A 108,973-nucleotide genomic window follows, 5' to 3' on the forward strand; every position below is an offset into this window, starting at 1 on the left:
ACACAACACCTACTGCCATTACTCTCAGTGCCAATGTTTCTTTTAAGACATATTTTTGTTTTGTTTTTATTTCACGTATAATACATTTACCTGAAAAGTTAGAAAAGTTAAAAGAAAGAAAATGAATCCTACTACTTAGAGATCACTATGAACATTTTTGAATATATCTTTTCAGATTTGTTGTATTGAAATTTATCTATCTATAAATACACATTTACAAAAGTGGGATTAATGTGTATTACTTGTCTTTACAAAAATTGTATTAAGTGCATACTATTTTGTGAGCCCTTCCACCTTTCCAGACAATGTGATAGTTGTAGCATCACTTTCAGTAGCCACTCTGATTATTGTGGGAGGGTCCTAGGCAAGTTAATTTTCTTCATGAGGAGGAATCAGAGCCACACTCTGATATATAGGCACTCATGGATAATTATTGACGGATTGAGTAAAACATCTAAGAAAAACTTCTCAAAGAGAACAGCTAACTTATTTGTGATACATTACAATGGCTTTATCAGAGAGGTTTGGGCTCATGAGACGGTTGTCCTTAAGTGAGTTGAAACACACAATTCCCCAGCAACTCTGATACTTCCAGCTTGTGGACTGACTGTCATTTTGAGTTTAAAAGTTCTACATCCAACAGTCAGCTGCTAGGGCTTGCTAATGAGGGCATCGGGCAGTCCCGAGGGCCTCCTGGGAGTTTTCCAGTGAAATCTTCAGGCTTGTTTTATGGACACACCCACACTTTTGGGACCTTTTCAACCCAAATTTCTGGGATTTATGCATCACCACACAAAAATTTCCCTTGACTTAGATGCCCAAGAGGAAAAATAATACTGTTTTTTACACACAGTCGGATCTCTTGGCTCAGGGGACAGTGGCTGAGGAAACCTTATAAACAGAGCGTAATCGTACAGATATCTGCATGTCAGTCAAGAGCAGAGGCAGGCGCCACTCCCCTGAAGCTGCTGTCTGGCACAGGTCTGAGTGATGGCCATGTGAGGTGGACCAGGGGTGGTACAGGCACTGCATGTCATAATGAATGCCCCTGAGTTTGAGCACTGTTGCTGAGACATCTGTATTCTTAAACATGCCAGGCAGTTCAGGGGCTTCTGAGCAGCTGACATGAATTTTGGGGGAAAGACATAATTATCTTCGGGAGTGCCCCGTAACCAAAATTGGACCCTGGTTATCTGTGCTCTCTGATGACTCCCATTCTGGCAGCTCCCTCCCCGCCACCCACCCATGTTTCTGAGTGACTCAGTGAAGGTACACTGAAGTCCTCTCTTGGATGACTGATTTTTGGGGGTACAGAGCGGCCCCCTGCCATACCCCACTCAGTGGGTTCTTTTACACTCTTCCTGTCAATTAGGAAACTCAGGGCTGCTTCAACTGTATAATTGGGGTTGCCCATAAAGCAACCCCTCTTAGTTTGTACAGGAAAAACCTCGTAAGTTTAGTGAGATGGTATGGAGCAGTACATCCTCAGATGCCGGTTCCACAGCTCACATTGGACTAGATTTCCTTCGCTGATACTGGGATCAGTCTTTGCCTTTCCAAGCCCTTTGAACTTGAGGCATCAGCATTTCCCGCTAGATTTTCACCTCTCTAACCTTCACAGTTATTAATATTTTTGATCAAGGCTAGCACTTGACTAGTAGGGTTAGGTCCACCTTTGGATGGTATGCGAGATTTGTCTGGGTGTGCAATGTGCTTGAGGTGAGATGTGGACACTGGGGTGGCTCTCCTGGCCCACACCTTTGCCAACACCCAAGATGTTTGTCAAGGACATGCTCACCTTCTCCTCCTGTAGGTTCAGCACCCAGAAGCTGGCAGTCTGGTTCCTACTAATATGCTCAGTAGCCTGCTGGTTCTGCCTCCTTGAACAGAGTGAAAGAGTCATTGATCTTTAGGTAAAAAGTCCCGGATTTTTAAATTTTCTAAAATTGTGATGAAATGCACAATATAAAAATTATCATCTTAGCCAGCGGTTCTCAACTGGTGGGTTGCGACCCCTTTGGGGGTTGAACGACCGACCCTTTCACAGGGGTCGCCTAAGACCATCGGAAAACACATATATAGTTACATATTGTTTTTGTGATTAATCACTATGCTTTAATTATGTTCAATTTGTAACTGCCTTGATCAGCACCCGGGTGAGCTTCCTCGGGCCAGCTGGTAGCAGGGAACATACTCTCAGGATTTTGTTACTTTGGGAACCTGTCACTTATCGGCAACTTTAGTTGGTCCACCTGTTTAGTGGCCTCAACACCAGGACTTATCTAGAGGACCAAAGGAGAAGGACTTGGCCCTGACAGGCATGTTGCCACCTTGGGACAAGGTGGAGGCCAAGCTGACTGGCTGGCAGTAGCTTTTAAGGGCTTGCAGCAGAATTCCAGGCTGTTGGAAAGGAGAGGAACTCTGGGACTCAGTTCAGTCCAGAATGAACTCTGAAGTTGGTGGAGTGCCCTGGCCCCAAGAGGCTTGGGAATTCCGCATTAGTCATCGGGCCACCTCATGTGGGCTCCAGCACCAGGCGGACAGTCCCTCTGTCTCTGAGGCACTTCTATCCTGTATTTTTCCCAGGAGTCCCCACTGCCACCCACTTCCAGCCACCTCAGGAGATAGCTGGAATACCAGCACCTACAGGCGTCCTTTGTCAGCTAAAAGCACCATGGGGATGGGTGGCTGGGTACAAAGTCCTCTGTGTGCTGTGGGCTGGGACAATGCCTATCACGGCCTACTCTTTCATTATGGAGAGTTTTCTCTATGCTCCTGAGAGAAGTGCAGATTTTCTGCAAAATGTGTGGTTTACTGGACTTGCACACTGATTGCTTTTCTTGGAAAGGCTGCTATTCAGAGTCTGAACCCCACTCCCTGTCGTCTTCCCTTCCAAGCCCAAGATCTCACATAGCATGTGTTTAGCTCCTGGAATAAAAGTGTGTCCAAAGGGAGTCTGTATATTTCACACACTGGATGAAATATACTAGTAAGGTTAATTTCACCCGTTTCATTTTTAAGTGGCTACCTGAAAGTTGAAAGTTGCATCTGTAGTTTGCATTATATGTCTTTTGAGCAGCACTTCCTCTCCGGTGGACTGGACCCTGGGACTCTGGGCACCGTGGGATCCCAGTCCAGTGCTGTATACCGCACCAATGAGCCAGAACACTTTGAGCAAATCTCTTTTTTTGGCTCCCAGTTTCCTCATCCGGGGAACAGGAGAGTTGAACTGGATAATATCCAAAATCCCCTACAACTTCCAACTTCTCTGCTGCCCAAATGATGTGGATAAATGAGAAAGAGATGATGGCTTGGCTTGGCTTGGCACAGCCAGAAAGACAGGGCTCACAGCCACACCGCTCTGATGAAAAGTTAAACAGCAAAGTATTGGTAAATGGACAGGGCCTGTGGGCAGGCTTTACTTATTCATTAGCCATCTCCCAGTCGAATTCCCTAAGGACTCTTCTCTCTTTGGAAACCTGAGCTCCTGAGGCTCAGCACAGCCCTGCCCAGGAGGCACTATGGGCCTGAGAAGCGCTCCTTGCAGCCAGCGTGCAAATGCAGGACCTTCTCAGAAATCCATTTCAGGGCAAGGGAGCAGAGGCATTAACGGTCTCTTCCAGGAATACTTTACAGAAATCTTTTAAGCGCTGGAGGGGGGACTGCCTCTGGGCTCCTGCATTGTTTATGCATGCAAACATTGAAATAAATATTTAAGACCAGCAAAGAGAAGAGACAAAATTACTCACTGCCGTTCTTTAGCTTCACAGAAGCCTGCAACTGGCCTCCCTGTGTCCCCTTCCCCTGTGCGAGTCCTTCCATTAGCTGGCCCACACTCCCTTTCTGGCTTGTCACTTCCTTGCCTTACAAGCCTTAAATGCTTCTCTCTTTCTTGGCATAAAGAGTAGTCCGGTATTCCAGTGCTCCCCTTGCTCTTGCCCATCCCCGGCCCAGGCTCCCCCTCCCCGCCCCCCCACACACTCTCCCAGTCCTGCAGGTGACTCCCCTGTCCCCAGTCCCCTGTCCTTGGAAGGCTCTGTTCTCCAGTTATGTTTACACCACTTTGTGCTTCAACATCAGTTTATAGGATGCCTCTCCCTCCATAATAGCTGATGCGGTACAAGCTACCCCACTGTGGGCTTGTCTGTGACCCGTGCTGTGCTTGCTTTTCCTTATTTCATCCTCCTTCACCCATGCCTGGCAGGAGTGTCACACGGGGGATGGCAGATGGCGGTGTTTGAGCCCAGCCAGTCCACTCTAGAACCCACACCAGTAACCTGAGGCTGCCTCCTTCGTCTCAGGATCCATCACGTTTCCCCTGCATCCTTATAGTGCAATTTCTTCTCTCTATCATGGCACTTGTGTGAGCATGCTCAGTTGCCATAAGAGTGCCACAGATGGGTTGGGGGTGAGGGTGTCTTAACAACAGAAATGTATTATCTCACAATTCTGGAGGCTGGAAGCCCAAGGCCACAGTGTCAGCAGGGTTAGTCTCTCATGAGGCTTCTCTCTGTGGCTTGTAGATGGCTGCCTTCTGTCATCGTGTGGTTTTCCCTCTGCATGAATGTGCCCTAATCTCCGCTTCTTATAGGGACACCAGTCAGATGGGATTAGAGCCCATACCAATGGCCTCACTGTAACTTAATCACCTCCTTAAAGACCTTGTCTCCAAACACACATATTCTGAAGTGCTGGGGTTGGGGCTTCAACACATGGATTTTGGGAGACACAGCTCAGCCCATGGCAGCACTGATCACAGCCAACTTCAGGCTGTGGTGGGTTCAGTGAATGCCTGCTTCCCCTGGGCCTGACTCAGCCCTTTGTCCTCAGTGCTAAATCCAGCTCAGCACTTTAAAGGAGTCACTCCTACTGGTAGGCAAATCTGGGCCCTAAGGGCCAAGATAGCCAGGTGGTCATCTGTGATCAATGGGAGGATGGGTGATTTTTTTTGTTTCTCCAAATGTTTTGTGTGTGTGTGTGTGTGTGTGTGTGTGTGTGTGTATGTGTATGTGTGATGAAACAGAGGAACAGTCATTTGCTCTGCCTCCAGCTAGAAAGGGGTCTGAGAAGGCCTGGGATGGAGGGCTGTGAGTGAGTCCCAGGGTTCAGGAGAGGGTGGTCTGGAGGCTGAGCTCCAGGGGGAGGAGCCAGCAGGCACTTCTGCATCAGAAGCGAAGGGGGCAGCGTGGGTGTGCAGGCTGCTAGGGTGCCTGGGACACACTGTGTGTAAGTGCAGGGTGGAGGGGGAGGGGCCAGCATGTGGCAGCTGAGGTCACCAAGTACAGCTGGGTTAGCTTGAGGATGCTACGGAAGTCAGCCCAAGGAAATGGGTGGCTTTTTTTGGCTCTTAGTTACACGTGAAGTCCAATGACAGGGTTAAGATGTGAAGCTGTGCAGTGAACTGGCAGTGGGAGGTGCTGAGAAAGGGCTGATGAGCTCAGGGTGTACCTGGCCCCTTCCTCTCATTTGTAGTGTTTGTGGAGTTTGTGAGAAGGAGTATTGTTGCTTTTTGTTGCCTTTTTTTTTTTAAAGTAAGAAAGATACAGCAAACCCTGCTGAACTGTCCCCAGGGTTCCCTGTCTTAGTAAATGTCACCATACAGAAGCCCAAGCCAGAAACATCACTCCACCCATATCTTCCCTGAACCTCACCCCCTAAATGAATCCATCTCCAAATCCCAGGGATTCTACCTCCTCTGCACGACCCTGCGGAAGCCGCCAGCATCTCCTGGACCACCTTTGGGTCTGGGCTTCCTGCCACAGGCAGACCCTCCCCTGCAATTCGTTTTGCAGTCAGCAACCAGACATTTTCCAACATGTGAGTCACTGCCCCACTTGGAGCTGTCCATTGGCACTCCATGTTCTTTGGGCTAAGTCCAAACTCCATATGTGACCTGCAAGCATGTACAGCCCCAGGCCCCTCTCACCTCCCGCGGCTCCCCCACACACTCTGGGGCCACACAGAATGCTGCTTTGGGGCTACACAGAGTCTTGCACTCACATGAGCCTCTCCCTGCTTCTCTGCTTCCTAAATCCCACTCCTCGTTCCCATCCAAGGCCGCCTCTCGTGGGAGTCATCTTTGACTCGTGGCTTGAGATCACACACTACTCTACCGCCCTGACACATCCCCACATGGAGGGCACCTGCCTGCCTGGTTGCGTCTCCCACAGATCCTAGGGTCCTGCTGGCCTTGGACCCCAGCCTAACGCAGGGCTCGCACAGAGAGTGGCTAGTCCACGTTTATCACTCTGTGAGCAGGTCATGTATTCCTGTGTGAGACCAGTCACCCTGTTCTGCTTTAGCAAGTCTGACTTCTGAGATGCTGTCCTCCCTCTGATGTACTTCATTAAGGTTTGGGCTCTGAGGTTCTGGTTATTTGAATTGAGGCCCAAACTCTCCACCAGTATAAACGACTCCAACAATACAGGCAGGAGGTTAGGGTAGCCCATCAGCCTGGGTCGCCTCTTCCTTATCTCTATTGGGTATGTGGGGTGTGAGCATGTAAGATGGTTGGAGCATGTGAAGAAGGGGAGCTTGGCAGGCCATCTGATCAGGAATATCTCCTGGACCAGGGTATTATCGATCAGGGTAAGTCCAGGGGCATGAACTTGTGTGTTTGCTACAGCCTGAGGATTCTTCTGTTTTCCTCTGAAGAAATGAGGACATACAGGTGAGGGCTGTATTTGCCTTAGATACTGTTTTAAGCTCCCAATGGGGCCTTCAGACCCAATGGGAAGCCCATGACGTGACAGAGGATGCAACCCGACCAACTCTACAACTTGCCAATTGGCCAAAGGTGAGGTGCACTGTGCCTCCATGGGGCTGTGGCCAGATGCCAGAAGAGACTCAGGGATTCATGGGGAAGTGACCAACTCCACATCCCAAGTGAACAAATGTTACTCAGGGCATCAGTTAAAACCATTTTGCTTCTGTCTAGAGTAGTGCTTTCCAGCAGCAGCCACAGACGCCGGGGGCTGCAATGTTGCTGGGCGGCCAGATGCATTTGTGGCAGAAAGAACTTAGCAACAAGGACAAGTGGCCACATGGGACTTCTGGTTAAAGACGGCAGGCGGATACATGTTCCTGAAACTCCCTCAACATCACAGAGAGGGGCTGAAAGAAAAGCAGAAGACTGTAAGGGTATAGAAAGTGAGGCAGGACTCAGGTGCAGCATCGTTTGAAAAGTGTAAAGATCATGAACAAATAATAACTGGTCTCAGCAGGTGCGGGAAGCTCATTACTAACCCCGCGTGAGGAAAGATGAAAAGCAGTACCATTCATACCCCAAGAACCCCAAAGGCTCAGGAACGGCAGCACACGAGCCACCGGAAGTGAAGGCCCAAGAGACAGTGTCCCTGAAAGCTGTTCAAAAAGAAGTGAGACCCCTCTCCATTCCTCTCCTGCCCTGCACAGCCAGGTGACTCCCTGGCCCACATTCTGAGAAGAGAGTCAGACTTTTTCGTCTGAAGACGTCTAAACTGGCACAATGAACCAATACTCAAATGGCCATTTTGGAGTGCTGCCTACAGACCGCGGTAATGGCCCTGACTTGATGAGGAGGGAGAAGGTTTATGAGGGGAGGATGACTCATGACAAATCACAGAGGCAAGAGGGGCCAGTCCTTAAGGAGACAGGCTTGGCGGGAGCTAATGGGGACGGTATCAGGGAGACAGGAATGAGAAGGCTGGTGAAGTGGCTCTGAGGACATGATGATGCCAACCTGGACTCAGATTCAGGAAGAAAAACACTCACTGAGTTCGTAGGCAAGGACATGAAAGGATGGAACAAGGTTTCAGGAAGACTTTTCTGCAAGTTGAATGTCTAGGTTGGGGTCTGGTGAAGGTGGTGCAGGGGGTCCAGGAAACAGCCTTTGACTACACCCTTGGGGTGGGAGAGCAGGGGCAACGGTGGGGATGAGATGAAAGGGGGAAACATCACAGACCAAAACCCTTTCGTGGCCAAGGCAAATGCGGTTCATTCCTGTAAGCCTGTTCATTTGCTTTCCTAGGACACTGTTACTCTTCAAAAATGAAAACATTTTGGTAGATAAGACTAGGTTTATGAAAGCAAAGTTCCAGTTCATTGAATTGTTTGAAGGAGTCCTCGCCAAAAAAATGACTTGACTTCAAACAGAAAAACACACAATCTGAAGGGATTTCTCTGGTATCAGTCTCTGGCCACACACAGAGCCCTGGGTGGACTGCTCTCCCAGAGACATCCAGGAAGGCAGTGAGCTCTGTTCATCGACCATCGGCCTGAGCTTCCCCAGCCCTCTCTGTCCTACCTTCTCCTATGATCCCTTCCTCCTGGGCCCAGCGCTCTCCTTTCTAATGCTGCCCTGTGCACCTCATAATAATGTAAGCACATGTGCTGTAGGTAGAAAGTGCTCAGTAAAACCAACTGTTGCTTTCAATCATTACAGCATTGGTCTTTCCCTCAGCTCTGTTGGGTCAGTCTTTGACCTCCAAGGGAAGTGGGACTCAGTGGTTTGACATCACACAGCTGGCTTCATGATTGGGCACAGAATGATACTGACTAATTTTATGTCAAATTTCGTTATTCAAATTTCAAGACTTGTCCTGTCTTATAGCAGAGATGCGTCTTTTGCCAGAAGTCTAAAGGGTGAAATCAAACGTTCTTAATAATGTTGGAAATCTCCTGTGTTTGAGCATTTTGTTTGATCTAGACATGGATCTGTTACTTTTTTTCTTCTGCTAAGTTAAAAAAAATTTAAATATACTCCATGTAAAATTTAGCATTTTAACCATTTCTATAGTTCAGTGGCATTAAGCATATTCCCATTGTTGTGCAACCTTCTTCTGATGTTTTAAGCCCGATCTCCCGCCCACATTCTTCATGAGCAGCCTGCTCTCCCCTGCGCCCTCTGAAGAGCCCTCATTCCAGCTGCAGGCTTGGAGTCAGCAGCAACTTAGAAATCCTCTGCTCCAACCTCCAACCAGAGGCAACCCTCTCTGCGGCCTCCTCCCATCTGGTCTCCGGGCTTTTACTCAAACCTTCCCCGACAGGAAGTGCCCACTCAGTGAGCTACACCACTCCCTCCAGCCACTCTCATGCTGCCCAGCCCACGGCCCCTCTGTGCTGTTGCCACAGACCCTGCTGCGCCTACTTAAACACATTCCCCAGGGCTCTCCCCCGTTCTGCAGGAGACTTCAGCAAACATCCGAAAAGCCTTGCAGCATCAGAAGCCCCACTGGCCCTGCAGTCAGATCTGAGTTTGCCTCTAAACTCTGCTGGTGCCCCAGGGACAACCAGTTATGTCCCTGAGCCTGCTTCCTCTTCTGGAAAATGGGGATTCTTCCCTCAAGTTGTTGTGTGGCTGAGAAATACTACCCAGGAAGCACTTAATACCATTGGAAATCATTTTTGTCTAAAGGCAAATAAGATTGCTCTGGCTGGATTAGCTCAGTGGTTAGAGCATCAGCCCTCGGACCAAAGGGTCTCAGGTTTGATTCCTGGTCAAGGGCACATACCTCAGTTGCAGGCTCAATCCCCGGCCACGATTGGGGTGCGAATGGAGGCAACCAATCGATGTGTCTCTCACACCAATGTTTCTCTCTCCGTCCCTCTCCTCCTTTCTCTCCACTCTTTCTAAGAAAATCAATGGACAAATACCCTCAGGTGAGGATTTTAAAAAAAGACAGAAAATATCTCTCTGACTGCATATCACCAATAGCTCCCACTTCCCCTCATGTGGCAAGGTTTCTATTTATCCACAATCGATCCCCTCCACTGGCATTACGTGTACATATAATTGAGATTCTATGGTTATACATTTGCATTTCAAAAACTGCTCTGCCTTGAAATCTGACTAAATGATCCAGAGAGCTTGTAAATACTAATCAGCCACCCATCAAATGTTTATAACACTGTGTATTTACACAGAACTAGAGGCTTTTGGTATTGTTTATATAACAGTCTATGATTATTTATGTAACAGCTTATGATTACATAACTGCTTACGAGTCTGAGCTGGAATCCAGACGTCTGTGGAAGAGGCAAGTCCTTGGCAAGTATATTTTCATGAGAGGCTGAAGGGGATCCTGAGAGGGCGTCCATCCCAAGGCACAAAGGGCCAGGTGGGATAAGGCTCTTTGCAATCATTCAAAGGAGGGCGATGCTGGGTGGTGTCACTCAAATCTATTCCAGTAGAACATGCGTGCATGTATCAGGGTTCAAGAAATATCTGGAAGTAGAATGGGGGCTGTGCTGTTAGGAATGCTCAGACAGTGGTTCAGGATGAAAGGGTTGGCCAGGAGCCAGGGGATCTGCCTACTGGTGGTGGTGAAGACGGGAGAATTCAAATGAATTCAATACAGAATACTGCACCAGGGATGACTGAGTTCAACAGGGGTTATAATAAAAGAACACAGTGACCATGAGAGGTAGGAAGTGCTATGAGTTAGGAGAGAAGGTCAGATCAAGTACGGTTCCCAGTGGCTCAGGGAGTGGACAGATGGCTGTGGAGGGGGTGGGACTTGACTAGAAAGAAGCTCTGATCAATGGTTATCCTCCAATATTTGTCCTCCCATATCAGTTCTCCCCACTTTCTATATTAATCAAACTCTCAATTCTTTTTTTCTCCACACACATGATTTTTTTTTATTGAGGTATAATTTACATGTAACATTATATTGGTTTCAGGTGTACAACATGATTCAACATTTGTATATATTGCAAAATTTTAAAATTTACTCTCTTAGCCACTTCAAATAGGCAGTACAGTATTAACTATAGTCACCATGCTGTACATCACATCTCCTGAGCTTGCTTGTTTTATAAGTGGAAGTATTTATTGACACCCCCTCCACTTATTTTGCCCACTTCCACCCCCCTCCCCGGCAATCTGACAAGCTCGGGTTTGTTTTCTGTTTTGGGGGTTTTTTTTGGGGGGGTGGTTGTAGATTTACATGGTATTTGTCTTTGTCTGACTTATCTCTCAATGTCCTCAAGGTCCATTCATGTTGTCACAAGTGGCAGGGTTTCTGTCTTTTTGTGGATAAATAATATTCCATTGTGTATATATACCACATTTTCTTTATCCATTCATCTGTTGGTGGGTACTTAGGTTGTTTTCATGTCTTGGCTATGTAGATAATGCTGCAGTTAACATGAGGTTGAATATATCTTAGTGTTTTCATTTTCTTTGGGTAAACACCCATAAGTGGAATTGCTGGATTATATGGTAGTTCTATTTTTATTTTTTAAATAGACTTTTATCATTGATAGTATTACAAATATCTCCCATTTCCCAACCCCTCTTTACCTCTTTCTTACTAACCTCTCCCCCCTGCCCCAGGTCTTCACTACCCTATTTTCCATGTCCATGGTCCCAATTCTTAATTGGGAATATTGTCACTCACAATGAAGACATTTCCCAGCTTCCTTTATGGATGGATGCGATTAAGTTCAAAGAGAGGTAAGCCATACTGTTATGTGGCAGGTTCCAGAAATAGTCCCTGAAAGACATCTGACATGCACCCTTTTCTCTTTTGTCTTTGTTCTTTCCTCTGACTCATGGGACATGAATATGAAGGGTGGGGCTCCAGGCTCTACCTCAGACCCTTTGAATGACGGAGCAATGAGCTGGAAGGAGCTGGGTCTGTAAACTTTGTATGAGGAGAAATGAACTCTGATCTTGTTTAAGCTGATGTTTTCGGCCTCTGTTGTTCCAAACTAATTCTAACTGATAAACATGGGCAAGACTGAGATGAACGGAAATAGGGGTTGGGGAAGAAACACTGAGGCAGAGTAATGGCATGAAGATAATAAATTGCCAGGCGTGTTAGCAAAAACTGGAAAAAACTGTGAGTTAAGGCCACTGAAAGAAAGAAGGATGAAATAGAATTAGAAAAGCTCACTGGATCCAGGTCGTGTAAGATTTTGAATGATGGACAAGGAAGACTGGATACTTTTCTGTGTGTAATGGGGAGCAGCTGAGTGTTTTGAGGTGAGAAAGTGATCTGATAAGAACAGACTCTTAGGAAGACGCATCAGATAGCAGCAAAGGCTGTGAAGCCAATTGCAGGGATGTTATAATATCTGGTCAGGAGAAGGGTGGGCCTGCATAATGGCAGGGGAAGAAGGAATGGAGAGGAACAGTAAGATTCTCAGATATGGCCCCAAAAATGTTTTTCAGGAAATTCTTTCTGAGAGGAGCTTTATTAGGAAAGTGAGATGAAGCAAACATATTGGAACCTTGAGAACAAGAAGAAGTAAAGGATAGGGCACTGGAAAAAGGCAGGACACAGAATGGGGAATTGGGGGCATCTGGAGACAAACTACCTACTGTATAAAAATGGATTCTATTTATCAGACTCCTTATATATGATCAACCTTCATTTTGTCCATGAGACAAAAATACCCACTCATACTTCAGAAAATTTGAGACAGCTCTGAATGTAATCACCTAACCTTCCTCAGGTGAGAGAAGCGAGCTGCTGCTTGTTGTCATCAAGAAGTAGTAGAGTGAGAAGACCTAATTGGATCCTCCAGGGAGGGCCTGTGGTGTCACCTTTGCAGAAAAATGGAAATGGATCGTTACACCCTGGGGGAAGTGATGTTACCAAACTCACAAGTGCCTGATGTGCCAATGAATACAAGGTTATCATGGGAAACTTATTCCTGGGTATTCATATTTTTCTCCAAGGTACATTTGTTCTAATATCCAGGTGCTGTTATTGGGATTTATTGGCAAAGAATGTTTTGTGAATCTGAACTTGGAGGAATGGGACTTGGTCTTAGAGGTTGCCTGGCATTGGCCGGGGGTTGTTCCATGGGCTGTACCAGTGTAGAGTTGGAGGCACTTGCATTTGTCAGATGTACCTTTCCCTGCCTCCTTCCACAGTACAGGGTTGGATAGACACTTTCTAGATGTTGACTACCCATGTCTAGCCATGGCAGCATTACTTGGCCGGGCATAGTTCTTAGCTCAGAGTCCCATCACCTGTGTGGGCTGTAGCTTCCTCCTCTATAAAGTATAGGGCCTGGCCACACCACGATGAAGTCAACTCCAGACCCAACACTCCAGGATGCTGTGAGCACATCTTACAACCTTGGGGACATAAGAGTAAAAAACACAAAGCCCAACTCACCCCTTCTCCCTGGAGCTTGGGGACACAGCAGCTGGGCAACATCCTTGGCAACTGTTGCTTTGGCAATTTTGTGGGAGTTGTGACAGTGTTTTAGCCATGGCAGTCCTTCCTGTAAACTGTTATTCAGCTTGACTCTGGGTAATCAAACCAGTCTGCTGAGTTTGGAGGGTGGCCCTTTGACTGGAATTTTCCTTAAGTGGATGGAAAAAGAGGCTGAAAGCAGCCTTAGACCTTCTACACCTAGACCCCTGGCCACATCCTCATGAAGCAAGATATGAATTGTCCAACTGACGTTACTATGAAAATGTGTTCCTTCTATTCTTTGCTAAGAAGAACTCAACTTGCCCCTAAATTCTCTTTTCTTCTCCAGATAGTACCACTAATTCATCTTGCTACTGGGCATGTTGGAAGAGACTGAAGAGATTGGGTGGTTGAAGCATGGGCCAAAGCTAGGTAACTTCTTCCCATGGGCAGGTATTCAAACCAACAAGGACCTACTCTGGTATTCAAAAGATGATGGTCAGTGTATGTTGGACCATCTCTCAGTAAAGAAGTAAGTACCTCCTCCCCTGCATCAGAGGGGCTCATATGATGGAGACAACACATTGTCTGCCATGTGTTCTCATCCAAGAAGAAGAGTTACTGGGGGTTAGAGATTAGGACGGTGTGGGCACCAAACGAATGAGAGTTAGGGGTCATGGAGATCAATATGGGTCAGCATAAGGCTGGGAGGGGCAGAGGTCAGGATGGGCAGTGGAAACGAAGGGCCAGCATCTTCCTTAGGCTGAGCCTCTGCTGAGTGGTGTCTTCAGCGTGTTGCTCCCTCATTGTCTAGTCCTCATGGCTAATGGAGCATCAGCAAGAATCTGCATTCCAAGAGAAAGACATGCCCCACCCTCTCAGGCAACTCTTTTAAGCAGTTTTCCTTCCAGGAAATGTCACATGGCATTCCTGCTCATGGGTCAGTGGCCAGAGCCTAGTTTCCTGACCGGACCTAACTATAAGGCTGGCTGCCATTTTTTTTTTCATTCAACAATGTTCTCAATTAAAAGTTGGGGTTCTAGCCCTAACCAGTTTGGCTCAGTGGATAAAGCGTCAGCCTGCAGACTGAAAGTTCCCAGGTTCGATTCCGGTCAAGGGCATGTACTTTGGTTGCGGGCACATCCCTAGTAAGAGGTGTGCAGGAGGCAGCTGATCGATGTTTCTCTCTCATCAATGTTTCTAACGCTCTATCCTTCTCCCTTCCTCTCTGTAAAAAAATCAATAAAATATATTTTTTAAAAAGTTAGGGTTCTATTTACCAAGGAGGGAAGGGAACATGGTTGTTCATAAAGTCAACCATCAGTTTTTGTCACACTACCCTTATTTGAGGCAACCCGACACCAAACAAACAACCCAATTAGAAATGGGCAGAGGATAGTCATAGTTTTAATTTTAGCATTTCCCTAATGGCTAGTGATGTTGAGCATCCTTTCATGTGTTTATTTGCTATCTGTATATCTTCTTTTGTCAATTTTGTCCAAATATTTTTTCAGTTTTATTGGGAGGAGGTTGTCTTATTATTAGGTTGTATGAGTCCTTTATATATTTTTTTAAATATGTCTTTATTGATTTCAGAGTGAGAAGGAGATAGAAACATTGATCAGCTGCCTCCTGCACACTCCCTACTGGCGATCAAGCCTGCAACCCAGACATGTGTCCTGACCAGGCATTGAACCAGTAGCCTCCTAGTGCATGGGATGACATTCAACAAACTGAGCCACACCAGGGAGGCCCTTTTATACATCTTGATATAATTCATTTGTTAGATAAATGTTTTGTAAATATTTTCTCCTAATCTGTGGTGAAGCAAACTGTTTTGGAGAAAATTTTTTCCCTATGAGAAAACTAGATTTAATTTTATTTCTCAGGGGAAAATTAAATATATACCGGTATTCTATTCATTTGACTAGAATTACAATTAGGGAGATTAAATTTTTCAATAAATATAGCAAATAATGGAGCATTTTCTTCCATATTACTGGAATGACAGAGAAAGGATGTAAGGAGAAGTCCAAGATTGAGACATGTTTTTTATACATTTGCTAATTTTATTTGAAATGCTATATCTATCATTATTTTATTACTTTTTATTAGTTAATCTTTGAATAATGCTCTTATCCTTGCTTGGCTTTAATTATAACTGAGATTTAACATCTTTGAAATGAATTGACCATTTGTGTTTCTTTGTCTCTGAAGTGCCTGTTCATTCCCACTGACCATTTGTCTATGGGATTGTTTGCCTTTTGTTGTTGCTGATTTGTATGATCTGTGTATTAATTTATTTTTGCACACATATTTGCCTATGACTTGCACCTATTTATTTGCTAGTTCTTTATTTTTTTGTTGTTGTTGTTGGCAATTTTTTCATATAAGAATTTTCAATCTTATGAGGAGGATTGTGAAGGGTGAGAGATGGAGATAAAAATTTCAGGTACCTGTCAGAGACCACACTTTTCCTTTGGCCCTGGTAGCCCGGTGAGATGTGAAGAAGGTTCTGGATATTAAGGAAAAGGATCAAGAACCATCTGGACTTGTTCAGAAAAGATTTCTGTACAGAGAACAAGCCTGCCAGGTAAGGAGCCCTGGGTTCGAGCCCCCATACTGCCTCGCTCAGCACCCTGACCTGAGACCAGGCAGCCATTCTCACAGGTCTCTGCTTTGATAGTGTTAAAATAAAGGATGTGGTCCAGATGGTTCCCAGAGCCTCTTCCAGTTATTTACAGCTGCACTATACCACCATTACCTTGACCTGGGTCTGTGACTGGGTCTCTTCAGACAGCATCGAGATCTCCCTGACACTCAAGTCAGCCTGACACTTGGGAAGTATCACCCCATTTCCAACTTTCTCCTCAGTCAGCTCATCTGTGCATTTCCCTTAAATGGTCTTTGCTCACAACATGCAGCTTGTGGGGAAGGGACAGGAAATTGCACAAAAGCCCTCAGATGATCCTTGGTGGCTGGTGCTGGCCGGGCGGCAGAAAGGCAAGAGCGCTGCTTTGGGGGCCTGACAGGCCTGGCCCTGATCCCAGCCCTGTCCCTCACCAGCTGCACGACCTTGGATGGGCTCTTGGAACTCGCTGGGGGTCCCCATCCTTTCCATAGAATTTCCTGTCTGCCTTTCTCCTGAAGTATTGTGAGTCAATAGCAAACAAACATAGACTTTTCCACCTATTATGATACTAAAAATCTGAGCAACATAAATGCACTATGCTTAATCAGCGCCTGGCATTGGAATGAATATTTGTTGATTAAAGGAATATAGGATGTTGAGAGGGAAATGAGCGCTCTCATTGATTGTTCATGTACAGTATTTTTGGAGGCCGACCAATAGCCTTAAAATGAGCAAAGCTTTTAATCTAGCATTTTTTTTTTCCCTAAGAAAATAACCAAAGAACACATCAAGATATTTGGTGACACTGTGTTTATAACAGTGAAAAAGCCGACAACATTCTAAATGCACAGTAATGGGGGGTTGGTCCCATAAAAGAGGGTTCCGTCCAAGTGGCTACGCGGAGCCACTGCCAATGCTGGACATACATGTGACATTGGGTTTAGAGAGCGGCCTAGCTGCCAGTGATTCTGGCTCTGCTGCTGGTTCTGTAGACTTTGACAAGTTTACTGAAGCTCTCAGGACATTAATTTTCCCATTTGTAAAGGTCGTAATGATGTTAACCTCTTTGAGTCAGGAGAAATCTGACAAGTGTTCGGGACAGCTGCTGACAGGCCCCCAAGTGCTCCTAAAGGCAGGCATGATAAATGCACACGAAAGTATGGAATTCACCACATGAAATAATGTAGGCTGAAACACCATTGGTTCACATTTTTGTGGAAAATAAATACACATCTGGGTAGACATGCGCTGCCTCTAAAAGGATACATCACACGCATGGACAGTGGCTACCTCAGGGTAGTGTGGATGGCTTTTAGATTCTCTTGGTTTATCTGCATTTCTGCTTTCTATTGTGTAATATGATCATTTCTGCAGTGAAAACCCGTTCAAATTATATGTATAAGGTATAATTTCTAGGGTAATTGCAAAGGATTTTGGCACTGTTTGGCACAGCTTGATTGTTTTCCATAAAGATGTGGTGCTTGATGGGCAGTTCTATTTAATCTGACCAAAGTTTATCTGATAAGAGCTCCTCTCCTTTTGGATGAATCTACATTATTTTCCCATAGGGGACTTTGGATACTAACTGCTTGGGCAGGGCTAGGAACACAGCATTGAGTCACCACCGCGGTGTGCCCTGGAGGTCAATACTGGCAATAATAATACTAACAATTTATTGAGCACCATTATCTCTGTCAGACACAGTGCTAAGCACTTTCCATGCATGTCCCTATCATAACAACCCTCAATACGGAACTAATATTACCTTTACTATGTGAATTAGGAAACGAAGTTTTGGAGAGGTTTAAAAAATGCCAACGCTCTCCTGGCTATGAAGTGCTGTAACCATGACCTACTATATTCAAATGTATTGTCTTCCAGCCAGAGAGCTCTGACCAGCGAAACACTTTGGCAATACCCAAGAACATTACTCGCAGCCAGTGCTGGTTGTCGGCGTGATCTTGTGCCAAGTTTTTATCAATAAAACAGCAATATCCAGTGGTGCGCATTGTGAGACATCCATGAGCTAGTGCATGAGTAGTGCCAGCCACCAAACCCAACGAAGTCATGGTTTAGTTATAGGTGTGCATATGTTTTGTGCATGTTTTGGCATGTTTCCTACTGAGCCCCATTGCAGAACCCTTCTTCAACAGGGCCCCAAGGGACCACCCTGGTAAGCCAGAGCCCACAGGGCAGATTCACAGAGAGCTACTACCCCTGTGCTGTCATTTCCCAGATATTCTGAGGCTGTCATTTCAAACAACACAAATGGCAGCTCTGGCTGCACACGGCCGTCTCACATCCTTGTGCTGAAGCAAACTTCCGCTGAAACCTCATGCCATGGTCTAGCTGCCATGCTGTCTTCCTTCCTCAGGGACAGCTCAGATGTCACCAGAGATGATGATGCTAATCATCATGGTTTTGATACTTTCAACAATCCTGTTTTCTGTATTAAAGTACAGTTAAAATTAACATGGTGAATTTTTACTAGTTGCATTCGAAATTACCATTCATGATGGCATTCCTATTTTTTCCTATATCTTCTCAACTGCTCTCTTGCCACACATCTCATAATTATAAATTTTTTCTTGTGATGAGATACAGTGTTATTAATTACGTACCACGCAATAGTTACCCCTTTTCTCTGTACAACTCAGTTTGCAAGCTTAACCTTAGAAAGCAGTTCTGTGCATATGGACTTGTGATGTGGCTGTGCTGTCGTCAGAGGGTGATTCTTCGGCCACGTGATCCAGACTGTGAGCTTTATCTAGAGATTAGACAGCACGCAGGATACAGTGAATCATGCCTTTTGGCTCTCAGCCAAATGGGTATTGCCACATGTGTGTAAACATTATTCTCATTCCTATTTCTTTCTCTAGTGGACGGAATGTTCAGCTTCATAAAAAGGAAAGTATATGTCAAAATCTAGTGGAATTCAATTATACAAAAATGAAGAAGAGCAGGATTCTCATAGAGGTCTAGCAATAAGTATGTGGATTTATTATGCTAATAAATACAACAATGTTTTATCCCATTTTTCTTTGTGAGAAGGAAAACAAACAGTGGAGTTGCTTCCACTTTTTCAAGGATGGAGGCTCATGATGAGGTCCTCTTAGTCTAGTGTTACTCGCCTTTCTCCACTTCCCTCAAAAAAGGTGGGGCAGAGAGAGAGGGGTGGGAAAGATTAGCTATCGCTTACCCAAGCACTTATTACATGCCAGGCACTGTTCTGAGAATTTTATATATTTTAACTCTTTCAGTCTTCACACCAACCCCATGCAATAAGTCATTTATTTCTGTAAGATTTCACAGATAATAAAGCTCAGATATAATGGAGAATTTTCCCATTTGACACATAGTGGAGACAGGATTTGAACACACATGGACTAATTCTAAAACCTGGCTCTTAGCCTGCATAGTACTCTGCCTCCTAATTAGCAACACTCCCTAGTGTTTAACCTACAGTCAATCTTGATTATTTGTGGAGTCTGCACTTCTGGATTCTCATTGTTTTTGAATTTGTCTACTTGCTAGTATTTATTTGAAGCTCCCAAATCAGTATCCACCACTGTCCCAGTCCTTCAGAGACACGCCTTAGATACGCGTGGGCCAAGGAGCCAAAAATGTGAAGCATTGGACATGAGAACAAGGCTGACCAAGTTCTGCCTTCTCTTTTTGGATCTCTGGACTGCAGTGTATTTAGTGCCACATTTTTTACATTTTTGAGCCTTTTTGTTGACGATTTTGCTGTTTAAAAGGGCCTCTGAGTGTAGTGCTGAAATGCTGCCTGGAATTCCCAAGGGCAAGAAGGCTGTGCTGCGCCCTTGGGGAAATTGTGTTTGTACTTTATAAGCGTGCTTCATCCAGTATGCGCTAGAGTGGCTCTGGCTGTGAATTCAATGTTAGTGAAGTAATAATATATACTAAATAAAGTAGCTTTAAACAGAAACACACATAAGATAACGTTGTGTATTGATTGGTTGATGAAAAGGGTGTGACCAAAGGCTCACAGGCGGTGAACTCGATTTCCCCAGGAGCAATGGCTCAGCTTCATTCATCCAGTGTCTGGGTGACTGCAGACCACCACTACCATGCTAACGAGGATACTGTACTTGTATTACCTACTGGAATAATTAAAATTCATCAGCATTACAATGTTTCCTCATGTGAAGACTCAAAGTAGGATGGGAAAGTGACTCCTCACTGAGAAGTGACTCAGAGCCTCTCCTTTGCTGAGCTGTGTGCCGTGTATGACATTGTAATCTCCTGGGACACAGAGACCAATTCAGGACAACTGTTATGATGATGACGATGACAATATTTTGAATCATTGCAGATGGGTTGGGAGAGACCAGCCAGATTATTTGTAGAGTAGGCATTAAACTCACACCTTGTTCCCACCCTTCCACTAAGAAAAAGTTCAAACTTCATAAATTAAATTATATGCCAAAGTGCAGTGGAAATAAATCATTAAAGGTGAAACCTCAAGAAAAACATTCTATGTGAGGCAAGAAAGTGAACTCACCACTTACTAAGGGCTCAGTATATCATACTTAATTTATTAATTTGCTATTATTATTTTGAGAAGGATTTGTTGTTACTATTTCAAGTTGGACAGCCCCGAGTTGGTTCAATTCAGTTGAGATTAGCATGCATCATTCAAAGAATTGGATTTGTTAATTTTTATGGTGGTTGGCTAGTGTCTGGCCTTGAGACAAACCATGGTTAACTTCCACAAGGAAATAAAGCTAAAAAATATATGAGCTATGAGAAACACTAGACGTAAATCCATTTACTCTTATGTTTTTGTGTGTGCAGATGAAGAAAGTGAACGCTTCCTCCCCCCACTCCCCCCATACACACACACCAGTTAGTGAATGAGGCAGCCTCAGGGCTAGACTCCATGACTTCCATTCAGGGTTCTTGTTAGCACACTTTCTCCCTAGAGTCAATGGAACAAATCCTATCTTCTTGGAAAATATATCAAAAAGTGCACCATTAATTTCTCCAGCCACTGCTTGAATGAATATGATTAGAATGAGATTGAAAATGTGTGCCTCACTAAAAAATTTAAGATAACTATGAATAAACTTGACTAAGGAGGTAAAAGACCTGTACTCAAAGAACTACAGGACATTGAAAAAAGAGCTAGAGGAATACATAAACAAATGGAAGGATATATTGTGTTCATGGATTGATAGAATCAGCATAATTAAAATGTCCATACTACCCAAAACAATCTATAGATTTAATGCAATCTCCATTAAAATACCAACGGCTATTTCACAGACCTAAAGCAAACTCTCCAAAAATTCATGTGGAATAAAAAAAGACCCCAAATAGTTGCAGCAATCTTGAGAAATAAGAACAAAGTTGGAGGGATCACGATACCAGATATCAAGCTATATGACAAAGCTACTGTTCTCAAAACTGCCTGGTACTGGCACAAGAACAGATATATAGGGCAATGGAACAGAACAGAGACCCCAGAAATCGACCCAAGCCATTATTTTTAATTAATATTTGACAAAGGGGCAAGGGCATACAATGGAGTAAAGATAGTCTCTTCAATAAATGATGTTGAGAAAACTGGACAGATACATGAAAAAGAAAAATGAAACCAGAATACCAACTTACACCATACACAAAAATAAACTCAGAATGGGTAAAGGACTTAAACATAAGATAGGAAACTATAAAAATCTTAGAAGAGCCCTTGCCGGTTTGGCTCAGTGGATAGAGCATTGGCCTGCGGACTTAAGGGTCCCAGCTTCAATTCTGGTCAAGGGCACATGCCGAGGTTGTGGGCTCAATCCCCAGTAGGGGGCATGCAGGAGGCAACCAATCAATGATTCTCTCTCATCATTGATGTCTCTATCTTTCTCTCCCTCTTCCTTCCTCTCTGAAATAAATAAAAAAAAAATATTTAAAAAAATCTTAGAAGAATCCATAGGCAGCAAAATATCAGACATATGTTGTAGCAATATCTTTACTGATATAGCTCCTAGGGCAATGGAGACTAAAGACAAAATAAACAAATGGGACTACATCAAAATAAAAAGCTTCTGCACAGCAAAAGAAACCATCAACAAAACAACAAGAAAGCCCACTGCATGTCAGGACAAATTTGCCAATGTTATATCTGTTAAGGGCCTAATCTTCAAAATTTATAGGGAACTCATACATCTTAACAAAAGGAAGATAAACAATCCAATAAAAAATGGACAAAGGAATTAAATAGACACCTTTCAAAATTGGGCATACAGAAGGCCAAGAGACATATGAAAACATGCTCAAAGTCACTAATTATCCGAGAGATGCAAATCAAAACGACAATGAGATATCATCTCACACCTGTCAGAATGGCTATCATCAACAAATTGACAAACAACAAGTGCTGGCAAGGATGTGGAGAAAAAGGGACCCTAGTACACTGCTGGTGGGAATGCAGACTGGTGCAGCCACTGTGGAGAACAGTATGGAGTTTCCTCAAAAAATTAAAGATGGAACTCCCATTTGACCGAGTGGTCCCACTTTTAAGAATATATCCCAAGAAACTAGAAACACCAATCAGAAAGGACATATGGACCCCTATGTTCATAGCCCCACAATTTACAATAGCTAAGATTTGGAAACAGCCTAAATGCCCATTAGCAGATGAGTGGACTAAAAAAAACAGTGGTACATCTACACAATGGAATACTACGTTCCTGTCAAAAAGAAAGAACTCTTACCATTCGCAATAGCTTGGATTGACATGAAGAGCATTATGCTAAGAGAAATAAGCCAGTCAGAGAAAAATAAATATCACATGATCTCACTCATTTGTGGAATATAATGAACAACATAAACTGATGAACAAAAATAGATCTAGAGACAGAGAAACACTGAACAAACTGTCAAAATTCAGCGGGAAGGCAGGGGTGGGGGCGAGGCGGGGACGTGGTAAGAGATCAACCAAAGGACTTGTATGCATGCATATAAGCATAACAAATGGACACAGACACTAGGGGGTGAGGTCATGTGCTGGGGGTGGGGGTGGCTGGGGAAAGATCAATGGAGGGAAAAGGAGACATATGTAATACTATAATAATACTTTAAATAAATAATAAAGAATTAAAAAATAATGGGTGCCTCAGTGCGAAACCCTCCATGCTGGAAAAATCTTTCCAAGCCTATCCCACTGATTCTGATAGGCTGTTTATTGTTCTTGAGAGACAGGAAGCAGGCACATTTACTGCCTACTAACGGCCAGGGCCAGGTATGCTTCTAGGTATTCCCCATTTCCCATGGTCTGAGGTTCTGTAAAGAGGCACTGTCACCAAGCCCACCTTCTGCCAGTGGTGGTGAGGCCAGGCTGGACTCAGCCTTCCCACAGTGCTGCTCTTCCTCTCAGCAGCAGGGCTCCTGTGTGGGAGACCAGACATCCAGGTGATGCCGTGGGTGGGTCTGGATGAAAATTCCACTGTCAGTGGACCCTCATCCAGCTACCTAACTTCTTGGATCTTCAGTTTTCCCCATTCTAACAGGAGGATAATCATATCTCCCATCGGATAAGCAAGTTTTACTATGTATGTCTACAACTAGAAAGATGTAGCACAGTTTTGAAATTACTTAACGGTGAATCAAAACAGCTAAACACATTTCTCCATGTATATGCGGAGCTAGGAAGGGCGTGGGGTGTGGGAAGAGGGAAAGGTGTCTTTTCATGGCTGCTTCTATATGCTAGTAACAAAATAACCCACCAGCTTTCAAGAGACCAACTCCTTAGTAAGCGAAAGTCCTGCAACATAAAACTCAGTCTTTAGAAAGTGGCACCTTTTCTTGAAAAGGTATTTGCTTTCCTCCTCCTTCCATAGACCACGGTCCATGAATTCCTGGAATAGTTTCACTGTAAAAGCCAAGATCGGGGACATGCACAGTGGATTCTGCACTATATGTCTGTGCTCACTCCCACGGGCTGGAATTTTTTATGGAGTTCAGACAAAGGCCATTTTGTGGCTACTCCCTCTGCCCCTGCCCAGAACTGGCTCTGCTGGAATGCACTAATTGCTGCGGAACAAAAGGACGCCTATGTCCCTCTCTCTCCCATGGCTTTGCATTGCTTCTCCTTGGTGTTGGTTTTAAAACTGCCAGTGTCTCCACTCAAAGTTCTCACTGTGGCAAAGCATGGGCCCACGGTCACCCTGCACTCAGGGGAGGCTGTGGTGTGTGTGTGTGTGTGTGTGTGTGTGTGTGTGTGTGTTTGTGTGTGTGTGTGTGTGTGAGCCCCCTTTATCTGCAGCGCACGCAGAAAAGCACCTTTGGCTGGTCCAGATCCCCTCTGTCTGTTTGTGCATGTGTAGCTGGGACTGACTCTGGATCCAGCCCAAGGATGGAGAGCCACTCAGAACCAGGGGAAAATATTAAGTGCCAAGTGGAGAAGAAACATGGCCCTTCCCAGAGCTGTTTCTAAAGAGGAGAAATGAAGGGCAAATAAGGGGGTGGACTGAACACTTGTAAAAAAGTTTCTTGAAGTATTAAGTCCATAACAGCATGAAAAAACAAGATTCCGTACCATTAGCTAATAAGGAGGGAGCCGTTTTTTAAAGATGAGGGCAAGCCAGTTCAGCAGAAAGGGCCAACCAGGAATGTCTCAGCGAAAGGCTGCTCTGCCCACACAGTGCTGCGAGGAAGCCTGCCCCAGACTCCTGGGCTTTCTTCAGGGCACTCATTGGAGAGCTGCATGGGGGAGGCCAGCGAGGCTAGGCAAGCCCTGCCCCAGCTATTGCACAAAGGAGACAGTCTGAGAGGGGAGGCAGTGCTCCCAGAGGCTACAAACCTCAGGAGGATGGATCACCTACACCCAGAAAACCCCTCCTCCTCACTGCCGCCAAGAGCAAGGAGCTACGAAAATAAACCACATCCACAGACAGACAAAGAGGGGATCAGACATCCCAAAACAGAAAACATGGTGAAAGGGAACCATCAAACTTTGTGAAAAACCATCCTCGAAGGAAATAGTGGAAACAGAACAATACTTTGAAATATATATAATTCATATCTTGTGATGGGTTCATAACAAAATAAGAATAGCTGATGTGAAAAAAGAGCCAGGTTACAAGAAATAAAAAACGTTAATGTAAGGAGTGAATAACTCGAGGGGGTGGGGGAAATCAGTTTGCCAAATGGTTGAATCAAGAAATTCTCCTTGACTTTAAATGAATGTGTAAATTTACATTTTTTCTTAAATTGGGGTAAAATACACATAACATAAAATGTATCATCTTAGTCATGTTTAAATGCACAGCTCAGTGGCATTAAGTTCATTCACATTGCTGTGCAACCGCCACCACCATCCGTCCCCAGAACTCTTTTCATCCTGCAAAACTGAACCTCTGTCCCCATTAAACACAAACTTCCCATTCCCCCTTCCTCCGGCCCCTGGTGAACACCATTCTATGAATTGGACTCCTCTCTGTACAATATAAGTGTGATCATGCATTATTTGTCATTTTATGTCTGGCTTATTTCAGTAGGCAATGTCTACAAGGTTCATCCAAGTTCTAGGATGTGTCAGAATTTCCTTCTTATCTAACGCTAAATATATTTCTTCATACACACACACACTCACACACACACACACACACACACACACACACACACACAACCCACATTTTGCTTACCCATTCATCCACTGATGGACACTCGGGTTGCAGCTATGTTTTGCCTATTGAGAATAGCGCTGCTATGTTTTGGGTTTTTATATTATAGGACAAACAGATGAAAGGGTGAGACAATGGGTAAGAAATCTTGAAATTCAAAGCTCCAAACATCAGATTGTGAGGGGTTTGAGAAGAGGTAGGAAACCTAAATAAACCAATACCATAGAAAACTTGGAAAAGTGGTCAATCTAACTCTTAAAAGGATATGAGGCCTAGGCTGTTGTGTTTTGTTTTATTTTGTTTTGTGTTTTACAAATTCTACCAAGAAATACATTAACTCTTCCAGAACATAAAAAAAAAAAATGTGTAAACCTTCTCAATTCATGCGCTGAACTTAATGAACTTAACTTTTAACTGGACAAGAATAGAAGATTAAAAAAAGACCTCATAAAAGGTGGCAGATTAAATATATGTTTGTATCTTGTCTTTCTCCCCATCTCCCCATCCAAAATCACTCCAAAATAACGTCATAAAAAAAGTACTAGTTCATAAGGACTAAGAAGGCAAGGCAGTGGAAAAGAGATTTAAACACATTTCTGGGAGATGGAAAACAGATGGAAGAGTACACCTGTCTTAGTAAAGAGAAAGAAACGTCATTCTAATGTTAGGTAAGCAGGGAATCGTGAAGGAAAACAAGATAATTAATTCTATAAGAACCCTTTGCAGATCCTGGACTCGAGAGTACCAGGCACCACAGAATGTGCAGGCTAATGGTTCTGGACAGATTAAATGGGAGCTCTGGGCTTGGGCAGTTCAGACATAATGAGGGTAAGGGTTGTGTGACATAAGAATAAAAATGGATATGAAATGAAAGTCTGCATCTTCTACTCCCATCCTGGCTTCCTTCCTTTGTGCTGCTCCCAAAGTGTCAGCAGCTATGCACAGGGGTGGGAATTAGGGATTCATCCACAGAGAAAAGAAATCTAGAGATGCCCAAATGTGGCTGGCAAGCCTTGATCTTAGTGCCTCGCTCCAAAAGATAAATGGGAAGTCAAGGATCACCAGTCATTTGAGGCAAGTGTCTAAAACAAACATAAGGAAAGAGAAGAGAAATTACGCAGGGCAGAGAAGAAAACTTAAAATACTGTATAATCAAAGTTTCTCAAGAGGTATGGGATGACATTGCATCCGCACAAGAATACTGTCCTCAGGGGGGAAATCATGTAACAATAAAAGATTCTTAAAAATTAAAAATATCATTAAAATAATTGTAGCAGAAAGGCTGGAAAATGTAATTAAGGAAATCTTCCACAGTGTAAAAATTAAATTGCAAAGTAATGGAAAATAGGAGAGAAATGAAACATTAGAAGATCGACTCAGGAGAAACCAAATCCATGTAATACCAGTTCTCGAGGAAACAGAGAAGATGACATTATTAAGGATACAGTGCAAGAAGAGTTTCTAAAACCAAAGGAGATAATCCACATGGTAGGGCTCCACCCTAGTGTCCAGCACCATGGCAAATGAACAAACTATCAACAGTCATGTCATAAGTCTATTTTCATGGGGATTAAGAAATGACCCTGAAAGTTCAAAGAGGGAAACTGGGTCACATTGGATTAGCATTCAAAATGGTATCACACAGCGCTGTAAGGTAAGTGACAAGATGCTGAGGGACAATTATGTTCACCCTAGAAGGTAACACAGAGACAAACTGTTACTGTCAACCAAGGGTGAGGAAAGAATGCCATTTTCAAATATATAGGAATCATAATTTTTACTGCCCATGAATTTTTGCCTAGGAAGCTACAAAGATTTATTCCACTGATGTGAAAAAAGAAAACCAGTAATGAAAAAGGCAAATGAGCCAGAAACAGAATATTTAATAGAGAAAAACAAGGTAAGTGGAAGTGTCGAGTGCCAGCTGTGCGAAGGGCCCACACATGCTCTGTGAGGGCCGTGTGGGTTGGTTGGGAGTGTTTTCTCTGAGGCAGAGCATCAAGTTCTGGTCCAGGTTCTCCCACTGGTGTGACTTTGGGTAACTCCTTGGCCTTTGCTTTGGTCTCCTTGTTTTTAAATAAATAGGATTGAACTGAGTAATGTTTTAGTTCCCTTAGATTTCTAATATTGTCTTCTTTGCAGAACAAGGGGAAGAGACCAGTGATTAACTTCTCCAGAAAAAAAAAAAAAGTGCAGGCATATGTACTTTTCACTTCCTGTGGAATAAAACATTGATACCAGAACAAGATGGAAATAAAAACAAAGCCGCTTGACACCCTTTCTAGTTCTAAAAGCCTACCACGAGTCCCGTGTGAGAAACCATTGAATTAAATTTGGCCTATATCTGTGAGGCTGCTGTGAAGAAGAACCGAGCCAGGTAAAAATTCACTAATCATCATCTTTCTGGAGGTCTTGAAATGGTACCATGTGCTGGCCTGGGCCTCTTTGGGGAAACCTATTCATGAAATTTAGCTAATATTTAAAATTCAAAAGCATGTTCTGAAATCTTAAGGTTATTTTTAGGCAAACAAACATCTGAGTAGAAAAATAAGGGAAGCCTTCTTTGACCCAGGACATCCAGGCTCTGCACCTGTGCTACTCATAACACATGCCAGTCGCATTGGCTGGTGTTGCCAGTTGGAGCCCCATGTAGGAAAGAGTCCCACAGTGATTCAGTGCTGTCTATTCTGACTTCCAGATGAGGGATAAGGGATGGCATGTATTCACTTGCTATGTCTGATGTATTGTGCCAACATTCAAGAACCAAGCGTCCCTAGACAGTGTAAGTAAAAATAAAGTTTCTTATAAGGAAACAGTAAAAGAGTCAGGGAGATGTAGATTCAAATTGCAGCACCATCATATGTAACTGGGCAAATGGATTGAGCTCTCTAAATCTCAGTTTTCTCATCTGTAAAATGGGATTAACAACACAACTCCTTGGCACAGGGTTGCTGAGTTTCAATGGCATGATGCATGTGAAGCACAGTGTCCTACGTGGGACATAATGAGCACTCTGCCTACACTGCATCACCGTCTTAAGTAAATGCAAGTCTCTTAAGGTACTCCAGAATTTAATGCATGTAAAAAGTTCTGCAATAGGAATGCAAACAAAGTAGTTTGGTGCATGGAGAAAACAATGAATCAAAATACTGCAGAAAAAAAATCTTTTTCTTTCTAGCTTCTGTTGTTTGTGACATTGTGAGGACTTGATATATATTTTAATGTTACTTCAGAGAACTATATAAAAATCACAAAAATATATAAATATTTTAATACTTCTCTTATTCTCTATATATGCACACACATTTAAAAAGTTTTATTAAGATGAAATTCACATGATGTAAAATTAACCCCTTTAAAAGTGAACCAATTAGTGGCATTTAGTACATTCAAAATGTTGTGCAACCGCCACTTCTACCTATTTCCAAGTGTCTTGCACTTTTAAAAGTGATGAGTTTTTAAAAAGTATTACAAGTTTAAGTCGTTGCAAAGGAATAATTTTCCATGCACCGAAATACTGATATTTAAAACCAAATCTGTTCCATTATTTTAAAAATACATCCATTTAATTATCATAATGCATAATACCCACTAGCATGCATTTAAAAAGAAATCAACAAGCTTTTCTTAGCTGTCAGAAATTTTACATCATTTTTTGAACTCATTTTCCCATTCCACTTCCTCACAGAATTTTATTTTAATGTAATACATATTTAGGGTTGAAAGTCTCCCATTGATCACCCAACCATATTTCTCTGCTGCAAAAATATGTATATAAATGAAATACTTAAAATTTTAAATTCTTTGTAACCCATTAAAAAGGCTATATGTGTAAAATATTTTAACCTTTCAATAATCAGTATACTAGTGATCTAAATGACATAAACTCACTTTATTATTAAACTCCCAAAGCAAACTCTTATTGGACATGCAGCTCTCCGTGAGATGGGTGGGCATCTTTCACTTATTTTTCTATTAACACACATATCACTGCTAAACTGAGCTGAGTCCGTGTCTGTTTGGTGCCAGCGTTTCATTTTTATAGGCGTTGGTGTTGAGAAATCTTGATATACAGATTAAACAGCACAGCAAATCTCTATATCAATGTTACTTAATGTAAACTGTAACTCCTTCAGAGTTACCTGCCAAAAATAACAAGATTATTTATTATTCAGAATTACTTGATGAATGGACAATTGTTCAGGTCTCCCTATGATGTTATAGGTAACAAACTGGAGAACACTTGATTGGCCAAGGAATTAATTGCCTAATTATTAGCATGATACACTTTCTGACCCAATTACCAGGTGTTTGAATTTTCCCTTTGTTTGGCACCCGAGACTGTTCCACACCTGAGGGAATCCCACTACCGGAAGTAACAAGTATCTTTGTGAAGGGGCAGGGACTCAGGAAGACAACCTTGGCCCTGCTCCCCTCCAGGTAGGTCAGCTGTGGAAATGAAGACACTGTTCACTGAAATTCGAGACTGGAAGTTGATGCCCTCAAACCACTGAGTGCCCACATAGTCCTTGGAAAGCGTTCGGTACCTCCAGTAGGCCAGCCTCATAGTTCAGTGATCTCCACTGGGCGGAGGAAGGAGTGGTGCTGTGTCTCTGAGGATGCCCTGACCCAGCTGAGACACTCCCATTCCTCTCACTGCTCTTTGTCCTAAGGATAACTCAGAATCACAGTGGCTCACCATGCCCCTGCCCTTGGCACTCTCTTTCTTAGTGACTCCAAAGAAAGAGAACAGTGCCAGAGAAATGATTTAAACTTCCCTTGTGTGTCTCGTGTATGTATGTCAGGTTATATACATCCAGTAAAAATGTTAGTATAAATCAAGTAATAAGTTTCCATTATTATTTCTAAGCTGTGTGCTTGGACATGCACATGAGCTCCAGGGCTATAGAAGCAGGAAAAGAAAAACCTGTTACAGGCCTCATAACCAACCTGATTTAAATTGGGCCTTGGGCCAACCTGCCTTACGCTGAGAGAAAAGAGAAGAAAACATTTGTTTAAAAGTCTAGTCATTTAAAAATAGTTGTCACCTTTCCAGAAGCCCTTGGTCATTTTCTGTAAGCGCCGCTGAGCTCATCCCGCACTGTGGCTAGCTGGCAGCCACCTGGAATGAAGTGCAGTCCTGCAGCGGTTCTGCTGGGGATAATGCCAGGCTTCTCTCTTCCCGCTGCTGCGTGGGAGAGGGTGGCGGCCAGGAGAAAATAGCTGCTGGTGGGGCTGTGGAGGGTCACAAGCCTTCCCCTCCTGTTCCTAGGAACAACAAGACTCTCACCCCACATGCAGAAGTGAGCTGTTATTCATTGTGTTCTTCCTTCATTTACAGAACAAGTTGTGAACTTGGTATGCATTTTCCAACTTCACAAATAAGAAAACTGAGTTCAGAACTGTTCACAAGTCGGTCAGAGGGAAGGACACCAAGACCAGCAGCCCAGGTCAGCCTCCTTCCTGAGCCCAGGTCCTTCCCACCATGACAGGGCCACCTGAGAGAAGCGTGTCTCCATTACTCTTCTGGTGGGGACACCAGCTCCAGACCTATGGCCAGTGCCCCAGGTAGGAGCGTGGCATAGGCTACTGGAGATGGCTGTGGTCTTCGCAAATGCCAGCAGATGTGTGTCTAGAGCAGCTTCCCCAGCCCTATCCACAGCAAGCACCAGAGAGGAGAAAAGCAGGCAGTGGGCGGTTTGGTTATACAGAAGAAACTGTCTAAGGCTGGAGATGAAGGGCCCATCCCGACCTGGTTGCTGGGGGCAGCACCCTTGGAATCTGTTCCAAGCATGGGTGCCGGGGGCTCTGACACACAGTATGCAGGTGCAAACCAGACATAGTCTTCAGGGACGGCAGTGAGGCAGCTGGACCCCTGCAGAACTGCATCCCTTCATGGGATAAGCAATAGATGAGCCCTTTATCAATTCACAATGATGACAAGCTCAAGGTCTGGGAGGATCAGTGACTTTGAATGATGGGGTGGAAAAAAGTAGAAGGACACCGTGTTTGTGGGCAGCCCTGAGTGATACCTCCTGTCTCGGGAATGAAGAGATGTCGCGAGATTGTCTAAAGATCATGACATTACTCACAGTGTTTTCTCCTTCTCTTGACTGGATGACAGTCCAAAGGTTGTGGTGAGTGAGTTAAGGAGAAATAATGCAGTGTGGAGTTTCTGAATCTCACCTTGGATACAGGTACTTTCCAGGGAAATAAAGAATACATCAATGTACATATGTATATACACACATATGTATGAATGTATATATATATATATATATATATATATATATGTGTGTGTGTGTGTGTGTGTGTGTGTGTAAGTATATATATACATATATACATATATATATACATATATAGAGAGAGTGTGTAAATATATAAGTATTTATAATAATCTATAATAATAAAAGCACAATATGCTAATTAGACCAGATGTCCTTCCAGATGACCTTCTGGATGAAGCCGGGGCTGTGAGGGAAGCTTGGGCCCTGGGTGCTGGAGAGAAGCCAGTGCAGGCAGCTAGGGAAAGGAAGGCCTACTCTTGCACAAATTTCATGCATCAGGCCCTTAGTACGTGTGTGTGTGTGTGTGTGTGTGTGTGTGTGTGTGTGTGTGTAAGCAGGCTCTGGGAATTTAGGTAAATGATAAAATGTTAGAATATCTTGAGGCATAATCAAATTTTCTTTTTTTTAAATAAAGTTTTTCTTTTAATCTTGAAGGGTGTTCCTTAGGGAAGCTTCAAGGCAATGATGGGTGGGTGCTGCATAGCGAGGGTCTAATCAAGCAGAGAGGTAATGTAACTGCCTAGGTGGGGTGAGTTCACTGACAGCATGACCCCCCACATGTGCACTAAAGTGCAGTTTGCAGAATAAGATTAGACATTAAGCTTGAATGAGAACACTCATATCTGGCCTCCCAGATCTAGGGGAGACATCACAGGATGTTGGGGACAGGTCTCCCTGGTCACTGGGGTGACATTGGGCAAATTACTCAAACTTTTTGGCTTCAATATTCTCATCTAATAAATGGGGGTGGGTTGGGGAAGTTATTAAGATCTTTCTGGATTTCACTTTCTGCAATTTAACTAACTTCAGTTCGGTTACCTAAAACCTTTTTCAAAAGAAATGTGTGCTTCATGGGACAACTGAGGGAGGGACAGGAAAAATGTAAATAAATTTAAATTCTTCCTGGACACTTCAAAAATTAAACTTAATTTAAGCCAGAATATAAGTAACTATTGAAAAAAATCTCGCTCACAAGTAAAAATGTGGTAACTCATTTACAATATAGATATTAGATTTAGAAATATTCTTCTTAAACAAAGAAAATCAGTGTATAGAGTACCTTTTTTGCCTTAACGTCACCCCCACCCCAAGATCTGAGTAAAGGGCAACTAAACAAAATGTAAGATCTGATTTTATTGCTCAAATCCAAGTAAATTCCTTTTTGGTATGGATTCCTAGGCCCCAGCCTAGACTTACTGAATCAGATCCTCTTGGGATGAGCCCCTGAAATCTGCATTTCAGAGTTCTCAGGACAGTTCTGCTGCATCATGCTCTGCACTTGCAATGCCCCGCAGAGCAAAGATGTCTATGGGCTGTGCCTCTGATGAGCTAATTACTGGCCTGGGAGCAGCACTTAGTGTTTTTATGAGCATCCTAGAGACGTGCAGGTTGCCAGCGGGGAAGATGGTGTTGATTCCAGGCACGCATGAATTCTATTTGCTTGCATTCGCTTATGTCTGTACAATTCTGGCTTACATTTTCAATACAGAGAGTTGTGGTGTTGATACCTCTCATTGTCCACACCCCACCTGGCCTGATACCACAGAGATCCTTTAGTTTGCATTTCTGAACAAAATGTCTGCCCTGAGCTCCATCGCTCTGGGCCTGGTGAGCTGAGTGAGGTCAGGATGATCGTTTTTAACCTACGTAGAGAGCAGGCCTGGAGCAAGCCCCAGGCAACAGGCCTCGGTTCCCATTCTAGTCTGGGCCTTCCATCTCTAGACTGAAGTGCTTTCTTGAGAAAAAAGAATCCAAAGACTCAAAAGATTCAACATTAATGGTTCATACATCCCTGGTTTATAGCATTTTCACTCTTTCTACTATCAATCTCCTCCCCCGTAGGAAAGCCTCCATTTTGGCTGCTGCACTTGACAGAAGGGAATGTAAAAGATAGAAGGGGATTCAGCTGCTTTTTCTATGTCAAGCAAGAACACTACCCTGATTCCATTCAGCTGTTTAGCATCTCAAACAAATTTATTTCCATCTTCATTATTCAACTTACTTAAATACTAATTTGGCTTCATGTTGCTGCTACTCAAGTCATTATGGCCTCCTTGGTAATTTTCAGGATTCCTGCCCTGAAGCATTTGGCTAAGAGTGACCAGAAAATAGGGTCCACTAATGAGGTGGCTCCTAGCTTATGTTTCAGGCTCTTTGAGAAACAGATAGCCAGTTACCTTGTAGTGAGGATTATAGGAAGGAGACATGTAGGCATAAGAAATGTCATGGGCATAGGAGAATGTTTAGGAACTAGAAAGTCATTGAGGATGCAATAGGCTCTGTGGACGAAAGGGGCCACACGCTGACCGGACAAGCTCAGGGAAGGCCTGCGTGGCAGCCTAGCAGACTCAGAGACCTAAAATAACCACAAAGGATGGTCTGAAATTAAACTGAAACTGAAAGCAATTATGGTGGGCAGTTACGCCCTAGGCCTGTATCTTCACTGACAAGGTCCACTTTACAGTAACTGAGCCTATCTGTCTTTTTGCATCTAAGATAACATATCCTTGGAATATCTGGGTAACTTGTGACTTCTCTTTTTATGGAACCCCTGGGGCACAGCCAGGTGTGCTGGGCCCAGGACAGATGCAGCAGATTCCTTCATTTATCATGTGAATTGATCCTGCACCCACCTAAGTATGTGTTCATTATTTTACTTTTTGTCCAATCTCAGAGGTTTCCCCGCTTCGCTTTATCCCTCCTCCTTAATCTATCACCAATGAATTTTATGTAACCCACCTATGTTCCTCCTTTGAATTTCATGTATAAATACGGATGTAACCCTGCCATTCTCCTGAGCACTATCTCAATTCGTTGAGGTTCTGCTTCCCGGCATATGTCGACAGTTTGGCTCAAATAAACTCACAAAATTCTTTACAGGTTTCAATGGTTTTTTTTACGTTAACAGCTCCAATGACAGGATTGTTTTGTTGCTCCCTGGCATTCCAAGTCTATGAGTCTCACCTAGAGTTTTGTAATATCAAATATGATGACTCAGTTACCCTATGTATGATTCAAGATTAAACTTCCCCAGAGAGGACCCGCCTGGGTTGGCTTTTGTGCTAGGTTACCTCAGTCTACCTACAGTTGGGCTTCCTCTGAGTTAAATGCCCACCTGTGGTCCACTCAGCTGTGGCCAGGGAGCGCTGGATGGACGTGAGGGTGAAGAGTACATCATATGAAACAGGCCTCTGTCTTAGTTTGGGTTTCCTAGAAGCAGAGCTTGAGGATTAATGTGAAAGTGATTTATCAGAAAAATTTTCCCTGGAAAACTAGTAGAGAAATGAAGACGTGAGACCTAGAAGGGAAATCAAGAGAAGCAGGAATATTCTATCAAGCAAACTCCCCAGGAAGGTAACTTAGGCTCAGTGCCATAGGAGGACCTCTGCAGAAGGGTATGTCACACCTCAGAGTTGTCCCCATCAGGGCCAGGGAACTGGGGTATACACGCCCCTGAACTCATTGGTATTTGGTTCAACATTGGCCTGAAACACAAACTCCCAGACACTTCCAGCTTTTCTTATGCAGCGGAAGTATCCTGCGGCATGGGAAGGCGATGCTTCCTGGAGGGTGCAGTCCACTATTGAGAGGGAAAGCACGCTGGGAGTCTGCGCTGAGGAAATGGTCCAAGGACCTGAGGGTGTCAGTTGGGCACTCACAGCACCTGCTACAGCCACCTAAAGGATTAGCTAGCAAGGCTGCCTTCACCAGGTGCTGAGGCCGGGCTGACACCATAAGCTGAATAGCCTTCTCTACACTGCCTGCCAGTGACAATAACACATCGACTTGGAAACGTAAGCTCTGGCTGTAAACAGTGCAGTCAGTTACCTAGTACCTTTGTCTACAGTGTGGTATCTTGGAAATGGCCCACTGAAGCTAGTATAAATCAAAGGACAACACAAAACAGACTAAGTTAACACCAGCCAGTCTCAGCTATTTCCATGTTATAAAGTAGAGAAACTATTTTCAACAATGTCAACAAAAGTAAATTAACTTTCTTATTAAATCACCGAGAAATGTCATTTTAAATATCTTATAAAGATATAGCACATCTATATCAAGTCCGTTTTTACTTCCACAGACTCTCAGCCCTTCAAAGAGCTACGTGATTTCCCTTGTAACCTGTAAACCAAGCTTTCCCTGTCCTGACTGGCTGTGCTGTTCCTTTCTGGAACTCCCAGGAGACTGGCTCCCTTTCTGTGGGCTCTTGCTGTGCTGGGGCCAGCACCACAGGTGCGTTGCCTGTCCCACCAGGTGATAATTTCTTTAAGGATGAGAGCAGGGGACACTCACAATGTTGTCAACATTCAGCAGCTGGCTCTCAGGGAAAAGATATATGTCTATGTTTACAATATGATGTCACTGAACTTAAAGTTGGGAAGGCATGCCATCATTATGTAGTACTCCCACCTTAAATATGCAACAGGTGAAAATAAACTCAAGAGGATAAAAAAAAGTAGAATGTTGTAAAAAATTAGAGTGATGATTTTTGAGTACTTATTACCATTGTTTGAATACAATTTATTTAATTATGCATCTATATAATTTATTTTTAGTAGTGACTGGGTTTAACAACCAGCTTGCAGAATTCCTGCAAATGTAACAATGGGCTCTTGCAAACCACTATCAGTTCTAGCACACCACTGCCAGTCACGTGTCAGTACTCATTGCCTTGTAAGCCGAGGGGTAAAAAATGTTCAGTGATTACAAGAGTGATCTGAATCCAGCACATGAAGATGTTGATGCCCTGACTCTGACATGTTCTATATCATTGATAAAATCCTAACATCCTCCAGTGGTAGCTGAGCCTAGAAGCATTGTTTATTAACAAATAAAGGTCCCATTGGCTTATTTGGATGAAATATGGTGTAATTCTGATAAAAACCAGCCTACTCAGATCCGTTAGTCTTTCTCTGCTTGTACCAGTTACATTTCGTTAATAATGCATGGTCTGCAGAATCTTAGCAAGAATATCACAAAATGGTCTCAGACCCTAAAATGTCAGATCTTTTAAGTAGTCTTGATATATTCCCCTGTTTTTTATGCATAGTATGAAGTATAATCCATTACTTGATACTATCCACAACCCAACATTTACATTTGTATGACTATTAATAACATTAAACCACCCCCCCCCCATGAGTATCCTATTTGTGTCTTTGTTTGACTCTTCCTTTAGTGTTAGGATCTTTCTACAGCACTTAATATGAATCATTTTTGGTTTTGGTGATGATTCATTGATGACATTGGACTGTCAATAAATACCAGGAACTTCTATAGGAACTTTATGATTAAATTCCAGAGGAGCCTCAAGTCATATAAGAAAAGCAATTAATTGTCTAGCCATCTCAGCAGCTAGGATGGTTGCTGATTACTTACACCAAGCATGTCAAACTCAAAGGTTAACACGGGCCAAATAAACAAGGTTTAAGTGTATGTGGCCGCAAAAAACAAAAGCTTCAATTTTCATAGAAACATAGGTTTATTTTGCTAGAGATATTCTGAATACAAAGGGCTGAAATAAACGAGTCATCATTAACATAAAATAATAGAACATTTTAATAAAAATTAATATTTTTCTTGAACATTAACTTACCAGACACTGAATAACTGCACAAATTAATAAGTGTCACACAAATAAACCTATTTTTCTTGTTCCCCGAAAGTGAAATATTTCCTTTTGCGCACACCAAACAAGTCAGTCCAAGACTAATGACATGGCAATTGGCTACTAAAATATTCGCTGCTAGTATTAGTGGAGAGAAATGGTGTCCCTGCACATAAGGGAAATGAATGCATCACGATGATAGTAATCAGTCATTAGCGAACATTGTAGTTTGTTATTAATAATTATGTATAACAGGATATTGTAAAAATTAAGTTACAAAATGTTTATTAAAACGTTTCTTAGATACCATTATATTGACTGGGCTGCAAAAATATTCATTGTGGGTCACGAGTTTGACATGCTTGACTTACACCATAATGCTCTTCACCTGATAACCCTAGTCTGGGTATTTTTCCCCTTGAGTTTTATTTCTTTTGAGGAGAAAGAGAAAGAATCCCCCTGCTAACCCCTGTAGAAGTATGGGCCATCCTATTTATACTGGCTAAGAACAATTGAGCACCCAAATTTTAATCTACTTTCTGAGAAGAACTTCATTGAAAAATCTGATTTAATTTCTCCCCTACAGTCCAGTGAAGCACCATTATCCATATTTTAAGCAGAGACCCAAATGACCTGGGATGATTTTGGGATTTACCCAATATCACATCACCAGTAAGTGCCAGGAAGGGAAGTTGGTCCCTCTTTCTCCAAGAGCTCATTTGTACTTAACAAACATGTGCTAGGGATACACCACAGACCAAGCTTGATGTTAGATGGCAAGATGAAAAGGAGAATGTACAAGTAGGATGTACAAGTAGGATGATGTGGGGGAAAGACCATGGGCTTTGGGGTCACACAGACCTAGGTTGTACTCCAGCTCTCTAACCTCCTGGCTAATGTTATCTTGGTCAAGTGACTCAACCTGTAATTACCTGTAAAGAGGAATCATTTTATCAACCTTGTGGGGTTATTGTGAGAGTCATAGATGAGGTGTATGAAGCTGGGACAGAGCAAGTATTTAAAAATGGTTCCTGCTACTAAGGCTGGAAGAACCTTGTCCCTGCCCTTGTAGGGCTCACAATCTGGGGGGTGGGGGTGGGGGGACGGACAACATGTGAAAACTTATGGCAATGAGGTAATGGCTCTGATGGAAAGAAAACAAGAGAGCACTGTAGAAGCCCATCCTTTCCCACTCAATCAGGAGGCCACAAGCAAAAATGCAACCTTGAACGTGTCTTTAGGCCTCTAGAATCACAGCCCCTTACCTGTTAAACAAGGGAGCTTTAAGACAACAACTCTCCTTGATGGAGTCTGTGCACTTTGGCTCTCTGCAGATACTCCCACAAGGTGTGTCTGCAATTTCAGGCTATAAAGGTCTATTCAATTAAAAGACCTGAAAGTGACACACACCCCAATAAATAGCTTAGTAACACAACAAAACAACAGTGACAGCTATCACCTTCCGGTTGTAAATGATAAAATTCTCAGTGAATGCATCACATACTCAATGAAGTTTCTGTACATCCGGTCTATTTGGATCCCATGCCCAGTTATATATATTGATCTTACTGTTTCCCAAAATACTGATTTCTAACACAGCCCTCAAGGAAAATGGTATCATTAATATGGATGGTACAAATTGAAATAAAATCTGTTTCTAAGTTATTTCCAATAATAATGACAAAGAATACATTTCAAGAACTCACATTATTTAAAAATTTAGACTGCAAACATTTCTATTGCCCCTCTCACCTTTGACAATGCAAATGCTTCCAATTTCCTTGTATAATTAGCCATAAAAATGAAATGATGGAATTAAGAGAATTTAGAAGAAACAGGCAGATGAGAGACAGTAGGTTATAAAGGCAACATTTTATATTTTCATTCCTAATCATTCCCACTCACACTCCTGTATACCTCTTTCACCTTTATGTCTCCTTTTCCCTTCTTCATTTAGTTTTCCATGAGTCACCCTTTAACACACAATCCTCCCCCACCCTCCACATTCCTAGACAGGTTACTTACTTGTAGAAAGGGAACCATTATCAAATCACAACTGAATTAGATTTTTTAATTGAATACACAAATAAATCATTTATTTTGATATGGGTTTGGAGAATATCTGCAATTAGCTAGACATGGATATCAATTTTCTGTCTTTCTCTGACACATACTTTTAGGACACATTTTATTCTAAACCAGGGCTTTCCGAATGTGTTCAGTGTGAATGTTAACAAGTGTCCCATTTTAAAAACTGGGGTTGAATCCTGTTGGAAAATGCAACTGGTACATTAAAGACTCAGAATTCTCGTGTTAAAGAAACCCATTGAACTTTGCCCCAGAATCCATAAATGTATTTGATATAGAATTTTTATTGTTTGGTTTATTAGATAGCCTCTTTAATTGTCCTGGGAATGCACTTGGAGGAACACCACCTAAGGCAGGCAGAGGGTTCTTTTTCCTGTGCTAAAGGGCCAAGGAAAGGGTTCTCTGACTCTCTCAGCCTCCAAGGGCTGCTGCTCTGTGTGGAAACAGGCTGAAGCCAGCTACTTGCTGACTTCCTCAGCCACACTCATGGTGACAAGCTTCCCACGCGTTTCTCTTGCTCGGCCTGTTAAATCTTGTAGACCTTTAGAGGGTTTCACAGAGTGGCCGAGAGCCACTGTCAGCCTTCTGAGCCCCTGCTCTGTGGTCCCATTGAACTTTGTGCTGAAAACAAACATCTTCTTCAAGGATGCCAGTCCCAGAACTGTGAGGAGTTTGTGCCTAAATTCTCTTGGACCAGCCATTTTACCTGCTCTGTGGGCCCTACATCCTCTCATCTCGAGGATGTCTAGACTATTTAGGCTGACCTATGGAGGTGTTGTCCCTGTGAAAGTTGACTTGAAGGACTCCCAGCAGGGGACCTCTGCCCCAGAGCCAGCTTGCTCTGCTGCCACCAGGCTGAGACGAAGTAACTGAACAGGCCGTCAGCGTGGACTGCCATGGAGCGGGCAGAAGGGCCTTTCTCACGGGAGTGTTGAGGAGGCGAAGGCGTCATGGGTGTAAGGGTAGTGCCTGTCTTGCGCTATCACTCTAAGCTCCTTCTTCGTGGTTGGTAGCGTGTTTCTGAGTTATGACTTGTTTCCCTTTTATTTGCATACCAGAGAGGTGAAAACCATAGCAGGTAAAGTTGGGCAGAGCTGGTTCCAACCTGGCTTTTCCTCTTGCTGTCCGTGCGGCCTTGGGCATACTCCTCAACCTCTCTCCAAACCTCTTTTACCTCATCTAGAAACAATACTAGTCTGTCCCATACTGTGACTAGGAACAATCAACTGGGTGATGTAAGTAAAGCCCTAGAATAATATATGGTGTATGGCACTGAGTTAATGAAATACTAGCTATGATTTGTATTATTGCAGTGCAATAGTGGTGTGTGTGTGTGTGTGTGTGTGTGTGTGTGTGTGTGCAGATACAAGGAGTTTACAGTCTATGAAGTAATGCTAAAACATTAGTAAATCAAATAGATTATATGATACATGTGATACAAACTAACACAGGGAAGGAGAGATTCGGTTTTTTTGTTTTGTTTTTTAAAAAATATATTTTATTGGTTTTTTACAGAGAGGAAGGGAGAGGTCTAGAGAGTAAGAAACATCCATGAGAGAGAAACATCAATTAGCATATCTCTGGACTGTTTGCTTCTGAGTGAATGCAGATACCTTGTCTGGTTGGCATCAATTTGGTGAGTTTTCCTGCTCTGCCAAGGGGGGGCATGGCTCCCACTTCTGCTTTTGCTATAGCACATGGTGGAGGGCCACACGTAATAAGTACATAAACAAACACATGGAGCTACTGTCAGAACCTCTGTGTTTTATGAACATTGGAGCAGCCATGTAAGTGCTGGGGGGGGGGCGGTTTCTCTCACCATTCACACCACAGTTTGGAATCAGAAACAGTCTGACTTTCAATCCTTCAGTAAAACTGTGAGCTCAATTATGGGCGAGGTCTTTTGCCCCATAGAAGTTGTTAGAGGTGTGGATACACCCTTTCCAGTGCCAGGTAACTGCTGAGGACTCAATGGTGGGCAAGAGAGTCCTGGTTCCTCCCCTCCTGACAGTTATGTTCTGGAAGGGAACTCAGATGTTAGTTAAATAATTGTACAAATTAACTAACTGAAAAGTGTGCTAAATGCCATGAAGGAAAGGATCTGGGGAGTATAGCAGGGTGACGTAATTGAGCAGGGGGACTGCTTCTAGGACAGGGACATTTGAGGGGGAAGGTGGTCCAGGAAGAGGAAAAAGCATCTGCCAAGGTCCTGAGGTAGGAAACAGCATGGCACACAGGAAAACCTGAGCAAAGGCCAGTGTGGCCAGCACACAGTGAGGGAGGGAGAGAGGTGTGGTCTGAGGTCAGGGCCAGTAGGAAGGATGCAATCTTCCATGGTACTGGCCATAGTACAGTGTGTAGGTTTTATGATAAATGCAATGGAAGCTGTGACATCATCTTACATTTTAAAAAAGTTCACTTGGCTGGTATAGTAGGGCAAGATTAAAAACTAGAATCCCAGTTCTATAATTTCACCTATTTATTTTTCATTCACAAATTGAATAAATTTGATATTCAATTAGAAGTGATAATGTGCATTTTGATGTGTGCGAAAGCACAAATATTGTATGTCATTTTCAAGGAGTTTGCAGGAAATGAAATCTATTTTAGACCAGATGCAGGCCTTTGGCTGGTAGTATTTACTATGTCTATAGCTACAGGCATCAGCAAGGCCCATCTAGAATTCTAAAAATTAATACAAAAGTCAACACTCTATGCACAAGGAAAAAATAAAAATAAAAAATAACTCAGGGTAAAATGATTTTTTGACCAGAAATAGAAAGACTTGCTGGTAAGAAACATAGAAAAACAAAAAGGCAAGGTTGGCAGTGCCCCGGGCAGGGCCTGGGGTCAGGGTCTGGAACTTGTCTTGCCCAGTGCTGTGGCCAGGCTACCGAGTGGCTTCTGGTCAGTGGATGGTGTCTCCATTGTCGGAGGTGCCATGTTGCTTATGCAAACCCTTTGCAGGGTCATTTCAGCTTCTCTACTTCGGGTTTCTCTGAGTTCAGTTAGCTTGAATTAGCCTCTAATAAACCTGGAAAACACACAGAACTGAGTTTCTGGTTGGCAAAGCCGAGGCCCTCAACCCGTAGTTACTTCCCTTGTATCTGTTAGGGGGTGGCCAGCCTGCCCCATCCTGACAGCAAGCCCCCAGAATCAGCCTTCCGTGGGCCTTCACAGGACCTGCCAGGCACACCAAGAGGAGCTAACTGAGGGCCTCGTCCTCTTTAGCAGCAGAGGAGCCCAGGACTCTGCTCGTCCTTCCGACTGCTGCCTGGAAGGCTGCCCTGGGTTGGACAGATCTGAGTTTTAGTGCTTGGGTGACCTTGCCTAAGTCCGTGGGCTTCTCCAAGCTTGAGTGCCCTGGATCAAATGTAAACTCCTACAGGGCTGTAGGGGGTTGCGAGGATGAACGGTGATGGAAGACATGGCCTCGTTGGAATAGAATGGACTAGTGTTTACAGAAATATTAGCTCAAGAGAGAGGGAAAACCTCTAATCTTTTCCTTAGAGTGAGGAAGGAGGGGACGATCACTAGATAACGGCACCATGGCAGATCTGCCAGGCAGAAGACAGGAGTAAATGTGGGGTCTTGTCAGCATCCTGCGCCTTAGAGGGGCCACCAAGCTTGCGCAGCTAGAAGAGTCCGAATCAGGTACCAGAGACAGGCATCACCCAGCCATCTCTCTGGGGTTGTCCTTCACCCCTTTCACCTCCAGGGTCAGGCAGGGCTTCCCAGAGCCATGGTTACTAAGCGCGACAGCGTCCATGGTAACCTGTTCTTCCAGCTTCTGTCGCCGCCTCTCCACCCACTGGCCAATCGGCTCCTGGCCAGCCGACGGGGACGGCCGCTGACTGGTCCTCGGGCTCTGACGTCACGGCAAAGCGGTGCCAAGACCGAGCCGGTGGGGTTTGAGCCTCCCAGGACGTTAGTTGGTGGGTCTGCGACCCTTCTCGCTCCCCGCCCCTCACCTGGCACCTGCGACAGGTGAGTGGTCTCGCTGGCTCCTCGCTGAGGCGACCCCTCTAGAGGCCCCTTCCCCAAACAGGATTCTGACCTCAGAATTCGAGGCGAGGTCATGGACACCCTGGAATTCCTACCCCCTTCACTTCTCTACTCCCTCCCGCTCCCCGCCGCCCCCCCCCCAAAACACACACACACACACACACACACACACACACAAACCCACAGTCAGCCTATCCAGCCTCCACCCCCACACCTTCCTGATCTAAGTTTCTGAGGCTTTTGAAGGACTGAGAAGTAAACGCAGAACCCGGAGAAGGGGCATCCGAACCCCGGACCCTCCGCTAACTCCTGCATTTTCTTACACCTCCGAGCAGTGCTGTGCGTTGTCACTGTGATGTTTGTGTCCTCAGACACTGCTCCTCGTGCTTCCTGCTTCAGCTGGGTGCAGGCACGGCGAGGGCAGGACAGTCGCCTTGCCTCGGAGACAGTTCCTGAGATTCCTGCCCAGGCTGGTGTCGCCTCCCGCGCTGCCACTTCTGTGGGGCTCTGGCTGGGAAGCTCTGACTTGTATTTCGAATTTAGACCAAGCCCCTTTATGTTTTTTCCCTGGATGCTTTCCGTGTTCTGCTTCAATAAACATTGTCTACATGGGCAAAAGGACTCCTTTGGTCACTGAAAAAAGCAAGCGAATACTTTCACTGATAGGCAAAGTGTTTTTGAGGTATCTGATAAAATAGTCTTTGTCTGACCTAGAGTAAACTATTTCACAAAATAGTGTGTGTGAGCATCCATGTACCCATGCCTCATACAACAACAACAACCGTAAAACTGTTCCTGGCACAGATGAGGCCTCCCACGTGCCCTTGGGAATCCTGTTCCCTCTCTCCTTCCCCACTTCTACCCCAGGGCCAGCATTTAGTGTTTAAGTTTACATAGTGATATCATGCTATACATAGGTCATCCATTCTGTGAAAAGCTTTATATGACTTTATCACATATTATGCATGTGCACCCCAGTTGATGGTCTTTTTCAGGTTGTTTCCTTTAAAAACTTATTAGAAAGATATTCTTGTACACTCTAGTTGTGCACATGCTTAAGTTTCTCTAGGTAGATGTCAGAACGTTGAATTGCAGAATCACAGGGAATGCGCTGTTTCAACTCTATGAGATATGGGCACGTAGCTCTCTAATGTAGAGCAATTTAAACTTCCACCATCAATAAAGGAGTCCTTATAAAACTTTGAGTTTTTTGCAAGGGGGAGAGAAAGAGATTATTCAACTGTTTCTGCATTCTTATTTAATATATGCATAAAGATAAATTACTGAAACATTGAAGTCTGATTAAATTTCTTCTTCTGATTCTGGTACTTATTAATATATTGGGTCAGTGTTTTCTTTCTACTCCAGCTTAACACTGTATATTCATGTATCTGACCAAAAGAACCGAGCTTGTATGTGATCATTTCACGTTGTCACTCATCTGGGGCAGAGTGTGGGATGAGTTGTGGAAACCCTCGGCACTTGGCCTGCCTTCTGCAGAAAATGATCTATAGATTTTTATACCTTAAAATATTTATGATCTCAAAGTACTGCCTAAACGTGCTAATAAAATCTGTTTATCCAACTAGAGGCTACCCTTTGGGTTGTAAATCAAGTTTTCTAGTACTTAAAATCTCTGTGTGATTGATTATATTTTACCATGTTGATATTTATGAGATTATTATAGTATTTTACAGTGTGTAAATAATTTTTGAGCCCACATTAAATGAACACAGCCAAACATTGCATTTGACTTAGCAGCACATGTCTCATATCTTATGCTTTTGGTCGTGACAAAAAGTATAATTAAAAAAACAATTGCATGATTTAGGGAATTGATTTTTCTGCAGCTATTTTCATTTATTTTTCCAAAGAATGTGTTCAGTTTACTTAGAAAGATGGTATATCTATATATATAAAAGCCTAATATGCTAAGTGTCCGACTATTCGACCATTTGACCAGTCTCTATGATGCGCACTGACCACCAAGGGGCAGACACTCTAACTGGTTGGTTAGCTTGCTGCTGGGGTCCAGCCACTGGGGACTGGACAAGACAGGCTGGGCATACCCTGGAGCCCTCCTGCAGTCCCTCCCCAACCTCAATTTCCAATCGTGCACCAGTGGGGTCCTTGGGCCTGGTCTGCACTCTCTCACAATCTGGGACCCCTCAGGAGATGTCGGAGAGCCAGTTTCTACCCAATTCCCACAGGTCAGGCTGAGGGACCCAACTGGTGCACAAACCTGTGCACTGGGCCTCTAGTTTATAATAACAGTTAATGATCTTAACTGAGTATGTGTCTCACCCTCCTAGGAAGTGACTGAGATAGAATTTAGAGAATAATTTAAACATTGGAAAAGGCAAAGTGTCAAAGTACACATAGGCTTTTAAAAACAGGTATTATTTCTTCCTTAAAACTATGGTAGAAATCATCAGTAAACTCATCCGGGCCTGAAGATTTCGTTGATGAAAGATTTTAAACTATAGATTCAATTCTTTAATTACTATGAAACTATTCGTGACATCTGTTTCTTCTTTAGTTAGTATTGGTCTTGAAATAAATTTGTCATCTACATTGTCGAATTTCTTGGCATAACGTTGTTAGTAATATTGCTTCATTACTTTTCTAATGTTGTCAGGGTCTATAGCAATATCCCCTCTTTTATTCCTAATATTAGTAATTTGTCCTCCTTTGTTTCCTCTTTTTCTTTATCTTGATCAACCCAGAAAGAGATTTATCAATTTTACTATTAGGATTTTATTGCCCGCCCCCCATTTTCCCTTTATTGATTCTTCTCTCTTTATTATTTCCTTCCTCCTAGTTGAGATTTACTTTGTTTTCTAGCTCTTAAAAAATGAAAGAATAGATTACTGATTTTAGCTCATTCTTATTTTCTGATATAAGCATTTAAAGCTATGAACTTGCCTCTTAACACTACTTTAGCTGCATTTCACAATTAGATATGCTGTGTTTCCATTGTCATTTAGTTCAAAATATTTTCCAGTTTCCCATGCAATTTCTTCATTGACCTCGAGGATATTTAAAATCATGTTGTTTAATTTCCTGCTATTTGAGGATTTCCAAATACCTTACCATTACTGATTTCTAATTTAATTCTGATATGGTCAGAGAAAATACTCTGCATGATTTCAATATTTTAAATTTATTTAGACTTGTTTTATGGTTCAGAATATCGCCTACTTGGTGAATGTTCTTTGTGCAGTTGGAAATATTGTGTAATCTGATGTTTTGGGTGGAGTGTCCTATACATATATTAGATGCAGTTAATTGTAGTGTTCAAATATCCTATCACCAACTCCTTTCTGTTTGTTCTACTACTGACAGATGAGTGTTGAACGATCCACCTATGCCTGTGGATTTGTTCCTCTTTACTTTAGTTCTGCTAGTTATGCTTCATGTGTTTAAAATTCTGATAATGGTTAAATAGACATGTAAGATAATTTATTTGTTATCTCCCTTATTAATCAATTTATCCTGTTTCTCTCTTCATCTTTGATAATATTTCTTGTTCTAAAATCTACTTGGTTTGATAGTAATATAGCCACTTCAGTATTCTTTTTATTAGTGTTTACATAGCATATACTTCTCTATACTTTGGTTTTTAACTTATCTGTATTTTGTGTTTTTCACTACACAGCATACAGTTTAATATTGCTTTTTTAAATTCAGTTTAAAAATCTTTGCCTTTTCATTTGATTGTTAAACCACTTGTTGTAAATGTCAGTACCAATATGATTGGGGTTCCTGTCCATCATCTTGCTGTTTGTTTTCTCTGTCTTATTTTTGTCTCTCTTATCTTGAATTAATTGTATGTCTTTTGTACGCATTCCCTGTTTTCCCCTCCACTTTTGGCTTATTAGTGTTAACTCTGTTTTATTTTTTTCTTAGAGATTGCTCAAGGTCAGCAGTTCAAAAACATTCTGGTCTTAGAACCCCTTTATATTCAAATGACTTCATGCTGGACCTAAAGAGCTTTAGTTTAAATGGATTACATCTCTTGATATTTATTATATTAGAAATTTAAAATTAAAAAAATAATTATTTAGAAAAATAACCTTAAAAACCCATTGTTCAGTAATATAAATAACAGTTTCTTTATTTAAAAATCTGTTTTCTGAAACAAAATAACTAGTGATAAGAGTGACATTGTTTTATATTTTTGGCAAAGCTTTAAAATTTCTTAGTGGCTGGGTCCTGCACTCAGTCTGTTGTGATGTATCACGTCACAGCTGGAAAACTTGTAAATTTGTGAGAGAATGAGTGAAGAAGGCAAATGGTATCTAAGTATTTACTATGCAAATACAGTGTGTCCTCCAAAAAATGTATATACACTTTAACAGCTGATAGTTCAATTGATGTTTCTTTCTTTTCAGATTTAACTCATTATAATTAAAGATGGCAGCCAAAGTCTGTGTAATTTTGGGAGTACACCCTGTAGTTTTGACCTTGTCACCCCTGAAGGTTTTAGACAAGCCCATAAATTCCTGGCTTACATCCTAAGAACTGCTGCCCTAAAGCTTATAATATGCATTTTAACTTATTGCAGTATATACTTAAGTTCCATTGTTCCATTTTAGTTATAAAATAAGACCCTTACAAGAATACATTCCACTTTAGCTCTCCCATCATTTGTGCTATTATTACCATATAATTTACTTCTAATTTGCAAATAAACTGCATATTTTTTTTATTATTATTACTTTAAACAACCATCTTTTATGGAAATTTAAAAGTTAAAAAAGTTTTATATTAGAACACATGCTTACCATTCCTGACACTTCATTTGTTTGTTTAGATCCAAATTTCCATCTGGTATAATTTCCTTTTGCTTGAAGAATTTCCTTTAACAATTCTTTTAGAGCAGTTCGTCTGCTGATGAATTCTCTTGGCTTTTGTTTTTATGGAAAAAAAAATATTTCACCTTCATCTTTGAAGAATATTTTCACCAGATGCAGAATTCTAGGCTTACACTTTCTTCCAGCTTTTAAAGATGTCTGATTGTCTTACACAGTTTCTGACCAGAATTCTGCACTAATTCTTATCTTTGTTCCTTTGACTCTGATTTAAAGTTTTTCCCTTTATTGTGGATTTTTAGCAATTTGGTTATGATGAGTTTTGAGGCCATGTAGTGGTGGTGACAGTGCATGTGGGCATGCGCACATGGGTGTGTATTTATCTTCTTGAATTGTGTGGAGCTTCTTAGATCTAGGGATTTGTAGTTTTCATAAAATTTGAGAAATATGTAGCCATTGTTTCTTCAAAGGTTTTTTTTTTTTTCCTCCCTTTTCTTTAAGACACTCCAAGTACATGATGTTACCATTTGGACATTGTACCATAGATTGCTGAGGTTCTTTTTATTTTTTTATTTTTTTTTTAGTTTAAAAACTCTTCTTTGGCTTGGTTAGTTTGAAGCTCACTAATCTTTACATCTCCTGTATCTAATATGCTGAAAATCCCATGTAGTGAAATTATGCAAGTATATGTTGTATATTTTATTGATAAATCCATTTGGCTCCTTTTTAGATCATCCATGTCTCTGTTATGTTCTTGTTCTTTAAATGTGCGTACATAATTTGCTGGTGCCATCACATTTTGCTATTCATAGGCTTGTTTCTATTGACTGAGTTTTCTCCTGATTAAGGAGAAATGTCTGCTTCTTGTCATGCCTGGACTTGTTTGATCAGATGGTGGACACCGTGATGTTATATATTTGATGTTGTCAGGCAGTTTAATGACTTGTGGAGTAGTTTAATCTCTTTGAGGTCTCTTTTTAAGTTTGCTAGAGTGAGTTTTCTTTTTTTTTTAATATATTTTATTGATTTTTTACAGAGAGGAAGGGAGAGAGATAGAGAGCCAGAAACATCGATGAGAGAGAAACATCGATCAGCTGCCTCCTGCACATCTCCCACTGGGGATGTGCCCGCAACCCAGGTACATGCCCTTGACCGGAATCGAACCTGGGACCCTTCAGTCCACAGGCCGACGCTCCATCCACTGAGCCAAACCGGTCTTGGCGAGAGTGAGTTTTCAATAGCTGCATTCTAGAAGTAGTTCAGCCCCGTCTCTAATGTGTGACCTATCTGGGTCTCCATGGAATGTTCCAGGTGTTTACCAATAACTCTCCATTCTGACTGGTGCAAGTCTCTCCACTCTCTGTGGGCTCTAGAAATGTTTCAGCTGACAGTCTGCCATCATTCTTCGCCAAGGTCTGTGGAAGGTCCCTTGATGTACCGGCAGCCTATCAAGCAGCCAAGACTCACTGTGTAGATTGGAGCTCTTTCTCTGTACAGCCTGCATTATTCCAGGACCTGCTTCACAACTTAGAGCTGTTTCAGTGCCTTCAGTTCTGATCTGATTTCCTTAACTTACGAATGCTGCCAGGCCCTGTGTTTCCTGTGAGAAGGCTTACCTTATCTGTTTCTCTTCTTTCACGGATCGGAGTCCTGTGAGGATTTTTTGTCCAATATAGGAAAACTATTTCATGTATGCCTAGTTTTTATAGGTAAGAGGCTAGGTCTAGTTTTTATTTCTCTATCATGGTTGGAGAATGAATCTATGTTGAGTTTTTGAGTATTTCTTAGGCAATGACACTCTCAATATGTTTTATCAGTAATGACCCAAAATACAAGGCATTGCTATGCTGTTGTCTTTTGTTCAGCCTTTCTGAGTGATGTGTGAGATGGCTGACTGAATCTTGAACTTCAGCGTGGCCGTGGAATGTTGTCTCCATGTGAAACTTACTGCCATATATAAGGAGCTCTCCATCTGTGAACTTTACACAGCCGAGCTTTATGCTTCAGATTCCAGGTTCTAAATTATATCTCACCCCTAATGAACCTTTGCATCTTCACACATCATCCCTTGGAGAAATGACCATGGGTCAATATTTAACAAAGATAGCTCCTTCAAGATTTGAACATAATAGGTGTTGTGTAAATACATGTGGTAATCCTGCACTTGGAAACCACTGGCTGAAGGATCAAATGAGACATTCACTTTTAGAGCCTTTACTGTTGAGAATTAAGAAAAGTCATGTGAAGCTTCTTGCTGAAAGAAAACTACTGGATTATTTCCAGATTTGACTTGGGGAAGAGGTTAGAGCTAAGAACAGCCCAAGGTTTACTATGAGGATGCTAAGGTCTCAAGTTACTTTGAATTTGTTGTTTCAAAAGGCAGTGTTTAAGTTTCATAGTTAAGGGAAGAACTGCAAGTGGTTACTAAGGTTTCTTTTTTACCATCATACTCTAAGCATGGCCAGTATATGTGTGGGGGCAATGGGAAGGAAGAATTGAGGGAAAGTCAGGGATCTAAGCTCAGGTGGGACACCCCACTGGCAGTGGGCAGCTATTTTATCACATGTGGTCCAAGTGGATTTTTATTTGACCACAATTTTACAGATAGATTATTTTGTGGTTTGAATACCAAAGGCTTCAAGACATAGCTATTTGAATAATTGAATGATTTTTATTCTGAGAAGGTTATGGAATTGAATCTGATTTGATTTTTCCTTTTCAGTAAATGGATCCATAGGCATTAACCTCAAACAGAATGATATTTAGATGCTGAAAAGTATGTCATAAGCTGTGGTAACCTTCACTTTTTGGACTAATAATGACCATAATTTTCAGAAAATAAAATATTTTCAACTGGTAAAAAAAGATGAAGTAGATCTGTATGTTTTAGTGGGAAAAGTCCAAAACATAGAGGCATGTTCCAAAATAATACTTATAATGATTAAGATAATTTACTTTATGTATTAAAAATCTCTGTGCATATGAATAAATGGTGTATGTATGCAGGTTTAAAAACAATATATATGTTGTCATATGAAGAGGAAAAATCTGGAGAGATACAACTATTAATGAACTATCCATGGTGTCTACTTCTGAGTTCACTTTTGGGAGGGAGAATGGATATTTACCTTTTATTTTATATATTCCTCTGTATTAGTAATTTTATTTATTTATTTATTTATTTTATTATTTTATTATTATTATTTTTATTGCTTAAAGTATTACAAAGGGTATTACATATGTGTCCTTTTTTTCGCCCGCCCTTGACAGTCCCCTAGCCTCCCATATCCCCCAATGTCTTATGTCCATTGGTTATGCTTATATGCATGTATACAAGTCCTTTGGTTGATCTCTTACCCCCCTCCCTCCTGGCCCCCAACCCTCCCCGGCCTTCCTGCTGCAGTTTGACAATCTGTTTGAGGCAGCTCTGCCTCTGTATCTATTATTGTTCAAAAGTTTATAATGGTCTCTATTATCCATGAATGAATGAGATCATGTGGTATTTTTCCTTCATTGACTGGCTTATTTCACTTAGCATAATGCTCTCCAGTTCCATCCATGCCATTGCAAATGGTAAGAGTTCCTTCCTTTTTAGAGCAGCATAGTATTCCATCGTGTAGATGTAGCACCGTTTTCTAATCCATTCATCTACTGATGGGCACTTAGGCTGTTTCCAGATCTTAGCTATGCTGAATTGTGCTGCTATGAACATAGGGGTGCATATATCCTTTCTGATTGGTGTTTCTGGTTATTAGTAATTTTAGAAGTTGGTATTTATTGAGCATTTACTATGTTCCCAGAACTGTGCTAAAGCATTCCACATCCTTAGCATTGTCTTACTCAATCCTCAAACCTCAGTGCCTCAGTGGCGTCCCTAGAATGTTCATATTGTAAGTGCTTACAGGTGCCAAGTTGTCAGGAAGGGGATCTAGTTACTTGCCTTGAGCTATGTTTGCCTACCAAGCACAGCATTATAACCTAGATTGTGTGGGGGATGCTGCCAAGCAACACCTTGCTGCTAATACCCCTCATAACAATCCAAAGAAGTACTATTATTCCCAATTGAAAGATGAGGAAACTGAGGCACAAAGAGATTAAGTAATTTGCCCAATGTCACATGGCTTGTAAATAGAAGAGCCAAGATTTGAACCCCTATCTGTTAAAATGCATAGTTTAGGCTCTTAATTTGAATTTATTGTAGGACAATATTACTTCTTGTAACTTGAAAATATTTTAAAAAATCAAATAGCCAATGTGATTTTTTAATATATTTGGCAACATGGAAATGAAAAAATATTGGAATATATTATCACTGGTAAAGGTGGGTATCAGAGTAAAACAAATACGTATTAGGGAGCACTGCTACTAATACTAAGTCAGATGTGGCCTTTTATTTGTAAATTCTCACCAAAGATTAAATTATGTGACTGTCTATTTTTACCTTCCCCCCCCCCCTTTTAAACAGGAGAGATTTACAAGTAGTGTTTGAGCATCATGGAGTTTTTAGGTTCAACTTTAACGGCAACTTATGCCCATCCTAAACCAACACCAACCAACTTTCTACCAGCGATCGGTTCTCTGACATCAAGCTATAAGGACCGCTTCCCCCACTCCAATATGACCCATAGCTTAAGTCTTCCTTGGAGACCGAGCACATACTACAAAGTAGCTGCTGACTCACCAACCTTGGGCCCCTACTGCACCAGATCTCAGAAGGTGTCCGAGAGCACCATGCTCCCCTTCGTTTCCAATAGAACCACTCTCTTCACGCGGTACACTCCTGATGATTGGTATAGGTCCAATTTAACCAACTATCAAGAATCCAACACTTCCCGACATAATTCAGAGAGTCTAAGAGTAGATACATCTCGCTTGATTCAAGACAAATATCAACAAATAAGAAAAACCCAGGCAGATTCCACTCAAAATTTGGGAGAACGAGTCAATGACATAGGATTTTGGAAATCTGAAATAATTCATGAGCTGGATTCAATGATTGGAGAGACAAATGAACTAACTGATGTTAAGAAAAAATTGGAGAGGGCTTTGATGGAGACGGAAGCCCCTCTTCAGGTAAATATAAGGCCTAATGATTAATGACTCCGTTGTTATGATTATAATTCACTGGTTGAATTTCTGAGGTTATTTATTGGTTGAATTGGGTTTTATTTCACCTGTAGAAGTCAGCCCCTATCAATAAATTTTTAACTGGTGCCAGTAATGTTAAAACAATTGCTATTTTTACACATTATACAGAACAATCATATAAGCAGAAAGAATTCTGAATGCAAGGCAAATGAGGCTAATTAAAGAGACACCTTGTAACATACAATATATTTAAGAGATGGGGAGATGAAATTTTCATCTTGGTCATTGATGTCCCTGGATTAACATAAACAACATTTGGGGGAAAAATACACCCATAAAACCAACTATTTGTTTAGTCTGGGTTGTGAAATGCCTGTGTATTCAGTATAATTCCATTTCTTGGCACAAGGAAGTGATCAAATGAGACTTTCCATATATATGTATTCTTGATATAATTGATTTCAGAGAGAAAGGGAGAGGGAGAGATAGAAACATCAATGATGAGAGAGAATCATTAATCGGCTGCCTCCTTCATGTCCCCTACTGGGGATCAAGCCTGCAACCCAGGCATGTGCCCTGGCCAGGAATTGAAGCGTAACCTTCTGGTTCATAGGTTGACGCTCAACCATGGAGCCACACCAGTCGGGCCAAATGAGATTTTCTTAGGAGATGGAATAGTTTGGTTGAATAGAGAAATGGGACTGATGTTAAGCCAGTTGGGGTCATGGAGGCCACATTGCAGTTGGTTACTGGCCTCTGACCAGGCTTCTGAGTGGACTCAAATTGCCTCCAACCTTCTGAGTGTGTGAGGGCACTCCAACCTCATTCTATACACCATCACTGAAGACATTCTGTGTGTGTGTGTGTGTGTGTGTGTGTGTGTGTGTGTGTGTGTGTGAGCAAAGCTCATGCCATTTTTATATTTGTGTGACTTATTTGCCACATGATAAGCATTTTTCATAGTTTATTGTTACATCTGTACTGGCAGTTTGTTGGAGACCCCTACACACTGTTACTCTTTTTGTGCCCCCTCCCCATTAAAAACAAGCACATACAAATACATGCAACCCACCAGAAATTTTAAGAGAGGTTGATAGACACTAACTATGTCATTTTAAAGTAACTCATGAATCGTTTTGAGGGATTAGAAGCCCTTCCATACTTTCTCTGTGCTCCATTCAGTGTGAGGATTTCTGGTCTATTCTACACCCTGCTACACCCAACCTCACTTACTTTAAATTATCCTGAAAAGTGCTCCTCTCAGAGATGACTACTTTCAGTGAGATGGTTCTCACTTGAATTGAATTTTTTCTTCAATATTTGCCCAAAAGTTTTTGATTATTTATTATCAACATAGTATCTGAAGGCCCTGATTAAAATTAGTCATGTAAACTGATCTCTCTCAAAAGAGAAGATATAGATTGTCAACTCATGAAAAAATGTTAAAACTTCATAAAATGCTAATTAAATCAATGAAGGAACCATCTTTGGCCTATAAAATTAACAAAAAAATCGATAATGTCTAGGATTGGCAAAGTTCAGAAAGTGGACACTTTCATATATTGCTGGTAGGACTGTGGAAAGAAGAATCTTCCTGGAAAGTGATTTAGTAATACACGTTAAAATAATCAGAGTTCCTGTCAACTCATTAATCATCATCTATCAGATGTAAATTGCACTATTAAAAAATTAAAGATTCACTCAAAGATTTTGCTTAATAATATTATATCTGGACTATAATGTTCATACTATTATATTTTAAAAAATTTTCAATTTAACATTATAAAGTCACCACATAGCATGACATAGTCTTTGAAAAAGTATTACATAATGTTCTCTCATACTTAGTTTATTGTTAGCAATCTAAACTATTTTCCATTGGTGCCATTAATATACTTTGTCTCAAAGATTATTTTATGAATAGGGTCTATCATTTAATGTCAACCCTAAAAAGCATAATATAAAATTATAAAGACACTATAATCTCTGTTTTGTTAAAAACAAACAAACAAAACACTGATAGGAGTATGGCTAAATCATCTTCTATTTGTCTGTATTTTTCTCTTTAATGGATAAGACAATTTTATTTTTATAATTGCCTTTTTAAAAATAATAGCTTGGATTTTGGCTACACAAATATTTTGGTGTCTTTAAAGACAATCATTTGGTTTTTTTTCTCTTACTCTTCTTATAGAAAATATTTGGAGATAATATAAATAATACCTTGAAGACTCAGATTATTGAAGTATTTCTGTAGAAGAAATTAACACCAAGTAATTTTCTCAGGTGCTAATTTGTGGAGATCAAGTTGATACTATCTGCTTCATTTTGTCAGCTCTCCAAATTAGGAAAAATTTCCAACCACAATTGAAGAGCTAACTCTTTACCTTCTATCTAGAACAAGGGATTTTTTTTAAAAAAAAAGTATATTTTATTGATTTTTTTACAGAGAGGAAGGGAGAGAGATAGAGAGTTAGAAACATCGATGAGAGAGAAACATCGATCAGCTGCCTCCTGCACATCTCCTACTGGGGATATGCCCGCCACTCAGGTACATGCCCTTGACCAGAATCGAACCTGGGACCTTTCAATCCGCAGGCCGACGCTCTATCCACTTAGCCAAACCGGTATCAGCTAGATTCACAAGGGATTTTCTTACTAGTAGTTGTCATGGTTGGTTTGATCCTACATTTCCAACAAAATGGCTTGAAAAGTTGGTATTGGGAGTGTTTGCTGACTTGTGTTAGAAGCAGGTCATTAGACACTCAGGTCACTGGTGTTAGTCAGTTTGTGTTAGAGGTTTTTCTAATCTGTGTATCTGCAGGTAGCTCGAGAATGTCTGTTTCATCGAGAGAAGAGAATGGGCATCGACCTAGTTCACGATGAAGTAGAAGCAGAGCTGCTGACGGTAAATATGGGGGAAATGCTTCAACCAGAAACTTAGCTGCCAACATGCATTTAATGTTAAAACAAAAGTGATGTTACATCTAGCCACTTATAAATAAGAAATTATAACATCAAGTGTTTAAAGCATTTAGAAAACAACCTTTTTAGGCTAGAAAAGTAATAGATATTTATTTAGAGAATTTGAAAGATACAGAAAAGGATAAAGAAAGATAAAAATCACCTGGATATGACTTACACAGAAATCACTATTAATTTGGGGGCATTTAAGCTTTCTTTTTATTAAATACTTAGATAGATACCACCCAACTTAAAGACACACAGACATGTCTTCAGGATTAGAAATATACACCCAACTTAAAGACACACAGACATGTCTTCAGGATTAGAAATATACAGTATATATGAATTTGATTAGTGATTTTTTTTCTAGATCAGTGTTCAATGGTGATTATTAAATATACATGTGGGAAGGGAGCACTGTTTTAAAAAAGATCTTTTTTAGAGCAGTTTTAGGTTCACAGCGAAATTGAGAGGAAGGTACATATAATCCCTGTAGTCACACATGCATAGCAGCCTCAGTTACCAATACCCCCTACCAGAATGGTACATTTGTTATACATGATGAACCTACATGGATATATCATCTTCACCCAAAGTCCATAGTTTACCCATAGGGCTCACTCTTGGTGGTGTAGATCCTATGGGTTTGGACAAATGTACAATGACATGCATCCTCCCTTATGGAATCATACAAAGTATTTTCACTGCCCTAAGAATTCTCTGTGTTCTGCTGATTTACATCCCTAACCCCAATAGTGCTTTATTCATTTAAAATTTTGTATTGGTTATTATTTCCACACATCATTATATATGCTTTAATACATGATTTTAATGGTTACATCATGATCCACTATCATTTTTTTTTGAAAAATCAACCTTCTCTTTTTTAATAGTTAGATTGTTTCCATTATTATTATTATTATTATTATTATTATTATTATTATTTTGTTCTTATATTTTAATAACATTGCAGTGTACAAATATATTATTGATAACTACATGTATTTTTATTATTTCCTTAGAATACATTTCAAAAAATGTAACTGGTGTGTCAAAGGGTATAAGCATTCGGAAAGCTTTTGGTGTATAGCCAAATTGCCATCAGAATCTTATTGTTATATCTGCACTCCCATTTGATTCTCCCACTATGCTCTCTTCTACCTCCCACCAATTCAATATGACTTACTTCTAAGTCATACTGAACTTTATTTACTAGGCTTGCTACCACAGATGTCTGCCATTTCTTAAGATTAGCCATTATATGCCTGGGCCCTTCCTAATCTCTCTCTCTCTCTCTCTCTCTCTCTCTCTCTCTCTCTCTCTCTCTCTTCTTAGCCATATCCTCTATTAAGCATTAATTTTATATCCCTAAGTACCTGTCAAACATATTTACATTGGTGACTCAATTTTTGGTTTACATTCATCAAGCCTAAAAGTGAGCTTTTCTTCTATCTTGATGTCTTCTGCTTTCTGCTTTCTATTAATGGTACCAAGGTTCCCCCATTACCATGGCATGTCTTGCTGACTCCCATCATCTCTGTAATCAGTTTCCAGCTCCTGTACATTGTTCCTCTGATTTGTTTCTCACCTCTCTCTTTTCCACTTAATTTTCCCTAACATTGTTCTAAATCATCCTTTCCTCCTTCATAGCTGATAAATGTGAAATCTGCAGATGCCTTGTTGTCACTGAGATCCATAAATTATAAGCCACTTCTAATAGTTTGACTTCATGAGTTTGCCCACAAACACACTAAAGCATTTCTAAGAGATTTCATTTGAAACTTGGCTACTTTAGTTAAAGTTTCCATAATTCTAGCTCTCAAAATTTCACCCTGTGAAGGCTTTTAAAATATCAGTGATTAGGTCCAACTTCCAGAAATTCTGATTCAAATCTGGAGTGGGGACTAGGCATTGATATTTAAAAATATTCCCCAAATAATTTTAATTAGCATCCAGAGTTTAGAAGCACTTTTTTAAAACTACAAAATAGTATCGATAGAAGTTAATATCTAAATAAATTATCATATTATGTTCATATATTGGAAGACTTAAATAGTGTTAAGATGGTAGTACTTCCTAAAATGATCCATAGATTCAACACAATTCCTTTCAAAATCCCCAGCTAATTTCTTTATAAGAATTGGCAAGCACATCCTAAAATTTACATCAAACTTCAAAGGATGCAGAATAGTCAAAATAATATTGAAAAAGAAGAAAGTCGGAGGACTTACACTTCTTGATTTCAAAACTTACTACAATGCTACAATACAAGGATAGACATATAGATAAATGGAATAGCATTTGAGAATCCAGAAATAAGCGCACATTTATGATTAATTAATCTTCAGCTGGGTGCCAAGTTTATTCAAATGGGAAAGGGCTATTTTCTTCAACAAACGGTGCTTAGATAGTTGGATTTATTTACATACAAAGAACCAAAGTTGGCCCCCTACCTCCCACCATACAAAAAAAGTTGAGTCAAAATGGATGAAAGACATAAATGTAAGAGCTAAAACTTTAAAACTCTAAGAAGAAAACATAGCCATACATATTTATGACACTGGAATAAGCAGTAGTTTCTTAAATATTATACCAAAAGCACAAACAATATAAGAAACAAATAGATACACTTGGACATCATCAAAAGGAAAAATTTTGATAATTCAAAGAACATCATCAACAAATTGAGAAGACAATCACAGAATGGAAGAAGACATTCTTTGCAAATCACACATCTGATAAGGGACTTGTATCTAAAAGAAAAAAAGAAAACTCTTACAACTGAAAACAAAAACAAACAAAAAACCTAGTTCAAAAGTGGGCAGAGTCTGAATAGGGAGTTCTCCAAAACTCCAGAGGGTATAAAAATGGCTAATAAGCATAAGAAAAAATGCTCAGCAATATTAGTCATCAGGGAAATTCAAATAAAACCACAATGAAATATCACTTCATACCCATTAGGATGGCTAAACTAAAAAATACCAAAAAAAAAAAATAGCAAGTGTTGGTGAGAATGTGGGGAAATTAGAACCCTCATACAATGCTGGTGGAGATGTAAAATGATGTAACTGATTTGGGAGATGGTTAAACAGACTTATCATCTGATTTAGTAATTCTATGCCTTTGTATTTACCCAAGAGAAAAGGAAGTATGTGGCCACACAAAAGTGTGTACATGAATGTTCAGAGCAGCATTATTCATCACAACCATTTAGAAACAGCTAAATGCCCATCAACTGATGAATGATAAAACGTGGTCTCTCCACGCAACAGAATGCTATTCAGCCATAAAAAGGAATAAAGAGCTGCTGCATTCTACTACATGAATGATCCTTGAACAAACTCTGCTGAGTGAAGGAAGCCTGTGGCCAAGGACCACATACTGCATGATTCCATTGATATGAAATGTCCAGATTAGGGAAATCGACAGAGACTGACAGTAGATTAGGGTCTGCCCAGGAGAAAGTGGCTTAGGGATTGGAAATTGGGGATAACAGCTGAGGGGTATGTTGTTTCTTCGGTGGGTAATGAACATGTTTTAAAAATTGATTCTAGTGATAGTTATGCAACTCTGTGAATAAAAACTATTGAATTGTACATGAATTCTGTGGTATGTGAACAATATCTCAATAAAATTATTTGTTTTTTAAACAACAACAAGAAGCACTGCTTTAGAGGCAAATATTTTCCAGGTCAGTACCAGACACTGCTTGACCTCAAAACACCAGAGTCTGTGATTAGACTAGTGTTTCATCAACTGAGGGTGCTTACGCCCTGGCCAATTAGTTCAAGCAGTGACTGTATCTTGTAGCCTACTCAAGGAAATGATATTAGCATACCTTATTTTTAGCAAAACAGGCCTCAGTTTTTTAAATAAGTGAATATTATAAAAAATATAGGAAATAGCTTTAAAATGCTTGCTTTTGAAAAAATGTGGGTAGAATGAAATATTTTCTCACAAATTCTGTTGATTCTTTCAGTCAGTGGTCTTCACCAAATTCTTACAAAGTGGCTTCTCTGGGGGAACTGATCAGGACATTATATCAATGGAACTCCTAGATCAAGCTAACTTCTTGGACTTTAAAGAAAAATGAACCTTTGAGTGAAGATTAATGAGTAAATTAACACTGGGGACAGTCTCAATGGTTTTTGGTTTTAGACATTTAGACCTTCCTGCCTCCAACCCTCTGACATTATTTAAATTCATATATAAAAATTATTTTTTAATATATTTTATTGATTTTCTTACAGAGAGGAAGGGAGAGGGACAGAGTCAGAAACATCGATGAGAGAGAAACATTGATCAGCTTCCTCCTGCACACCTCCCACTGGAGATATGCCCGCAACCAAAGCACATGCCCTTGACCGGAATCGAACCTGGGACCCTTCAGTCTTCAGGCCGATGCTCTATCCACTGAGCAAAACTGGCCAGGGCCATATATAAAAATTATTGTTGAAGTATTTTTTATAATAAGAGTCTCATTAAAAGTATTTTTTTTTCACTAAAAGTCCCAGGAATGCCCACCATGTGCATCATGTACAGAGTATAAAAGCTCATTACGGTTTTGTGTTTTAAGTGGTTTTTGAAAGCATTACTCTGTGCATCTTTTGCCAACACCTACCTCAATTAGCTACACACACACACACACACACACACATATATATATATAACATATTTGATGGGAAAAGATTGACTTTTACATATAAAAACACATAAGTTAATTTTAAAAACAATGGAAAAAGTGGACAAGCACAAAAGAAAAGCCAAATGGTGAACCAATGCATAGTCATAGCATTAACCCACACATTTGGACAGGTGTGCTTTTGGGGGGGGGGTCCTATCACATTGGCAGAGATTAAGAGGAGTCATAATGGCTACTTGGCGTGGGAGCTGAGGAAGCACACACCCACTTATGGTTGTAAATGGCACAGCTTTTCTGAAAGGCAATTTGGCTGTACTTGTCAAAACCTGGATAAAAGGCTACCCTTTGGCGATGTCTAAATATTTATTGAAGTTGTTGATCACAGCATTGTTTAATGTCATGGGGAAATGTTCAAGTTTAAAATTAAAAAGCAAACCACAAAACAGTGTGTATAATATGATGACTTTTCACTTGAAAAAGATGTAACAGTTTTGTGCACTTTTTAAATATCATCTTGGTACTGTTTTGAGTTCCTAGATCTTCTAATGTGAATATCAGAGGAAAACAAATGATTGTTTTTAAAAACTCTGATACAACGCTTATTATATAGAGTGTATACATAATAGCAGCATCAAAATCCCACATGTGAGGTCAAGCAGAGCAGTGGGATGGGGCTGTGTGGCTCGGGTGGTCCAGTGGGGAGGGAAGGCAGCCTCTTTGGACCAAAGAGCTGGGCATGTTGGAGGCCACATCATGACTAAAGACAAGCCGCCTTTTGACTGCCTTCCCCCTCCCTGATTCACTGTCTTGGAAGAATAGCTAATATTCACTTTGCACATCACCAGAATTTTGTTTGTATAGAACCAGAGATGTAAAAAACCTTGAAATCTTACCCCTGTTCCAACTTGTTCCATAATATGATTTTCTATAGCCCTATAAATAATGAATTTCAGTCTGATATTTAGATCACAATGTTATCGGGGCATATGTGTATATAAGTGGATATATAGTTGTTTACTTGTTTAACCAGAAACAAAATTTTCCTTCACTGATGTTTTGTTACATTATTGACTTTGAATGCAATGCTCAATAACAAAAACATTAATGTGTGTGTTTTTCAATTGAGTAGGAAGTTGATAATATTCTGTGTTGTCAAGAAAGGATGAAGCTGCATTTGGATAAGGCCGTGGCCCAACTTGCGTAAGAGCTTTACCTCATACAGTGTAAAACCTATTGCCTCTCATATCGTGTAAGACCTATTATGAAACTGTACTTCTATGCCTCCCATTCAGATTTCTCTTAGCTTCTTATATGAGAATTTCTTATACATGGATACACAAACACACACATACATGCTCACACATGTTTTTATTTAGAGATTAAAATGATTACTTGGAATACTTGCTTTACATTTTTATTTAAAAAATAATTTGAAATTTCATAGAAAGTATTTCTGTCTTAACTTGGAGTACGGCTAAGATTTCTTTGAACTCAAAGACTATTACTCTTTGATGAGAGAGTGACTTGTGGGTGTGCAGCCCAACAGTCGGAAGAGAGGTGAACCGTGGTTCACTTTCATGTTTACTTCCTCTACCTCCTTAAGGACGTGGCCTTCCCTGATTTCCTGGCAGAAATGCTCCTTCTCTGATCACACCATCTCAATACTCATTACGACCATTGCATAGCAATTGAATAATAATTAATATTGGAATGAAGGACTTTATAATCAACATTCGTTACATCTCAACGTTCATTCATCATTGCATTGTAACTGTCCATCCACCTTATTCTTTACCAGAACGTGCATTCCTCTCTTCTCTGCAATGGTAGGTAGTAGCAGATGTGAGACGGGAGATAATAATCAGAGGAGGGGCTTGCGTAGTGTTAGGGGCTTGCCTAACATGAATAGACAGATCAGTGTCCATTTGGTTATGGCCACACAAAGCAGTTGGATTCTGCGTATACTAATGTTATCAAGGATTCTGTGTGACATCCTCAGAGCAGTGAGCCTTGTAGCCCTGCTCTTACTTCTTACTTAGCTTGCCCAGCCTGCCCACCAAGACAGCTGTGAAGGTGGGGGAGGTTCAGGTGCCTGAGATTTCTCTTGAACACTTACTAGAAAGAGTCTGATGTGGAAATTGGTGACGCTAGGGATGATATTAACTAAGGATGACTCACTGCTTGTGGTTTGTTTAACTATACAATTTACTTAAGCCATAGATACCGGGCAGTAGCGTTCCAATATTAACTTATGGGTTCTGCTCCCCAGGAATTCAGAATCACAGTTTAGTGAGGTTCAAAGAATTGCTTCTATGGTTTTCTCCTGGTCCAGTTCCTAGTCCCCATTTTCTTTCATAATCTACAACCTGCTGCCATCTTCTGTGTCCTTTGCTCTTCTTGGCCCAGATTGTGCCACCCCGGACAGCACATTCTCCTCAATCTCCCTTACGGATGGTCGCCATGTGGCCCTGGTCCAGCCTGTGTGGGAAGTTCTGTTTCTGCGTGTGCACTTGCTTGGCCTCCGTGTTTGCGATCCTTTAAAGGTCTGGGCGAGATGCCCACCTCACTTCCTGTGATGGCTTCCTCGGCATCTGGGGGCCTGAGTCCCATATATGGCCATGGGGCTGGATCCATCCAAGGTGATGGGAGGAGGAACGGAGCAGTGAAGCACTTGGCTTGGATCTTAGCTGGAATTCGAATCTCATTGAGCACCAACATGGCAGCCAAGATTTCCCATCGTGGGCTCTCAGTAGGCTGGTGGGGTGCTGCCTGAAGGACTTTTCTTAGCTCTAGATACCCAGAGAGATTTTGAGGTCAGGTCATGGGAGGAGAGCTGGGGGCCATCCTCATCTGGGACAACAAATAAGAAAGGCCTTCTAATCCTTGAGTTTCAACCAACAACCCGAGGGAAGAGGCCAAACCCAGAGTAGCAAGGGGAGATGCCTTGTTGACTTTTGTCCTTTGCACATGTGTACTGTTGCAGAATTCACAGAATGCAGGTGACTTACATGCTGCTACCCTCGGTTCCACTTCATAAATAACAATCAAAAAAGAGATCTGAAAGGTCAAGTGACTTACCCAAAGGCACAGGCTCAGTGGCAGGGATGCTGCAGCTAGAACCAGTCCATTCAATTCCATGCAGGCTTTATTGAGTGATAGCTTCATGCTAAGACAATTTTTGGAATACAGAAATGATTAAGATCACCCAGTTGTTCCACTTTTTCATATACTATCTATATGCTAGTGACTCCCAACTTTTTCTTACTAGTCTAGAACTTTCTCCCAAATTCCAACAACCTATTTGGTTCCTGCACTTGGATATTCAGTGGACACCCAAGCTCAGCATGTCAGCTGCATTCTGTCCAGTCCTGGGCTCCTTGCCCACAGCCTAGCCCACCCTTGTTGGTAGAATTTGCTCTTCCAATCACTGAACTTCAGCTCTTTATTCTCACTGATGTTCAGTCTCCTAGGAGATTCTCTTGGTCTCATATTTAAAACTCATCTACCCTCTGTCCGAGCCACCCCCATCTCACCTCGGTAACTGTCCCGTCTGCTCCTGAGTCTCCCTGCCCTCTTGCAGCTGTTCCCAGCCCAGCACCAGAAGGCTCCTCTGAATTTAAGTCCGTGATCTCTTGCTTCCTCATGAGGAAAGCCCGATGCCTCTGGTATCCTGAGGTTCTGCTGAATCTGGTTCCCGCAGCGTGCCTTTGCTCACACGCCGCCTCCTCAAGGAGCCCTGCCCAATGGCCCCATTTAACATCCCCACTCATGCTCCTGGCCCACTTTCCTGCTAACAAACCACATGACTTGCTTATTCATCATGAGCATCGCCTGTCTCCTCCCAGCAGGATGCAGGCTCCTCCAAGGAGGAGATGTTTTGTCACCTTCTGGGCGTGCAGAGCAGTGTCTGGCATGTGGTAGCAGTGGTTGCTATGTGTTGAATGAACTCCTCCGTGAGTGAAGACATGGCTGCTAGTCTCCAATGTCCCCGCTGGGCCTGTCCTTTGGTAGTGAGTGCCAGGCCTCCTTTCTGCTGGCAGGGCAGGAAACCACCATCTCAGAGCTCACCACCACCTCCTCCCCAGAGGGTGGCTGCTGAAGCACACCTGCCTGGGAGCCCACCCATCCGACTCTTCCAAGCACTGACTCCTGCCCTGGAGGTTGATTTTGACAGCGAGGAAGAGGGCTTGGGGAGGAGTTGAGGAGGGAGGCAGACAGGGCAGTGCAGGTGTGGACAGATTCCTCTAAGCCAGGGTCCTCTCTGGAACAATTTGTATTTTAAGAAGATGGGCCCCAGTCCTAGGGCTCCAGATACTTGACCCCCGTCTACCTGCACATCTTCTCTCCTATCCATGGGAGGAACATGAAGGGCAGGGTTCTAATTACTCACGTGCATGGCCATGTTCAGGGAAGGCTCCTTGTAATGGAAAAGTTGAACATGGTGTGAAAAAGGGAAGCAGTAGTGGGTGGGTCTCAGCACAGAGGGTGGTTCCTCTCCCTCTTACGAAATCGCTCCCTGAACTTGAAGCTCCGTGCCCTCCTCTGTGTTATAGAGCGAACAGAGCGTCCCAGCATGAGCTGGAGAAGGACCTGCATGACAAGCAGGTGGCGCACCGGATCGACGACAAGTGCCACCACCTGCGAAACACCTCGGATGGCATCAGCTACTTTCGCGGAGTGGAGAGGGTGGACGCGACGTAAGTGGGGCGCACACCACTTCATGATTTTGATGTTATTTACCGTGTTCTCTCTTCTTTCAAAGTGATGCAGCTGACAGGTTAGAATGGGAGTCGTGGGGAGGCTTGGGAAGGGAACGGCCACCCCTGACCTGGACAAGTGTCCAGTCTAGTCTCTGCGTGTTCGCACTTGGGCCTTGGCGCTTACAACCTATATTCTTTTGGAAAACAATGTTTGTTCTTCAGATTCTTACCTATGGAAGGAACACTTCCTGATGTAGGAAGCCTAGAAAACACAGCTAAACATAAAGGAAAGTGCCGCCTGTGTCTGATGCCTGGGACTCAGTGGGGTGTGGGTTGAAAACAGCTTACTGGTGTTATTTTTATTACCACTGATGGTTGAACGTGGTCTGTCTGTGGTTGCTCTGCTGGGCCCTGGCATGCAATCTTGGGTTCATGGTCTTTTCCAGTCACTTGAAAATAGTCGACTCGATTGAGGTGAAATTCACCTACAATCAATGTATTCAGTGTAAGTGTACATTTTGATGAATTTTGACAGGTTTCTATTTTTATGTAACCATGACCATAGTTTAGATGAAGAATACTTCCATTGCCCTAGCTGGTTTGGCTCAGTGGATAGAGTGTCGTCGGCCTTAGGACTAAAGGGTCCCAGGTTCTATTCTGGTCAAGGGCATATGCCCAGGCTGTGGGCTCAGTCCTCAGTAGGGGGCATGCAGGAGGCAGCTGGTCGATGATTCTCTCTCATCATTGATGTTTCTATCTCTCTCCCTCTCCCTTCCTCTCTGAAATCAATAAAGATATATTTAAAAAATACTTCTCTCACCCGTAATAGTTCCCTTGTGCTCTTTCCCACACTCATGTCCCCTACCCAAGTGGGTTCTCTCCTGTGGGCCAGTCACCCCAAAGCAGCCCCTCTCTTAGTGCCCCTGCAGAGCAGCAGCACCAGCGCTGACTGTTAGGTTCAGGGTTGTGACTCAGATTCAGACTCTGTGCTCTAAGGGGTCCCCCCAGAGCGCCTCTGCCTTGGCTGGACGTGAGCAGGAAGTGTCTTCCTCTGCTCCCCCAGGGGTGGGTGCGCGGGCCTGAAACCACTCACTCTGACCACATAGCCCTCTGTACAGGGCGCCTGTGTGCAGCTGTGCAGCATGAACTCTTAGCCACCTCTTGTAGAATGACAGAGTGTGGAGTCGATAGGGTGTCATTTAGGGTCACTGGAGCCTGAGCTAAAACCTCTAGCCAACAGTAAGAGTCTTGTTTGATATCTTATCACACCAACAAGTAAAGAAATGTCACCCATGAACCTACTATCCAGAGATGCCAATGTTAACAATTAATTGTCAGTCCTTCAAATACATTCCCATGCATGTGGACATAAATTTATGCTTTTAAGTAATGGTATTTCATACACACAGCTTGAGTAGCATGCCTGAGTAGTCAGCTCATGATATATCCAAAACATTGTTCGTGGAAATATTCTTCTGCAACATGAGCTTGCATGCTATAAGGGTTATTTTTTTTTTTTAATGTGCCATAATCACTCAGTTTTACTTTGAAGCATCAGGCTGTTTCCAGGGTTCCAGGAATTGACATAAATATTGCTGAAAATGGCACTCGCATATACATCTGTGGGAACATTTTTCCTTGGGGTAAGTTTATACAATGTTTGCTTGATCAGCACACATTCTCCTTGGAATGGCAGACGATTAGGGTTAGCATTGCCCCTGTGCGGGGACCTGCGGACATACATGACGTGTCCGCATTTTCAGCTCTGGGGACACCGTGTAGAACAGAGTGACATAGTTGATACTGTTTGTGTATGTGAAAGTTGCTAAGACTTCAAATCCTCAGTTCTCATCACAAGAAAAAAATGTGTAATTGTGTATGGTGATGGATATTAACTATACTCAGTGTGCTCATCATTTTGCTATATATACATTATCAAATCAATATGTTGCATGCCTAAAACCAATACAATATTATATGTTAATTATATCTCCATAAAAATATTTCTAGAAGTGACCTTTCTGGGTTATATGCATTTGAAAGGATCTCGTGTACATTGACTTTTTAGCCTCCTCCATGGTTGCACCAGTTCAGCGTTCCTACCCTGCAAAGATGAGTTTCTCTCCACAGTTCACCAGCAAATCATTATTCTCTTCACTCTTTGCTTTTTGATAAGAGGCTTATTAATATATCATTGTTTTCCTTACTTATTTGGTTATTCCTGATGTAGAATATTTTTATATGCTTACTAAGCGGGTGTGACTCATTTGTAATGAACCTAGTACACTTACACTCCACCAATCTATTTTTTCTCCCCAAAACTAGCAAAGGAATCAGTTTGTGGTTTGGATTTATAGAAAATTGGCTAACAGTAAAATATGGAGCAATTAAGAAAAATTTAAATTAAGCTTTGCTCTGATTTTGTGTTCGGGGCACTCGCATCGGGATCAGTGTACGGGTTCTCTTGAGCAGGATGGACGATGGCCAGTTCATCATTGTCACTGTTGTCTGGCTCTCCTTCCTTTGTCCAGGGTCTCAGTGCCAGAGTCGTGGGCCAAATTCACAGACGACAATCTTCTTCGCTCTCAGAGTGAACGAGCAGCCTCAGCCAAACTAAGAGATGACATTCAAAACCTCTTGGTAGTGACTGCAAATGAGATGTGGAATCAGTTCAACAAAGTAAACTTGGCCTTAACTAATCGCATTGCTGAAACTGCCGATGCTAAGAACAAGATTCAGGTTCACTTAGCAAAGGTAAGTCCAGCCCCGGTGGTGCCCTCAGCTGAGCTGATGGGCATTGCAGGGACACTGGGACCAGGGCGCTCACCACCCAGAGAGCGGCAAGGAGGCACACGCCTCCTGGCCCTACAGATGAAGAGAAATTAAAAACAGTACAAAGTGCACCATTTATTTTAGCAAGGCAGTCAGGTGTCAGATGGAAATAGGAATCCACTGGCTTTGGGAACACAAAGAATGCACTATGTCATAAGCTCTTCCTAGTATTTTTAACAGAAACAAAAATATTATTAAAGCTTAATGAATCACTGTATGTAACTAGGAAGTGAAATTATTATTAGAACATATGGTAGGAATGTTTTCTGTTGAATTATTTCAGGCACTTGTTTTTTCTTGAATACAAAACCAAACACTGGAAATTATTAGGTGGTTCAAAGTGTTTGCGATATCGAGCTTTTTAAGTGCTCTAAGTATACGAGTTTTACAAGGGCAATAAAATGAAGGGCTCCATCAGAATTCATGTTTCAAGATAATCAAGGAGCTCTTCTTTGCTTGGTGTCAGCCTCAGAGCCCTTGGTGTGTCTGTGGGTTATGCTGTATCTGTTGTCAGTTCCTTCTTTAAGAACCTTACAAGTCTGTCATGTCACTTGGGAGTTATGTTAGCCCCTGGACGGCCCCATGTTCTCAGGATGCAGTGAGGTGTCCTTCCTCCTCGGGGCGCTTTATTCGGGCAACACACACTTATTGAGTCAGAGAGTGTGGTACCGACTGTGAAGGGCAGAACAGAACATAAAATGTAGTTTTTGTCCCCAGACCGTAGACATTTATGGAAAGGTATCCTTGGGACAGTAAGAAGCCTTTGGAGGCCTTTAGAAGACTGATGCGATGGAGTCCCTTAGTTCTCCAAACTTTACTTATTCCTGCGTTAGTCTGCTGGGGCTGCCAAACAAGGCATCAGAGGCCCAAGGGCTCACACAGCGGGGATTCGTTGTCTCACAGTCTGGAGGCTAGAAGTCGGAGGTCGAGGTGCCAGTAAGGTAGTTTCCTCCGGCCTCCTCCTCCCCGTGTCCTCACACGGTCTTCCCTCTGCATGTGGCTGTGTCCTAATCTCCTCTTCTCTTAAGGACACCAGTCACCTTGGATTGGAACTTTTACTTAGTCACATCTCCAAATAAAGTCAAATCCTGAGGTACTAGGGGCTAAGACTTTAACAAATGAATTTGGGGGAGGGTGGTGGAGAGGGTAGAATTCAGCTTATCAAAGCTACCTTCAAGGCAGGCACTTGAGGGTATAAGCGCGTGAATGGCACGTCGACCTTGCCATCTTGTATCTCACAGTGAGACAAGACATGTACGTAGAAAATGATGAGTTGCATCAGAAAGGTGCAGAATGAAGCCCTCGGAGCTACAGAGAGAATGTGTTTAGCAGAAGCAGCAGTTGTGTGCAGTGGTGAGAGGCAGGAGCTCCGGAGCAGGGCCTTGGTGCAGGAACAGGGCAGAGGTTGCTGGGGCTTGGGGGGGGGGGGGGTGTCACAGATTAAGGGACAGATTTAAGAGTTCCTGGGATACACAAGCACTGAATCCATGCGATTATGTGAGAGCTCGGCAGGGGACGGGAGAAAGGGTGCAGCAGAGGATGGTCTGGGGACAATACCTTGCACTGGAAGTGAGCAGGGAGAGTTAGAACGACAAGTAATTAGGACAGCAGTTGGCCAGAGAAACTATGGCAGGTGATGGTTTAAGGGGAGGGGGCCATCAGAAAGTCCCATGGCTTTGAGGGCACAGTCTCATGAGGGCCGCTCGGCCAGAGACAGTTCCACGGCCACTGAGGAGGGTGAGCAGGAAGTCCGGGTAGGGAGTGAGCACGTGACAGTGAGCCTGGGGAGACAGCACCTGCTGGCAGCACCCACTGGGCCTGGGTGAATGGGTGGTAGACAGACAGATTTAAAGGAATTGGGTGATATTGGGTGTGTCTCAGGCGGAAGGTATGGGCAGGGGAAGTGGGAGAGTGATGGGAGGGGCCTTGGAGAAATGGGAGTGCCAAGGTCTGCACTGGGGGAGGAGGGAGGGTTTTCAGAGCTTAGAGGGGGCTCACTCCACAGAGGAGACCCAGGGAGAGGGCCAGGTTTATGTGGTTGGGGGGAGGGGTGTCTCTTTAAGAATAAAGGTTATAAAGTCAGGACTACAAAACTGCCAGTGCCCCCCTACCCCCTTGCAACTGAGACTCCCTGAAGCTTGACCTCCATTTGCTTCAAGACAAATCCCCACCAGCAGGAAGACATCCCTGTGCGGTTAGGGAGCAGAGAGAGCAGAAGAGAAGAGGGGAGGACCAAGTGAGGTGAGGAGGGCAGTTAGGGCCACTCAAACCTCACAGCCTCGCTTTTCTCAGTTACAACAGGTGATGTGGCAAAAAAAAAAAAAAAAAAAAAAATTAGAAACTGGTTTTCTGGGGAAAAAATAGCTCTGATTTATAGCATTTGCCTATTTGACATAAATTACCACCCCGGTTGATGTCGGGAGTCAGGAAGACGTGTGTAGTCAACTCTCCAGGGCAGGAAGAGAGAGAGAGCTGCCCAGCACAGGCTCCCTGGGGCTGGGACTGACACTGGGCCTGGGACTGGGACTGGAGGGGGCCGGTGTGCTCAGGGAACCCACCTCCCCATCCCAGGAGGCAGGTGGGCCACCCTCTATGGACAGGCAGGAGGAAGAGCAGGTGGGAGGCATGCACAGCTAGGCATCGGGCATTCGCTTCTCTCTCTACAGACACTGCAGGAGATTTTCCAGACCGAAACGACCATAGAATCCATCCGGAAGGCCATCAAGGACAAGTCGGCCTTCCTGAAGGTGGCCCAGACCAGGCTGGACGAGCGGACGAGGAGACCGAACATCGAGCTCTGCAGAGATATGGCCCAGCTGCGGTGAGCGGGGAGGGGAGCACCCCTGCAGGGGGAGAGCCGGGCCCTTTGGGACAGTGCACCAGCCTGCCCGGCTCTGGGTCCTTCAGGAAAGCGCTCTCTGCGAACACACAAGGCACCTAATGAGAAAGCACAGTGATGCTCATTGCCGGGACTTCTTTAAGTATTGATAATGGGAGCTGGTGTCCAATGCCCGCAGAGTTCGATTCACGGAGTTCAGTTCACAGAGTTTGATAAAAGTTAAGATGGATGTTGGTGGTTGCACGCATAGCATGTGAATGCACTTAATGCCACTGAATTGTGCACTTAGAAGTAATGGAGATGATACATTCTGTATGTATATTTCACCATAGTTTTTTTTAAAAAAAGGAAAAGATATCAACATTACACACAAAAAAAGTGATAAACAGTTGGCCTCATTCAGAGAGGCCAAGGTGGATTTGGGGTTCCTCAGCTTCTGGAGTTGTCTGGAGTATCCAGAACACCTTGCTATGCACGGCAGAGTGAATTGGTTTACTGTTTATTTATTCCCAGTGCCTGAGACTTGTCAGAAAAGGGACCTGAATCAGAATTCCACTGACCCCTTCTCTCTGCTTTTGCCCATTTGCTCTCTTTGGCCTCTTCTGGGGGTTAATACATCTGCTCTTGACATTAAGAGCATCTTCGTGATCCCCTAAGACCCCTAAAGAGTTTTAGGGTCATTTCAGCTCGTTCTGTTCTCAGTAGAAATTGAGACCAGCTGGTCTTCATCAATACATCTCCCGCGCACACACAGCCGGAGGAATCTGACACCACCGTTTATCTACTAAACACTGCATGTATTTATTACCATTTTAACTTTGAAGACTCCTTTTAGGATGGGCTTGTAAGGAATTGGCCAGGGTCCAGTATTCCCCCTTAATTGTGGCTTTATTTCTAATTTCCAAATGTCTGCTTCTGCCTTTTCTCTCTGGATTTCATTGTTGCTATTCTTTGGTCACAAAAGCTTCTTGCAGAGGTGGAGCCGCTGCAGGAGCAGAGTGGGAGTCCTGAAATCCAGAGCTGTTTCTGCGGAGAGATGCCAGCGGTTGTCCCTGGCCCAGGACAGAATTCCCATGTCATCACTCAGGCTTTATCCAAGGGGTTAAACGACCCTCTGCTTCACCAAAGAGACAGTGTGGGTTTCCTGGAGGGAAAGGAAAGAGTGATCTTTGTGAGGCCGACGATGGTGAAAGTAACAATACAGATGGTGATAGAGGCAGTAATAGCAGCTGCGCCACCAGTGATCTCACTCTGCGCTGGCCCCTGTCCTGAGCATTCACCTCCCCTCATTCATTATCTTCAGGTTACACATCAGGGAACTGCGGCAGAAGTGGGTTGAGTGACTTGGTCCATGTGGCACCTGGTGGTACAAGGAGAGCCACAGTGTGAATCCAAGCAAGCTGTTTGCGTCTGCTCCCCCAGCTTCCACACTCGGCTGTTTTCACCTTCCCCTGCCACGTAGCTGACCTCCTCTGACCTTAACGCCCATGTGGGTGAGTCAGCAACGCAGATACTGCATCCTCATCTCTCTCACGAGGATGAGAGGAGGATGAGGCCGAGAGCCAAGGAGGAGGTTGTCACTCAGCACACACAGCCTGGGGGGTCTGTGTCAGATGCTAAGAAGCACGTGTGAGAAGGTATGCAGACAGGTTACTGCATTTCTCCCAGGGGAGCTGTTGTCTGAGGCCATAGCCACAGAGGAGTTCAGCCAACTACATGCTTCTCAAAGGGAGTTCCCTGGAGCCCCTCCGGTACAGAGCCCATTATTTAGAGCAGGCTGCGCTCCCTCCAGAAGCCAGGTGGGCCCGGTGGCCAGTGTGCAGTGACTGCGCTCTCGGAGAGCACACTCATCTGGCCAGTTAGGGCTGGGGCACAGATTGTGGCTTCATGCAGATATGATTAAGAGAAGCGGAACGGAGGTTTCATGCTCTGAGGAGCTTTCCTGCGTCCTCACCAGTGGCGGTGAGATTCAGGCTGCAAGCACAGGAGCACAAGCCGGGCGCTCTCCGAAGGGGTTTGGAGTGGTGGGCTGGCCTGGCAAACAACCGGGCATTCACAGCGGCTCCGGCTCCCTGGCGCTGAATGGCTTTCACTCTTTTCCTCCTTCACAGCCACACAGAGCTGCTTTTCCTGACTTCCTGTCGACTTTGTAGTACGTCTACTTCCCTTGCTCCTTCACTGGCTTCAGGACAAAACCTGCTTTTGTTTCCATAAAGATTTCTTGTTAAAATAGCATTGCCAAAAATATGGTCCCAGAGTAACAACAGCGGAATTTGGGATTATTATTGGGGGAGGGGAGCATTTTTCCTCTTCCACTGATCATTCTGGAAGCAGCCCTTTGGGCCGCCAGGAGAAGAAAAAATAAGCCCACAAACTCAAAGGAGTGAGGACTGAGAAAAATCGCTGTTTTCATTTCAAGACTTTTATTTTCATTTAAAATGTTCTAAATGGGTTCTTTCAAAAGTAATTGTAAACATTCTTGGCATCGTTGGCTGCAGGCCAGACCAGGCTCCACTTCACTTAAATAATCTTGATACATTTTTTAACTACGGTCGCTTTATTTGTATTTGAATGCAAATGTTTTTCAATTCTTTAATTCCCCAAAAGTTATGAGAGGTTTCGGCAGGACAGCTCCTTGTGAGCTGCAGGAACAGGAACCAGAGTGAAGTGTGCGTGAGGGAGGGAGTGTGTCCCTGATGGCACAGGTGGAGGGAGGGTGGCTGGGTTCACACAGCAATGGGGCACAGGGTGTTAACTGCCTACTTTCTATGTGTCTTAAATTCCTTTAAAAAAAAGAACACCCTGATTTTTTAATGTGCATATTTTCAAAAGTTCCCTCAGATAGATCTTCCACTAGACTATTGTTTGGCTGCGAGGAGTAAATATTCATATATCTTCCTGTTCCTTGGGGTTCACGGTTCCTTTTGAAGGCAGAGGCAGGGCGCAGGGGCGGTGGAGATGAGAAGCAGGCCCAGTGTGACCATACACAGCCCTGGGCACGGAGCCCATCGCCGCCTGTGCAGCAGCCTCCCGGAGGCCTGCTTCTCTCCTGGTGATATTTTATACTCTGGGGTCCTCACAAAAGACTTAGTTTCAATCCAACATGATCTAAACAACAACAAAACATGCCTTTGATCAGTTCTCCGGTTTTGTGTTTAGCAATCCCAGACTGGGAGAAGCTTAACACTGAAGTTTCCATTCTGTCCCTCCCCAATGAGAGTAAGAAAACAGGCACAGGGTCTCAGATGAAAGAAGATGCGTGGCGTGGATATTTCTCATGGCTCGTTGCCGCTTCTATGAGCCTGGGGCGAGGGGGTGGGGGGTGGGGGCTTTGCAGTGTCCTCCCTCTCAGGCTGCCTGCAGGTGGATGGGAAGCTGAACCTCCAGGCCCCTCCAAGCCCCTCCAGGCCCCTCCAGGCCCCTCCAGCACAGTCTCCATCACTTGGGGTCTGGTTCTTGTTCTTGAAAGACCTTGTGGACTTGGACCTCTGGGTAGTGCCCCACCTCTCACCGTTACCTTCCTAACTTAGGATATTGAAGTTGGTCCTCATCCAACAAGCATGTTTTGCATGCCTGTCAACTGTGGGAGGGGCTGCTGGATTCAGCCTCAAGCAAGATGGGCTCAGGGCGCTGGTGCTCCTGGAACACCCACACTGTGGACATGAGAAGAAGTCTGTTCCTCTGGGCTTTGAGGAGGGCACACATTAGCAGCTGGGGCAGGTGGGTGGTGGATAAAGTGCTGGGCTGAGGGGATGGGAAGGGTGAAGGCGCTGAGGTCAGGGACAGCAGGCACGTTCCAGGGCATGCCAACAGAGCACAGGGGAGGACTCTGTGGCACATGTGAGGTTCTCTGGGAGACGGAATAACAGGACTGTGACTGAGGGATGGGCTATGAGGAAGAGGGCAGGTCACAATCATCAGAGGGTTTTGTTTCAGCATCCTCAGGATGACATTGCCATTGCCTGGGATGGGACACACAGGTGGACTGGGTGCTGGGGGCCCACCTGCTCCATACCCTGCGTAGACCTGGGCCAGCCACATCCTAGCATGGCCAGCAGGAAGGGTGAGCCCAGCACAAGGGCGTGGTGGGACCCTCGGGGAGTTTGTGAAAGGGTCATGGTGTGATGGTTGCACTGTCTAAGCGAGAGGTGTGCTCCCAGTTGTGTAGGTCAGCTGAGTCATGTCAGAAACCTCTCTGAAGGTCAAAGAGAGGTCAAGTCCCTCAAAATTGTGTTTCCTTTTTGAAAAATATTTATTGTTTTCTTTCTGAGTTTAAGAATAGTATTAGTTCATGATAGAAATATCAGAAAATGAAATAAGAAATAAAAACCACCCTAAATTCTTTCTGCCATCAAGGAATAAGCAATGTCAGCTATTTGTCATATTTGCCACCAAACACAAGAACAAAACTGGGATCTTTCTGCATGTAGATTTAATATCCTGACCCTCAACCAGCACTGTGCTTCCTTCCCGATGGCAAGCACAGGTGGTTGTTGTTGTTGTTGTTGTAAACATTGCTTGCATACTATTTTGTCATCTGGCTATAGCATATGGTATTATTTGACATTAATGTTTTTTTTCCTCTCATTTTGTCATATTCTACTATTCAATACAAGATCACACTGTGAAGAAATTATTTCGTTATACTTTTATGTCACACTTTTCACCTTGCTTACTTTTTTTCCCAAAAGTTGTGTGTGGGTTTTTTTGTGTGTTTTTGTGTATGTGTGGTTATTCTGATTTTAAAATAAATTCAAATAGTACAGATCTATACAGAATACAAAATGAGGCTCCCTCTCTTGGCCTCTCCACCCTCTCACCCCCAACCTCAACAACAACTGCGATTTGTGCAACTCCTTAAATAAGATTATACTTCTCCCTGTAGGAAAGGCATGCATGACGGATTTTGAGTAGAAAAAAAATTGTTACTTTGGTGCCATTTTAATAATCATAACAAGCCGTGAGAGCCCACGTGGGGCCTGACATTATACTGACCCTGTGGCAGGTTGCCAGATTTTGCAAATTAAAACAGGACAGCCAGTTAAATTTGAATTTCAGATAAATAATGATTAATTTTTCAGTATATATACCCCAAATATTGCATGCAATAAACTAAAAATACGTATGCGAAGTAAAAATACTTGCACTAAGTATTATTTAGCCTTAAAAAGGAAGGGAATTCAGGCACCTGCTACCACATGGACTGACCTTGAGGACACTATGCCAAGTGAAGTAAGCCAGTCACAGAAGACAAACACTGTGACTCCACACATATGAGGTTCTTACAATGGTCAGATTCATAGAGACAGGGGGTAGGAAGGTGGATGCCAGGAATGGGGGGAGAGGGGTAGGGGGTGGACAAAAAAAATCAATGTGCTTGATACTGGGGAGTTAGTGTTGAATGAAGACAGTTTCCATTTTGCAAGATGGGGAGGGCTCTGTGAGTAGATGGTGGTGAAGGCTGCATAGTTAAAAATACTCAAGATGGTAAAATGTTTGTTATGTGTATTTTACCACAATTAAGAAATACTTACAATTAAAAATTACACGTGCATCTGAAATTCAGATTTAACTGGGCATTCTGTTTATTATGGGGCAACCCTACACTTTGGGGATTACAGGTAGAAATGAGGTGGTCTCACCGAAAGGGTTCCAGTGTGTTGAGGCCAATATCCCGGTCTCTGCTTCTGTCCTTTTCTCATAGGGAGCTCAGAGACCTAGCTCTTCATATGGCCATTGAGGCTCCTCACTTCCTCTTAGCTTCCTATTGTGTGCAGCTATAAACACACGTGGCCGAGGGCCCCTAAAAGGCAGTTCACCAGTCCTCTGGGCCTAATTTCCTCATCTGTAAAACAAGGAAGCTAGGCTCCATGACCTTTCACATTGATTTTCCAGTTGCAAAGTTCTGGGAAGCTATTAAATTGCCTTGGTATAATGATTTTAATATGGTCTGAATATTTTTTCTATGGTCACAAAATCTTTTTCTGTCTCTAGGGATGTCCACATCCCTTTTGCTCATTGTCACTGCCCTCTTTATATTACTATATTTTAATTAATCTCATGTACCTCCAGTCCACTGATAAATGAACCCCAAAATGAAGAAAACCTTAACTTTGAATAACTGGTTAAAATTTGGTGAATTTGAAGTTGTGTTTTCAACTGACCAGAGTCAAGCAGGGAAGCAGCATGGTAATTAATAACAGTGGGAGGGGCCCTAACCAGTTTGGCTCAGTGGATTGAGCATCGGCCTGTGGACTGAAGGGTCCTGGGTTCAATTCCGGTCAAGAGTATGTACCTTGGTTGCGGCACATCCCCAGTAGTGGGTGTGCAGGAGTCAGCTGATCAATGTTTCTCTCTCATTGGTTTCTAACTCTCTGTCCCTCTCCCTTCTGCTCTGTAAAAAATCAATAAAATATATTTAAAAAAATAGCAGTGGGTGGGGATTTCATGCAAAACCTGAGGTCTTTGTACCTCAGTTTCCTCATCTGTAAAATGGTGATAATCACAGTATCTACTTCAGAGTGTTGTTATTAGGATTAAATTGTCAAATCTTGTAAAGTACTTAGGATAGAATATGTATTTACTACATAGTAGCATTTAATATGTATTATATTATACATATAATACTAATAAAGTAGTTGGTAAATGAGTTGCCATCATTATTATTATTACTATTATTATTATTATTACTAGAGGCCCGGTGCATGACATTTATGCACTGAGGGGTGAGGGGGGTCCTCAGCCCAGTCTGCTCCTTCTCACAGTCCAGAACCCCTTACTCCTTAACACCTGCCTGCTCGCTGCTCCTTAGCACTGCCACAGAGGCTGGAGAGGCTCCTGCCACAGCTACTGCACTTGCCAGCCATGAGCCCAGCTTCTGGATGAGTGGCGATCCCCCTGTGGGAGCACACTGACCACCAGGGGGCAGCTCCTGTGTTGAGCATCTGCCCCCTGGTGGTCAGTGTGCATCCTAGCAACCGGTCATTCTGTCCTTTGATCAATTTGCATATTAGCCTTTTATTACATAGGATTATCGTTTTATAATCTGTTTCCTATTTTCGTCTTGAGTGACTACATGGTTATCTCCCTTGGATATTATTGGCCAAATCAGTGGGTAGAGGAGCTCTTAATTGCTCTTCAGGAAGAGAATATTTTCTAACTAAACACAGTGGAAGAAATCAGAAAGGAAAAAAGAGATTTGGCTTAGTAAAAACTGAGCTCTTGCCCAGCCAGTATGTCTCAGTGGCTGAGCATTGACCTCTGAACCAGGAGGTCACGGTTCAATTCCCAGTCAAGGCACATGCCCAGGTTGCGGGCTCGATCCCTGGTGTGGGGCATGCAGGGGGCAGTCAATTCATGATTCTCTCTCATCATTGATGTTTCTATCTATCTATCTCCCTTTCTCTCTGAAATCAATAAAAATATATTTAAAAAAAAAAAAACAACAAAAAACTGAGCTCTTACATATAACAAAAAATCACAAAATTAAAAGGCAGAAAACAAATTGGGGAAACATTTGCCACAAGCATAGCAGACAAAAAAAAAAAAAAAAAAAAAAAAAAAACAATGTGCTTGATACTAAAAAGCTCTTTGCAAATGAATAAGATAAATAGAAATGTCTCAGTAGAAAAAGGAGTACAAGACAGAGAGAATTCACCCAAGAAATGCAAAATGACCAACAGACATTTAGAAAAGGTTCACTCGTAAAGAAATAAAAATTAAAACAATATCAATACATAGAACTTGAGGAAATGCTAGATTTTTCCATGAAGCTTCCTTTTTGTTTTAATGAGAAATGTGTCATGTTTTTTCATTATCACAACCTAATTGGAACTGCAATTTGTTTCACAGTTTATGTAGCTGATTTTATGCATTATTTTCATGTTCTATTAAGTTTTTGACATTTACAAGTATATTTACTCTGGGACCTTGAAGCATTATCTTGGAGCATTGTTGACAGGAGAGGAGCATTACAATTGGAGGCGTGTTCATTAACCCATCCCTCTCTCTACCCAACCAGGGTGTGGCGAGAATGGGCAGAATTCTAGTCACTGAATCAAGTTGGTTATCCCCCTCTTCCTAACGACAAAAATAATTTCAATGATAAAATAAATGTAAGAAAATCCAGCTAAGTTTTTATTTTTTCCACTTTTAGTAATTATTTTAAAAAAATCAAATGTTTAACAGTTTAATGTTTGTGTGTGTGTGCGTGTGCGTGCGTAAGTGTGTGTAAAATTTGCTATTGTCCCCAACATAGGCCTAGTTTGCCTTTGGGGTTCTAGGTGTGATGAATGGGTGTGGCCCTGACAGATACTAGAGCCCCACACCAGTCTTGCTTCCTATTTGCAGTCTTGCAATATGAAGTAGTTGTGATGACTGTGTGACCCACGTGCCTCTGGGGACTCCATCTGAGCCCAGCACAGCAGCCACACCTCCAATAGGAATTCACTGACCACACACGTCCTTAATTCAGCTAATAACCACTGTTGGGAATGTGTCCTCTGCTAATCTAATCGGGTGCTTCTTCCTCCCGCAGCCTTGTCAATGAGGTGTATGAGGTGGATGACACCATCCAGACCCTACAGAAGCGCCTGAGGCAGGCCGAGGACACCCTGCAGTCTCTGGTCCACACCAAAGCCACCCTGGAGCACGACCTGGCTATCAAAGCCAATTCTCTGTACATCGACCAGGAGAAGTGCATGGGGATGCGCAAGAGCTTCCCCAACACCCTCCGGCTGGTGGGCTTCTGCTAGGGACGCTGCCGGGAGCCGCGTCTTTACTCCTGGGAAAGAAGCAGCAGAGCCTGTGGAGCCCTGAGCGGATCCGTTCACTTATTAAAGGATTGCATTGATGGAATGTACAGTCTCCTGTCTTGGAAAGCCTTTGGTTTGCATCCAAACCTTAATTTCCCCTTACTTCTGGGCTAAGGGAAGGGTATAGGGAAATACAATCCATCTAATAGAGAAGGTAAAATCTTATTTGTATTGCTCTTTTTATTAGTTGTATAACATGAGTGGGCTGGAAGGGAAAAATGGATTTTCTCTGGGAGGGAGGAGCGGGAATCACAAATGGTGGGTTCTGAGCGATGCCGCAAAGGCAACATGGAGGGAAGGCAAGGCCTCTGCTGTGTGGTAGTTGGGGCAGTTTGAGAAAAATCGGAGGTGGGAAACCATAGAGTGCATTTGGAGCGATCATAGTAGAGCTATTTAGTTCGTAAGGCAGGGTGTATAGGAAGGAATGCAACCGGCAAGATGCCTGGGACAGTGGGGGCCTTCAGCCCCAGGTGGAGGCTTGGGGGAAACTGATGGGTGGGCATCTGTGAGCAGGGAGAGGGCTTATGGGAGCCAGGACTGAGCAGTGGAAGTTGCATCTGGGCAGGTGGCAGCAGAAACAAGGCAGAAATGCAAGCATATTGAACAAATCACAGGACCTGGGTACTTTCCATGTGGAGGGAGTGCTGAGGGGCCAGCCTGACCCAAGGCCTTGACCCTGGGTGGGCTTGAACTCCAGGAAGTTCTACATTCTCTCTTTCTCTCAGGGTGTTTAATGCACACACACAAAACTCCTGAAAAGCACTCGCTATCCCAATACCCAAAATAATCACTGATGTGTCCAACATTCTATTGTGTGTGCTTTCAATCATTTTTTCTGTGACTGTGTATTGTATTTGCAAAAATAGATCATTGCAATGTTTATATTTGTTTACAAATATGTATTATTATAATATTTATATCTAAATACATAATGAATAGCATATTTAGGATCACACTGCTGATTTGTAATTTCCCTTTCCCTATTCAAATATTATAAATGTGTTTCCATTGCATTAGCTCTTAATATAGAACCTGATTTTTCAAAACCTTCTTTTTTTTAATCTCTAAAAACACTAAATATCACTTATTTCAGTTGAAATTTCAGAAAATACAGTAAGCACATGAAGAAAATAGAAACCTTCCACATTTCTGAACTAACTAGATATGTTGATATGCACAGATTTTATTTCTGTGTTTTTGTACATATTTTTCTCTCAAAAATGGAATTGTTCTTAGAAAAGTAGCCAGCACTTATAAAGCCCTAGATGTCAGATCACGTCAGAGCCTTTCTCGCCTCAACACACTTGAGTTGTTTGTTTTGTTCATATGCACCCTTTCCACGTATTTAAACATCTTTTCACAACTTCATTTTAATAGCTTTTTAATATTTCATTGTCCTGAAGTTCCAGGGTGTCCTATAATCAATTTCCCATTGCTGGATATTTATAGCATGCCTTGCTCTTGATTAACAATGTAGCCATGATTTATTCTTGATATCTGTGAACATCTTTAATATTTTCCTTAAGGTAAGCTCACAGATATGGAGTCATTGGATCAGGAGTTAGGCCCATTCTAAAAGGCTTTTCCGCCGTGTTGTAAAGCTGCCCCCCTGAGAGTGCCCGCAGGCCTGCAGGCCCGAGAAGGCTTGTCTGTCGGCATATCCCAGAAGCCTTTCTGTCCCGCTTTACTGTTTTGTGTGAAGATGGTCTTGATGCTTGAACATCTCATCCTTTGGAAGCGAGTGTAGAAGGTTGTACACTGGGCTCTTGAGTTTCTTTTGCCCATGGCTTGTCCTTGTGATTTGCCTGACACCCCTGGTATTTATCTTTTTTTCACTTAAGTTTTTGTTGCCTGCATCTCAGTCATGACACGTTCGTCATAGGTATTGAGCACATGCTTACATGCCACTTGCCTTTTCAATTTGCTCATGGTTTTTGGTGTAGAAAATAAAAGGTGTGTTTCCGTTATGATTTAGCCTCTGGAGTTACACCAGGAAAGCTCTTCCTCTTCCCAAAATTCTTTCTTATAGCTTCTGCTAATTCTTTTAAGGATGTCTTAACTTACATTAAGAATGTAGAATTCAATTTGATATGATGTAGAGTGCATGTTAGCTTTGAAGCCCTCCATCTAGAAACTCTGAAATTAGATGAGATTACCAGAGGGAAAGGGTTTCCCTCCTTCACCCTCAGATTTTTCACCACTTGTATCCCCCTGCTCCCGACCTATTAGCATCTCTCTCTCTATGCTTGTGTTCTCCTTGCGCTCAGCTCTAACCACTGCCCATTAAACCTATCTCCCTCTTCCTGTTTCTTAGAGGTTTTTTCAGGCCTTGGTTAGTCAACTTTAAAAAATATCTCAAAGTGCTAGTAGAGTTGACAAAAACATGATAAACCTCTACTAGAGTTATTTTTGTGTTCTCAGTACATCATTTTAGAAATAAAATTGTAGGTTTTGTTATTCTTTCTTTGCTTCTAATGGAAACAAAGATGTCAGTGCTACTAAAACACTTAGCAATTAGGACCATCGAGTGCTGATGGTTCTCATTTTTAGACAATAGTAAGAGTAAACATAAACAGCACATGTTTCTTTGTTATATGTTAATCTTTGTTATATGGAAAATCTGCTGACTTTTTCCATGAGTTATAATTTTGTTATATTTTTTGAGGAATATGTGCTGGTGGAGTCTTTTTATTTACACATATGTTCCCGGCATTACAAGAATGTAATGGGAAGAAAACGCAGTTCAAACATAGAAAAAGTCTAGTTTTCCTGTTATTTTGGTAAATGGTGGGCAAGGCTAAACTCCACAAATAAACATCTAGTTTCTGGTATAAAATGTTGCCGCTACTTGGTGAGGGCAAGTATTCTAATGCTGAAGTCCACGCACAGCCAAAACTCACAGAGTGGAATTCTGTTTAAGACCCGCAGGACTGCAAATATCAACATGTGATCTGGCTTCATAGATCCAGGCCAAATCTATCTTTAATACTGTGTGGCTTCCAGAAGGGCTGCTGGAATGTCCAAGGCTTCCACCTACCCAAGCACCATTCCAATTTAGAAATGTGCGGAACTGCCCCTAAATAGCCAAGTCACCTATAATTTTAGTAATTTCCATTTATGTCTCTGGAGAGTGTTGTCATAAACACCTCAACTGGCACTTCTGAATCCTGAGTTCACACTGTAAATAGCTGAGGTGGGGTCTGGTTTTAGGTTATAATTTTTGTTTTGCTCTGAAAACAGGAATGGTTTCCTTCCTTCTGTGCAGGACTGACCCAAAACACTAGGAGGAAGTGAAGCTGCTGCTCCATGTTGTGCCCAAACGTTCCCTGTCCGTCTCCACTCTTCCAGCTCTGGCCCTTCACCTGTTCCCGGCAGTGCTGGTTCCACCATTGGTGTGCTGGCAACACCGGCCTTCTAGACAGAGTGCTCTCACGGTATTTTCTGAATCCTATACTAGTATACATAAGTTCACGGGGAAAAGAAACAATGCTTAATCTCTTCACCAGGGGTGCAAGATCTATTTCACCTTGAAGACCAGCTCTTGACCTTGGTAGTGCTTCTTTGGAGTGTTGAGAAGAATGCTGAGGTCATGTGAGAGCTCAGACTGGTAAGAATCTAGAATCCCATAGGATGGTTTTACCTGCAGGGGTCCAGGATGGAGAAGTGGGCCAGCTCCAAACATCCCTGAGTCCTTCGGCTCAGGTCTTCATCTTTCACCGTCAAGAAGACCTTGCTGTTTGCTATTTTGCTAGGAGCTGACAGGAAATGTTTTCTGCTACCGGATTGTTTTGTTTAGCAAGGACCTTCCAAAGTGCTGACCATGACCCAAACAACAGTTCTGGGGGGTTTCTGGTAGAATAAGGAGGGGCTTCTTGGAGAGGGAAGCCTTTCACTGCTATTCTAACAGATATTTCACTGTGTATGAGTAAGGCTGTGGGAGCTGTGAGAATTGCTTTTATTTCTCAATTACGTATTGTCTTCCTGTAAGGTGAAGTGAAATCACTGGCCTGAGCTTCAAAGTTCACATCTTAGCCCTGTGGTCATATTGATGGATTTAGATTTGAAGGCAGTAGCATTTAATAAACTTTTAATTTTGGAAAATTTGTATAAAATTAAAACATGAGTGAGATTCAGATTCTTGGCCATTGATCACATCTTGAGATTGATACATATCGTATATAAGAGTGTTTCTGTTGATGTTTTGGGTCTTGTTGTTTGAATCAACCTGTTTAAAGATGTGGCACATCCCACTTTGCTGTGGGCCCAGCTGCTTGTGGGCAGGCTGAGTACATGGCAGAAATTGCAGGAACTTTAAGGCATCAGTGGCCTGAAATTCAGGGTTTGAATCTTGAAAGACTGTCTGTCTGTGTGTCTGTAAGGTAACTTTGGTCACTGAGGTTCTTTGCTAGCTTAGCTTGCTCTTTGCCATTTTATGAACATAGGGAAGCCCCTTCTGTGCTGTGTGGGCTTTCTGCCTCTCAGAACCTAAGGTCATTTTGCTGTGCTGAGTGTGAGATAAGATTCTAAGGCCAATGTCCAGTCCATCCTTTTGAGAGTGCTCATTTACTTACTGTAGGGTTTTTTGGTTTGTTTGTTTGTTTCTGTTTCCTTCTAAATCTCCCAAAGTTTTTTTTTTTTTTTTTTTTTTTTTTTTTTTTTTTTTTTTTTTTTTTTTTTTTTTTTTTGCCTAGGAGGACCAGCTCTGCAAGCTGCAGAAATAGTAGCGGGGGTGGGGGGGGGTGGGGAGCACTCCCATTTTGTAAAGAAGAATCAGCCTGTGAGTTATCCCTGTTTATTTTTTTTTATTTTTTATTTTTTTTTTGGTCAAGAAAATGCTTTGGGTAATAATAATTGGTTTTAAATCTCAATGTTGTTAAGGTATAATAAATAGATGTAACTAAAATGAAGGGTTTATGATAAAGTTTTTCAGTGGTAATTATAAATATGTTAATGATAAAAGTCCAGTCACTCAAGAGGAGATTGCTCTCTGTTGGAGGAGGTGGGGGGAGCAGTCGTCCTTCTCCCTGTAAAGGCAGAGAAGCCTAAATAGAACAAGTTAGAGAACTGCAAGGATAGAAGTGTAGAAGAGCTGTTAAAAGAGGCTCAGAAGGTCTGTGCATGTAGATATGAGAGAGATAAAAACAGAAAGCTCAGATAATGCTCACAACTGTTGAATAAGTGGCCCAGGGAAAGGCTGGCCCTGAGGTCCAGAAACAGGCTACAATAGTGTGGACATCCCAAAAGAGTGGGAGCCTATGAGTCACAGAGAGAAAAAGAAAGGGGCCCCTCACTGAGCCTTTAGGCTCCAAGGCCAACATTCTCACCCACTTCCCAAAGAACAGTTTCTTTACTTAACAATCCTGATACTATGAGAAGCTGAGCTCATTATCACCCAAACCTTAGCATGTTAACTCTAAGGGAAAATGTGGCAATTTTAAATACAAGCGGCTGGAGGCCTGGAAGCTGCAAGTCCTAGAACAGGCTGCAGGGCCTGCTCCCTCTCCCCCTCCACCTTTTCTCCAGCCTCATCAGCCTGATTGGTAACGTAAAACCTTTGGAGCGTTCCTGGGCTAAATGATAAACATCTAAATATGTCAACAAGTTGTAAGTTCATCTGATTTTAGCTTTTTTTTTTTTATCATGCAAAGTCCAAAGCTTTATTAGGGTTTACTTTTAGTGCATCCTATGGGTTTGGACAAATGTTTAACAACAGGTATCCCCATTGTAGTATCACATAGAATAGCTTCACTGCCCTAAAGCTTCTCTGTGCTCCACAGATCTTCCCTCCCTCCTCACACCAGATAACCACTGATCGTTTTACTGCCTCCATAATTTTGCCTTTTCAAGAATATCATAGAGTTAAAATCATACAGTATGTAGACTTTTTACCCTGGCTTCACTTATTCATATGCATTTAGGTTTCCTCCATGTCTTTTCATGGTTTAGTAGCTCATTTTCTTTTAGCACTGAATAATATTCTGCTGTCTGGATGCACCACAGTTTGTTTACCCATTCACCTACTGAAGGACATCTTGGTTACTTCCAAGATTTGGAATGTTTGCTACAAACATTCTCATGCAGGCTTTTGTGTGGACATACGTTTTCAACTCATTTGGGTAAATGCCAGGGAGCACAATTGCTGTGTCGTATGGTAAGGCGATGTTTACCTTGTAAGAAACCAGCCCACTGTCTTCCAAAGTGGCTCAGTGACCCTTTCTTGGCCAAGGCCAACGGTAGTACTTGCATTTCCACCAGCAGTGAGTGAGTTCCTGTTCCTTCTCATCCTCATCAGCATTTAGTGTCACTAGTGTTCAGGATTCTGGCCCTTCTAATAGGTGTGTAGTGGTATCTCATTGTTGTTTTAATTTGCAATTCCCTAATGACATAGGATGTGGAGCACCTTTTCAGATGCTTATTTGTCATCTGTATATCTTCTTTGGTGAGGTGTCTGTCTGTTCAGGTCTTTTGTCCATTTTTTAATAGGGTTGTTTACTGTCGAGTTTTACAATATGGTGTTTTTAAGGGTGCACTTATGGTTTCATAGAATGTCAGGGATGGGAGCACCTCAGAAACCATGCAGTTGACCCCCCCTTATTTTAGAGATGTGAAAAATCAGGCCCAGAGAAACTCCAATGGGGCAAAGCTGGAACCGGAGCCCAGGAGTTCAGTGCTCCTTCACTGAGTCCATACCATTGGGCAATTTCCTTTGAGAGCAGTTAACTCTCCAGGGACAGGTGTCACACCTGACCATCTGTCTGTCTCTCCCCCACACCATCCTGGCACACATTTAGCAAATGTGTGTGTGAGGGAGGAAGGAATGCCTGTCCTCTGGCCTTCAGGCACCCTTTCCAAAGGGAGGCTCCTCTGACTTCTCTAATCTTGGAAGGACTGAGCTCTCTGAGTCTCTGTGACCTGTGGTTAAGAGAGAGCATATGACCTTGCCACTCCACCTGTCCACTCAGCACCGCAAGCTCAGGGCTCCTGGAAGCCTTATGAGTCTGTATTTGGGAGGAGGGTGGGGGATAAAGATGTCTTGAGGATAATTGTCCTCCCAGAGTAGCTGCTGGACTGATTTTAGCTTTTGTTACAGAAAAGTAGATTTGAAACTGTTAATGTAATGTCTTTGATTGAACGTGTGTTTCTTAAAAGTAAGAGTGTTCATCTAAGAAAATGTCAATCTAAAACATACTGGCTGTTTACTTTTTAGTTATCATTGGAAAATTAAGGTTTCTCTAATTAAATTGGAAGGAAATTATATGGTTTTGATAATAGAGGACATGAGGCATGGGCATGCATTTTGAAGGGAAAAAAAGTGAGTTAAAGTTGTAAGAATGTTTGTGAAAGTGGTAGGTTTGTAGAGAGAGAAATGTTAAAAGGAAGTTACAGTGGGGCCTTGAATTACAAGTGTCCTGACTAACGAGTTTTTCGAGATACGAGCCGTCTCTCGGCCGATTTTTTGCTTTGAGTTGCGAGCTAAAACTCGGGTTATGAGCCAGCTTCAGATACTCCACCGCTAGCTGGCTCAGCGAACGTCACAGTGAACGCCACAACATCAGCCCAGCATCACGTGTCTCACTTGTTCACTTTTTGATTTGACATACAAGTAATTTGAGTTACGAGCTCCGTCACGGAATGAATTAAACTTGTAAGTCAAGGCCCCACTGTCTATAAATGACACATGCCAATAAGCTGGGATAAGTACAATAGGGAAACTGAGATGGTTAAACAGAGTAAATCCCATTCCCTAAATCAATGACACTTAAGGGTAAATAATTTGCATTTTGCCTCCCTAACCAGAGGGCAAATAGTTTGTATCAACCTATTCAGGGAGACAGATAGGAAAAATCCAATTACAGTGGGGCCTTGACTTACAAGTTTAATTTGTTCCGTGACAGAGCTCCTAACTCAAATTACTCATATGTCAAATCAAAAAGTGAACAAGTGAGACACGTGATGCTGGGCTGATGTTGTGGCGTTCACTGTGATGTTCGCTGTGCCAACTAGCGGTGGAGTATCTGAAGCTGGCTTGTAACCCAAATTTTAGCTCACAACTCAAAGCAAAAAATCGGCCGAGAGACGGCTCGTATCTCGAAAAACTCGTTAGTCAGGACACTCCTAAGTCAAGGCCCCACTGTGTGTCATTTGCTGGCCACACCCAAGAACAAATGAGGTTAAACATTTTTTCTTGATCTAAAATTGACTTTAGGTGATTCCAATAGGCCCTGGAATGCCTCAAGATCTTCCTACGATGGAGACGACAGACCAGTTTCTTAAGAACTATGTACTGGGTGTCTTTTCTACTTTAATGTCTCTCAGGTTAGAAGTCCTCCTGGCTCAAAGCCCTCCTCTTGAGTTTCCAGTTCGTCACCATCAACCGGAGATTACCTTCATTCTAACCAAGCCTTGAAAGGGAAGCAAGTTGGAACCCTCCTGGGAAGGACCCTGCCTTGTTTTGGGTACCACAGAGGCAGAGCAAGGTTGGACCCATCACACATGAGTTAAAGGCGGACATACCTTAACGTGGACAGCCATACCAGGACATATCCCCTTGAAATTAACTCTAAAAAATGTGAGCTGTCTTAACAACCATCATGTACTGGGTTCTATTTGCCTTAGGGCTCTGGAATATGGCAAGGGCTTGCAATGTGGGCTGGGGAAATATGTACGATCTGGATCGTGCTCACCCAGTTAAATTATTGGTTTTGAATAACTTGAAAGACTTGGGTATTTCAGCCTTTAGGCCAAAAAGATTGACTAGGACTAGATTCAGGAGTAGATGTCACAGGACAAGATCCCCGAGGCCACTGCCACCACCATGCAAATAGAAGAAGGGTGTAAGGGAATAAATGCCTGGGTGGAATGGATTAGATATTCTGTTCACACCCTAAATAAAAGTGACTGTTACTCTTGCTCTGCAGGAAGGCCAGAGGCCCAAGTGGTCCCATTTCCATTGGGATGGACCTCACACAGTAACAGGACGGAAGGTGTGCTTGCCCTATATCAGGAGGAAACCCCCTGGAGAAACGCTTCCTGTAAGACTCTCTCCCTGTTGTTCCCATCCAACAGAGATAAAGAGCAAGGACCCCCAAAATGATCTGGCCCCCCATTCTCCGACATAAACTATACAAACCTCCTGCCTCTCAAGGTAGAGGGGAAAACAGTACTCGGAATTTATGGGAAATTTATCGGATGCGTAAATGGCCGAGTATCCTCAGAAGCTGCACTGTCGATACCTGTGCTGATGTCTGGTGGTGTCATGGGGACCCTGACTTGTGGCCTTGCCAAGCAATTGGAACGGAACTTGCACTCTGATACAATTAGCTATCCCTTTCACTTTGGCATATCGTAAACCTTTTTCAACAGACGGACAGACTAGGAAGAAGAGAGGAAGAGTTCAGGGGCCTCCTTTGATCCCCATATATACACAGAACCCATTGGGGATCCAGGAGGAGTCCTTAATGAATTTAAAGCTAGGAATCAGATAGCAGCAGGATTTGAGTCTGTATTTTTCTGATGGTCAACTACTAATAAGAATGTAGATTGGATAAACTATTATAATCAACAGAGGTTTGTCAATTACACCAGAGATGCTATCAAGGGAATAGCTGAGCAATTAGATGCAACCAGCAGGATGACTTGGGATAAGAGAGAATTTAGAACTAGGTACATTCCTTTTTTACTTTGGTTTAGAGTCTCTTCATTTCATCACGTGGATTTTCAGACTCTTTATTTCTTTGCTCATATGGAGCTCAGGGTGCACCAGAATGCTGCAGTGATGAATACCAAGCACTGCAGAGTGGCAGTGTTAGGGAATGCGGAAAGGAGTCTAATTATAAAATCTAGAGATGGGGAGTCAATGAAAACCCCAAATCAATAACACAGAGCTACCTAGTGAGAATTTCAAGAGACATTTGAGTCCCAGTTGTTTGGTATTAAAAATCAGTAATTACCTCCCTAAAGGATAGAAATTCGGAGATGTGATTGTTGCTCAGCCTTCAAGAAGAGGAGCATGAAATTTAAACCTTAGGAAGGGGAAAGCTCAGAGGCTCAGGAATGAAACCTAAAGACCCATCAGTGGTGAGATAATGACCACCTCTGTTGCTCGGCTTCATGAGAGATGAGTGTCCTCCCGCTAGACTGAAGGCTTATAGGGTATTAAATGGTTCCTAGCGTCACTGCTAAAGCTGAGGAAACAGACTCTTGGCTGACTTTCCTGAGTAACTCCCAAACCACATTGCTAAACTAGGCCACCAAGGAAGAGGCCTTTCATCAGGAAGGAAAACTTCCCACCGACTGGGAAGCCACCACTACAGCTACCCATCCAGAGCTATGCCACTCCGTTGGGATCAGAAAGTTGACTTTGCTAAATCAGGAAGTGGTAAACATAGCTACCAACGCCAGGAACATGACCTCTGTCGTCTGTAGGGGCAAAATTCACACCTCACATCCTCCTTCTCTTCCTGTAAATCTGCGTTCCAAAGTCAAGTCTCACACCATTAATCTGATTAGTGAAACCCAAATTACATCCAGATATGAGCTACAAGACAGTCTGGGAAATGTAGTTTTTAAAGAGCGTTAGCCACTGGAATAGGGCATACTTCCAGAGGTTTGAGTAGATATTAAGGGAGGCAAACCCACCACCCCAACTAGAATTGTGCCAAGACGGGGTGTGCCAAGTAAAATTGTTTAGTCTGAACCAAGTGACTATTATGAGGAGTTTGGACATGTTTTTAAAGAGAGTTCAGTTCAAAAATTATGAATTCCATCAAAACTTACAATGGTTTTGAATGACTGCAATTGTTAACAACAAAAAGATTATCAGCCCTATTCCTTGGAAAGGAAACCTCTGGCATGGCTAGACATATAGAAGGGAATAGTTTGACTTTGTTTTCATTTGAGAAGCTCAATATTATGAAGTAACTAGAGGCCCGGCGCATGAAATCTGTGCACTTGAGGGGTCCCTCAGACCAGCCTGTGCCCTCTCGCAGTCCGGGAGCCCTTGGGGGATGTCTGACTGATGGCTTAGGCCTGTGGGGAGCCAGACAGTCTTAATGCTGTTGTGGAGGCAGGAGAGGCTCCCACCACTGCTGCTGTGCTCACCAGCCATGAGCCTGGCTGAGCGGCGCTCCCCCTATGGAAGCACACTGACCGCCAGGGGGCAGCTCCTGCATTGAGCGTCTGCCCCTGGTGGCCAGTGCTCATCATAGCGACCAGTCGTTCCACTGTTTGGTTGATATGCATATTAGCCTTTTATTATATAGGATTATTGGTCGGAATCTTGTCCCTGCTTTACAAAAGGGAACGCTGAGGAGTAATCACCCCCAACCCCACGGCATGCTGCCGAGCTATATGCCAAAGCACTGCTTGACTTGGTTTCCAGTCCACCTCCGTGAGAAGTATTTTGAAGGCAGACAAATCACTAGTTTCCATGGGAAATAATTTTAGCATGTATTAGGCTCAGATAGAGCTATTGATAAAATATAAAATAAGTTTGAGACAAAAGAAAAACAAAAAACCCGACAGGGCAACATGTGGAAATGAGACAGCCACATAACAGTTTGGTCTGCATGTGGGCCAACCTATAACCAGGAAAGAATCCAGGACAGTATGCCCTTTCGTTGACCTTTACCCCTCGGAGCCAGGTGTGGCAGTCATCAGTGCTGTGCTTCAGTGATTCCCAGCTTCCTCAGGCCTGGCTCTGGGCGATGACACATCCAGGCCACTAGCTCTGGACAAACAAGGTAACTCCCAAGCAGGAAGCATCGGAGTCTCTTTAGGCCTGAGTATTTCATAGCCAGCATGAGACTCTCCAAAATTCTCTTCCTTTTGACATGACTTATTAGTCAGGGTTCTCTGGAGAAACAGAACCAGTCCATGTGTGTATATGTTACGGAATACATGTAATGAGAACTGGCTCCCGTAATTACAGTGGCCGAGAAGCCCCATGACCTACCACCTGCAAGGGGAGAGCCGGGACAGCCAGTGTGGGGTTCAGCCCCAGTGCCAAGGCCTGAGAAGCAGGTGTACAGGTGCCCGGGGGATGGAGAAGGTGGATACCCCGGCTCTAGCAAGGAGAGCACTATGTTCTTCCTCTGGTTTCTTGTCCTAGTCAGGCTCTCGGTACTGAATGGTGCCCCCGGCACTGGTGAGGGCGATCTTCACACCTCTACCCATTTAAATACCACTCTCTTCCAGAAACATCCACACAGGCACACCCAGAAAGCGGTTTTACCAACCGCCAAGTTGACATATACAATTAACCATCGCACGTGAGAACCTTTGAGATAACCTTTGGGATATGCCTTGAGCAACTACACTAAAACTGAACTTCTCTGATGACCCACCGCAGCCACGTTCGACGTGTAAGCAACTGCAACTCAAAGCCAGGCCACTTCCGCGCTGTTAGGCAGCCGCACGCGCCTGCGATGCACAGCACAGGGACCAGCTGGAGGCAGAGGCTCGTGGGGGTGGGCCACTCTCCACCGTGAAATCCAGCTCCCGATTCTCCCCATGCAAGCAGGGCGCTGCCTAAGCCAGGGGCCTGTGCCACTCCATCCCTGGAAACAGCAGTAAGTAAGACCTTGTCTGCACTCACTCAGGATGGAAGAGGGACATGGCAAGGCCTCCCACGCACAGGAGCGGCAGCCCAGAGTGCAGGCATTTCTGAGTCTACAGAACAGCCAAACAACCCCACACCCTTTAGTGTCAAAACTCTCGAAGGCTCTGGAGCTGGGCGGCAAACTTGGACACCTACGGGGCAGCCAGGACACATAAGGAAAGACTGTTGACTAAGTAAGTCTCCTGCTGTAACTTGCTGTGAGGAAGACAACAGGACAGTCATGAGGATAAACAGTGGTGGGAATTCCACTCTGTGCTGGGGAAAGGAGAGTGTGGGCACCTGGATAACTGCAGAGTGTGCCTGTGGGACAGAGGGGGCCCCTGTGCGCTCTGGCCCGTTGCAGCCAAACAGGATTTGGTCCCACGTGGCTGGAGCTGCTGCGCCTGTTGCTGCGGTCATTTACTAGTAAACCCTGGGAGAGTCAAGAGGCTTCAACTCCGGGAGATGAGAGAGGGCAAGACTGAAATACAGTGGGGCTTTGACTTACGAGTTTAATTTGTTCTGAGACCGAGCTCGTTAAGGAGCTCGTTAACTCAAATTACTCTATCAACTCAATGCAAAAAATCGGCTGAGAGACAGCTGGTACCTCAAAAAACTCATTAGTCGGGACACTCGTAAGTCAAGGCCCCACTGTAATGCTAAATCCTCAGATGATTGCTTTACAAAACAGCTTGAGAACAAGGATGATGGTGGGGCTGGAACTCTCCTCCGGACCGGACCTGGAAGCCAAGTTCATTCTATTCAGGCTGTAAATGATGTTGTTGATGACCGTGTTGGGCCTGAGATGCTAACCCCTGAAATGCAAGGACACACCAATAGAGACACAGCAGCGGGATAATGTACCTTAACCCTCTTCATGAAAAATAAAAAAAAAGCCTGATGCTCTCTGATGTTAAGTTTGATGTGGCAACAGGACCACTACAAGACGAGGCACATGTGGGCGACATGTCGCGGAAGGACTGACTCTGTACAGATCCCAAACTGGTCATTTTGAAGGACTTGGTGGCACCTGTTCTTGCTGCATGGTTAGCGTATAATTTGGAGATGCAGAAACACCAAATAAAAATTTGAAAACCAAATTGGTGTTACTGAAATCACACTGGCTCAGTAAACAGATCAAAGCCACTAAAAAAGTTAAACCAGCCAACAAAATCAATGAAGTGATGGGAAGCTCGGGAAAGTCGGTTATGTGATGGATGCAGTCAAGACGACTGTTCGCTTTTTACCTCTAAACTTTGCAAATGTACATATACAGGCTAGGACGGCCTCGTTTTCAAGGATCTGTTTAAATTTTTATGGCCAGTTCAATGAAGTAAAGGACCTGTATGTCATATTTGCATGTAACTTAAAATTATATATCACGGGAATATATTTTTCTTTTAAAATAATGCAGCATTACAGATAAGGCTAATTCTCCTTTGACCCCTCCCCCCTGTCCTCCATCCCAGTCTGGCCTCTCCCTCCTCAGAGGTGAATACTCAGTGGTTTGAGAAATTCTTATGTCTTTGGTTGGAAAGACTGTTTTGTTTCACTTTTGGGAGCCATTACTATGTCCTTCAAAGCAGGAGTTAAGACGCACATAGGACTTTAAGGGATTAAGTGTGTTATGTAACCAATAAAAAATCTGTAAACAAAATATAAACAAGTGAATCCATTGCCAAGGGAGAAGAATACACCAAGACCCAAAACGGATGGCGGGATGGTTCAACCATAAGTTACCAAATCTTGGCTTTACTCTTCTGCATCCCTGCTGGCTCTCTGGTTGAATTCCGGACGAAAAACAGAACAGGTTGTAGGATGTGAAACTGCTAGGAACTGGGATTTGGGCTGGGAACTGTGCTGGGGCCTCCTCCAGAGTCCTCTCTCTCCTGTCCCCACCAGCCAATCCTCTGAAGAAATAGGATATAGAAAACTGCAATTCATTCATCTATTCACTTACCTGATAAACAGAATTCTCTTGAGTGTCTTCCATCTAGTAGCACTGTTTTTGACGCTGGAGTTATGATGATGAACCGAACAGACTTGGTCTCTGCCCTCGTGGGTTATGGTCCAATGGATTAGACTGACAGTCAAATAATCACACAAGGCACTAAATTAATTATGAAAATGTAGGGCCTGGATTAGACCTTGGAAGGCTTTCTTGAAGTTGTTACATTTAAGCAACTATCCAGAAAAGTAAGAAATCAATGCATGCAATGTGTGTGGGGGGAGCCCCCAAAGGTGTTCTAGGTTGAGAGACTCACATTTTAAAAATCTAAGACTCTGAGGAGCTGCACAGGGTGGGGGGAAAGTAGTTTTACAGTTGGTCGTATGGAAAATAACAATTAATGAATAGTAATGCAAGAATAAACTCAACTGTAAGCTTACTTTTGCCCTCCCTGTAAGTAGAAGTTAGGTCAGATCAGGTAGGTCTGGTCTCATCCTCAGAGACTTGTGCAGTCACTCAGGCCCCTGGGTTGAGAAGGCTCATGCTGGGTTTAATGCTCTATGGTCACCACCTTTTTGTTGGTTTTTTTTGTGTGTGTTTTTGTTTTGTTTGTTTGTTAATCCTCACCCCAGGATACTTTTCCATTGATTTTTAGAGAGACTAGAAGGAAGGGGTAACATTGATATGAGCCCGCGACTGAACTATGTGCCCTTGGCTGGAATCAAACCCTGGACCCTTCAGTCAATAGGCTGACACTCTATCCACTGAGCCAAACTGGCTAGGGCTATGGTCACCATCTTTAAATTCTTCACCATTTTTGAACAAGGAACCCTGTATTTTTATTTTGCACTGGGCCCTTTAAAATATATAGGCAGTCCATGTGGGAGTTTGATTTTGTCCTGTAGCATTGGAGGGTTTTAGGCAAGGAGGGACATTCCTACAGGACCACTCTAGTGAGATGTAAAGAACAGAAGGGTGGACATTATCCTTGCTCTTTAGAAATGTATAGTACAGCTGGCAAAACCAAATATGCCCAAGGCATATTATTAAAAGTAACATGTTACAGAAATATATTGAAGGGGACTCTGGGAAATTGAGGGGCGGGGGGCATCTAATGACATCTCCTGGTTGGGAAAAGCTATAGTCTCTTACTCAGTTTCTTTAATCTCCTTTTTCTCTGAGTTAATACCAATTCCCTTTGCTTCTTCAACTCAAGGCTCGATTTCTTAAATCAATTAAGAAGCTTGAAGATCTGAAAACCACCATGTCGCATTTGAAGTCTCAGAATAACTTTTGGAATTGCCTCATTTCTTTGGCTTAATGCTAGAGACTCCCACAGCAGGTGGGGGCTACTTTGCCTTCTTCCTTCCTATTATTGAATAAGCCCAGAAAACTCCAAGACGATTATGATGAGGTTTTTCAGTTGTTTATCTGAATCTCCACTAATCTAATTCCTCAGATACTCTGGCGTGCATCCCAGAGTCACTTGGCTGTCTCTTCTGCTTAATGTGGCCTTGTGTCTGTGGTCAGTGAAATTTCTGTTCTAGGCATTTCCCATAAGCACCATTTTGTGCCGTTACTGCCAGTCACGCCAGTCTTCTTGGTGCTTTACCTGTGGGCACTGTCCAGGGGGACTTTCTGCAATGATGGAAACACTCCCTATCTCTCTGTTGAAAATGCTAGCCATCAGCCACATGTGGCTTCTGAGTACTGTCTAGGGCTCCATGAAAGTGTTGGCCGCTGGAGCGCAGGAAAGTTATTTAGTTGTCCAATGCCACAGAGCCAGAACAGGGCTCATTTAGATGTAAACCCAGCTCTTCGGGCTCTCAGTGATCCTTTCTCTAGGTTACAAATGGGGAGTCCCAGAGGACTTTTATTTTCAAAGTTGTATAGAGCACCTGTTAAGTGTAATGAGTATGTGGGAGATGCCAAGAAATAAAATAGGGTCAAAAGGGGTGATGAATAAGAAAATCACTTTATTGACCTCCAAGAGCAGAAAAGAAGAAGGGAGCTCTTGTGGACCCCCTAGAGCACCAAGGAAGGAATGAGGGGCTCCATGTTCCCTGCAGGAGTCTAGAGGTGTCCCCACTACTGCTGCACAGAGGAGTCAAGTTCTGCCTCTGTGCTCTGCCAGCCCTAGAGCTCTGCAGGTTTGCCGGTGCCTGACACACACAGGCTAGCAGATCTCACCGGCCACGCCACTCCAAGATCCGTAGGTTTGGTGAGAATGAAGCGAAGCAACTTGCCTGAGCCACACAGCTACTAAGAGACTGAGTCCAGATTGAAGGCCAGATCCCTTTGACCTGAACGTTAACTAGGGCAGCATCAGGGGCAGATGCTGCAAGGTTTGTGCACTGACTGTGGTGTGTCGAGTGCCAGGCTCAGAAATTTGGATTTGACCCACTGGCAGCAGGAGGCCGTCATGGACTTCTCAGTGGGAGTACTGAGGAATGAGGAAGGAGGAAGACTGAGCTGGTGGTGGTGTGAGAGTGGGTGGAAGGGAGGGCTTCAGGAAAAACCATGCTTCACGGTAACCCAGAGGCTCCAATCTCTCACACCCAGAAGCAGCCTCAGAGGCACCAGGGACAATGCAGCATTGGAATGTGCCCCTCTTTTATTTCCTGGCATCCCCACCATGCTCACTGCACTATATGGTTGCTCTGGAAGCCCCCAGAAAGGTGACCGGTTCATTGTTAAGTCGGGAAGATGGGAACTGATGGTAGACTGAGTTGTGAAAATGTGCAGCTGGTGCTTCATGCATGTGAGCCCGTGACCTGAACCACACAGGCTGAGCCACTTCATGCTCTTTGGATTTGGGAAAGAGCGAAGTCAAGTAGCTGTGGAGGGACCCCGTCCATGTGCGTGAGAGAAGTGTTAGGGGAGGAGGTAGAGAAGTTGCCCCCATAAAAGTCAGAGGCAGTCCAGGCCAAGGCAGCGGCGGGGAGGATGCGTGTGAGCCCTGGCATCTACTGACTGGTGTGACATCAGCAAAGAGGAAGGAGGTCAGAAATAGACTCGGAGGACTGGAGGAGGCTGCTGAGCACCTTTAACAGTTCTCTGTGGGGAGCACAGTGCAGCCAGATAGCACCCAAGCTTAGGGAAGAGGAACTGCTCCATGGGCAGCAGGGCTGAGCAGGGACAAAAGGAGGACAGCAATGCAGCCAGAGAAACACAAGAAACAGCTGACGCTTTTTTCTAGGATTTTCTACATAGAAAAAAACATGCTCACGTTTGTAAGCCAAGAAAAACCCAATGGCAAGAGTGAGAAATGACACATCCTGAAAGATTCTTACTGTGTGTATTATCTTCTAGTGATAGATCAATGATTTGATAACAGTTTATTGCAAGGTAAGACCTCTCAATATCCTTAAAAATATCATTCAGACATTCTTACTTGTTTATTATTATTTCAGAGTCAGTATTTTTAAACCATCGTAATTAAAACTGGGATAGGTAGCCCTAGTGAGTTTTGCTCAGTGGTTAGAATGTTGGCCCTTGAACTGAAGGGTCTCGGGTTCGATTCAGGTCAAGGGCATGCACCTCAGTAGCAGACTCAATCGATGGCCCCAGTCAGGACACACATGCTGGAGGCAACCAATCAATCTGTCTCTCTCACATCAATGTTTTTCTCTCTCTCTCTGTCTCCTTCTCTCTCTCCTTTCCACTCTCTCTAAAAGTCAATGGAAGAATATCCTCAAGTGTGGATTAACAAAAGAAATGACACAAAAAAAACTGGATGAGGCAGACAGATCAATGAACAAGAAAATCCAAAAATAGTCCCACATGTATATGTGAATCTAATAAAATAAATGCTTCATAATAATTGAAGAAAGGATGGGTTATTCAGTAATTGGCTATTTGCAAAAAAAAAAAATTAAAGTGTACGCCCTACTGTGTTTGGCTCAGTGGACAGAGCCTCGGCCTGCGAACTGAAGGGTCCCAGGTTCAATTCCAGTCAAGGGCACATGCCTGGGTTGCAGGCTTAGTCCCCAGTAGAGGGCGTGCAGGAGGCAATCAATCAATGATTCTCTCTCATCATTGATATTCCTAACTCTCTCTCCCTCTTCCTTCCTCCCTGAAATCAATAAAAAAACATATCTAAAAGAGAAAAAAAGGCAACTGCTGAATGTCAGCTAAAAATCAATTAAAAAATTAAAGTGTAAGTTTATGTAATTCTTGGTAATTACAGATTATTTAAAAACATGAATGCACAGTCGAAACGGGTTTGGCTCAGTGGATAGAGCGTCAGCCTGCAGACTGAAGGGTCCCAGGTTCGATTCCGGTCAAGGGCATGCACCTGGGTTGCGGGCACATCCCCAGTGGGGGGTGTGCAGGAGGCAGCTGATCGATGTTTCTCTCTCATCGATGTTTCTAACTCTCTATCTCTCTCCCTTCCTCTCTGTAAAAAATCAATAAAATATATTTTTTTAAAAAAATAAATAAATAAAAACCTGAATGTACAAAAAATGTAGGATGTTTCATAATAATGGAAATATATCAAAAGCACAAAATTCTAACTCACAGTTATTGGTCAATGAAACTAGATGCAAATTCTAGGTGGCTCTGTCAGAAAGCATCTGATGGAGAACTAAGTAGCTGTGAGAAGCACTCCCGTACACTCTATACCAACTAAAGCATCAATTAGAAGTATAATATTAAACTCAAAAGCTGGGAGGTAATGGTTACTAATGCACTTTTAGGTTGAATTGAGATTTGGAATTTTAAAATTTTTGTGGAATCCTTTGGTTGCAGTTTGAAAATACTGTCTACTCAATAACATATCATCTATTTCTTCCTATAATAATTGAAGAAAATCATCAAATATCAGGAAGGAACCAAATTCTTGATGGGTAAGTCATTTGCACCATGTCCATCTCTTTAAGAAGCTTCATAAATTGTCAAATATATGGTTAGGTATTCCACATACCACATGGGCAAGTCACTTGATATCAATGAAATGGCCTTAATTGATATTATCATTGCCATGAAGTAATGTTTTTAAAAAAACTCATTTGTATTTCAAATACTCATTTGAATGTCTTTTATCCAACCCGGCCAGTGTGGAAAATATAGTCTTGTACTTCCTGTCAATACCTTCATACCATGTGCTGAAAAGAAATTGACCAAATGGGCACCACTCAATTTTAATTTCACGAATTTTAGTCTATTTCCTGCATTATTGCAACACAATTAGTATGTAGAATGCTGACATTGAGTAGACTGACATTTAGGAGCAACTTCTTCTATTCTCATGAAAACCACCTTCCTCAGTGTCCCATGTACCCTGATCGTGACACACATTTTCTAATCCTCACCATGACTCACAGTAAGTGTTAATTAAAATAAACACCTTTTCCCCGGTACTATAAGGTCCCAAAAGAAAAAAAAAAACAAAACAACTTTTCCAGCTTCTTTTTCCTTGAATATATGTCACTCATATTCCAAGAGGAGGTTCAAAAGTTGGTACATCAGTGGTTTAATCCTACCACAAACCAAAAACAAAACAGCCTGCTATCACCCACCCCCAATGACATTGCTCTTCCATATTATAGTCTACTAGAGGCCTGGTGCGTGGATTCGTGCACCAGTGGGTCCCTTGGCCTGGCCTATGCCCTCTTACAATCCGGGACCCCTTGGGGGATGTCAGAGAGCAGGTTTTGGCCCAATCCCTGCAGCCCAGGCTGAGGGACCCCACTGGTGCATGAATTCATGCACTGGGCCTCTAGTATGCATATAAGATCTTTGCCTAATCTCTCCCCATACTCTTCTTTGTCCAACTTGTGACCGGTTAAAGGATTCCATTACTAAGTATCACTTAGGATGGGCTAAGTTATACTACAGTAACAAATGACCCCCGAATCTGAGTAAAGTCCATGTCCAGTGTAGGTCAGCTGAGGGCTCTGCTCTATGTCTTCCTCATTGGTGGAATAGCCAGTGGTGGGACTTCCACAAGTTGTCATGAAGGAGAGCATGGCAGGTGCACACTAGTTCTTTAAAAAAAATATATATTGATTTCAGAGAGAAAGAGAGTGGGAGAGAAAGATAGAAACATCGATGATGAGAGAGAATCATTGATTGGCTGCCTCCTGCACACTCCACAGTGGGGATCAAGCCCACAATCCAGGCATGTGCCCTTGACCTGAATCGAACCTGGGGCCCTTCAGTTGACAGGTTGATGCTCTATCCACTGAACCAAACCTGTTTTCCACTTTTATTTCTCTGTTTGAAGTAGGTCACATGGCTGTGCCCATAAACAGCAGAGAGATGCCACATGGCCACACACAGGAATGGTGAAGAACCAGAAATCGATTGAGAACCATTCTAACTATTTCCACATGCTTACTCTACTTTATCCTTGAGCATGAGTGTGTCAAAAACTGTGAAACTGGTTTTACAAACACTGGGAACATATTTGGACTCAAACCTGTTTATCCCTTTAAGAGGCTTTAATGTTTTAGACTCTTTAGATAAAAATATTTAACTTAAAACTGGAAAGCAATATGTTGTACTTGTTCTTAAAAAGCATTCTCAGTAGGTTTATTAAAAAGGTCATTATGGGGAAAATCAATCAAAATCTTCATATTTTTATTTACGTTTCTAAACAGACAACTCATTGCATAATAGAGACAGATACATTCCTAGGTCTAATGAAATATGATTTAAAGCTCCATTGTCCGACTTCCTATTGGACTTTCCAGTTGGGAAACCTACTTGCCTATCCCTTGTTCTACTACATGCAGTTATGGCCTATATTTGAACACAACTGAAATTTTCTTTCCTGTTTATAGTTATAATGTTACTTTGAATTATAGCATTTATATAACTGCTTTTATTACACTCATTCTTTAACAAACCACTTTTAAGTCATTGATTATTTTTTTTCTGATCTGGGATTTAACACAAAAGAATAGTGACAACAAAAAATGTATAAATTTTTTAAAAAAATAATTTGCAAATAAAATAATGCTAAATGAATCAGCTTGGCTACATTGTACAGGATGAATATATTTAATAAACATTGACTGTAAAATATGTCCCATTTCCTCAGTCTTCAACAGGAAATGTTTCCCACTGGATGGATGGGTCAGGAAGGTAATCTACCAGCAACTTAAGTATAGGCTCTTTCTGAGTGGTGTAATCAGGTGGGCGGTAGCTCATATGCCCCGGAGATCCTGTATTTGGGTGACTTGGGAAAACAATATAAGCAGAACTCTGTATCCCTAGGGTCAGATAATATAAAAAACTTTACCTCTTTGATTCTCAGGAAAAGGGGGACAATCTGAAAAGGTCAAAGCTTATGATCTTCAGGAATCTCATTTTCCCTCCATGCAACTAGACAACTTCCCTCTCAATATCCCCAACTGTTCTTATTTTTTGTCCTTTATTGCAAGAGCTGCCAAAATTGTTTAATTTATCCCCCTCCTTTAACCTTCTGACTGTTTCACCACAGCAGGAATAGTGGCCATTCTCTCCCCCTTTGGTGGAGTTTATATATAGGTTTCACTAAGCAACACAGAGAGATTTTGAGGTTCATGCTTTCTTTTCAATGGGATATAGATATGTCAACTATGAGCCCACTAATAGACATAATGAATTTCAAGTTATCAAGAGCCAGTGCTCACCACCCCTTTGTGAGGGGGCCTTTGAAGTGGCTAGAGGAAGGCCAGCCTGTTCTCTCGTGCAACATGCAGGTGACATCTGGAGAGAAGGAGGGTTCTGAAGCTCGGGACAAGGTGGTGGTCTTGAGAATTGAAATCTGGGAGCCCCCATTCTCAGATGCCAATGTAGAGAGAGAGATAGGGCCTCGAGAAAATCCCTGACCCCACTCACTGGCTAAGGATAACCAGCCGGCTTCAGGTAGCCACTGAAAATACCAGAAGGAGTATGTGGCATATGAGCACTGGGTCTAGCCCGCTAGTGGACAGAATGAATTTCAAGTTGTCAAGAGTCAGTGCTCACCGCCTCTTTGTGAGGAGGCCCCTTGAAGTGGGTAGAGAAAGGCCAAGATGTTCTCTTCGACACTCTTCCACAGGGAGAAGAGAGCAAAGTCTATTCATCTGTGAGCCAAAATACAAAAAGGTAGAGAAAAATAATCCTTCTGTATGGTTGACTGCTATGGGTTGGAATGTTTGTGTCCCCAAAATTCACATGTTGAAACCTAACCCCCAAGAGGTATGAGGAAGGGGGGCTTTTGGGAGGTAATTAAGGCATGATGGTAGGGCCCTCAGGAATGGGATGAGGGCCCTTAAAAGTGAGGCCCAGAGAGCAGCTTTGCCTCTTTTACCAAGTGAGGACATCAGGAAGCCAAAGCCATCTATGAACAGGGAGTGATGCTCACCAGACTCTTCAAATGATTCACAATTCCAACCTAATGGCTCACCTTGTCTCTATTCTGTCACTTAGATGTCAAGATGGTTACAAAACAAAAGAAGGTGGCACAGTAGGATCACCTCTGGAATGCCTGATGCAGTGATAAGCACCTATTGGAAGGGCCTTGGGCACTATTGTGTCACCACACCCCCTATGAGGCTTTCTGAATGCTTATTGTATTCAGGGCTTTGAGAGCTTTTCTAGGGCAAAGTTGAGTCCTTTTTTGCTTTTCCATCTGATTATAAAACTTAGTAGCCATGCACGTGAAGACATACTTTTATTATTATTTCCACTTTAAACATAAGGGAAATGAGTTTGGGGTATAAAGAAGCTTCCCAAACCCCGGACCTCCTGCAGGAGTTAATGCTGTGCCACCAGCTCACCCTAAAACGTGAACTTTCTCACTGGTTCACTGTCACCGAGGGTCCCCACTTCACAGTGAGATGAGCCCCACCTGGAGCAGGATGAGGATCTGGTGTGCTCTGATGAAAGGCTGCGCAGGACGAACACTCAGTCATGGTCACACATCTGAGGTCCTGAGCTATGTGTATCCAGACCTGGCCATTCCTGTGTTTGGTTCTATGAACCAAAGTATGAAAAGGTAGAGAAAAATCCTCCTTCTGTCAGGCACCAGTATGGTTGACTGCTTTGGTTTGAATGTTTGTGTCCCCCAGATTCATATGTTGAAACCTAACCCCCAAGAGGATGGTTCTGCTGGAGCACTTGAGGGCCAGTCTGTGCCAGAGAATGTGGGACAGTGTTGCTCTCTAGTTGGTGGAAGCACCACCCCTGCTGTAGGCGCTGGAGGGCAGCTGCCCTCAGGGCAGGTCCCTGGGTGCCAGGACACAACACTCAGCTGCAGCTCATCAACAGGTCATCTACTGCAAGCCTCCCAGCACGTGCATGGTACCAGGGCCATTCAGCACCCCAGGGCGTCCAGATTGGTTTGTGGAGAAGCCTGGGTGTGACACCAGGTTCTACTGCTCTTTTCTTGGCCACAAACTCCAGCCACAGGCCACTTGTGGTCTGAGTCCTAACCCCGCTCTGGGCACATGTGAGCGAGGCTCCGTGACAAAATGATGGGGCTGTACTGGAGCCCCACCTTTGGATGGAGCGGCAGTGATCCCTGGGCAGACTGTTTCACAAATGAGAGCGGTCATTAGAGTCTTAAAAAGCAAGCCGCTTATTACAAGCTTGAACTAGTTTTACCTTAGTTTGTCAGGCTGTTTACCTTTTGGTGTCTCCCAAATTTTAATGCAAGCCACACGTCTTCTCTCAGCTGTGCAATAAGGTAGCAGAAGAAGTCATTTTCCATTCGCCTGCATTCGTTTGAGGGAGGACACAGCAAAGCCCCACAGGCTGAGTGGCTTGAACAACATATCTTGATTTTCTCACAGTTCTGGAGGCTGAAATCTGAGATCAAAATGTGAGCAGGGTGCTCTCCTCTGAGACCTTTCTCCATGACTGCAGACGCTCCCTCTCCCTATATGGCCTGCGAGCTGCATCTGTCCTGTCCTAACCCCCTCTTCTAATGAGAACAGTCGCTCTGGATGAGGGCCCAGGCTAGTGACTTCATGTTAGCTTGACCACCTCTTTACGGACCTTCTGTTCAGATCCATCACATTCTGAGAGCCTGGGCTTTAGGACTTGAACATATGAATGCTAGGCAGACACAATTCAGTTCTAGCATTCCTCCACAGAGCAGTGTGGCGGGGCTCAGCAATGAGTGAGGGAACTCCAAAGGGAAGAAACCTCGGCAGCTTCAAGTCTGGCCTCCCCTCCCCCACAAGAGAGTGTCCTTCCAGAACAGCCTAGAAATGTCTGGCTTTCTTAAAAAAAAAAAAAAAATGAGAATTATATTTCTTTTCAGTTTATCTCTTAGACAAACTCACTTTCTTCCAAACCTTATGCAACCCATCACTAATTCTACCACCCCTAGCCCTCCCTTCTTACATAGACCTCACAGCCATGGGTTAAAGCATCTTCCCAAAGCTCAAACCTAGTCCTCATGGCCAGTCAGCAAAGTTCAAGGTACTCCCCCACGTGGCCCTAACATGCCTTCCCCACACTTGTCCTCCACTACTCTCCTCTGGGAGCCCTCTGTTCCAGCCAACCAGAAAGCCTCCACCCCTGTCTATACCTTTACTCATAACATCCCCTTTATTCTGTCACAATTCATCCCGTTCGTCTGTCCTCACCTTTAAATTCCACCTCCTGCATTAAAAAAGTAAAAGCCCCCACCCTTCAGTCCCGTTATCATGGTCACTTTGTCTTTCTTGAACGACACTGATCTTGCTTTATCTTCTACTCCCATGACCCATTGCGTACAAGGCAGCCCCGTTTCTTCGCAGCACTGTGAGCGCCCGCTGAGTGGCCTGGCCTAGAAGATCCAGCACAAGTTTAATCGGACAGAGGTGCTGTCCCATCTCCGTGAGCCCTGGCATCACTTTCAGGCTCTTTACTACTACTGCCCTCCTCTTTCGAGTCAACATCTTCATCCGTTCAGGCTGCTGTAACAGAATATCATAAGCTGAGTGTCTTATGAACAACAGAAACTTATTTCTCATAGTTCTGGAAGCTGAGGTCCAAGAGGAAGGTGCCAACAGGTTTGGAAATTTAAAATGTTTGAAGTACGTAAATAAATGAGCTGCAAAACAGCTCAAAGCCAGCATGTTCCACAGCCACAGTGTGGTGGTGCCTATAAACACAGGTCACCACAGTGCTCATGTCCTAGTAGTGCACGGAGGTTTTGAGAGCTGTTTGTCTTTCTAACCACACTTTCATTCATCAGTTCAAATAAAGCGGCTATTTCATGCCAGCGACTGTACTTAGCCATAGGAACTGGAAAATAGTAAGACAAGTCCTAGGCCTCCACAGGCTTATCACCTAGGAGGAGGCACCCAATAAAGAAATAAAGTATACTTAGATTTATAACAACTGGATGTGGTATTCATGGTGTCACAGTCTCTGAGCACAGGTCTGCTACATGCAGTGATTTATTTTCAAGACTTTATTTTTTTATATCAGTTTTAAGTTCACAGAAAAATTGAGAAGTAACAGATTTCCCGCATACTCCCTGTCCTCACACGTGCACAGCCCCTTCTTTACACTATCAACATCTCCCACCGGAGTGGGACCTTTGCTACAATCAATAACCTACACTGACTCATCATAATCCCCCAAAGTCCATAGTTTACCCTTGGGGTTCCTTTCGTGCTATTCATTCTATGGGTTTAGACAAATACACAATGACGCGTATCCATCATGATAGTGGCATACAGAATAGTTTCAATGTCCTAAAAAAATCCTGTGTGCTCTGCTCTTCCTCTTCATCCTCATCTTTCCCAAGCTCCTGGCAACCACTGATCTTGTTATTGATTCCATAGTTCTGCCTTTCCCAGAAGTTGAAGTCATGCAGAGTGTAGCATTTTCAGACTGGCTTCTTTCACTTACTAACATGCGTTTGAGATTTTTTCATGGCTTCATAGCTCAGTTCTTTTTGTGTGCTAATTAGCACCCATTGTCTAGGTGTCCTACAGTTCATTTATTCATGTAGTGATTTTAATTTTGCTGACGCACAGAATAAACCGGTTGGCTGAGAGCACAGTGTGAAATGTATGGGCAGGAGCAAGTCACCAAACTGGCGAGGAGATGGCTGACTGCCCATCTCCACATCCCAGAGGTGCTCGGTTCTCTGTGGAGGCCACCAGCACAGCTGCCTTCACCATGTGATAAAATCCTGTGTCTGTTTTGTTGAGAAAAATAATCTTGAGACAAAATCCAGCCTCTAGTGACAATGGTGAAAATGAGGAGATGGGAAAGACCCCTAAAGAAACACTTATCCTTCTCCAGAAATCAGAAGCTTCTGAGAAAAAGGGTGTACTGTATGGGTGGACCCGATGCGGAGACTGAGGACATGCTCAGAGCATCTCCCTGATGAATAGGAAGGCTCTGTTCCACATGAAGCATAGAATGGTAGGGAGAAAGTCTCAGGAGAAGTTCAGGAAGATTTTGCAGCTGATTATTGGAAGATGTCATATAATTACCATGTGACTAAGGTCAAGTGATGAGAAAGACCATACTTAGTCTGTGAGGGAAATACTAGTCAAAAATGAAACAAAGAGACTTCTGTTTCTGGCCAGGAAGGAGCGATAGGGACTATTTACATTCCGACCAGAAAAAGAAAAAAGAAAAACAAGCAACACAAAATACAGGCAAAATATACAGAAAGTGGACACTGGACATCAGACAACCAGCAGCAGGAATCTCGAGAGACAAGAAACAAATTAGGATAAGAAAAATGTATTCCAAATTTTTTTAGTTGTATAATGGTTATGTTTAAATTATTAACACCTAAGAAATTGGGTGAAGAGTACATATAATATGCTGTAGTGTTTTATAGCTTTTGGTACATGTATAAGATTATTTCAAATTAAAAAATTAAAAATTAATAAAATATTAAAAAAAGAAAGAAATTAGGGCCCTGGCCAGTTTGGCTCAGTGGATAGAGTGTCAATCTGCAGACTGAACGGTGTCAGGTTCATTTCTGGTCAAGGGCAAATGCCTGGGTTGTGGGCTTGATCCCCAGTGTGGGACTTGCAGGAGGCAGCTAATCAATGATTCTCTCGCATCACTGATGTTTATATCTCTCCCACTCTGAAATTTACACACACACACACACACACACACACACACACACACACACACTGAGTGGCCAGATTATTATGACCACCTGACATTTGTAGGCAAATTAGCTATAATTTCATGCTGAAGTTGCTAGAGGGCCAGACCATTATACATAGGGAAGCAGGTTGTTTACCACAACAGTAGAAGTGATTTTTTTCTGAAGATATGGATAAACAATGCGATTTAACAACCTTTGAATGTGGTAAACAACCTGCTTCCCTATTTATAATGGTCTGGCCCTCTAGCAATTTCAGTGCAAAATTATAGCTAATTTGCCTACAAATGTCAGGTGGTCATAATAATCTGGCCACAGTATATATATATATATATATATATATATATATATATATATATATATGAAAAAATTAGGTGAGCCTTGGGTTAGCACCCAGTTTTCAAGGCCCATAGAGTTTTCAGGCTCCAGGATGCAAGGAGGAGCATGGAGCGAGTTGGAGGAGACACCCCCCGAGGGGTCCTGGACTGCGAGAGGGTGTAGGCCAGGCTGAGGGATCCTCCCCACCAGTGCAAGAATTTTGTGCACCGGGCCTCTAGAGTGTGTGTGTGTGTGTGTGTGTGTGTGTGTGTGTATATATATATATATATATATATATATATATATATATATATATAGAACATTTTAATGCTTCAAGACCCTCCCTCAGGAAGATGCTTCAAGGGACATGCCTTAAAGCACTCTGCAGTTTTTCCTGGACATGATACCCTTTGTACTCCTAGTGTGTGCAGGTTGTTAAGAAAGTGTAGCTGGATGGAGGGGGAACAGTTGCCCAGGTATAGGTGCATCATCCTGCACTGGAGTGCTGTCCCACAGCCCAGGAGCTCTGCCCAGCAGCGCCTGCACCGCATCCAGGGCAGGGCTGGCCCTTAGCTCACCGCTACCATCCGGACTGTGGCTCACAGGTGGTTGCAGAACAATGCTTCTTACTACAACTACTTTTTCTAACCAAGGAGGTCCTAAATGTTGAGAGTTATTATTTTTATTATTCAGCGTCTTTCCCAAGATAGGGTTCTTTTCCTGTTATTTGATATTACATTGGAGTTTGAAGAATGCCTTTTGGTTCAGTGTTCAAAAAAAAAATTGTAATAGTCAGGCTCCTGCCACAGAGGAGAGTTTGTGGTTCAGGCCAGGAACCGTGGGTGCCATAGGGCCAGCCTCAGACCTCTGGACAGCAGTGCTGCTTCAAGTGTGGTCCACACATGTGGCCACAGCCAGCTCACAGATTGTTACTGGGCTAAGCACAGTGAGCTAAGCACAGACATT

The 108,973-nt window shown here is 42.9% G+C and overlaps 1 protein-coding gene across 1 annotated transcript; it reads left to right on the forward strand.

The window, feature by feature from the left end:
* The first annotated feature begins 43,268 nt into the window (after positions 1 to 43,268).
* On the forward strand, positions 43,269 to 80,256 carry TEKT3 (tektin 3). The gene is made up of 8 exons (XM_081109631.1): positions 43,269 to 43,379; positions 52,677 to 53,284; positions 56,124 to 56,207; positions 62,038 to 62,108; positions 65,462 to 65,605; positions 68,140 to 68,362; positions 71,107 to 71,261; positions 79,816 to 80,256. Exons 2-8 carry the CDS (start codon positions 52,706 to 52,708, stop codon positions 80,030 to 80,032), a joined length of 1,473 nt encoding a protein of 490 aa, XP_080965757.1. The 5' UTR covers positions 43,269 to 43,379; positions 52,677 to 52,705; the 3' UTR covers positions 80,033 to 80,256.
* The last annotated feature ends 28,717 nt before the right edge of the window (positions 80,257 to 108,973 follow it).

This window comes from Myotis nattereri, assembly GCF_964212035.1.
Source record: "Myotis nattereri genome assembly, chromosome: 16".
In the NCBI taxonomy this organism is placed as follows: domain Eukaryota; kingdom Metazoa; phylum Chordata; class Mammalia; order Chiroptera; family Vespertilionidae; genus Myotis; species Myotis nattereri.

Coding starts and splice junctions, on each gene's coding strand:
- TEKT3 (XM_081109631.1), top strand. CDS start 52,706: ATGGAGTTTTTAGGTTCAACTTTAACGGCAACTTATGCCCATCCTAAA. Junction 56,208..62,037: donor TAGAAGCAGAGCTGCTGACG/GTAAATATGGGG, acceptor TCAATTGAGTAG/GAAGTTGATAATATTCTGTG. Junction 68,363..71,106: donor TTCAGGTTCACTTAGCAAAG/GTAAGTCCAGCC, acceptor CTCTCTCTACAG/ACACTGCAGGAGATTTTCCA.